We start from the raw sequence: 144,179 nt of genomic DNA, 5'->3' as shown, positions 1-144,179 counted from the left end.
TTTTTTTTTTTTTAAACAACTTCAAACCCCGGGAAGCAGCAGGTCAACACGCTGTCTCATGCTGGCTGAGGGATCTGGACCACTGATGTCTGCTCCACAGAACCCCAGACAGAGCTAAGGAGAGTCACTAACCCCTGCTCATCCACCTCAATCAGGAAAGATAGCCCCACCAGGACCTCACAACTCCCTGGGAGGAATCCAGACAACTGCAGATCTTCTGCTCCTATCTCTTTCTCTTATTTTTTTTTTCCAGACTTCAGGTTTTGCACCATCTACCATCTGCTGGAGACAGATAATAACCGGACACCCATGTATCTATCCCGCCACCACCCATCCTGGCTGGACACTGCAACATTACACACACAAGGTAAACATGGCACATTACTGGGATGCAAAATGGCTGCAACCATTTACTAGAATACCCTAACGGGGGTCTAATTTAGAGGCTGAGTCCTGTCATCACTGCCTATTCTCAACTGCTGGGCAGGTGCCGATATCTCTGCTTCCTTCTGCCCATGAGTAACTGGGAGTGGGTCCTCGCTCTCCGCGAGCCCTTGGACTGGCGTCGGACCACCTTCACCAGAGGGGTCCGGGCAGGCTGTCTCGCAGCAGGCCCCACTGGAGCCCTTCTCAAATGTGCTTGGCCAGTGCCCGGGCCTGACATTTATCATCCGTGGCCAACCACCAAGTGGTAGCCCCAAGGTCCCTCTCTTCATTACTGGAACCTCCCTGCTTCTTTCTAATGCTTCTATTGTTACAATAGTCTTTCCTGGACTCAGTCACTGCTGCCACAGGGCTCCCGTCATGTGCGGGCTGGGAAGTACCTTTCTGCCCACACAGGACAGGCTCCCCCAAAACCAAATGGCTACAGCTCCTGCATCAAACCAGTGAAAACGTCTGCATAAATAATTTCCTATATTTGACAAATGCACTCCATCTGGAGCACACAATTCTACACAATGTATGTCCAAACATTCATGTCTCAAATGATAGCCACCCATGCGCTGAATGGCCTTGGCTACCTGCCGATTGAACTTGGCACTGTACCTTCCCCACCCTCCAATGCCCAACGTTTTTCACCAGGATATGAATTTGGACCAGTAGATTTTTGAGGACGGTCACTGATGAGGCAAGGCGGCTCAAGTCGTCCCTGATCATGTTCAGCAGAGCGAGGCCAGCGCTATTACACAGATCATTGGCACCAAGGTGTATGATAATTAGGTCTAGCGGTGTAAGACCTACTCCTCTCGACTGCAGCATGGGCCAAAGTTGGTGCCAATGCATGCCTCCTTGAGCCAGCCACTTGATGTTCCAGCCTCTTCCTTACAACCCAAGATCACCCCCAAATTTCCTGCACGTGGCCCTCTTACATGCATGCATGATGAATGAGTGGCCAACAATCCATGCAGAACAACGATGGTCAGCAGCTGCAAGTGAAAGAAAAACTTGAGTCTTGGTGTGCACCCAACCCAGCGCAAGCGCAGGGTACTGTCATCATGCCTAATGTATAACATAAAAGCTCCGTACCTCCATTGGCCCATCCATTGTTTGACAACCTGTGGGAGACCGGCCGTGGCAGAACTAGAAGCGGCTCCGATGTGGAATGAGTGAGTGTTGAATCTTTCACTTTGATGACCGGTTTTCACCAAAGTTTTCTTGAAGACTGCCAAAAACTAGAATCTGCTTAGTTGGCATTTATCCCAAAGAAGTATAAACAAGCCATCCCCTTTTGGGCGTAAGGTTAAGTATAGGGACACGGCCACAACCAGACATGTTACCAAACCTTTTACTGTTTTAAAATTTATCAAACATACATAACAAAATATTTCAAAACAGCTGACATCAAATACTATCAAATAATTAAAACTAATAGGGATGAAAACAATCCTCTGCCATACCTGGGAACATTTTGATTTACAATCACTGTGAAATTGTTGTGGATTAGGAGGGGAGGAGGAGAGCGAACAAACTATCTTCTCTCTCACACATACACATGTTCATTCTCTCAAACACAATCATACAACATACAGTTGTTTAATGGTTTCCCCTTGTTCCATTGTAAACCGGTACGATAAGTCTTGGTCTTGAGCATCGGTATATTAAAAGAACTTAAATAAATAAAATAAATATTCCTCTCAAACACGCTCATTGGCTCCCTCCCACTCATACACCGGCACTCTCATAAACCAGGCCACCTCTTCTGCTGCAGGTGTCAGATGTGCTTTTGTATTTATCAACTACTGGGCATGGTATGCTGGCTCCAATAGATCTCTTCTTTGACTGCAGTGGGAGCTACAGTGCTGGTAGCCCGCAGGTCCTTTGCATTTAGCATCCTGTGGGAGGATCCGTCTCGCTAAGCCTCCTATTTACCCCCGCTGGTTCCTTTCTTCTGCCACAGGTGGGAAGGTTGGGTTTTTGATTCAGTCATGGGCAGGCGGGGCAATATCAGTAGCCCCACTGGACCTTTATTTCGGCCATGGGTGGGAGGATTGGTGCCTAGGCCGTCTTCTTCTATTGCTCAATTATGGGCTACGGGAGCCAGGGACACTTTCTGCCAGCGCTGTCCGACTCCTGCCTAATTGTAGACCTGTTGGAGTCTAGCGGTTCCACAATTAGGCATGGTGCAAAACCTTAAGGCAACACTGGCAGAAAATGGCCCAGCTCCCACAGCCTGCAAACAGCCCTGTGGTGGCCTTTCCCTTTAGTGAACAAGAGTTCGACAACATTGGAAAATTAGAGACAAGACATCATTATAGCCTGCACCTCCAGGAGCACAAGCTTGGTGCCCGACAATACTTGATAGAGCTCTGGAGGACGCTTGATTATTTAAGACAGGATTAAAACTTGTCTGCAATCTGAAGAAACAGATGAACACTATTAAACGAAATGGAATTTAGAAATCATTTGACCATTTCCGCTTGTTTAAACAAAATATACAAAGCATGGCCTGACGTGTTACAGAAAGTGCGATAGTCCCAAATGCCTTCGAGAGACCAATAGTTAATAGCTCTCGTGCATACAAAAATGGTCAGATAATTAAGACGTGTCACTAGACTAATATTCCTTCCCCAATTCCTCACATCACTTCACGTGGTTTTTCTTTCACAGTTGATAAATTGCTCCCCGGTGCACTAAAATTTCTAGAAGAAAATAAAGCAGTGCTTCTCTTATGCAGCTGCCTATTTTAACATTTCACATTTGCCTCTGGTCTCTTCCCCCTATTTCTATTTTTCTCTTGGAGAATTTTTCCTATGCCAGATTTCCTGAGACTAAATCTTTGCCAGAATCATCTGTATCCACATCCTCCTGCATATTATCAAAGGCTCCTGTACCGTAGCACTTGCACGCGGTAACAACCACTGGGTACGTCACCCCGCTTTGAAAAGTATCGTTGTCTTTGCTATGCACCCCTGCAGAAATGACTGTAGTCCCTGGAAAATCCCACTCAGACAAAGGAGGCCTTAATCTGATGTCCTTGGTTCGAACATCTGAAAACGATTCCGTCCTAAGGTCATCTGAAGAAGGGGACGCCTGCAATGAATCACCTTCAGCTCCAGTCCCTTCTGACTGAGGGAACAGCCCAGCAGCCAGGCAGGGCTGGCATAAACTTGCAGAAATCCTTGGCTGTATTGCCCATATACAGCAAGCAGCACCGATTGCTAAGTGGTTAGACTTGTCACCAGCGCCGTAGCACCTCACTTCAACTTGTGTGCCCAAATAAAACATGTTCAAGCACAGTCGCAGCATGCTTGCATTCAAGCGGGTGCCTAGTATGCACTGCAGCAAGCATTCAGCATGCACCCAGGTAGGCACTCTGCACTAGCTCAAGTCGGCATTCAGTACGCGCTCAATTAGATGTGCCATACATGTTCAGGTAGGCATTCAGTGTGCTCAAGTCGGCGCTTGGTACACACACTTTGGCACTCAGTACGCGCTGAGGTAGGTGCACAGCTCTCACATAGGTGCTCAGTGCATACTCAAGTCGGCACTTACTCAAATAGGCGCACCAAAATATAGATTGCAAATATATGCCACAATCTTGTGGGCATCAGTAGGTGCACATATGTGTGTCTACATTGTTACACTGCCACTCAGCAATCATGCACACAAAGCACGTGAAAGCGCTGCCACCGTCTACCAGGCAGCTCAAAAAAATCAAGTCTGGAAGCAAGGCCTAGCCTGAGGCTGCTCAACTCGCCGCACCTGCGCTGTCATCGTACCTCACCAAACACCCCAGAGAAAGAGGAAGACCTGGCAAAGGAATAGGGCAATAAAACCTTCCTACTCTCTGCCTTCTGCTCTTCATTTTTTTACTTTTATTTTATTTTTCCTTTTTACCTGAGCTCAGCCAGTCCTGGCTGAGTATGACCGGGTCTTCGATTACAGGGGGAGAGGGCAAAAGCCTTCACTGCCGAGCCTCCCTCATCTGACAACCGTTTCACCTATTTTATTTTATTTTTTAGCCCATGCCTGAAAAAGGCTACCGGACTAAAGGCGCTCAACTGAAGGAGGGATCCATTGGCATCACCTCAGGTTTTTGTTTTTTTTTACTACAGGCAAAACCCGATAGGGAAATGTGTGTCCACCATCTGCTAAAGACTGAGAATACTGCCGGGCTGATGTTAGGGCAGAGCTATATATCCATGACATCAGCTTTTACTCCATCTCCATCTGCAGGTAAAGATGCAAAACCACTTGTGGGGGATTGGCCAGCCTGAGTGCAGAGGAAGGGTACTTTTTCCTTGTATTCAGGAGCCTTGGGTTGAATGCTTTAGTTCCTTAACTTGCTGAGCTTGGTTCTTGTACTGCTGCATTTTCTTTTCTAATTCCCCATGAAGGGATGTTTTTACAGACTGTAATTTCCTTTAGTCTGCCTCTGCAAACCAATCAACCATGGTAGAGATTGCACAAGACCCTTTTTTTTTTTTTAATCTAACACTAAAAACTCAGTGTCGCAGCTTGTCTAAATCAAAATATCTTCTGCTGGGAATAGTAACATAGTAATGACGGCAGAAAAAAAACAAAATGGTCCATCTAATCTGCCCAGCAAGCTTCTCAAGGTAGTTGCTGCCGCTCCATGCAGGTTACCCCTATATTTCTCTTAAGGGTAGTAACTGCCGCTCCATGCAGGTTACCCCCCATGTTTCTCTTAAGGGTAGTAACTGCCACTCCGTGCCGGTTAAGCTTTTTCATTTATTCCCATCCTCTAGCCTTTTAGGGATCCACAGTGTTTATTCCATGCCCCTTTGTAATCCTTCACAGTTTTAGTCTTCACCACTTCCTCCGGAAGTGCATTCCAGGCATCCACCACCCTCTCAGTGAAGAAATATTTCCTGACATTGCTTCTAAGTCTTCCTCCCTGGAGTTTCAAATCGTGACCCCTAGTTCTACTAAATTGATTCCAATGGAAAAGGTTTCTTGATGAATATTCCTTTAGTGGCATGATGCCAATCAAACATTTACTGTACAGTTTCTGGTCCATAATTTTTTCATCTATAGTAAAAGACTGTGTTTTTACAGGGGTTCTAGGATCTCCTTGGTAAGTCCCCCATACTCAACACACACACACTCACTTTCGTATCACAAATACAAACACACACTTCAATCTGGATCTCCCAGGCAGGAATCTTTATTTTTCAATCCCCTACAATCAGGGATTTACTTCCCTGTATCGATCCCAGCCTATTTACCTAGGCTGTTCTGGTACCGGACATACCAGTCTCCATATTCTAGCACAAAAATAGTAAATAACATTTTCCTTGGAGTTCCAAGTCAGCGCAATACAAACGGTACAGCACAAAAATCTGATTCCAGTGAAGAAAAAGGCAGGAGATAAAAAGAAACCAAATTCCTCCAGGCAGCATGTGTTTTGTCTGGATCGAGAGAAGGGGCATTCGGCCAGTAGAGCTATACTAGTCCAGGTCACCTGGCATAATCCCTCTTTAAATTCCCAAGCCAATGCACCATCTGTTATGAAAAAAAATTACCAACAGCATATAAGGAGATTTGGCAGTTCTTACAAATTAACTTTTTATTGACATGCGCATGGGAAGTCACTCAGTAAGGTATTAACTCCAAATTGATACAGCATTAGACAAGTTTTAAATACACTTTCTAACTAAGATATTCAATTAAGATAAGCAAATTAAAGTTGAAAGGGTAGCGCTGTGCACATCCCCCCTGTCCCCTCCCCCTTTAATCATGCATGGGAAGTGTTACATTGCAGTTCTTATCTGGTACCAAGCTCCTGCTGTTCCTGGGCCTGAGAATTGAAAAAGTTTGAATCAACAATATATTTCACCCTGACATACTTTATTGAATAATGATTTAAACTTTTAACCATTTCATTAGTTTTTTGAGAGCTAGATTTCCTTCATCAGATCAATGTAAAATGTTTTGACACCATTTTATTTATTTAAAATGTTATTTATATTTATTATTTCACATAGAAGACTCATGAACAAGCTAGCCAGTCTCAAGGCTGGAAGAAAAATTGTAAACTGGATGAGAAGTTGGTTGACCAGCAACTTCTGGTGGTCAGACCCACTGACCACCAGAAAGAAGTTGGTGGTCAGTGGGTCTGCTCTGCTGAAGGAATTGACTAGCAAGATACCACAGGAATGAATACAAGACCCTGTCCATTTTGAATGTTTTTAAGTGACATTGTAGAAAGGGAAGGTGGCCCGTTGCAGTTGATATGAAAATTGAAAATCTGCAACTAAGCAGACATGCTGGTGGGGGGGTGGGGGGGGGGAGATAGATAAATGATTAACAATCTTTAAAAATTTGGAAGAATGCTCAAGGGTTTGATTACACCTTAATTTGGATTTTTTTTCTTTTTTTGTATTTGGGTGTGCAGAAATCCAAAACAACTACCCTTTTTGACGGGATGAATGCCAATGATCTCTAGGTAGCCAGTCTGGCAAAGGTTAGTAGTATACTAGAGCTCATAAGATATATTACTAGTAGAAAAAGGTAATCTATATTAGCTTCATACAGAGAGTTGGTGAGACATTAGTAAGAAAGGCAAGTCAGAGGACCACAACAATATGGCCTTCACCATAAACCACACAGACTTAAGGAAGCTAAAGATGTATACTCTAGTAGAGAAAGGAAAATTTGTTCTTACCTGCTAATTTTCGTTCCTGTAGTACCACAGATCAGTCCAGATTCCTGGGTTTTGTCTCCCTGCCAGCAGATGGAGAGCGAGAAAGTTTCACTGACACTATAGATAACCCAGAGTGCCACGTGCAGTCCCTCAGTATTGACCTGTACCCAAGCCAAGATGACAGCAAAAACCATACATTTCTAAGGAAGCTTCTTAGCAAACTCGCTCCCCTCCAATGAGCCCAAAGGTGAAGTTGCCCAAAAAGACAACAGAAAACTCGTTTCCGAAATGTAACATTTTTTATTTATTTAGATTTATATTCCGCTTTTCGCACTTTTTTCAGCACTTCAAAGTGGATTACATTCAGGTACTGTAGGTATTTCCCTATCCCCAGGGGGATAGGGAAAACATAAGCGATCAGCATTGAAAACCTCCAACAACTCCGCACTATATACAAAGCAACAGTACGAATGGCGGACTCTCCCCCTCCCCAGTAAATGGGTGGATCTCTGGACTGATCTGTGGTACTACAGGTAAGAATCAATTTTCTTTCCCTGTATATACCCAGATCAGTTCAGGCTCCTGGGATGTACATAAGCTACCCTTAACTCGGGTGGGACGTGGAGAGTTCCACTCGTAGAACTCTCGTTAAAGCACATGGAAGCCGGAGCCCCGACATCCAAGCGATAATGCCTAATAAGAGTGGGCAACGACTTCCCAGTAGCCACCCAGCAAATTTCATGCAGAGACATCTACTGTGACTCAGCTCAGGAAGCCACATGAGAACACATCAAGTGCGCCCCTAAAACCCCCAGCAGCAGGTGCCCTTTAGACTCAATCGCTTCCTTCAGCCACCACACAACTGTAGCCTTAGATGACATATTTCCTTTCACTGGACCACTCCACAGTACAGAGGTGATACAATCTATGAAGAGGAGATGCGATCTATGGAAATTATGTGACCTTTAGATACCTCAATGCATGCCTCCAATCTAACAGCCTAAGCTCCCCCGCATGAGGTGTAGAAGAATCCAAATCCATAAAAGCTGGAAGCTCTACTGTCTAAGATGGAAATCCGAGACTACCTCATTCAGAAAAGAAGGCACCATGCATAACGATACCCCCAAATCTAACTTCTTTAGGAAGGGATCTCAACATGATAACATCTGGAGTTCTGAAATTCTCCTGGCTAAACAAATAGCAACCAAGAAAACAATTTTGAGTCATCTTTAACCATAGCTCTCTTTCGTGGTTCAAACAGAGCCTCACAGTCTTGTAAAGACTAGATTCAGATTCCAAGATGGACAAATATTCTGCATCTGCAGGATACAAGTTCTTAGCTCCCTGAAGGAACCATAGAATATCCAGATGTGCAGACAAAGGATACCTTTGCATCTTACCCCAGAGATAACCCTTCTTTTTTACCTTCAAAACTTTACCAAACTTACAATGAAGAAATTACTTACCTGATAATTTCGTTTTCCTTAGTGGATTGACTCAGGACCAGTGGGTTATGTGCTCCTCTGCTAGCAGATGGGAGATGGAGTCGGATTTCAAAGCTGACGTCACCCTAGATATACGCCTGCAGTGACCTCAGCTACTCAGTATTCTCCTCGAAAAGCCATTGAGGATATATATATATATATATTGCTTAAACATCTTGATTAAAACTGATTAAACTTGGTTAAACTGGATTTAAATGCCTGGAGATCGCCAGTGCACTCAACTAAGTTAATGCCGACACCAGTCAAACTGCGGGTGTCCTGAACTAAGGGTAGGCAACGGCTTACCTGTATTTGTTTAATCTCGAGGTTCGCTTTCCAAGCTCCTCCATCTCTGGGGGCAGCCGTGGGCAGGATGCTGAGCCCATCTGTCTATACTAAGGAAAACAAAATTATTAGTTAAGTAATTTCTCCATTTCCTAGCATGTAGCCAGATGGACTCAGGACCAGTGGGATGTACAAAAGCTACTCCCGGACAGGGTGGGAGATTGCCTGAGGCCCACTAAGTACTGCTGTTGCGAATATTGCATCTTCTCTAGCCTGGACATCCAGGCGGTATAACCTGGAGAAGGTGTGTAGGGAAGACCACATCGCCGCTCGATAGATCTCGGCGGGCGACAGAGGTTTGGCTTCTGCCCGGGATACTGCCTGGGCTCTAGTAGAGTGAGCCTTAACCTGCAGGGGCAAAGGCTTCCCTGCCCCTATGTAGGCTGACTTAATTACTTCCTTGATCCAGCGAGCTATGGTCACTCGCGAATCTGCTTCGCCTTGTTTCTTCCCGCTGTGAAGAATGAACAAGCGCTCCGTTTTGCGTTCCGGTTCTGATTGTTGTAGGTACCGTATCAGGAGTTTGCCAACATTTAGATGGCGAAGAAGGCGGTAGTCTTCTGTGTCCTTATGTTCCTCCGGAGATGGTAGGGAGATGGCTTGGTTCAAGTGGAACTCTGAGACCACTTTCGGTAGGAAGGAGGGAACGGTGCGAAGCTGTATTGTTCCTGGAGTGAACCTAAGGAACAGGTCCCGACAAGATAGTGCCTGTAGCTCAGAGATGCGGCGGGCTGAACATATTGCCACCAGGAATACCATCTAACAGTGTTAAGAGGCGTAGTGACAGATTGTGCATTGGTTTGAAGGAAGCCCCCGCTAGAAATTCCAATACAGATTGAGGTTCTATAGGGGGACCGGCCACTTTAGGGGTGGTCGAAGTTGCTTAACCCCTTTTAGGAAATGGGCCAAGTCCTGATGAGCTGACAGACGGATTCCGTTCACTTCGGCTCTGAAGCAGGAGAGGGTGAATTCTGAGGGAGTTGAGGGACAACCCTTTCTTCATACCGTCCTGTAGAAATTTCAGAATCGTGGGAATCTTGGCCGTTCACGGGGATACCCCGTGGTCCTTGCACCAGGCTTCGAATATACTCCAGAACCGTATGTATGCCAGAGACGTTGAGAACGTCCACGCGCGGAGCAGGGTGGCAATCTCAGCCTTCGAGTAACCTCACTTCTTCATGCGAGTCCTCTCAAGGGCCAGACCGTAAGAGAGAATTGAGACGGATCTTGGTGAAGGATCGGGCCCTGCTGGAGAAGGTCCCTGTGTGGAGATAGGCACAGAGGGCTCCCCGCAAGGAGTCTTTGCATGTCTGCGTACCATGGGCGTCTTGGCCAATCCGAGGCCACTAGTAGAACTAGTCCCTTGTGGTGTTCTATCTTGCCCAGTAGAGGCCATGGGGGGGAATGCGTACAGCATGTCTTCCTCTGGCCAGGTCTGGACGAGGGCGTCTATTCCTTGGGAGTGCGGCTCTCGTCTGTGGCTGAAGAACCTGGAGACTTGGGCATTGAGAGATGTGGCCAGTAGGTCCATGGCTGGGAGGCCCCAGTGATTTGCTATCAGTTGGAAGCCTCTGGTCGACAGCACCCATTCCCCCGGGTCCAGGCTTTCTCTGCTGAGGAAGTCCGCTGAGACGTTGTCTTTCCCTGCAATGTGGGAGGCCAAGATCCCTTGTAGATTTACCTCCGCCCATGCCATGAGAGGGGTCTATCTCCAGAGACACCTGCTAGCTCCTGGTTCCTCCCTGGCAGATGATGTAGGCAACCATTATAGCGTTGTCTGACATCACTCGAATCGCTTGCCCTTGGAGCCTATGGCTGAATTGCAGGCACGCTAGTCTGACTTCTCGAGCTTCCAGGCGGTTTATGTTCCAACCCGCATCTTCCTTGTTCCATTTTCCCTGGGCCATCAGTTCCTGACAGTGGGCTCCCCACCCTCGGAGGCTCGCGTCTGTTGTGAGCCTGATCCAGTTCGGTGGGGATAGGCTTACGCCTCTGCTTAGGTGGTTTTCCTGTAGCTACCACTGAAGCTGAGAACATACCTCTGCCGGTAGGTGGAGGCGAATCGAGTAGTCTTGGGACAGTGGATTCCAGCCTGATAGTAAGGAGCGTTGGAGTGGCCGTATGTGGGCCCTTGCCTATGGTACTACTTCCAGAGTTGATGCCATGAACCCGAGGACTTGAAGGTAGTCCTATACTTTGGGGCGCATAGTGGTCATCAAACGTTGTACTTGTTCCATCAGTTTTCTCTTCCTCAGGAAAGGGAGGAAGACCTTGTTCTGTTTGGTGTCGAAATGGGCCCCCAGGTACTCTAGGGGCTGAGAGGGCCGCAGACTGCTCTTGACTATGTTCATGACCCAACCGAGTTCCTGCAGGAGGTTCTTGATTCTGCTGGTCACCTGCAGGCTCTCTTCCAAAGACTTCGCCCAGATCAGCCAGTTGTCCAAGTAAGGATGTACCAAGATCCCTTCCTTCCTCAGTGTTGCCGCCACGACCACCTTAATTTTGGAGAATGTTCTTGGGGCGGTTGCCAGGCTGAAGGGTAGCACCTGGAACTGGTAATGGCGGCCCAGCACTGCAAAACGTAGAAAATGTTGATGGTCTTGATGGACTGGGATGTGAAGGTAGGCCTCAGAGAGATCTAGGGAGGTTAGGAACTCTCCTGGTTGCACTGCCATTATTACTGAGGGATAGTTTCCACGCGGAAGTGTAGGATCCGTAGATGACGGTTGATGTTCTTGAGGTCCAGGATGGGTCAGAATGACCCCTCTTTCTTGGGCACAATAAAATAGATGGAATAGTGCCCTGTATTTTGCTGGGGCATAGGTACCGGAGTTATAGCCTTCAGAATGAGTAGTCTTCTCTGTGTGGATTCCACTGCCATTCACTTGAGGTGGGAGTGGCAGGGTGATATCATAAATTTGTCCTGAGGTATGCTGCGAAATTCCGGAAAGTAGCCTTCTCATATGATGTTTAGTACCCATTTGTCTGACGTGATCTTGACCCATCGTTGGTAGAAGAGGGAGAGTCGACCCCTTATTTCCTCTTCCTGTGGATGGGTCGGCCCATCTTCATTGGGAAGCTCGGGTCAATCCTGCCCCCGGACCTGTTCCTCTCTTGGGTTGTCGGTTCCGAAAGGACTGAGACCTCCCGGATGGTCGAGGTGCCTGGAACGATGAATTTCTATAGGGTCGTAAACGTTGTGAGCCTCTGCCCCTAGGCCAGCTGGGGGAGAGGCGCTGGGATCTTTTTCCTCTATCTTCCAGTAGCTGAGGCACTGGAGATTTGCCCCACTTGCTGGCTAACTTCTCTAGTTCGCTTCCGAATAGGAGGGATCCCTTAAAGGGCATTCTTGTGAAGTTCACCTTAGAGATTGCGTCTGCAGACCAGTTCCACAACCATAACTGCCTTTTTGCCACTACTACCGCGGCTACTCCCCTGGCTGAGGTACGAACCAGATCTGAGCTTGCATCCACCAGGAAGACTGCGGCAGGTTCAATCGCAGAGGAGGAGCAGGTTCAATCTCGAGAGGAGCAAGCAGGAGCGAGCTACCATCACGCAGCAAGAGGCGATTTGCAGTGTCATTGCTGTTGCGTCGAAGGCTTGCTTAAGGATGGATTCTAATCGCCTATCTTGAGCATCCTTCAATGCTGCCTCTCCCTCAACGGGAATGATCGTTCGCTTCGAGACGGCACAGACCTTGGTGTCCACTTTCGGGAAACGCAGGTTCCAGAGGGTACAAGGATTCCAAGGCCCGCCCTCCTTGACATCTCGCCTCTGGGGCATCCCATTCCAGGTCAATCAGTTCCTGAATGGTTTCATAAGATCATAAGAAATTGCCATGCTGGGTCAGACCAAGGGTCCATCAAGCCCAGCATCCTGTTTCCAACAGAGGCCAAAACCAGGCCACAAGAACCTGGCGATTGACCAAACACTAAGAAGAACCCATGCTACTGATGCAATTAATAGCAGTGGCTATTCCCTAAGTAAAATTGATTAATAGCCATTAATGGACTTCTCCTCCAAGAACTTATCCAAACCTTTTTTGAACCCAGCTACACTAACTGCACTAACCACATCCTCTGGCAACAAATTCCAGAGCTTTATTGTGTGTTGAGTGAAAAATAATTTTCTCCGATTAGTCTTAAATGTGCTACTTGCTAACTTCATGGAATGCCCCCTATCCTTCTATTATTCGAAAGTGTAAATAACCGAGTCACATCTACTCGTTCAAGACCTCTCATGATCTTAAAGACCTCTATCATATCCCCCTCAGCCGTCTCTTTCCAAGCTGAACAGCCCTAACCTCTTCAGCCTTTCCTCATAGGGGAGCTGTTCCATCCCCTTTATCATTTTGGTTGCCCTTCTCTGTACCTTCTCCATCACAACTATATCTTTTTTGAGATGCGGCGACCAGAATTGTACACAGTATTCAAGGTGCAGTCTCACCATGGAGCGATACAGAAGCATTATGATATTTTCCATTCTATTAACCATTCCCTTCCTAATAATTCTTAACATTCTATTTGCTTTTTTGACTGCTGCAGCACACTGAGCCGACGATTTTAAAGTATTATCCACTATGATACCTAGATCTTTTTCCTGGGTGGTAGCTCCTAATATGGAACCTAACATCGTGTAACTACAGCAAGGGTTATTTTTGCCTATGTGCCACACCTTGCACTTGTCCACATTAAATTTCATCTGCCATTTGGATGCCCAATCTTCCAGTCTTGCAAGGTCCTCCTGTAATGTATCATAGTCTGCTTGTGATTTAACTACTCTGAATAATTTTGTATCATCCGCAAATTTGATAACCTTACTCGTCGTATTCCTTTCCAGATCATTTATATATATATTGAAAAGCACCGGTCCAAGAAAGATCCCTGTGGCACTCCACTGTTTACCCTTTTCCACTGAGAAAATTGACCATTTAATCCTTCTCTGTTTCCAGCATCGGGAAATAGCAAGAGGCCTTGCAAAGGGACACCAAGATGGGGTTCTTCCTTGGTTGTCATAGGGTCTGTGCCTGGGATCCCCAGAATCTTCGAGACCAGGGCTGGCAATTCATCCCTGTGGAAGAAGCGAGGCATGGTTCCAGGCCTTGAGGGATTTCCCTTTCTTCCAGAGAGTCCTCATCGTCATCTATGGTGTCTATGTCCCTGTCAGGTAAACTCTTGGTAAGGTGAGGCATGCCTCGAGGCCCCCGGACCGGGCCGAGAGGATCAGGTGTTCCCGTCTGGGGGTCTACCCGGGTTGGGACTGGGGCTGACTAAGCCTGAACAAAGGCTTGTAGTCCCTGGAAAAATTCCAACCAAGAGAAGGCCCCTGGGTCCATGCTTATCCCTTGGGGAGCCGGAGTAGGAGTTACCAAAGGGCCCTCTATCGGTGAGGGGGTCATCTCGGAATTGCTTAGCTACGGGGAGCTGCTGGATAAGGTCCCTGCCGACCCATCCTCTGACTGGGATGGTCCAGACTTGGAAAACTTCTGAGACTCTATTCCTCCCTGGGCTTTCTCACAATGTTGGCACAGGCAGGACTCCAGATCGGTCTGTGCTGCTCTGATGTGGCAGGCCGTGCAAAGGGAGTGCCATCTTGGCTTCTTTGCCGTCGCAGCCATGATCTCTGTGTGCCTGGTATCCAGTGCGCGCAGGTGATGCGCCTGGATATGCGCGGCTGTTTGTGGTTATGCATGCGGCAGTGCTCAGTTATGCGCGCGGTTATGTGTGCGGCTGTGCATGCAGGTATGCGCGTGGATATGCGCTTGTAAACGTGTCCGTTGTGCGCCCAAGAGGCCGGCCGGCCCTGCGCATACCGACGGCCGAAGGGGGGAAGATGGCATTGGAGCCCACCGCAATCAAGATGGCGCTGCCGGGATCGCCACATGGCTAACTCTTGGAGCCAAAAATGTGGCCTAGCCCATCAGGGCTGCTCAACCCATTCGGAGCCTCCCCTTATTACCTCACCAGTATGGCACGCCAAGAAAGGAGACCAGAGAAAGGTCACCGGAGTCCCTCGTCTTCTCTGGCTTTAAGATTTTAAAGAACTTACCTGGTCTCAGCGCTTCTTGGCTGAGTGCAGAGATGGTCTCAAGCTGCGGGGGAGAGGGCTTTGGCCTTCACTGCCGTGCTCTGCTTTGCATCCGCTGCCTTTAAGCCGCTTCAGCAGTTAAGTCCACGCTGCGACCGGCTTCCGGACCAAGGCACTTCTGAGGGATCAGAAATCACCTCAGGGATTCTTGACTGGGGGAGGGACCATTAGGCATCACTGCAGAAGAGTGGGGCTACTCTTCTTAAAATTGAAATTCCTATTTTATTTTTTTTTGTAATCCCGCTAGCAATGTGCTAGCGAGAGGATAGTGTCCTCATCTGCTAGGGAGATGGAAAAATACTGAGTAGCTGAGGTCACTGCAGGGGTATATCTAGGGTGACTTCAGCTTTGAAATTTGACTTAGTCTCCCATCTGCAAGCAGAGGAGCACATAACCCACTGGTCCTGAGTCCATCTGGCTACATGCTAGGAAATACCTACTCCCTATAATGGAACACAGAGCTGCTAGCAGAAAAAGCAGAGTTGCTTACCTGTAACAGGTGTTCTCACAGGACAGCAGGATGTTAGTCCTCACATATAGGTGACATCAGGATGGAGCCCAATCATGGAACACTTTTGTCAAACTTTGACACCTACTGGGCATGCCCAGCATGGCACTAATCCCGCATCTAGCAGGGGTCCCCCTTCAGTCTCGTGTATAGCAAAAAGTATGTGTGAAAAATAAAATAAATCGCAAGTGAACCCAACTCCGCGGGGTGGCGGACGGGTTTCGTGAGGACTAACATCCTGCTGTCCTGTGAGAACACCTGTTACAGGTAAGCAACTCTGCTTTCTCACAGGACAAGCAGGATGGTAGTCCTCACATATGGGTGAGTAGCGCACTGAGGATGCTCGAGCAATGCACCAAATGTACCCAAAGACGTGCAACAGGCACAACAACAGGGGTGAATTTGGGTAGGAGGGCATCCTGAAAACCCTGAACGGGTCGCTGGTAGGATGTTGGGTAGTTAAGCTGAGAATAAGTTGCGTAGAACAGACTGGCCAAAAATGGAATCTTGCCGGCCAGTCTTATCTAAGCAATAATGGGCTGCGAAGGTATGGAGAGAGCTCCAGGTCACAGCCTTACAAATATCAACAAGTGGCACCGACCAAAGGTGAGCCACAGAGGTTCCACAGCCCTAACAGAGTGTGCTTTCACACTGTCTTGTAGTAGAATGCCTGCTTGCTGGTAGCAAAAGGAGATACAGTCCGCCAACCAGGAGGAAAGGGTCTGTTTTCCCACTGGATTTCCCAATTTGATGTTATCGAAAGAAACAAATAATTGAATGGACTTTCTGTGGGCTGACGTGTGCTCTAGATAAAAAGCTAGGGCACGTTTGCAGTCCAGGGAATGTAGAGCCTTTTCTCCTGGGTTTGAATGGGGCCTTGGGAAGAAAGTAGGTAAGATGATGGATTCATTAAGATGAAATTCCGACACTACCTTTGGTAAAAACTTAGGGTGTGTACGGAGGACCACTCTGTCATGTAGAATTTTAGTGTAAGGCGGGTAGGTGACTAATGCCTGTAACTCACTAACTCTACAAGCAGATGTTATAGCGAGAAGAAAAATTACTTTCCAGGTGAGGTAGTGGAGCTCACAGGAGTGGAGAGGCTCAAATGGAGGTTTCATGAGCTGCCCTAAGACCACATTAAGGTCCCAAGCGGGAGCTGGAGGGCGCAATGGAGTTTTCAGGTGGAGCAAACCTCTCATGAAGCGTGTGACTAAGGGCTGTGTTGAAATAGAGACATCTCTATTCTGTTGTGGAAGGTGGCTACAGCACTGACATCCACTCTTATAGAGGAGTTTTCAAACCTGATTCTGACAGATTCCAGAGATAGTCCAGAAACTTCGCAGTGGAACAAGTGAAGGGGTCTATGGACATAGACGTGCACCAGTCCGTAAACCTTTTCCACTTGGAACGATAAGAGCATCTCGTGGAAGGCTTTTCTGAAGCTACCAGAACTTGGGATACTGACTCCGAAAGGTTAAGGGGTTGAAGTATTAATCTTTCAACATCCAGGCTGTCAGCGACAAGGCCTGGTGATTGGGGTGGCGCAGGCACCCGTTGCTCTGAGTTATCAGAAGTGGATCTTTCCCTAGAGGGATGTGCTGGCGAACTGATAGATCCTCAAGAATTGGGAACCAGACTTGGCGTGGCCAGTGAGGGGCTATCAGAATCATTAAGCCCTTGTCCCTTCATAACTTCACGAGAGTCTTTGATATGAGTGGAAGTGGGGGGTACGCATAGAGGAGACCGCTGGACCACGAGAGTGCGAAAGCGTCCCTCGGCTGTGAGTGAGGGAGGGAGCAGAAGTTCTCTACGTAGCGGTTGTGGATGGATGCAAAGAATTCGATGTGTGGATACCCCCAATGTTAGAAGATTGTGTCCGCTACCGCAGAGTTGAAAGATCATTCGTGCAGATGGAAGGTCCGACTCAACCTGTCTGCCAGAACATTGTCCACGTCCAAGTAGGTTGCTCTGAGGTACATCAAGTGGGAAAGAGCCCACGCCCATATCTGTGCAGCTTTCTGACACAGAAGGTAGAAGCCCGTTCCCCCTTGCTTGTTGATGTACCACATCGCTACCTGGTTGTCGGTTTGAATCAGGATGGTCTTGTTTGAGAGGCAATCCTGAAAGACTCTGAGGGCATATCTGATTGCTTGAAGTTCCAAGAAATTTATCTGATGTTTGGCTTCCTCTGGAGACCAGGGACCCTGAGTCTGTAGGTAGTTCACATGAGCACCCAAAGCTAGATTGGAGGCATCTGTCGTTAGGACAATTTGAGACTCTGGAGCCTGAAAGGGAAGGCCTTGAAGGAGGTTGGAGAGCGACAGGTGGAGCTGCTTGGTAATGTGGACAATGCTGGACATTGGCTGGTAAGCCTGAGTCCACTGGGACTTTAGAGTCCACTGTATGACTCTCATGGCGAGGCATGTCATTGGAGTGACATGTACAGCGGATGCCATGTGACCCAGCAAAATGAGAAAATGACGAGCTGTCGAATAATGCCGATTCTGAAGGCAATGTGCGAGGGATATGAGAGTACAAGCTCGGTCCTGAGGGAGGAATGCTCTTGCCTGCATGCTGTCCAGGTCGGCTCCTATGTAGGATAGGGTTTAAGATGGCACTAGGCTGGACTTGGGGTAGTTGATTAGGAACCTGAGAGACAGCAACGTATGGATCGTGAGACGTAAGGAGGCTAATGCATCCGTCTGAGTGGAGCCCTTATCAGCCAATCATCGAGATAAGGGTAGACATGGACGCCCTGACATCTCAGATAGGCCGCTATGACTATGAGACATTTGGTGAAGACTCGAGGAGGGGATGATAGGCCAAACGGCAGTACCCGGTACTGGAAGTGCCTGGGGCCGACAAGGAACCGAAGGAATTTTCAGTGGGATGGAGTGATTGAGATGTGTGTATACACATCCTGAAGATCTAGAGAGCAAAGCCAATCTCCTCTTTATAGAAGAGACAGTAGAGAACCCAAGGTCACCATCCTGAACTTCTCCCTTTGTAAGTATGTTTAAGGCATGCAGGTCCAGTATCGGACGAATGCCGCCTGACTTTTTTGGGATGAGGAAATACCTGGAATAGAATCTCTGCCCTTGCTGCGAGAGAGGCACTGGTTCTATTGCCCGGGATTTCAGGAGGGTAGATACCTCCTCTTCCAGAGAAGGGGAGTGGTCGGATGAACCCCACGTCGGCCTAGGTGGGGAGTCTGCTGGTACCGATAGGAAGTTGAGGTGGTAGCCTTGGGTCAGTACAGCAAATATCCACTGGTCTGAAGTGATCGTGTGCCATATGTTGGTGAAATGGCACAGTCAACCGCCGACTGGTATGGATGATAGAGGAGGTTGGCTTATGCTTTCCAGCGAGGAGTCAAAATCCAGCAGCTGGGCCCGGTTGAGGGGCTGGCTGGATCTTCTGAGGTTGGGTTTGCCTGGGCTGACCTTTCTGGTAAGGCCTGGAAGGACGACCTCGAGCGGCAGGAGGATAATATCTCCGTGGCTTGAAAGATGGTCGCTTAGAGTCCCTTCAGAAAGTCCTCTTAGAAGTGGACAGGAAACCAGAAGGTACTGAGGAAAGCTGGTGCAGCGTTTCATGGTGGTCTTTTAGCTGTGCCACCGTTTCCTGGATTTTGTCCCCTAAGAGATTATCTCCAGCGCAGGGTAGGTCTGCTAACTGGTCCTGCACTTCTGGTCATAGGTCTGAGGACTTCAGCCAGGCCCACCTTCTTGCACTAATCCCCGCTGCAGACACTCTGGAGGCAGTGTCAAAAATATCATAGGCAGCGCGGACCTCGTGCTTGCCAGCATCTAGGCCTTTTTGAGCCAGAGCATTGAGTGGATCCTGGAATTGTTCCGGTAAAGATTCAGAAAAATCTTGGATCTTCTTGAAAAGCTGCCTGTTATACTGGGTCATGTATAACTGGTAGGAAGCAATGCGAGAAATGAGCATTGAGCCATGGAAGACACACCTACCAAAAGCATCCAGGGACCTTTGTTCTTTCCCTGGAGGTATAGAGGAATGAGGTTTAGAACGTCGTGCCTTCTTCTGGGCTGACTCCACAACCAGAGAATGGTGATCCAGCTGTGTTCTTTGAAAGCCAGGGGCTGTTTGGACAAGGTAGGTGGCATCATATTCCATTTCAGGAAGAGGAGATCCTCTGGAGGAGAGGGTCATCTTTCCTCTGGAGAGATCCTCTGGAGGAGAGGGTCATCTTTCCTCTGGAGAGATCCTCTGGAGGAGAGGGTCATCTTTCCTCAGGGGGAGAGAGCTCTGAAGGCAAATCATTAGAATCCTGGGAAGAATCATCGGTCCAAGGATCGTAGGGTTGATCCCCAGATCCCATAGGATCACCAGAGGGAAGTAATGGTGTTAATCCTGAAGGATCAGGCCTAGGCATTGATGGTATCGGAGGAGGCAACGATGGCACAGACAGCGGCACCGATGTGGTACCGATGGAAATGGCGACATCGGGCGAGTCGGTGGCAAGATCCCAGATGGCGGTATGGGTATCATTGTTTCCTCATCTTCCGATGACAAAGGAATTGGCGTAGAAGGCGGTGGACATACTGGTATTCTCTGTTCCACTGGTGGAAGAGCACCGATCAGCACATCCAGTCTGCCGAGAAGCGGTGCAAGCACCGTGGGCATCCATGTTGATGGAGGTTGGAAGCCCTGAAGCGCCTTACCGATGGCCTCTTGGATCATTCGATCCAATTCCTCGCGGAAGCCTGGGGCATGTAACCCCAGCTCTGGAGTAGGAGGCAATAGAGGCGTAGCCGGAGGGTCCACCGGTAAAAGTGGAGTCGCGGCTCCCTGCACCAATGCAGGTGGGGAATGCCTTGGTGACCCAGTCACAGAGGAGGATGGGGCCTTCTCTGGACGGGATTTGTCAGTGGCTCTATCGACGCCGAGGGCTTGCCTGGATCAGCAGACTGAGCCTTCCGATGCCAGTGTCGACGCTTTTCACAATGTTCTCCTCGGTCCTTCTCCCGAGGCGATGAGGAAGAAGTCGATACCTTTGGAGTAGTCGATGCTGGTCGGGCAGCACCGGTGTCCCGCTGCTGGCGAGAAGTCGATGGCACCCACTCAGACGAAGCAGTCGATAGAGTCGGGGGTTTTGAATGAAAAAGAAACTATCTTCTCTAAGCGGGCCTTACAGCCTTTTGGTGTCATTTGGGCACATTTGGTGCAAGTTGGGGTATCATGGTCAGACCCCAAGCACAATACACAAACTCTATGTGGGTCTGTGATGGACATTGTCAGAGGACAATCGGGGCGTACAAAAGGGTCACAACCCCCAAGTCCATCCACCTGAACCTGACAGGAAAGGACCCAACACCCCCCCACCCACCCCAGGGAGGCTCATAAATCCAAGTTTCCTGACTACAGAAAAGAAAATTATTCCTCATCTGCTAATTTTCGTTCCTGTAGTACCAAGGATCAGTCAAGATGGTGGGTTATGTCCCCCGTCCAGCAGATGGAGTCAGAACAAAAACTTCTGGGGGAGGTGCTATATAAGCCCACCTCCCTTGTCTCAATACTCAGTAACTAGACTAACAAGGCCATGAAATCAAGAGAAGAGACTGAGGGAACAAGTAAATAAACACACAGAAGGCAATCTTAAGCCAAAAACTGTAACCCGTACGTAAACTGTACTAGGAACCCCAACTGGAACTTGCGAACAGAACTGAAAGAAAGGACTCCCTAGGTCCCCAGGGAGTACTGAGATGAGTAGGAGAGGAGAGTCAAGCAGAGGCTTCCCAAATAAATCCCCCAGGATATAGGGAGGGCATCTGGACTGATCCTTGGTACTACAGGAATGAAAATTAGCAGGTGAGGAATAATTTTCTTTTCCCTGTACGTACCAGGATCAGTCCAGACGGTGGGATGTACCAAAGCGTCCCTATTATGGGTGGGCCATAGACAGCCCTGCTCTGATGACCCCGTCCCCAAAGGAACCGAAAGATGGCGCCTGGACATCCAGACTATAGTGTCTCGCGAAGGTATGGAGCGATTTCCACGTGGCCGCCCTGCAGATCTCCTGCGAGGAAACCGCATGACTCTCTGCCCAAGACGTAGCTTGAGAATGAAGAGAGTGAGCTTTGAGTCCCAGCGGCGGATTCCGTCTCGCACCAATGTACGCGGTAACAATCGCTTCCTTTAGCCACCAGGTGATGGTCAGTTTAGAGGCCATACATCCTTTCTTAGGTCCCGACCAAAGGACGAACAGGTGATCGGAAAGACGGCACTCATTGATGATCTCCAGGTAATGCATCAGGCATCGCTTAACATTGAGCTTGTGAAGATCACGAGAATCCGCCGAGGCAAAGGACGGCAACTCCACCGTCTGGATGAGGTGGAAAGCCAAAACCACCTTGGGAATGAAAGAGGGTACCGTACGTAACGTGAACCCCTCGTCGGTAAAACGTAGGTATGGCTCTCTGCAGGATAACGCTTGTAATTCGGAAATTCGACACATCGAACTAATCGCTACTAGGAAGATCGTCTTGAGGGTGAGATCCTTAAGCGTAGCGGAACGTAGAGGCTCAAAAGGCGGCCCACCTAGAACATGCAGCATAAGGTTGAGATTCCAAGAAGGACAAGGAGGTCGTATCGGCGGCTTCGAGTGTTTAACCCCCTTGAGGAAACGTAGTATATCCGGATGGGACGAGAGCAGCGATTCATTTCCGTGGCGAAGAAAGGCACCCAAGGCCACAACGTGGACTCGAATAGAGTTATAAGCTAGGCCCTTGTCCAGGCCAGCTTGTAAGAACGAGAGAATCTGCGCCACAGATGCGTGTGTCGATTGGATGGCATGTGACACGTACCATGTCTCGAAAACCTTCCACACCCGAACATAGGCAACAGAAGTGGACGTCTTGGGTGCTCACATCAGAGTCGATATCACGGCTTCCGGATACCCACAACGTCTCAACTTGCGCCTCTCAAAAGCCAAGTTGCAAGACAGAAGCGATCTGCCTCCTCGAAAAATATTGGGCCTTGCCAGAGTAGGTGTGGGAGGTGACTGAGGTGAATGGGGCCCTCCTCCGCAAGGTTGAGCAGATCTGCGAATCACGGCCTTCGAGGCCACTCCGGTGCAACCAGGATTACCGGCCCCTGGTGACCCTCTATTCTCTGAAGTACCTTGCCCACCAGAGGCCACAGAGGGAAGACATATAAGAGAATCTGCCGAGGCCACGGTAGCACCAGCGCATCGACTCCCTCTGCGCCACGCTCTCTTCGGTGGCTGAAGAAGCGAGGAGGCTTCGCATTGCCGGCTGTGGCCAAGAGATCCATTTGGGGGAGCCCCCAATGTCGAACGATCAGGCGCATCGCGTCCTCCGAGAGTTCCCATTCTCTGGGGTCTAAGTGTTGTCGGCTTAGGAAGTCCGCCTGAACGTTGTCCACTCCTGCAACCGATGTGATATTCATTTGAATGTCGGTATATAAAAGTTATTAATAAATAAAATAAATAAATGTGTGAGGCCGCAAGGCGAAGTAAGTGGAGCTCCGCCCATTGCATTAGCTTGTCTGCTTCCAGCGAGACCTGATGGCTCCTCGTGCCTCCCTGGCAATTTATGTACGCCACCGTGGTCGCGTTGTCTGAGAGTATCCTGACCGCCCGATGGCGAACCAGGGGAAGGAAGACCTTCAATGCTAAGCGGACCGTTCTGGTCTCCAAGCAGTTGATCGGCCATCGTGCTTGCTCCTTCGTCCACCGGCCCTGTGTTGAACTCGACTGACATACCGCTCCCCAGCCCGAGAGGCTGGCATCCGTGGTAACTACAACCCAGTCCGGAATTTCCAGGGATACCCCCCGCGCCAAGTGGCGAGGGTCCAGCCACCAGAGGAAGCTGACCTCTGCCGTCTGCGGGATTGGAAGGACAGCCTGAAAATCCCGTGATACCGGTTTCCAGTGGAACAGCAGAGCCGTCTGGAGAGGATGCAAATGCGCAAAAGCCCATGGAACCAGATCGATAGTGGAGGCCATAGTTCCCAGGACCTGTAAGTAATCCCAAGCTGTGGGAGAAGATAGCGCAGAGAAACGACGAATCTGATCGCGCAGTGCTTGGACCCGCTCCGGCCTCAGGAATACCTTGCCCTCCTTTGTGTCAAAGCGCGCTCCCAGAAAATTCAGCAATTGGGATGGAACGAGGCTGCTCTTGGAATAGTTGATGATCCACCCCAGGGATTGGAGCAGTTGTACCACTCTGTCTACCGCCCGATAACCCTGGGTTAGAGATTTTGCCCGTATGAGCCAGTCGTCCAGATAGGGGTGAACTAGGATTCCTTCCCTGCGTAGGGCGGCCGCCACTACCACCATGACCTTCGTGAAGACGCGTGGAGCCGTTGCCAAACCAAAAGGGAGGGCTTGGAATTGAAAGTGTTGACCTAGAATCTTGAAGCGAAGGAAGCGTTGATGTGGCCGGTGGATCGGAATGCTAAGGTACGCGTCTGTGAGATCCAACGAGGCAAGGAATTCTCCCTGGTGCACTGTGGCCAGGACCGAGCAAAGGGTCTACATCCGGAACCGTGGAACCCTGAGGGATTTGTTGACCGTCTTGAGGTCCAGGATAGATCGGAAGCTGCCTTCCTTTTTGGGCACCACGAAATAGATGGAATAGTGGCCCCGGCCCAAATCGGCGGCGGGAACCGGGACTATTGCCCCCAGCGAAAGGAGCCGGTTGAGAGTCTGACGAACAACCTGTTGTTTGGGAATGGGCCCGCATGGAGAGAAGATGAACCTGTCCCTGAGGGCGCGTACAAAATCCAAGGCGTAGCCGTGTTTTAGAATATCCAAGACCCACTGATCGACGTGATTTGGACCCACTCCTCGTAGAAGAGCGCAATCTGGCCCCCTATCCTGGGGGACGCCGCGTGGGTCGGCCTAGCATCATTGAGCTGGTTTTGAGGAAGTGCTATGTCCTGGCCCGTCCCTGCCGGGCCTGCACCCTCGAAAGGACCGGTTCCAGGTATACGAGCGGGAAGACTGTGTCCGTGGAGTCTGTTGCCTCGTATTACGAAAGCGACACTGCATGCAAAACCGGTTTCTGGAGGAACTGAAGGATCTCGGGGAACGAGAGCGATCCTCTGGGAGCCTGTGCACTGCATTTTCACCGAGGGACTTGATCTGGTCCAGATCCTCCCCGAAAAGAAACTTGCCTTTGAACGGGAGTGATCCCAAACGAGACTTGGAGGAGGCATCCGCCGACCAGTTATGAAGCCACAGGAGGTGTCGGGCCGAGACTGCAGCCACCATAGAACGGGAAAGAACCCGGAGAAGATCATATAGAGCATCTGCTCCGTAGGCGATCGTAGCCTCCAAGCTGTCCACCTGTTGGGCCTCCGCAGCAGGCAGATCCTGGGCGGTGAGAAGCTGTTGTACCCAGCGAAGGCCTGCCCTTTGTGCCAGTGAGCTGCAGATGGCCGCACGGATCCCTAGCGCTGATACCTCAAAGACTCTCTTGAGGTAAACCTCCAACTTCCTGTCCTGGATATCCTTCAGTGCCATACCGCCCTGTGACCAGAATGGTGGTACACATAGTGACAGCCGAGACTGCGGAGTCCACAGCCGGAACCTTGAGCAGCTCGAGGAACTCCTCCGGGAGAGAATAGAGCTTTTCCATCGCTCTGCTGACCTTTAACGTGGCTTGCGGGGAGTCCCACTCTCTGGAGATTAACTGTAAGAACGTGGGATGAGTAGGGAAGGCCCGAGCTGGCGGTCGCAGTCCCGCCGTGAGAGGATCCCCTTTCTACGCCTTGGGGTCAGGCCCTGATGGTTCCGGGGGGACATCGATGTCCATTTCCTGCAGAAAGTGCGGGATCAGGTCGTCCAGCTCATCCGGCTGGAAGATGCGGAGAACCCGAGGGTCGTCACCTTCCATCTGGGCCCCCAGGCTGGGATTGTCCCCGGACGGATCTGGAAGCGGATCACTCCCCGGGGTCAAGGGTGGGTCCCAGGCTGGTCCTGGTAATCTGCCGCCCAACTGTATGCTGCCCTGGCAGGGGGCCCCTCCCGGGAGTGGGGCCGTGTGTGCCAACTTGGGAGGTGGGGATCCTGGGATGACATCCAAAGGCTGAGCCATGCGCTGCAGGAAGGCATTGTGCATTAAGACCATGAACTCTGGTGAAAACGCTGAAACCCCCTTGGTTGGGGGGGGGGGGGGGGCAAGCTGGGGCCTCCCTTGTGTGAGATCGTGGCTCCGCCTCCGAAAACGGAGCCAACACGGGTGGCAGCGCCGAAATCGGGACCGCCTCCTGAAAGTCGGCATCCTCGGTATCTGAAAACAAGATGGCTGCCGTTCCCGCGCTCAGCGGGAACGGGGCTTGCCTCTGCCGAGAAGCGCGGTCCTGCCCGCAGGCTCCAGCGGCGTCCCCCTGCTGCAAGCAGCCCTCCCCACCAGGGAGGCAGCTCATACACAGCCCCTCCCATGAAAGCCGGCCCCCAAGTCGGCGGCATGCTGTAAGGGGGGAGGAGCAGAAAGTGTGGGCTAGCTCTTCAGCGCCTGAGGGCAAAAAACACAAGCACGGACCGCCCAAAAGCCCCACCGACCTGGAGATAACAAGGGCTGCCGGGGAATCGCACGTCCCGGCAGAGAGCAGCCCCGGGGAATGGTATGTCGCGGGGCCACGGGTCGGCGATCGACGGGGGGGGGGGGGGGGGGGGGGAGAAGAGGTTAGAGCCTCTAATGTGCACCCTGGCGGTCAGACGCAAGGAGGAAGGTAAACCTGTACAAAAGAAAACAAAAAGAAAATTAGGTCTTACCTCTGATAATTTTCGTTCTTGTAGTACCATGGATCAGTCCAGACTCCTGGGTTTTGCCCCCCCCCCCTCTAGCAGATGGTGACAAGTTTACAAACAAAACTCCGCCTTATCTAGGCTGGTGCCACCTACAGTCTGGCAGTATTACTTAATGTCAAAGCAGAATGGATCCCAAATAAAACACCAAACTAACTATGTACAGTAACCGAACAACAGCAACCGGATCACTAACTCGAGAACTCAAGCCACCGATAGCAGGAATTACAGATATTGAGTTTAGAATAAGAGAAAAAGACAATCAGTGTGGACTCTCCTTGCAGAACAAATGGACGGGACTCGACTGATCCGTGGTACTACAGGAACAAAAATTATCAGAGGTAAGACCTAATTTTCTTTTCTCTGTACGTACCCGGATCAGTCCAGACTCCTGGGATGTACCAGAGCTGTCCTCAAATGGGAGGGGAACCGGAGAGTCCCACTCAGAGCACCCCTGCTCCAAAATCCCCTCCTGTCTGGAGCCTTAACATCCAGCCGATAATGACGGGCGAATGTATGTAAGGATTTCCAAATCGCTGTCTTACCAATCTCCTCTGACGATACATGGTGACATTCCGCCCAGGATGCGGCCTGGGAGTGTGCAGAATGGGCACGTAGCCCCTCTGGCAGAGACCTACCCCATAACAGCCTGAACTGATCGCCTCCTTCAACCAGGGAGCAATGGTGGTCTTGGAAGCAGTATTACCACTACGATGTCCACTCCAAGCACAAAGAGATAGTATGACACCCGAAAGGTATTGGTAACCTCAAGGTAACGTAATAACACGCGGCGGATATCCAACCAACGCAAGACCTTGACCAAGGGATCCATATCGCCCAACACCGAAAACGAAGGAAGTTCTACCGTCTGATTTAAATGGGAAGTAGAAACCACCTTAAGCAGAAGGAAAGCACCGTACGAAGCGACACCCTCGTCTCCGATATTCGTAAAAAGGGCTCCCGACAAGACAGAGCCAGGATCCTAGAACCCCGTCTTGCTGAAACAATCGCCACCAAGAACACTACCTTCAGCGTCAAGTCCTTTAATGTGGCCTTACGAATAGGTTCAGAGGGAGCGCCGCACAAGGCCTTTAATACCACGTTCAGGTTCCAGGAAGGGCAAAGCCCGCGGAACGGTGGACATAAATGCTTAGCACCCTTAAGGAAACGAACCACATCTGGGTGAGACACTACCAACACACCGTGAAACTGACCGCGTAACGACGTCAGGGTCACTACCTAAACACGCAAGAAACTACAGGACAGCCCCTTCGACAAACCATCTTGAAGAAAAAGTAAGATCTCAGGCATGGATGCACGCGTAGCCACCACGTCGTGAGCGATACACCACGTCTCAAAAACCTTCCAGACTCGCACAGAAGACAACGATGTAGACACCTTGCAGGACCCTAGAAGAGTTGTCACTACCGCATCTGTCTACCCCTTGACTTCAACCAACGCCTCTCAAAAACCATGCCGCTAGACAAAAGTGCTCGGCCTGGTCGAAACACATGGAACCTTGACGTAGAAGATCCGAAACATACGGAAAACGAATGGGCTCCTCCAAGGCCAGGTTTCGGAGATCTGCAAACCAAGGGCGCCGCGGCCACTCGGGAGCTACTAGCACCACCGCTGTCAGGTGCACCTCTATGCGCCGCAGCGTCCGGTCGATGAAAGGCCACGAGGGAAAGACATCAAGTAAGACATCCGTCGGCCATGGTAACACCAGGGCATCCACGCCCTCCGCTCCCGCTGCCCTGCGACGAGCAAAGAAGCGTGGAGCTTTGGCATTTCTGAATGTTGCCATTAGGTCCAGAGCGGGCGTCCCCCAGCGTGTGCAGATGAGTCAAAATGCTGCGTCCGCGAGTTCCCACTCTCCGGGATCTAGTCGATTGCAACTGAGGAAGTTCGCCTGAACACTTTCCACCCCAGCAATATGCAAGGCCGCAATGCAGCTGAGATGTCGTTCTGCCCACGCCAGCAATTGCCGGGCTTCGCATGCCACTGGTTGGCTCTTGGTGCCCCCCTGACGGTTGATATAGGCCACAGTGGTTGCATTGTCTGATAGGACTCTGACCACCTTGACACGAACCAAGGGGAGAAAAGCCTGGAGTGCTAGACAAACCGCCCTGGGCTCTAAGCGATTGATGGACCAAGCCGCTTCTTGTGGGGACCATGTCCCCTGTACCGATTTTTGGAGGCAGACCGCTCCCCAACCGTACAAGCTGGCATCCGTGGTGATCACTGTCCACGAGGGAACCTCCAGCGGCACTCCACGACTCAAGTTGTCTGGACATAGCCACCAAACCATGCTGGTCCGAGCCGACTGCGTTAGCGGTAGAGGCAGCTGAAATTGTTCTGACACCGGATTCCACCGCGAAAGTAACGCGGACTGTAAGGGACGCATATGAGCGAAAGCCCAGGGAACCAAGTCCAACGTCGAAGTCATGGACCCTACCATCTGAAGGTAATCCCAGACGATTGGCATGGGTGTGGCTAATAAGCGCCTAGCTTGACTCCAACTTGATCATGCAAGCTCATGTAAGAGCTACCATTCCCTGACGAGCATCGAACAATGCTCCCAAAAACTTCAGAGATTGGGAAGGAACCAGGTGACACTTGGCCGTATTGATTACCCAGCCGAGCTTTTGCAACAAGTGAACCACCCGTTGAACCGCTTCCTGACAGAGCCGCTCCGACTTTGCCCGAATCAGCCAGTTGTCCAGATACGAGTGAACCAGGAAAAACTTCCTTGTGAAGATGCGCTGCTACCACTACCATAACCTTGGAGAACGTGCGAGGTGCGGTGGCAAGACTGCAAGGCAAAGCCTGAAACTGGTAATGTTGACCCATCACGGCAAACCTTAGGAATCGTTGGTGCTCCGCCCGGATCCCGATATGAAGGTACGCTTCTGTGAGATCCAGAGAAGCTAGAAACTCTCCCTGTCGCACCGACGCGATCACTGACCTTAAGGTCTCCATACGGAAATGAGGTACTCGCAGGCACTGGTTGTCGCTTTTCAGGTCTAGAATCGGACGAAAGGTTCCTTCCTTCTTTGGCACCACGAAATAAATGGAAAACCGGCCTCTACGAAGTCTGTGTGATGGAACCGGAACAATCGCACCGAGGTCGCGAAGGCGACGCAGTGTGTCCAGTATCGTTCGTCGCTTTTCCGAAAACCGCAAGGCGATACCAGGAAAAACACTGGCAGGGCTGTCGTGAAAAATCTAACGCGTAACCTCGACTTATCACCTCTAGGACCCACTGATCCGAGGTTATCCTAGTCCACTCCTCGTAAAATTGAGACAGTCTGCCTCCGACCACTGGTACCGAGGAGTGGACCGGCTGCACATCATTGCGAAGGTTTACCACTCTCTGCATTCTGACCGACCTCTGGTCTGCCAAAGCGGCGCCCGCGAAAGGACTGCGAGTACATCTACTGACGGTTGGCATTATGACAAAAGGAGGAAGTCGACCCTCACGAAGTCAGAGGTCTGCGCCCTCCCCGAAAACGGGCCCAGGAGGAAGAAGTCCCTCTAGATCTAGGCCTGTCCTCCGGAAGTCGATGAATCTTGTTGTCGCCAAGTGTCTCAATCAGGTCCTCCAGTTCCTTTCCAAACAATAACTTGCCCTTAAAGGACAACAAACCCAACCGAGCTCTAGAGGACACATCCGCTGCCCATTGGCAAAGCCATAGCAAGCGTCGCGCTGACACCGCCGAGATCATGGTTCTAGCCGAGGTCGGAGTAAGTCATAGGAGACATCCGCCCTATAGGAAATTATGGCTTCTAAACGCCCCGCCTGAAGCGCTTCTTCTCGGGAAAGAGATGCAATAGCTGAACCCACCGAAGTCCCGCTCGCAAGAAGAAATTACTGCAAATAGCTGCACAGATCCCCAGTGCCGAGACTTCGAATATCTTCTTAAGCTGTATCTCCAGCTTTCGATCTTGTAAATCCTTGAGATGTGTTCCCCCGGTCACCTGTATAGGGGTCTTCATAGTGACCGCCGCCACTGCCGAATCTATCCTTGGGACCTTCAACAGCTCCAACGCGGCCTCAGGTAGAGGATAGAGCTTATCCATGGCTTTAGCCACTTAAGTCCCAAATCTGGGGTGTCCCATTCCGTGAAAAGCAAATCAGACGCCGAAAACCGCAATGGAAATGCGGATGGCGGACCTCTCAGGCCCAATACCACCAGGTCTGTCGCCCCCAGACTGGACTCTACCAGTGGTAACTGGATGCCTAATTCCTCCAGAATCACCGGGATGAGGGGCGCCAGCTCATTCCACCGAAAAAGACATACGACCTTGGGGGTCAACCCCATCCGTCCCATGGTTACTGCTCACCGTCCCCCTCAACCCCCCTCGAGGGTTGGGACGGCAGGTCCTGGTCCCCCTGTGCCTCCTAAGGGTCATTCCATAGAAGTATCAGGATCTCCCTGCGGGCCCCGTAGCCTGGAGGGCTGGGGCCCCCCCAGCGGGATCCGATGCCTTTTCCTGGCCAATGGATGAGCTTTGAAAAGTTTGTAATTCAGAGGAAAACGACGAATCGGGTGACCAATCTGCGGGGTCCCCCTCAGGGATTTCATCCACCTTAGAACAGTGTGGCCACGCAGGTTTGTCCCCCTCAGGGACCCTGTGCTATGGTGATAAACGCGGCAGCAAATCCTGCTCTCCCTGATCTGACAGACGCGGACCTCCCCGCATCCGGAGGTAACAAAATGGCGGACGTTCCCGCCGACAGCGAGCTCAAAATGGCGCGGGAATAGACCTGACCCGGACCTGCTACTCCAAACGGCGCTCGCCCCCCTGCTTCGTCCGGGAGCGAAGATGCCCCTTTGCCCCCCGAGGCACAACCGGAACACAGGCTGTCCCTGGAGAGTCGCGCACACCCGACCAGCCGTCCGCCGCAGCATGCCCGACACGCGATCGAGGGATGAGAGAGAGATATAGAAACATAGAAATGATGGCAGAAGACCGAACAGCCCATCCAGTCTGCCCAGATTTGCTACGCACTTTTTTTTTTTTTTTTAAATCTTTTTCTCTCACCCACCTGTTACTATTGGCTTCCAGTACCCTCCAGCCCTAATTCCCCTCCACCAATGGAGAGAGCAGCGCTGGATCTGCATCCAAGTAAACATCAAGCTCAATTAGGGGTAGCAACTGCTGCAACAAGCAGGCCACACCCCTGCCCCATACTCTTACCCACCCCTGGTTTGTTTTTTTTTTTTTTTTGGGAGATGGCAGCCCTCCATCCTTCCGCTCCGTGAAGGTGGAACTCCAACCACCTTCACGGAGAAAAGAAAATCACCTTCATAGAGAAAAGAAAATTGCTGCCCGAGGCCCCCGGCGCACTGCCCCTCGAACACGGCCGAATCTTATTCAAGAATACTTAGGCCAAACAAGAAATACAGAGAACAAACACAAAATTACCAACCAACTTTTTTTTTTTTTTTACCAGTATCAGTTGATCGGGCACAGAATCCACCTGGGGGGAAAAAAAGAGTGAGCCGGGCTCCCCGGTGTCACCCCCAGTGCAGGGCACCATCGCTGGTGAGAGCACCTCACACTTCAGCGGCCTCTGAAACCAGGGGGGATGGTCCCCTCAGAACCTCACAACTCCCTGGGAGGCAGACTACTGGACCTGCATGCAAGCCACTGCGGTCCAAACACTACTCTACCTATTTTTTCTTAAAAAAAAAAAAATTTTTTTTTTTTTTTTTTTAAGACTAACTAGGCCTCAGCACAGACTGTAGGTTTTGCACCCTCTCCACCTGCTAGGAGAGAGAAGAATACTGCCAGACTGTAGGTGGCACCAGCCTAGATAAGGTGGAGTTTTGTTTGTAAACTTCTGTCTCCATCTGCTAGAGGGGGGGGCAAAACCCAGGAGTCTGGACTGATCCGGGTAGGTACAGGGAAACAGACTTACCCCCTGACAGCAAGATTAAGAGAGACAGAAGGAAAAGAGCACAGGACCAGGCCTGTCAGCAAGCACCTGGGGGGGGAGAGGGAAAGAGACAGAGCAGTGACTCTCCCAGACTGAGGCTAACCCATTTACATTGACAAGCAAATTGGACCTTCCCCCCCCAAATAAGAAGAGACAAAAGTACAAGCCTAGATAACTAAGCTACAGTGCTGGGGGGAACTGAGGGTCCCCTGCTACCATCTGCTGGAGTCAGAAAGATACAGAGTATTGAGACAAGGGAGGTGGGCTTATATAGCACCTCCCCCAGAAGTTTTTCTGACTCCATCTGCTGGACGGGGGACATAACCCACCTTCTGGTCTGATTATGGTACGTACAGGGAACTGCAGGTGGCATACTGGGTAACATACAGTGTCAGTGAAACTTTCTTTGTTGCCATCTGCTGGCAGGGAGGCAAAACCCAGGAGTCTGGACTGATCTGAATACGTCTAGGGAAAGGGGAGATATTTAACAAAGCCCACTAGATAGTATGTAAGTTACCAAGGCATTTCCCATATAATGTAAACCTTAAGGACAATGGGTGTAAATTGTATATCCCTGGATCTGTGGATGCACCTGCAAGGCCCCTTTTCCTCAGATATCACAGACAGACAGAGTAATTAGGGTGTTCTTTATTGTTAAGAACTTGTCAGTTACAGCACATATTTACAAAAAGAAAAGCTATATAGCAGAAGCAGAAATACAGGAAAGCAAGCAAAGAAAAACACACCAAAACGGCTGTCCTCTGTTACACATAGGACAAATCACAAAATGTACATATTTCCTAATTAATCTAAGTTTCCATACATAATAACAAGCTAGATTAGCTATGTTCATATTCAGCATCACTACACTGGATTGGAAAATGGTGTATCATCTCTGTCTATGGTGCCATCGAATGGATATAAGCTCACCCAAGCCTTGGTAAATTTTCAGTAACTTTCCATACCTTCAGCAAACAACTAGTCTAACACTGTTTATAAGTAATGTTATTTGTGTGCCCCTGCATATAGCCTCCCTCCTGGGTCTTGACAGAGGTCTGTGTGATAAGTCAAATGTTCATCATTACTAGCAGATTCTCACTATTCTGTCTCTATTTCCAAGGCCTAACCTGAACAGATCCCCAATTTCTGCACTACTTGAACTCTAGTAAAGTTCAAGAGTGCCTATTTGCATTTCTTTATAAGAGGTCATTATGTGCTGTTCTCTCTGCACTCAGCTTTCCCCCCCCCCCCCCCCCCATATTTCAATTAACAGCTTTTATAGACCAATACTTTTTCACCTAGTAGATTGCCTTCTCATCTGGCAGGATCCTGATCTCAAACCTAATGTTTATAACAAAAGAGGGTCAAACTATGGCCCACAGTAACAAAAGCATGTTACTTTCAGCAGAAAGTGATGTTACCATTGGACCTCTGCAATAGGGGACTGGATGGAAACCCCTTAAGACAGGTACATCCATCCACTCCAGACTCCCAGTCTGCCCCCCCCCCCCCCCCCCCAAAAAAAAAAGTTTGCCAACTCCTGACTTAGAACTTGGCTGAAGAATGTGAAAAACAAAATCCAACATGCTGCCCAATTTATTGAACAAAACTGGATTTTTGGAGAGAAGCAATATTTTATTAATGCTTATTTAAGAGAGCATGAGGACTCATTTGCTTCAAACTGCTCCCTCCACCCCCCTTTCCAAAAATAGCTAAGATACAAAGAGTATTGCGTTTGTTACCAAATAGAAGGGCTGCTCTCTGGTTAATAGCAAGATTCATTGGAAATAAAAATCAGTCAAGTTGGTATAAAAACCAACATTCTTTGAATGTGTGGGAGAGTTTTACAAAGAAACCCAACCTGTATTAAAGGTGCATTTTAAGCCTTTTCCCCTTTGACACTGCAAAAAGCAAACTATACCAGAAAGTTTGAAAATTAAAATTTTATTACAAAACTTCATACATGAAGAATGTACAGACTAAACCACAAGTATGCATTTGAGAATCATGTAACATGAAACCCAAAAAATCTGTATTAATACAAAATCACAATCTGTCATTACAGATGGCAGAACGGTTAAAGTAAAAACCATAAAGAAAAAAGATCACAGCTGCTATTTACACTCAAATTCATTGTCTCTTGTACACGAAAAGTCTTTTACAAAATATTCTTGCAAATCACATGAAGATCACCCTTCTTGCAATGCCAGTATTCTGCAAGATAGATCTCTGCAGCATCTACCCCTAAAACAAAAAGAAAGTATGATCAGAACTATATTTACAATCTTTAAAATAAAGGTCCATTTTCAAGAAATGCTTTAAGTCCTCATCTTATTCTTCCCTTCATTGTTAAAGATCATATGCATTTTCACTATTTATAAGTTACTTCTATTACCTGCATTACCATTTTTACTCAATTTCATATTAAATTAATTTTCTCATTAGTATACAGATTTGAGCATCTCTGAAAATGAGTTGGTGCTACTGATACTGTATGATTAATACCACTCTAGGCATGAGTAAATTGTAAAGAAAAAAAAGCCATCCACTTCACCCTTTCATAAGCTAAGTTTAGTGGGATGAAGAGGAACCCACAAATGGTTTGCAGGTCAAATATACAAGAGAGGGACTATTTGCTAACCCCAAAAAGCCAGCATCCTCATGGCATGGCTTATATAGCTGAAAATGAGACTTACTAGTGTGCATATGATCTTTACTTTTTCCCCCTGTTAAAAAAATTGTTCTGGTTTGCAGATTTTCACTATTAGCTATATAAATGAAAAAAAAAAAGCGAGCATTAAATCCTAAAGAACGCACACTTAAAAAAGAGGCTCCACAATTGAAATACAACACTAAACAGAAGAGCAAAATTGATTCAGCTGTAAAAAGGCATTTTAAGTATTTAAACTCCTGTAAAAAACAGTTTATCAAAAGTTAAGACACTTGTCACAAAGATTATATATATTTTTTAAATTAAACAAATGAAGCCAAAGTTTGTCGTTTTCCACTTTAATCTTTACGCTGGTACATGAAGTTGGAAGAGACCATACCACAGGACAGCGTTTTCTGGTGTATGCCTTGCGCTCAGCCCCGCAACGTGCGACCCCCAGAGATAGACGTGGTCAGGGTGACACACGGCCTGCAATGAAGTTCCCGCTGGCGGGTACAAACAAGGTATAATGTCAGAGTTAGAAGGCAACATTCTCCTTTACCTTAAGTTGTACCCATTTCAGTACTTTACCTGTTAATACTTCTAAAAAAAGTTTAATTATTTCTTTTAGAACACCTGGCACAAAATGGACAGGAAATCCCGCTTTAAAAAAAATTTTTTTAATCTGAAGTACTTAAAGAAAACCAGATCAAACCATTTTACAAAAAAAAGTTAAAGATCTATAGACATACTTTAAGCAAAACACCCAAGTTTAAAAAAAGTTAAAGTTAACAAAAGTTTAGTTTAAAAAAAAGCTACACAAGATCCAATGTTTTTACTTATTTTCATTTGTCTATTGATCTTTAAATTAAAGTTATTAATTGCTATGGACACTGCACTTATATACACACCTGCTTTCAGATGGAAAATAGCATTCTAGTATGGCTGGTAGTTGTTCTGGTGATTGCCACCACCTCGAGATGCCTTCCCATAGGTGCTTTGTTGACCTGTGAAAGGAATGAGGGGGTAGGCTATTCAGACCATGAACATTTTAAACCAACTGTTTTATAACAAGTTTCTCACTTCACCTGTTTTATCCTCCCCACCCTGTGCTATTCAAATACCACAATTTGCGAAGACACACACACACAACACATTTTACAGAACATGCTACAATCCACATGTGCACCCGTTTACCTCTAGAATTTTTTGGACCCCATTACTCAAAATGATACAATAAATAATCCAGTCATCAGCAGGATCTTGGTCTAAGCTAATTATCTAACAAATGTTATAGGAATTAAAAAAAAACCAAAAAAACCTCTTGGCCAAAAGATAAATAGGTGCTATCACTTTAGCAACAACTTGTCACTACCACCACCCCATATTTCAAAGTAGAACATGTATAAGAACACACAGTAAGAGAGGTGTAAATCAAATTAAGTTTTGAACACTCACTTAACTTACCACTGTAGTCTGCATATCCAGGTCCATAGTTATAGCTTCCATAGCTGTAACCAGAATAATCATATCCACCATAACTACCATAGTTCTGGTCACTGTAGGAACTGTTGTAGCTTCCATAGCCTTGATCATAATAGTTGTTAAATCCTTGATTCCAGTTCTGGCCTTGACCTGAAACAAACACAAGGTATGGGCCAAATTGACTTAAATAGAAGACCCAACATGCACAGCATAGATTCATAGTTTCAGAAGTCAGTCTCTCACCATCGAAGGCATGTTAAACATTACAACCGAAGCCAGGGATGGAAGAAAAAAAAACTAGTCACCAACGCAAGTCAACTTTTATTCCTGGTGTCTACTGGCAGGCCGTGCTGCAGCTAGCAAGAAATGCTGCTAAGGCGAATAGAGTCTCAGCCAGAGTGAGTGTGCAGGAGGTGCAACTGCAACGTGGTAGAGAGGATAGCAGCTCTGGCCTAATGAAGGTTGGAAGGGTGAGGTAAAGGGAAGATGTGGGCAAGAAACTAAAGAGAACAAGGGAACAGCTGGGGAGGGGAAAGAAATGATTAGGAAAGTATCAGAGCAAACAAAAACAAACCCAAGCCACATTAAAACATGGGAAGGGGATCTTGGTAGCTTCTGAAGTGAACATGCATGGAACTTATCCTTTATGAAAACCTGGCAAATGCTCAGTTTGTTCTACATTAATGGAAAATAGCTATAAAGTAAATTTACGGTGGTACCTTACTCCAGACAATGTAAAACTTTACCTACATTTTAGATGATCATTCTGAAGAGATGTGGGAAGAAAGGAACCTTTCCATATTTGGTGGGACTGCCCAATCATATGGAGTTTTTGAGATGAGGTTTAGTCTTAGACGGTATGGGACTGTTCTCCTAAAATGTGTGCTGACGGGTATACCAGTATCACAAGCCCCTGTATAGATACAACTCCTCCTTCAGCAAGTTCTCTTAATGGTTCACACTGTGAAGTTGCCTATTGTTGGAAGAAAAGGTCTGCAGTGCACCATTCCTGGAAGCCATTTAGTGACGTTTGGAGCGAGGGTTCCATTTGGGCAAACTTACAGCAATTGAACCCAGGACTCTGGACAGATTTGAAGAGATATGGGAACCTTGTATTTTTTGGTTGACCAAAGTGGAGGGGAAGCTTCCTTAATTCTTCATGTTTGAGATGGGGATTGGGGGTGGGGTTCTTTTGTTGTAAATATGACTCAAAACTTTTACAAGCAGAGTTTGTTGGCTTTGAAAGGACTGTTGTATATTTGATTCTGTCTATAAACAATAAAATGTAATTATAAAAAAACCAAACAAAATATGGAGCAAAAATAAGAATAAAAACAAAAGCAGATTAGGAAAAAATGAGTAAACATACATAGAAGTTGTAAGGAAAAAATTGTATTTCCTCCAGCTCCCAAATTTTCTAAATATTTTTCTACTACTCAAAGCTTATGGTATTTTGAAATTAATCAGTTTAGAAAATGGAAGGTGTATGGGACACCAATTAGAGGACAATAAATGGAGCCCACCATATTCAACCCCCCTTTCTTGGGTTCAGTTAGATATTAACAGCATCAACTTGTCTAGTTCTTGGCTTTCTTGCTATCCTTTGTGTTCCTAGGTCAAAGTAGACAATTTTTATTGGAGAAATTACTTACCTGATAAATTTTGTTTTCCTTAGTGTAGACAGATGGGACTCATGACCAATGGGATTGTGTGTTCCCCTGCTAGCAGATGGAGACAGTCAGGTTTAAAGCTGACATTACCCTAGATCAGGGGTCAGGAACCTTTTTGGCTGAGAGAGCCATAAACGCCACATATTTTAAAATGTAATTCCATGAGAGCCATACAATATGTTTAAAACTAAATACAAGTAAATGTGTGCATTTTATGTAAGATCACACTTTTAAAGTACAATAAGTCTCTGAAAATATTACACCAGGCCTTAAGACACCAATACATCTCCTATTAGGAAAACGGACCAAGTCAGGCTGCTATAGAGTCCTACACAGAAACTACACGCCAGCAGAAAACCTCACCTGAATCATGTGCTGTCCCTCACCTAACATAGAATAAAGAGACCAAAACGCATAACAAGAAGCATGCAGACAAAAACTGAATTGGAAACTGCAACAAGCCAGAGTCTCTGTATGCAGTGTAACAAAGGAAAAAAGAAACATCACACATCCTTATAAAACAAATCAAGAAATATAAAATCATCAGCAGTAAAACTGTACTAACAAAAAGAACATATTTCGAAACAGCTGATGAGTGGAATATCCAATAATTAAAAACTCATATAAAACATTTCCAGATACCAACAAAATATTTCAAAATAGCAGACACAAAGATCCAGTAATGAAAAATAATAAGGATACAAAAATTTTTTTGCTCTGCATACCTGGGAACGTTTGATATCCAGGTGTCCTGAGATTGTTCTGAATTAGCAGGAGGAGGGGTGGTTTGCTTGGAACTTTCTCCTCTCTCAGTCACATACCAGCGCTCTCTCTCACACTGGCTCTCAATGACACACCTATACACACATGCTCTCAGTCACTCACATATACAAATGTTTTTTCTCTCTCACTTATATAGGCTCTTAATTACACATTTACACACATGCTGTCTATCTTTTCACGCTTACACACACACAGGCTTTCAATCATATAAATACATGCTGTCTTTTTCTCTCACACACAGACTCTCATTCACATGCTTACAAACATGTCCTCTCTTTCTCTCATTTACACACAGGCTCTCAATCACATACTCACATGCTCCCTCACCTAAATCAGCTCTCAATCACACAGACACACATGGTCTCTCTCTCATTTAAACACAGGCTCTCAATCACATACTCACATGCTCCCTCACCTAAATCAGCTCTCAATCACACAGACACACATGGTCTCTCTCTTACTTATACACACAGGCTCTTAATCATACATACACATGATCTCTCTCACACACAAAGGATCTCAATCATACACACATACTCTTTCAAACAAACAGGTTTTCAATTACAAACTTACACATACAGGTTCCCAATGGTAAACTTACATTCATGCTCTCTCTCTCACAGGCAGGCTCTCAATCACAGACATACTCTCTTTCACATATACAGGCTCTCAATCATTCACATACATGCAATCTCTCACTCACACACACAGGATCTCAAACACACATGCTTGCTCGCTCATTCACTCTCTCTCTCCCCCTCCCCCACCCCGGGAACTCGCGGCAGCAGCAGCCTCCTCCCAACGCTAACCTCCTTCATTTTCAGCCCTCGCGGAGGCGAAGGCGGAGTCCCATCGGCCGCGGTTGAAGATCTTCATTTTCCTCCGAGCCGCGCTGCAGTCTTCTTCCCGGACACTAGCGTGGCCTCTTCTTCCCGCGCAGGCACCCGATGACTCCAGCGCTGGCACCCGGCTGACACCCGATGACTCCCGCGCAGGCACCCGGATGACTCCAGTCGGCGTGCTCTCTTCTCCTCCCCCCCCCCCCCCCGCGGCCCGGAAGAGGAAGTGGTGAGCATCGGGTGCCTGCGCGGAAGAAGAGACCACGCTAGTGTGGTCTCTCCTTCCCGCGCAGGCACCGATGCTCTCCACTTCCTCTTCCGGGCCGCGGGGGGGGGGGGGGGGGGGGGAGGAGATGAGAGCACGCCGGTGCCGCTGACTCCAGCTGTCCTGCCGCGTTCCGCCCGGGCTGACAGCATTTTAAGCCCGGGCGGCGGAGGACCGGGGAGCAGCTGGGTCAGCGGGGAACCGCGAAGTATGGCGACACTTGTCTGCGAGCCAGATGCAGCCCTCAAAAGAGCCATATCTGGCTCGCGAGCCATGGGTTCCCGACCCCTGCCCTAGATATACCCCTGCAGTGACCTCAGCCATTCAATATTCTCTTCAAAAAGCCATTGTGGACATATTGTTGAACTTGATTAAAAAACTGGAGGAGATCGCAACTGTACTCAACATAAGCGCTGAATCCTAGTACTATAGATGCCCTGAACTAGGGGTAGGGCAACGGCTTACTCGTAATCACATGGAATTTAGGACTGCCTCATGGGCAATTCCTTGGTGCCTCTCCCGGGCTAAGGAAAACGAAATTCAGGTAATTTCTCCATTTCCTAGCAGGTACAAAGTTAGATTGTAAGCCCTCTGGGGATAGGGAAATGCCTACAGTACCTGAATGTAATCTGCTTTGAAATGCTGAAAAAAAAAAAATATAAACAAACAAATGTAGCCAGATGGATTCTGGACCAATGGGATGTACAAAAGCTACTCCTGAATGGGGCGGGAGGCTGCTTGTGGTCCTGTTAGCATTGCCATAGCAAAGGCTGTGTCCTCCTGGGCCTGGACATCCAGGCAGGTAGAATCTGGAGAAGGTGTGTAAGGAGGATCATGTTGCTGCTGAGCAGATGTCGACGGGAGACAGTAGTTTAGCTTCTGCCCAGGACATTGCCTGGGCCCTGGTAGAATGAGCTTTGACTTGTAGAGGTAAAAGGCTTCCCTGATTACTTCCTTGATCCAGTGGGCCATGGTAGCTCACAAAGCCACTTTGCCCTGTTTCTTCACGTTCCAGATACTGCACTAAAAGTCTACAGACGTTTAGATGGCGAAGAAGGCGGTAGTCTTTCATGACCTTATGTCTATCTGGGCACGGTAAGGAGAAGGACTGGTTCAGGTGAAGCTCCGAAACTACCTTTGATAAGGCAGGAACGGTGCGAAGCTGTACTGTTCCTGGAGTAAATCAAAGGAACTGTTCCCGACAGGACAGTGCCTGTAGTTCAAAGATGCGATAAGCCGAGCATGTCTCCACCAACAATTCAGTCTTTAGTGTTAACAGGCATAGTGTCAGACTGCACAGTGGTCTGAAGGAAGGCCCTGCCCGAAAGTCCAATACCAAATTGAGATTCCCATGGGGGGACTGGCAACTTTAAGGGTAGTCATAGATGTTCAACTCCTTTTAGGAAACAGACCAAGTCCTGATGTGTCACCAGACGGGTTCTGCCCACTTCGGCCCTGAAGCAGGAGAGGGCTGCCACCTGGACCTTCAGAGAATTGAGGGACAGTCCTTTGTTCAGACGGTCCTGTAAAAATTCTAGGGCCATGGTGATCTTGGCCGTTCGCGGGGGTTACCCCGCACTCCCCACACCAGGCCTCAAATATTCTTTATGAACGCCTTTATGTCTGATGATTTTGTACTTTGCACTTTCATGTATATAGTTATAGTTATATTCCATAGCATCTACCCATTGATGCCTGTTATATGTAAGGGCTCCTCCCAAAAAATTATTTATATGTTGCCTAGTTCATCATATTATATTATGTTATATGTTATATGTACGGGCACTGCCCAATGGTTTTTTGTTCACTGTGAACCGATAAGATGTGCGAACGGATATCGGTATAAAAGAAATGTTAAATAAATAAATAAATAAATCCATATGTACACCAGGGACATTGAAAACTTCCGCGTGCGGAGCAATGTGGGAATTACATCCACCGACTATCCGTGCTTCGTCAGGCGAGCCCTCTCAAGGTCAGACTGTAAGAGAATAGAGCTGGATCTTCGTGAAGAATCAGGCCTTGCTGGAGAAGATCCCTGTGCAGGGGGGAGGCAAAGGGGACTCTCCATGAGAAGCCATTCCCCCAGGTCCAGCCTTTCCCTGAGAAAGTCTGCTCTGATGTTGCTTTTCCTGTGATGTGAGAGGCAAAATGGAATGGTCCGAGTTAAACCCTTGTAGGTTTAACTCAGACCATTCCATAAGGGGGTTTATTTCCAGAGACACTTGATGGTTCTTGGTTCCTCCCTGACTGTTGATGTAGGCCACCCGTTGTTGCGTTGTCCAACATCACGTGGATTGCTTGCCCCTGTAGCCTGTGGCTAATCTGCAGGCATGCTAATCTGACCGCCCGCGCTTCCAGGTGGTTTATATTCCAGTTTGCTTCTTCCTTGGTCCATTGCCCCTGGGTTGTCAGTTTCTGACAGTGAGCTCCCCACGCCAGAGGCTCGTGTCAGTCATGAGGACAATCCAGCTCGGTGGGGGGAGGCTTACATCCTTGCTTAGGTGAATTTCCTGTAGCCACCACTGGAACAAGGAGCATATTTTCATCGGTAGGTGGAGGCGAATAGAGTAGTCTTGAGACAGAGGGTTACAGCGTGACAGAAGGGAGTGTTGGAGAGGCCGCATTGTGCCTTCATCCATGGTACTACTTCCAGGGTTGATGCCATGAAACAGAGGACTTTGAGATAGTCCCACACTTTGGGGCGAATTGTGTTCTTCAACCGACGTACTTGGTCCACCAGTTTCCTCCTCGGAGGGAGGAAGGAAGGAAGGAAGGAAGAAGGCCTTGTCCTGCTTGGTGTTGAATTGAGCCCCCAGGAATTCTAAGGACTGGGAAAGCTTGAGGCTGCTTTTGTCCATATTCTCAACCCAACCAAGCTCCTGTGGGAGGGACCTGACCCTGCTGATCACCTGGAGGCTCTCTTCCAATGACTTCACCTGGATCAGCCAGTGGTCCAAGTAAGGGTGCACCAGGATCCCTTTCTTCAGTGCCATCATGAACTATTAATGTTGGCCCAGTACTGCAAAGTGTAGAAAACACTGGTGGTCTTGACAAATTGGAATATGGAGGTAGGCCTCAGAGGTCCAGGGAGGTTAGGAACTCTCCCAGTTGCACTGCCATTATGACGGAGCGAAGGGTTTCCATGCGGAAGTGAATTATCTGCAGATGACTGTTGACGCTCTTGAGATCCAGGATGGGTTTGTATGAACCCTCTTTCTTAGGCACAATGAAATAGATGGCATAGTGCCCGTATTTACTTAGGGTGTAGATACTGGAGTTATAGCCCTCAGACTGAAGAGCCTTAGTGTTGATTCCACTGCCAGTTTCTTGTGCTGGGAGTGACAAAGTGACATCATGAACCTGTCCTGAGGGATTCTGTGGAATTTTAGAGTATACCCTTCTCATATAATGTCCAGTACCCATTTGTCTGATGTGATCTCGACCCATTGGGGAGTTCAGGTCGAACCTTAGCCCAAACCTGTTCAAGGACTGAGACCTTTCCCAAGGGCAGAGTTGATTGAAATGACAAATTTCTGTAAGGCCAGAAGTGCTGGGAGCCCCTGGCCAGACCCTTCATAGATGAGGTATCTTCTGGTAGCCTGGGAACTACAGATTTGCCCCACTTACTGGCTAGCTTCTCCAATTCGCTTCCGAATAGGAGGGATCCCTTAAAAGGCATCTGTGAAGTTTGCCTTAGAAGTTGCATCCGCTGACAGTTTCGCAACCATAGCTGTCTTCTGGCCGCCACCACGGAGGCTGCTACTCTGGCCGAGTTATGCACAAAATCCAAATTTGCGTCCGCCAGAAAGGCTGCAGCGGGTTCGATCGCCTCACCGGTGTGCACCCCAGAGCTGTCTACTCTCTCGAGAGGAGAAGACATGAGTGAGCCACCAAGTAACAGCAGGAAGTGATCTGCAGTGTCATTGCTGTCGCATCGCTTGCTAAAGGATGGATTCTAACTGCCTATCGTGAGCATCCTTCATAGCCACCCCTCCCTCAGAGACAGTTGTTTGCTTCAAGACTGCACAGACCAGGGCATCCACTTTCAGGAAACGCAAGCGTTCCTTGACCGCTGGGGTCCAGAGGATACAAGGCCTCCAAGGACCAACCTCCTTTAAAACTTGCCTCTGAGGCATCCTATTCCAGATCAATCAACTCCTGGATGGCTTCCAGCATCGGGAAATAGCAAGAGGCTTTCCGTAGAGACACCAGAATAGGGTTCCTCTTTGGCTCAGACATAGGGTCTGTACCCAGAAGTCCCAGAATCTTCAGGGTCTGGGAGACTAGGGCCGTTAATTCATCTCTGTGGAAAAACCGAAGCATGGTCCAGTATTGCTCTAGGCCTGGAGAGACTTCCCTGCCCTGCAACAAGTCCCCGTGATGTCTGGGTCCCAGTTATGGATATTCTTGGTGAGGCGAGGCGAGGCATGCTATGCAGACAGGGCTGGGAGGGTGAGGCCTTCCTAGTTTGTGTTCAGCCCAGGAAGGGGTTGACTGTGCCTGGACAAAGGCTTGGAGGCCCTGAAAAAAGTTACAACCAGAAGGCCACCGGATCCATCTTTGGCCCAGGAGTAACCTGGGTAGGGGCCGCAGAACTTCCCTCTCCAGGGAAGGATGCTATCCCGGAATTGCTCAGGTCCAGGGTGCTGTCTGATAAGGTCTGGCTGGGATGGGCTGGGCTTGGAGAAGTTTTGAGAATCCAGTCCTCCCTAGGCCTCCTCACAGTGCTGACAGACAGGATTCCAGGTCAGACTGTGCAGCTCTAACATGGCAGGCTGCACAAAGTGCGTGTCGTCTGACCTTCTTTGCTGCCGGGCCATAACCTGTGAAACTCGTGCGTTTAGCCGGTTAAACTCTCTCGAGTGGGCACAGACTCGTTTCGGTGCACGTAGGTCAAAGCGGCTGGTTGTGCCACACAGGCCGGCCGCACCGCACATACCAATAGCCAAAGGGGGAAAATGGCGCCGCACCTAACCACATGCAAGATGGCGGCGCCTTGGATCGCCATGTGGAGAGTCTACCAAGCCGGGGGGGGGGGGGGGGGGGATGCTCAACCTGCTCGGAAACCCCTTCCCTTGCCCACAAGGGAATGATATTGGTACGGTGCTCCGAGCAAGGAGACAGGAGGAAATACTTACCGAAGCCCTTATGTCTCTGGTTTGGAGTTTCTCTACTTACCTGGTCTCAGTGCTTACCAGCTGAGTACAGCTGGGGCTTAATTGGAGCAGGCTGGGAGGGAACTGAGGAAGGCCGCAATGTGTCGTTACACAAATTTGCAGAATTTCCCCCCCCCCCCTTGCAAGCACAGATTATAAAATCTGGCGGGGCATGTGTGTGTGGATGTTGTAAAATCAGCATGTCCATGGGTGCGTGCCGGGAAGCATGTACTAAAATCTACTGCAATGCTCTTACCTCTGCCCCGCCCTCTACCACCACCTCTTCCTCCTGATGCAGGAGCACCTCGTCCTCCTTTCTGCTGCTGCTGCTGTTGCTGTCTGTATACCTCTTTGGGCTGTGCCACTTTGATCTCACACTGCAGACAAAAAGGAAGAGTGATTCAAACCAAATCAAACCATTAAACTACAGTCAAGTAAAAAAATATTTCAGAGATGGCCATATAAATCAGGGTCGGAAACTGGTGCCTGCTCAAACCTAAAAGGAGCTGTTGCTGTGATCATGCCCAGGTGAGAAGACACTACTGTTATGGTTAGGCCCAAGTGGAAATGTTACACATAAAAAAAAAAAAAAAAAAAGCAGAACACCCAACCCACAAGAAACTGAAAATGCATATCTGAAATATAGACAAGAGCAATAAAGTCAAAACATTTAAAAAAGGTATATAAAAGTTACAAGGAAAATAAATGCTTGACCTGGTACATAAAGAATTTGTCTGCCACACAAGTTTTCCAATTATTTTTTCCACCCCTGATATATAGTGTGTCCCATCTTGATGCAAACACTCCCCCCCCCCCCCCCCTAGACTGTATATAAGCCCCATACAGATAGGAAAAAGATGTAGGAAAGTAGTCCATACCTTGCCTGACCCAATCTGATGATATCTGTTCTCTAGTAACTTCTTTACTGGCTCATCATCTGTATAAGTGATAAAACAAAAACCTCTCCTTTCGTTTGTCTTTGTGTCCATTGGAAGCTCAATATTTTCAATCTGAAAGCAAGCAAAAACATTATGGTGTTTTAAGTATTACTTTTAGAATAAAATATGTGCAGCTTATTTTGACCATAAACTTCCTCTCTACCAGGGTAGTCACTCTACAGATATGTGCAATGCCTCCATGAAGAAATGAAAGATCAATATAGCAAAAGCCAAATTTACTTTCTCATGACAAGGGGGAAGGGGGGGGGGGGGGGGGGAGAGAGAAGACGTAGGTAGAAAGAGCTTATGAAAACTACATAACTTGTCTTCAGAAACAGAATAAACATCAGAATGAAAAAGTGGTACTTAAACCTGGATGACTGGGGCTTTGAGAACCAAAGCTAGGGATCAATTAAAGACATTAAATTCCTGGCCAGCCCCACAGGGTTGGATTTTCCATCAGATTGAGGTGGTGTGCTAGGAGAGGGAGCAAGGGAAGACTTGCTGCTACCAGTAGTAGAATCTACCAGCAGCACTGAAGATACTCAAGAGGTAGCATCCCTCTTGGCATCTGGGTGGCATAACTGTCTGGGAAGGAATGAAGGTGGAAAAGGCTGCCAAAAGCACAAGAAATAAGATACCCTCACCCCCTCAAAAGTATGGGAATACATATTAAGGCAAATTAAATCACAAAGACTACATTTTAATTATCTTAAATTGTGAGTTTGTTTCAAAACATAGTGATCATTTTAAACGTACCTGCTGCATATGTGTGGCACTATAGAAATGTTAAGAAGTAGTAGTAGTACCCCCCACACAGAGACCCAAAGCCCTAGATTAAATGATACCGATTTGCTAATCTTGTATCATGCTTCAAAGTGACATGTTTTTCAATGTATGAAAAGCTTGCACAGTGCATACCTCTCCAAATCCTCCAAAGTATTCTTTAATCTGTTCTTCTGATGTATCTGGACTAAGACCACCTACAAACACTTTTTTGGGAGATTCTTTCCCTTTCAGTGCTTTTGCTCTTTTGGGATCAATCAGTTTGCCATCTAACTTGTGTTCTTTCAGTTCCAAAACCTATCAATACAAGAGTCACCATTAGTTGTAATTAATTTCACTGAAAAAAATAAAAATTAAAAAATCATTTTTGTATATAATCATATACATCATACCTACCTTGTCAACACTTCCTGCATCTTTGAAAAGTACAAATCCAAATCCCCTTGATCTCCCAGTGACCGGATCTGTTTTAATAGTACAGTCCACCACTTCACCAAATCGGGACAAATACTCTGACAAATCCTTCTTGCTTGTATCCCAGCTAAGGCCTCCAATAAACATTTTGCTGTAAGGGAAAATGTTTAGTTGAAACCACTATCTCCCTAAAATTTGCAATAAAATTACATGCCACAAGGACTTAGAAAGCAATAGCAGCAAGATGAAGTTTATGAGTTCTGTTTTAGACTAACAAATATGTCTTAAAACAGGTCCTAAAATTATCAATTTACTCCTATAGTATAGTAAGGGTCAGTTGCAATAAATTAATCAACTTTTAGATCCACAACTAACCTGACACATTCAACATATCTCACCATATTCTTTGTGTAATTCAAGGTTGGCTTCAGAAATGCATTCTCTTTACAACTATCCCGTGGTCACCAAGTCCAACATGAATTCCTAACAAATGATACTTTACTACTTGATTTATACACTAAAAATAATGAAGCCATGCCCATGCACTAACGCATTTTCCGGTCTCTCTACAGAGGAGCAACATCACTAGCCTACTTGACAGATTTTCGCCTGCAGGCAGCTACTGCAGCACCAGAAGCAAGCGCTATCAAAGGACTCCCCCACCCACCACTAGGGGCATCACTCACCTCTCACCGGTGAGGAACCAAACGCGAGGCGGCGCCACGCATTTGCGTTCTTATTGGCGGCGTGACATCATCGCTCTCCGATTGATAGACAGCGGAAGTCGGACACGCGGTTCGCGGTCTAGCAGCTACGTGACGGCACAATGGAGAGGGAGGGACAGGCGCGCGCCTACAGAAAAATCCTGCACTCGCTTCGACTCGCCCCCCCCCCAAACCATCCTCGCTAGGGCCGAAAGGCTCTGGCAGGGCGCACGGTCCCACCTCTCCTCACTCGCCGCCACCCCCTTTAGCTTCTATTATTTCTATGCATGGCGCAATAACAAATTATACAATATACAAAAATTCCTTCACCCTCTAAAACTTTAGATTTTAAATGATGCGCTAATGTTATCTGAGCCGGACTCCACCCGTTATACACTCCTTTCACGGGTATTTCTGCAATCTTTCATTATGTTTTTTTTTTTCCCTTTCCACCATCGCCAAGCAGAACGAGAAGCAACCAGCGCACGGGAGGAAGGAGGCCGCTGCACGTACCCATTGTCCTGCAGGTTTTTGCTGGCGTTAATTTTAGACCCCTCGGCGAACTCCTCCGTGTTGCTGTACCCACTTTCCATTTTGAGTTATCTCCGCGTGCGAAAACCTGCCAAGACCCCGAAATCAGTCAGCACGCAAGATGGCGACGGAAGAGATCCGGCCGCCCCCTGGCCGTTGCTTTTATACCTGCCAGACTAGCCAACCGGGGGAAGCGACGTCACAACAGGGTTCCCCAGCAGTAGGAGAGGCGGCTGGGGGTGGGGTGCAGAGCAACGGCTCCGCCTAGTTGTGGCTCTAGAGCAGACAGCGGGTGCGCGCGAGTGACATGAACGCGCGCACGTCAGGCATAAAAAATAAAGCTGGGTAGGGAGGCCATGTGGTTTGGGAAGATAGGCAGCTTGCGAGCTTAGCTGCATCAGCAACGAGAACAGGCTCTAGGTGTATTTTAAACAGCAGGCCTATGTTTTCCCCGACAGAATTCAATGCTGTTAAGTCTTCTCCCTATTCATATATATAAAATAGCCTTTAGCAGCTGTTTGGTTTTTTTTAACCTGCGAAAGGAGCACAAAAACTAATGAAGAAATAGATGATTAGGCTAAGGTGATATCACTTTTGTTGACCTTCATTTGTGAGCGGAGTAGTAGAACACCGGTTAAAGCCACAGCCTCCATTGCCTCAGGTATAGACTTAGGACCTGATTTATTAAGCCTTTTCTCCCATTCTGAGTCTATGGAAAAATGCTTAATAAATCAAGCCCTTAGATTGTGAACCCTCCAGTATCAGGGATGTACCTACATGTAACAGACTTTGAGATACAGTGCAAAAGGTGTAAGCTTAATCTAAAAAGAAATAATTTATGTTCTAAAAAGACTGCAACCTATAGCTCCTCAATGACCTTTCCTTTCCTTTTGTTTCTCTCCTCGCCCACTTCAACCACCCTTGTTATATGTAACTGCTTTTTTCCGCACCATAGTTCCAGTTTGAAGTTTATTATGCACCCCTGTTTTACTGTGAACCAGCATGACGTGACCGTTGTCATGAATGCCGGTATATAAAAAACCTAAATAAATAAATAAATAAATTGCTGTAGCATTAGTCCTATAGTAATTTGATTTGTAAACCATGAAAGCCTGGTTTTCAACAAAATCCAATAAGAACAAGAAAATGGAGGACTGGCTCAAGGTCACACAGACTAAGTGGCAGATGAGTCTTATCTACACCTGAGGACTTCCACGCAATCACCGTTCAATGCTCTAAGAGCTAAGCTAAGCTGATCCCTACTATTTTCTTTAAGCCCCAGCAGATGGCATGAATCCAACAGAATGCAGGCAGTATGGCCCTGCCTCTGAAGCTTTTGGGCAAGTGTCTTTTTGAAAGCAGATGTAGCAACAGGGGGCAAGACCTAAACCAAGGTCCTGCATATGAATGGCCATAACTATTGTATAGCACATTTTGTAAGCATGGGGATATAAAACTGACATGGCTGGAGAGCAACCTGAATAATGCAAGTTAGTGTACTAAAGGTTCCCTATGGAGCAAGAAACACAATTTAATAATTAAATGTATCTTTTGCTAGTTTAAGCATGAAAGGTCATGGATAAAGACACTATATTTAAATGGATTAAAATTTTTGACAGCTGGAAAAGAAAAAAAAAGGTAAGCATTCTCTTGGCAGTTGCTACCACCAAAAAGTCCACATTGCAGCTTGTTTAGAGCAGTTACAGCAGACGCCAACACTCAGAATGTTGGCCAAGGAGTGGTTTTCTCCTCTCTGAAGAGCAGTTTGCTAGGAACTAGATTTGCCTATGCAAGCATATTACATATATTTTTGTAACCCCCTGTTCCTACTAAAGCTTTGGAGCATAGGCGCTACCTTTTCAAAACAAATAGGGGTGCTAAAGCTAATACCAATTACCCTTCCTTGGACACAGTAAAATTAGTTGAGTATTCAAGCATCCACTGCACCTGTGCTTTGGGACACATTTTTTATAACTGGGACAAGCAAACAGTTCATGCTCCCTAGGGTTCTTTCCTGACAGGGAAAATAAAAATATTTTCAAGGCCCTTAGGCCAGGCCTTCCCAAACCTGTCCTGGGGGCTCCATGAATATGCATGAGATAAATTTGCATATCATGGCAACAGTAGGGAGAAATTACTACTTACCTGATAATTTCCTCTAAGGAAGGCAGGCCAATCCACACCAGTGGGCTATGCATTCCTACCAGAAGATGGAGACTGAGTAAAGCTGATTCACTGACATATAGCCCTGCCCAGACATCAGCCTGCCAGTATCTCTAGAAAAGCCAAACCTTGGTCAAACTGATTATACTTAAACATGACTATTAACAGTCAACCACTCATGCTTCTAACCAACTGGGAAACACAGCACAGCAAAAAAGTTAAACTAATCTTAGGGGCTAGTTATATCATTTACCAGTCCTTCAGACAAATTAACAAATAAACACTCTCCGTCATCTACATATAAAGGACGAACTAAAAGCAAGTAGGCAGCCCAGGGTGGGTTGTGGACTTACCTCCCTTCCTGATGGGAAAAGGAGTTATCAGGTAAGTAGTAATTTCTCCTTCCTCTGATCTCAAGCAGGCCAATCTACACCAGTAGGATGTACCAAAGCTACTCCTGAAAAGGGTGGGAGGCTGCCCGCAGTCCCAACAACATGGCATGTGCGAAAGCCACATTTTCCTGAGCCCAAACGTCCAAGCATTAATGTTTAGACAAAGTGTGTAAGGAGGTACATGTCGCTGCTCAGCAAATGTCGATGGGAGACAACAGAAGCTCTGCCCATGAAACCACCTGAATGCTAGTGGAATGTGCCCTGACTTGTCTAGGTAATGGGACATCTACATCCACATAGGTGGTAGTGATGACTTTGTTCATCCATTGAGCTATAGTCACCCACGTTGCTGGTTCTTGTTTACCTCCACCATGGAGCATAAACAGTCTATCAGACTTCTTGAAAGAGTGAGTAATTTTCAAGTACCGCACCAGAGGCCACTTGACAGCCAAGGTATGCAACAGACGATAATCCCGCTCATCTCTATCCCTATCTAGCATGGGCAGGGAAATAAATTGATTCAAATGAAACTCCAAAACCATTTTCTGCAAAAAGGAAGGTACAGTCCTAAGCTATACCGCTCCAGGAGTCATTTGTAAAAACGGCTCACAGCAAGAAAGAGCTTATAGCTTGGGAGACCTGCCATGCTGAACAGATTGCTACCAGAAAAATTATTTTCCAAGTTGAGCAGCCACAAAGACCATGCAGTGGCCAAAATGTAGGACCCGTGCCTCATTGTAAACCGTTGTGATGGTTCTTTACTAAACGACGGTATAGAAAAGATTTTAAATAAATAAATAAAATAAATAAAACGCAAGACCACACTAAGGTCCCAAAGAGGCACTGGTCGCTGCAAGGGAGGACGAAGATGTTTAACTCCCTTCAAAAACCTGGACACATCTGGATAGGGAGATGAGGATCCACCACTGATCTGCCCCCTATAGCAAGTGAGAGTTGCTACCTGCACCTTCAGAGTGTTTAAGGCCAAGCCTTTAACCAAACCTTCCTGCAAAATTTACAATATCAGTGGAATTTCAACTTTAAGAGGGTGAAAACCTTGCTCCTCACACCAGCTCTCGAACACTCTCCAAACTCTAAAATAAGCTAGAGATGTAGAAAGTTTCATGGCCCAGAGCAAAGTGGAAATCACTGCAGAAAAATAACCATGTTTCAGCAACTAAGCCCTTTCAAGGATCAAACCGTAAGACAAAACAGTCTTGGATCATCATGCAGCATTTGCCCCGATGCACTAAATCCTTCCTGAGTGGTAGTCAGAGGGCTGTCCAACAGTAGCCTCTGAAGATCGGCATACCACACCTCCGGGGCCAGTTCAGGGCCACCAGAAGTACATTTTCTGTCTGACTTGCAATCTTTCGAATAATCCTATCACTGACCATGGCTTGAAGGCATAACACACTCTGCCCCATGGCCAAATCTGACTGAGATCATCGATTCCCAGTGCTCTCAGATCCCTTCTGTAACTGAAGAACCGTGGTACCTTTGTGTTGTTTGAGCTCACCAGTAAATCTAGGTACAGGCGACCCTGCATGTCACTATAAGCTGAAAGGCCTCGTCTGCCATCTCCCACTCTCCTAGGTCCAAGATCTACTTGCCCTTACATTGTCCTTCCCAGCAATATGGGAGGTGGATATGTCCTGGAGATGATGTTCTGCCCATACAATGAGCACATCTACTTCCACAGATACCTTTTGGCTTCTGGTTCCACCTTAATGACTGATGTATGCCACTGTTGTGGCACTGTCCAACTTTATCCTTACCACTCAAGCTTCCAGGTGCTCGGCAAACTGCAAGCATGCCAATTGAACTGCACGCACTTCCAACCGATTGATGGACCATTGCCGTTCCTCAGCATTCCACTGACTTTGCGCCCCCAACCCAGAAGGCTCGCATTTGTCATGAATACTAACCAGTCTGGTTTCCCCATGGAAACCCCCTTCCTGAGATAATTCACTTTTAACCACCGCTGCCATTGGACACTCACCTCCAATGGCAAGTGGAGTCTTACTATGTACTCCTGCAACTGCAGATTCTACCGGGAGAGCAATGCGCGCTGAAGGGCCTGCATGTGCGTCCCCGCCCAGAGAACTACATCCAATGTGGCTGCGGGTAAGACCAAACCATCGGGCGAATAGTCTGTCTCAGGGCCTGAACTTGAGTAATTTCTGAATGTGACTCTTCGGTAAAAACACTCTGCCTTACTCCGTATCGAATTGCACGTTGAGATATTCTAACATCTGAAACGGCTGTAAACTGCTCTTGGCCAAGTTCACCACCCAGTCTAGCTCCTGAAGCAAGAAGATCATCTTGTAAGATGCCAAGTGACGTCCATCTGCACTTTTGGCCCAAATCAACCAGCTCAGATAAGGATGGATCAGAATGCACTCCTTGCACAGAGACGTCACTACCACTACCATGATCTTGGAGAAGATCCTGGGCACAGTAGCCAACCCAAAGGCCAGGGCCTGAAATTGATCATGACATCCCAGAATGGCGAACCATAGGAAACGATGCTCATGGCAAATGGGAATACATAGGTAAGCCTCCATTAGGTTGAGAGACATGATAAATTCCTTATGTACTGCCATTATTATGGAGTTTCCATTCTGAAATGAGTCACATGCAAATGTCGATTGACTCCCTTCAGATCCAGGATGGGCCAAAAGGACCCCTCTACCTTCTTGGAAACAACTAAATAAATGGAATAGTGCCCCATATTCTCTTGCGATCTTATGGCCTTCAAATCCAACAACCTCCTTAATGTGGTCTCCACTGCCACTCTTCTGTAGAGAGTTGCATGGAGACACCATAAATGCATCCAGAAGAATTTGGAGGAATTCAGAGAAATTCTAGAGCATAGCCATCCCTTACTATTTCCAGTACCCACTGGTCCATTGTAATCTGGGCTCACCTTTGATGAAAGTGAGATCGAGGCCCACCTAATCTCCTGATCCAGTAGGTGAGTCCCTACACCATTGTGAAGATGGCGATGTTCCAGGCCCTGGAGCCTGCATCCTTGCGAGGCTTCTTAGGTCAAAAGGACTGAGATCTTATGAAGGGACAAGACCTTTGAGTAGTTGCTCCTCTGTAATGAGAAACCGATAGGAATCCCTGTAGCGGTCCTTTGCCCCAAAAGGATGTACCACCTTCTTGTCCTCTGGCAATCCAGGGACCTTGGATTCGCCCCAGCTATTCACCATCTTCTCCAATTCGCTTCTGAATAAATGAGAACTTTTAAGGGTAACCTTGTGAGATCGAAATTGAAACTTCGCAACTACAACTATCACAGAAGCCACCCCTCTAGTGACTGTCCACATCAAGTCACAGCCTGCATCGGCTAAGAATGCGGCTCCCGGTTCCATCACAAATCAACATTGGAACCCCGCTCCTTGAGTCTCTTGAGAGACACGCAGACCAGCCCAAGCCACTAGGCAGCAGCAAGAAACTTCTTGCTAATTAATTGCCATGGCCTCAAAGGCCTATTTAACCATTAAGCCTTATGCTCACCTTTGATGCAACTCCAACATTACTCTCTGCATCAATGGCAGGGGATGGCAGGAAATTTGAATCAAACAGTTACCAACAAGGGCTCTGAACATGGTGGTTGGTGAAACAGATAAGTATGGGAAAATAAATGTGGGAGCTTGCTGGGCAGACTGGATGGGCCGATTGGTCTTTTTCTGCCGTCATTTCTATGTAAAGATAGCTTCAATCTTCTTATCATGAGCATCTTTTAGAACTGTCCCTCCTTCCACTGGGATGGTGGTTCGCTTGGTAACAGCACATACCAAGGCATCCACTTTCGGAATCGCAACTATTCCCATGCCTTCAGATCCAAGGGGTGCCAACCCGCTAAAGCAGTGGTTCTCAACCTTTCTAATGCCGTGACCCCGCAATACAGTTCCTCATGTTGCGGTGACCCCTCGCCCTGCCCTCGCCCTGCGAGGGCGGGGTGAGGGCGGGGCGAGGGTGGGGCTTTGGTCATATGGGGGCGGGGTTATGGATGGGGTTGGATTTTAGTGCATACTTATTTATTATGACATTTATAAACAGAACCACCATTCCTCATAAAACAATAAAATTAAACATAAAGCATCAGTTATAATAGTAAAACCATACTAATAAAAGAATATTTTAAAATTACTGATAAATAGAATTTCTATTAATTAAAATCATATACATTTTATAATTTCCCAAACACCAATAAAATATTTCAAAACAGCACATATATCAAATAACACACAATAATTAAAACTAATAAGGATTTTAAAAAGCCCCTGCTGTCCATACATGGGAGCTCTTGATTTCCAGTCACCCTGATATTGTCGAGGATTAGGTTATCCTCTCTCTCTCACACATACTCACATGTCCATTCTCTCTCACACATACACTGTCACATACATACACATTCATGCTCTTATACCCACCATAACCTCTCACTCTCACAGACACTGATACACTCTCAGGGTGTAAGACACTCTCTCCCCCCCCCCCCCCCCCCCCCACTCACACACACTCTTACTCCCCTGGATTTTCTCATACACACTCATGCTCTCACTCTTACTGGCTCCCTCACAACCTCAGAGCCTCTCAGATAAAACTCTATGCAGCAGAAATAATGCTGAATGTTGAGAATTGTGTTATGCAGACTAATCTGGAAAATGCACTAATTTCTACATGAGTCATAATGAATCAGTCCTCAGCTGCAGGCTTCAATTGATTATCCTGGCTCCCTTAATGTTTGCCAAATACAGTTCATGTGTAACAGCAATCCTAATTCTCCACCAGATCAAGCTGATTTCACATCCCACTTCATACTTTGTCACCTCCAGCTGAGTCAAACAATTAATCTAATTACTGCCACGTGGCTATTGGGGAGGCGCTGATTGCTGCTATTGGCACTGAAGCCCATTCTGCTGCCTCCTTTGTGCAGGCCCCGTGGGTTTCCACTTCCTCCATGTTGATCTCGTACATTGTGAGATCCGCCATAGAGAAAGTGCTACTCTTGCACATTCCCAAAGATTACATGTACCAATCAGTAAAAAGTAATTTATTTTTTTTTTACATCTGCTTCCCTTTCTTATTTTTTTGCCATTTCCTTTTATATTGCCTTTTTTTCTATTTCTTTTCTCTCCACCTGTCTTCTTCCCTCAAACACACAGTCAGGTTCTCATTCTCACGTGCATTTCTCTCTCACACACACATACACACACAGGCTCTCACTGTCACATGCTCTCTCTCTCATGCAATCATTCATACACACAGTCTCTCACTGGCACAGGCTGTCTGAGTCTCACACACAAGCTCTCTCACACCCCCACATGCTGCCTTGCTCAAGCACAGGCTCTCACTCTAACATGCTGTCTCTTTCACACACACAGAGGCTCTCACATGCTGTCTCTGCAAACACACACAGTCTCTCAACTCACTCTCACACACAATCTCTCAACTCATCTCATACTCGCACACACCTCTCTCTCACCTCTGGGCCTCTTCTTTACGGGTTGCCACAGGATGAGCTCTGCAGCGGCCCTAGTCTTCCCGGCCCCGCTGCTCCTCTTCTGCACGCGGCTGAAGCACCTCTTCTACCCACGCGGCTGACGCGCCTCCTCCTTCCTGCCTGTGTGGCTCCGGCAACATTTGTCTTCCGGGGCAGGGCGGGCAGGAAGGAAGTAGGAGGAGCACCTGCAGTGGCTGATACACCTCCTTCCTGCCTGCGCGGCTCCAGCCACATACTTTACTGCGACGCGCTAGCTTTTTGGGCCATGTCTCTTCCAGTGGCGTAGCCAGAATTGATTTTTTGGGTGGGCACAAGGTTAACATGGGTGGGCTGTAGGCATGCAGGTCTACTAGTTGTTTTTTTTACTGATAAATAATGCCAAATTATGCAGCATAGCATTCACATCTACGCCTAAGTATGAGGTTTACTTAATGATACAAACATAATTCACGGTGATTTGTGGTACTTTAGCCTTCTTATTATTACGATTTTATACACGGCTCCTACCTGTCCATAAATTTTGAGAGAGAGGTTGTGTTGCTTATATTTAAATTGCTAACATCTCAAAATATAGATATATATTTTTATCTTTGTTGTCTGATCTTTGTATTTTTCTAATCAGTTGGTCCTGGTCTCTTTTTCCCATTTTTTCCCTTATAGCTCATTTCCTAATTCCTTTTCAGTGTCTTTCTTCTATTACTGTCTTCTTCCCTTCCACACACTCACACATACACGCTTTCTCTCACAGACTCCCTCTCACACACTCAAGCTGTCACTCTCATATGCTCTCCCCCCCCCCCCCCCCAAACAAGCTCACATTCTCTGCAGATACACATACAAGTTCTCACTTTCTCACCCCTCCCCAGGCTTATATTCTTATGCACACACAGACGCACATCCAGGCACCCATTCTCACCCACACACATAAACCCAGACTCCCATTCTCACCCACAAACCCATGCTCCCAGTCTCACCCACACATATTCAAGCTCCCATTCTCATCCATACATATACACATTTAAGGTCCTATTCTCACCCACACATACACACATTCAAGCACCCATTCTTATCCACATATTCAAGCTTCCATTCTCACCCACCCACACAAACCCAGGCTCTCATTCTCACCCATATATACACACATTCAAGCTCCCATTCTCACCCACCCACAAACCAGGCTCCCATTCTCAACCACACATACACACATTCGAGCTCCCATTCACCCACATATTCAAGCTTCCATTCTCACCCACATACACACCCAGGCTCCAGTTTTCACCCACACACACTCCCATTCTCATCCACACATACACATTCAAGCACGTGCACAGCTTCCGCTTTCTCCCCCAGAGCAGGAAGATCAGCTGCCTCTCCTGCTGCCACCGGACTCCTGCTATCTTTGGGCGTCGGGCCGAACTTCCTGTCGGGGGGGGGGGGAGCGGAAGCGCAGCGCACAACGTACGCTTCCTCCCTCCCCCCCCCCAAGCAGGAAGATCGGCCCAACGCCCGAAGATAGCAGGAGGCCGGTGGCAGCAGGAGAGGCAGCTGATCTTCCTGCTTTGGGGGAGCGGAAGCTGTGCGCGGCGCTTCCGCTCCCCCAAACAGGAAGTTCGGCAGGCCGTTTGGTCCGAAGATAGCAGGAGAACGGGTGGCAGCAGGAGAGACCAGCTGATCTTCCTGCATTGGGGGGAGGAAGCGGAAGCTGCGCGCGGCGCTTCCGCTCCCCCCCCCCCCCCCAACAGGAAGACCGGTTGGCCATACGGCCGCAGCAGCGCTTCCCCATGTGTGCTGTGATGGCGCGCGAGGCGTGGGTTCTCTTGTTCGCTGTCGCGGGGATGGGATCCCGCAACAGCCTTGCAGTTCCGGTGCCAGTTGGGTGGGCACCTGCCCACCCAGGCCCACCCGTGGCTACGCCACTGGTCTCTTCCCTTTTGGGGTTGGAGGAGGCAGGTCTCCAGCTTCACCCCACCTCCCCGCAGCAGCCGCGGCGCCACGGACCGGCAAAAAACCCCAACGGCCCGGTACTGGTCCGCGGACCGGTGGTTGGGGACCTGCTTTAGGCGACCCCTGTGTTTTGGTTGTTCGACCCCCGCTGGGGTCACGACCCACAGGTTGAGAACCGCTGCGCTAAAGTGTGTGTCGTCCCGCCCACCCACACACACTTTAAAACTTGCTTCTGGGGCATTCCAACATTACAGGAGGACTTTGTGAGACTGGAAGATTGGGCATCCAAATGGTAGATGAAATTTAATGTGTACAAGTGCAAGGTGTTGCATATAGGGAAAAATAACCCTCGCTGTAGTTACACAGAAAAGCCTGCAGGCCCTGGAAAAATTCCACCCAGAAGAAAGAGGATGGATCCATTCTGGAACGCACAGGCCCAAACTTGCTACTCTCCAAACCCTCTCTTGGGGGTGCCTTTGCCATCGGGAACAAAGGGAGAGGGGAACTGTTTGCTATGTCACCTCTTGCCCATTCCTCTCCAGAGCCACCACAAAGTGAGAAGATGTCTCAACGTCAGCAAAATCTGTAATAGCCAAATCACCTTGAGCATCTAAACAGTGCTGACACAGGTGTATAGAGAGTGATGGCTGGATTGCCCTTATATGGCAAGCCTCACAGATAGCAAGGCGCTTAAGACTTTTTTGTCCCCGGCGCCATAGTTTTCTCGTCAGCTTCCTGCACACACCCCAATGGTGCCTGGGTGTATCCATGCAAATACGTGCACAAATGCATGCGTGCACCCATGTCAGAACAATCACCACGCAGTGAGAATGCACACATATGCCTTAGCACACAGGTAAAAGAAACTACTGCCACGGCCTACCATGTGGCTGACTAAACCGAGCCTGAGAATCCAAAAGCTGCTCAACCCGCCGAGCCCAAGCTGCCTCTAGTCTATACTAACTCTCTAGAGAAGTGAGAGGGAAAAGGGGGTAAGAGACGCAGAAGAAAACACTTAAGGAAAGAGGATATGGTAAGGAAAAAAAAAGAGGGGACCTAAGACTACTTTTTTTTTTTTTTTTAACCTGGTCTCAGCCCTCCCTGAGAACACGATCAGGTCACCAGCTACATGGGGAGAGGGCACAAAAGCCTTCACTGCCAAGCACTCCCTCGCTTCTGTTTTCTGTGCCCCCTCTTTTTTTTGTTTAAAAGACTATGCCTGGTCAGACTTAAAGCACTTAGCTGAAGGAGGGACCAAATGAGTGTCACCTCAGGACCTCAAACGGTACATCTGAATCTTACAATCTTTTACCTTTGTTTTTTTTTAACCATAAATAATTCCCACAAGGGAGATACATGTCTATCTGCTGGAGACTGAGAATACAGGCGGGCTGATGTCGGGACAGGGCTATATGTCAGTGACATCAGCAAGTCAGTTTTACTCTGCCTCCATCTGCTGGTAGGAGTGCATAATCCACTGGTGTGGACTGACCTGCCTGAGTGTAGAGGAAATGCAAATTTATCTCATGCATATTCATTGTGTATATCCTGAAAACCCAACTGGCTGTGGGTTTCCAGGACAGGTTTGGGAAGCCCTGCCTTAAGCTTTTGGGGCAGTCTTCTGATATTTTCCAGTAAGAACACATTGCCACAGTCTGCAGTTTAAAAATAAATCCTTTACTGGTAGATGAATGAGAAATTACTACTTACCTGATCATTTCCTTTACCTAAGGTAGATAGATGGATTCATGACCAGTGTGTTATGCACCTCTACCAGCAAATGGAGAAGGAGCAAACTGATGTCACAGTATATATATATATATATATATATATATATATATATATATAGTCCTGCCAGTATTCTCTTCAAAAGCAACTGTGGAAAGACTAGCAAAAACTTGATTAAAAACAGACAACCATTTCTGTATTTAATCAACAAGAAACACTGAACTCAGGCAAGAACGTATGCATACTAGTCTAGGGACAGGATGAATACTTACCAGTAATCCCCTGGAACACATAGCCACACAGGAGGACCATCACACAATTATTCAGCAGCCAAGGGCAGGAAGCTAAATCCAACTATCTACCTTAAGGAAAAGGAAATTATCAGGTAAGAAGTAATTTCTCATTTCCTAGCATGTGGATAGATGAATTCAGGACCGGTGGGATGTACCCAAACTACTCCCAAATAGGGTGGGAGGCTGCTTGCGGTCCAATTAACACCGCAAGTGCAAAGGCTGCATCCTCCCAGGCCTGCCATCCAGACGATAATACTTGGAAAAGGTGTTTAAGGAGGACCACGTCGCAGCTCAGCAAACGTCGACGGGAGACAACAATCTAACCTCTGCCCATGACACTGCCTGAGCCCTAGTGGAATGAGCCCTAACCTGAGTATGCAAAGGCTTTTTAGCAGCCACATACGCGGCTGTGACCACCTCCTTAATCCAGCAAACTATTGTAGCCTGTGAAGCAAGTTCACCCTGTTTTCCTCCACCATGAAGGACAAACAGGTGATCCATCTTTTGTAAAGGTTAAAAAACCTCCAGATACCTTACGACATGTCTCGACATCCAAGGGATGCATAGTAATATAGTAATGACGGCAGAAAAAGACCAAAATGGTCCATCTAATCTGCCCAGCAAGTTTCCCAAAGTAGTTACTGCTGCTCCATGCAGGTTACCCCCACGTTTCTGTTAAGGGTAGTAACTGCTGCTCCATGCCGGTTAAGCTTTTTTATTTATTCCCATCCTCTAGCCTTAGGGATCCACAGTGTTTATCCCGTGTCCCTTTGAAATCCTTCACAGTTATAGTCTTTGCCACTTCCTCCGGAAGGGCATTCCAGGCATCCACCACCCACTCAGTGAAGAAATATTTCCTGACATTGGTTCTAACTCTTCCTCCCTGGAGTTTCAAATCGTGACCCCTAGTTCTACTAAATTGTTTCCAATGGAAAAGGTTTGTTGACAACCATTGATCATTAAAACCTTTCAAGTTTTTGAAGGTCTGTATCATATCACCCCTGCTCCTCCTCTCCTCCAGGGTATACATAGGTTCTTCAACCTCTCCTCATAAGTCATTCGATGGAGACCACCCACCATTTTGGTCACCCTTATCTGACTGCCTCCATCCTGTTTCTGTCTCCTTTGAGATATGGTCTCCAGAACTGAACACAGTACTCCAGGTGAGGCCTCACCAAGGACCTGTACAAGGGGATTATCACTTCCCTTTTGTTACTAGATATTCCTCTCTCTATGCAGCCTAGCATTCTTCTGGCTTTGGCTATCGCCGTCTCACACTGCTTCGTTGACTTCAGGTCGTTAGACACTATCATCCCAAGGTCTCTCTCCTGCTCCGTGCACATCAGCCCTTCACCCCCCAATGCATATAGTTCTTGCGGATTACCACACCCCAGATGCATGACTCTGCATTTCTTGGCATTGAATCCCAACTGCCATATCTTCGACCACTCTTCCAGCTTCCTTAAATCCCATCTCATTCTCTGTACTCCTTCCGGCGAGTCCACTCTGTTGCAGATCTTAGTATCATCCGCAAATAGACAAACTTTACCTTCAATCCCTTCCGCAATGTTGCTCACGAAGATGTTGAACAGAACCGGTCCCAACACTGATCCCTGTAGCACTCCACTTAACACCATTCTCTCTTCAGAGTAGGTTCCATTTACCATCACCCGTTGTCTTCTATCCATCAACCAGTTTGTAATCCACTCTAATACCTTGGAGCTGACTCCCAAGCTTCTCATTTTATTGAGTCTTCTGCGTGGGAACATATTAAAAGCTTTACTAAAATCCAAGCAAATTACATTGAGCGCTTTTCCCTGATCCAGTTCTTTAGTCACCCAATTACAGAAATCAATAAGATTCTTCTGACAGGACCTTCCCCTGGTGAATCCATGCTGCTTCTGATTGAGCAACCCACTAGATTGTAGTTAGTTCACTATCCTTTCCTTCAGCACAGTCTCCATTAATTTTCCCACCACCAAGGTGTTGCTAACTGGCCTGTGGTTTCCAGCCTCTTCTCTGCTCCCACTCTTGTGAAGCGGGACCACCACTGCTCTTCTCCAGTCACTAGGCACTACAACCTTTTCCAGGGATCTATTGAACAGGTCATACAGTGGACCTGCCAGCACATCTCTGAGTTCCCTCAGTATTCTGGGGTGAACCAAATCAGGCCCCATGGCTTTGTCCACTTTGTTTTCTTAGCTCTTCCCATACATTATCTTCTGTAGATGGAGTTTCATCTACTCCACCCCCTTCTACAGTCTTGACAAGTGATTGTCCTTCTCCAGGGTCTTCTTTAGTGAACACTGAACGGAAATATTTAATATTTCTGCTAATTCACAACAGGCGATATTCTTCCACATCTCTTTCCTTATCCAAGGTCGGCAAGGAAATGGACTGATTCAAGTGAAAATCTGAGACCACTTTAGGCAAGAATGAAGAAATAGTACGCAGTTGTATTGCTCCTGGAGCTCCCGAAAAGACAAGGCCTGCAGCTCGGAAATTCGACACACAGAACAAATCGCTACCAGAAACACTGTTTCCAAGGTCAGTAACCACAGCGGTCAAAACATAGGGCTCACCAAGAAATCCAACACCAAGTAAAGACTCCACAAAGGAACCAGTAAGCGCAAGGGAGGATGAAGATGTTTCACTCCCCTCAAGAAACGGGCCACATCAGGATGAGATCCTGATGTGGCCCATTACTGATGGCTTTAAGATATATGCAGACGACATTCAATTTTATGTCAAAATTAAAAACTCATGGCAGGAAACAGTAGACTCTCTCACCCTTTGTTTAGATACCATCAATCGTTGGTTAAAACATAATAAGTTGTTGCTTAATACCAATAAGACTACGATGTTGTTAATTCATCGTCCATTATCTATTCCATCTCAGAATTCCTTGTCTATTAACATGTCGTTTTCTCTTTCTAATCCGATCAAGAGTCTAGGCTTCTTGATTGATTCTACCTTATCTTTTAAACCTCAAATTAGAATGCTAATTAAAACAGGTTTCTTTAAATTGCAGTTACTGGTTGGATTACGTCATCTGTTATACGAAAGAGACTTCTTGACAGTAGTTCGTGCACTTATTTTTCCGCACATCGATTACTGCAATGGACTTTACATTGGTTTACCTAAATGTCAAATTCAGCCTATTCAGTTATTATTGAATTCTGCTGCTAGGTTGGTTTCCAACTTAAAGCGTTTTGACATGATATCGCCAGTTTTATGTAATCTTAACTGGCTACCAGTTTATGAACGGATTTCCTTTAAAATAGGGATGATTGTCTATAAACTTCGCATGTCCAATTCTCCATATTGGTTTAATGCACTTTTGAGAATTCAGAAACCAGCTAGATGTTTGAGATCGTCACAGTTGAATTTTCTTGAAGTTCCTTCTATTCGTCAGGCTCATTTATTTATCACTAGGGAGACCTCTTTCTCGATTGCGGCACCCTCTCAATGGAATCTTATTCCTTTGGATTTAAGATCTCTGGAAGATGTCAAGAAATTTAAAACATCTTATAAAGAATTTCTGCTTGCTCGTGCATTTAAGATGTAATGCAGTGAAGTGAAGATACCCGATATTATGTTAGATGTATCAGTTGTTTGGGGGTTTTTTTGTTCCTTTTTTTCTTAGTTTCATTATGATGTTCATTTTTTGATATAATTTGTTATCAACAAGTTTATTTTATTTGTTTTTTTGATATTTAGTTTCTGTGAAACTTTGTGATTGTATTGATTCAATTTTATGTATGTATTTATGTATATCGCTTAGGCCTTTTGTGTTAAGCGATTAATAAATTTTATTAAATGAAATGAAATGAAATGAGATAAGCATCCACCATTCACCTGGCTTCTGAAACAGGCTAGAACCACTTCCTGTTCCTTCAAGGTATTAAGAGTCAACTCTTTCTTTAACCCATCTTGCAGAAATTCCAAAATGAGCAGAGTCTTAACTGAACAAGGAAGAACGCCTCGATCTTCACACCAAGCCTCAAATACACGCCAAACCCATACATAGGCTAAGGAAGTGGAGAGCTTTCATACTTATAGCAAGGTTGCAATCACCAGAGAATATCCACGCTTCAACAAGCCACCAGGAGCATCATCCCCCTGTGGCCTTCGATCCTTCGAACTATTCTGCCCAACATGGGCCATGGGGGAAGACATATAGCAACTAGTTTTCCGACCAGACCTGCACGAAAGCATCAGTACCCAAGGACTTCAGATCTCTCCTGTGACTGAAGAATCAAGGAACTTTCGCATTGCGAGAAGTTACAAGCAAGTCTAGAAATGGAAGGCCCCAGCAGTCCACTATCAACTGGAACACCTCATCTGACCATACTCTGCTCTTACATAGTCTTTTCCTGCAATGTGCGATGCCGAAATCACCTGAAGATGCCTTTCCGTGCATTCCATAAGTTGGTCTATCTCCTGCAATACCTGCTGGCTCTTGGTTCCTTCCTACCGACTGATGTAATCTACCATTGTTGCGTTGTCTGACATTATTTGGACTGCTCAATCCTTCATCCTGCTACTGAACTGTAAGCATGCCAACCGGACTGCCCGGGCTTTCAACTGATTGATGTTCCAGAGAGACTCCTCTGTAGTCCAGTGCCCTTTCACCATTAATTCCTGAAAGTGAGCTCCCCAACCTTGGAGGCTCGCATCTGTTGTGAGTACAAACTAATCTGGTGATATCAGGGACACTCCCTTTCTCAGATGATCCATTCGCAACCACCACTGGAGGTGAGAGCAGATTTCCCTCGGCAGGTGGAGACGAACTGAACAGTCCTGGGACTGGGGATTCCAATGAGACAGCAGGAAGCGCTAACATGGACGCATATGCGCCCTTACCTATGCCACCACTTCCAGGGTTGCTACCATCATCTCAAGTACCTGTAGATAGCACCACACTGTTGAGCGAAAAGTGCTCACCAAGTGATACACCTATGACATCAACTTTTGAAGCCAATCTTCTAGCTGAAAAACTTTGCCCTGCTTTGTGTCAAATCACACACCCAGATATTCTGACAAATGAGATGACTGAAGCCTGCTCTTGTCTAGGTCACCACCCAACCGAGCTCCTTCAACAGGAAGATCACCTTGCGAGTCACTAGACGGCTCTCTTCCAGAGACTTGACCCAAATCAATCAGTCATCTAAATACAGGTGCACTAGGATTCCATTCTTTCTCAGTTCTGCTGCCATAACCACCATGACCTTAGAAAAAGTTCAGAGAGTGGTGGCTAGATCAAAAGGCAGCGCCTGAAACTGATAATGGCACCCCAACACTGCAAAATGCAGAAAATGTTGGTGCTCCAATCAGATAGGAATATGGATGCATGCCTCAGACAGATCCAAAGAAGTCAAAAATTGCCCTGGCTGCACAGCCGTAATCACTGAGCACAAAGTTTCCTTGCAAAAATGAGTCACCCGCCAATGACGGTTGACCCCTTTGAGATCCAGGATGGGTTGAAAGGAGCCCTCCTTCTTGGGCACAATGAAATAAATGGAATATCGACCCACATTTTCTTGAGATGTGGGCACTGAAACCACAGCCCTCAGACTGAAGAGCCTTGACAGTGTACACTCCATTGCCTGCTTCTTCTGCGGGGAGTAGCAGGGAGACACCATGAACACGTCCTGAGGAACACTGCGAAATTCCAGTACATAGAAACATAGAAATGACGGCAGAAGAAGACCAATCGGCCCATCCAGTCTGCCCAGTAAGTCTCACACTTCTTTTTTTCTCATACTTATCTGTTTCTCTTGGCTCCTAGTAACCTTTGGTTCTATTTCCCTTTCACACCCACCATTAATGCAGAGAGCATTGATGGAGCTGCATCCAAGTGAAATATCAAGCTTGATTAGTTAGGGGTAGTAACCGCCGCAATAAGCAAGCTACACCCATGCTTATTTGTTTTACCCAGACTATGTTATTCAGCCCTTATTGGTTGTTTTTCTTCTCCCCTGCCATTGTAGCAGAGAGCTATGCTGGATATACGTGTACCTCCAGGACCCACCAATCTGATGTGATCTTGATCCACCTCCGATAAGAGAGAGAGAGGTGTCTCCCTATCTCCTGTTCCTGGGGGTGGGTTGGGAAACCTTCATTGGGATATTTGGGAGGTTTTACTACCCAAGCCCCCACCCTGCCTGGGCTATCTGGGATGAATGGACCGAGACCTGCCAAAAGGCTGAGTCCTCAGAGGAGTCATCCCTCTGTAGGGATAAAAATGCTTGGAACCTCTGAGACGACCCCTCATACCAAAGGGGCGCAGAAACTGCTTATTATCCTCTGGCAACTGATGAACCGGATATTCACCCCATTTACTGGCCAGCTTCTCCAAATCGCTCCTAAACAAGTGTTAGCCTTTAAAAGGCAATTTTGTAAGGTTAGCCTTGGAGGTCGCATTGGCTGACCAATTCCTCAGCTATAACTGGCGTCTGCCCGCTATTACTGAAGCCACTCCTCTGGCCGAGGTGTGGACCAAATCGCTGCCCACATCTGCTAAGGCGGCAGTGGCGGGTTCTGTAACTGCTCTGGAAGCCACTCCAGAGTCTTTAACCTCCTGCAAGAGAAGAAAACAAGAGCGAGCCACCAAGGAACAACAGGAAGCTATCTGGAAAGTCATTGCTAATGCTTCAAATGCTTGCTTAAGGGTGGCCTTAATTCTTCTATCGTGCACATCCTTCAGGGCCGCTCTTCCCTCCTCAGGAATATTCGTCCATTTAGAGACGGCACAAGCAAGCACATCCACTTTCAGGAACACAGACGCTCTTGTGCCACTGGATCCAGGGGGTACAGGCCTTCCAAGGTCCAACCCCCTTTAAGTATTTGCCTCCAGGGCATCGCATTCAAGATCAATCAGTTCTTGAATGGCCTCCATAACCGGGAAAAACAAGAGGCTTTATGCAAAGAAACCAAAATGGGATTTTTCTTTGGCTCAGATAGGGAATCTGTTCCAGAAATGCCCAGCACCTTCACTGTCTGGGAAATCGGGGCCTGCAATTCATCTCTATGAAAGAGCCGCAACAAAGTACTACATGGTTCTAACCTAGGAGGAATTTCCCCATCCTCCAAAGTCAGTATCTGCCTCATCATCAGTGTCCTCCGTATCCCTGTCAGGAACACCTGCAGCTTGAGGTGTACTTTGGACTTAAACATAGTACCAGAAGAGGGAGAAGCCACTGCCTGAGGAACTGACCTGACAGGATTGGATGGGGCTAAGGACTGTGCCTGAAGAAAGGATTGCAATTCTTGAAGAATTCTACCAAAAAAAGGCAGAGGATCCATGCCAAAACCAGGAGGCACTTGTGCGATGCTCACTGAGCTGCCATCCCCTGCCAAGGAACCAGTCAAGGGAGTTCCAATATCAGGCATTCCTCCTGACACATCTTTACCCACAACCTCATCAGGATGGGAAGAACTAGGCTTGGTAAAATCAGAGGAAGATAATTCTCCCTGAGCCTCTAAACAGCGCTGGCATAAGTTAAAGGGCACACCAGGCTGAGACACCCGAATATGACAGGCAGCGCACAAGGCAAGGTGCTTAGGCTTCTTAGCTACAAGCACCTATATATATATAATTTTTTATATGCGGACAATTTAGGCATCTAAGAGCTAGGCAGCGTATTAACTTAAGCACACACAAATGTACACCCAGTTGTGCGCACAGGATAAGCACACATCCAAACTAGACGCAGCCCAACCTGGACGCCCAAGCCGACTCTCAACTAAGCGTGCAAAACCTGGACGCACAATCTAGACGAACACTGGGATGCACCGGCTGAACGGACGTCCACTAGAGGGCAGCCAAACACGTAGGTAAAAACACATGAAAGCACTCTCAAGGCCTACCACGCGGCACGCAGTGGAAAAGCCTTAGAGTGAGGCCTACCCAAAAGAGACCACTAACTCACCAGGCTGCGCCCCCCCCTGCTTCAGAACTTCCCTTGGGGCGGGATGAACGGCGGAATGGGACGCCGAGTTCAGAGACCAGGGAAGTGGAATCCCTGCACAACCTTCCTCACTGTCTCTATAAGGAAACTTTTTTTTTTCTTTTTAAACTCACCTGAGCTTAGCCCTTCCCAATTGAGTATAGAGACTGTCTCCAGCTGCGTGGGGATAGGGTATCTGCCGTCACTGCCACGCTGTGTTTCCTGCATCCACTGCCTTTAAGCTGTACAATCAGCTAAGTCCACACTGGCTGAAAAACCAGCTACTGGACTAAGGCACACATCTGAGGGACCACAGAAATCACCTCAGGAATTCTCAACTGGGGGAGGGACCATTTGGTATCACCACAGGAGAGCGGGGCATCAATTCTCTTTTTTATTTTTATTCTCCTGAAATATGAAGCAGTCCCCAGTAGGGAGATGCACGTCCACCAGATGCTGGAGACAGAATACTGGCAGGCTGATGTCACTGCAGGACTATATATACACTGAGATATCAATTTGCTCTGTCTCCATCTGCTGATAGAGGTGTATAATCTATTGGTCCTGAATCCATCTATCCACACGCTAGGCTAAGATTGATTAATATAAAAATGGAGTGCACTAAACACATTTTTCAGCAAAACACATGGTGCATGTGCCCTCGCTGGGCATTCTCATCAGTCTGACTATAGATCTCTGAAGATTATAGAAAGAGGAAAACTAAACTTACTCTATTTAAATCAGCTGGTTTCAGTCAGTCTTGTAAATGGAGAACAATCTATTGAAATAAATAAAGTTCCCAAGAGCATCTTAAGCAGCAGTCACATCTGTAGACATAGCAGGCAACTCAGTTCCAGATCAACCAACTGGATAGGTTCTTTAAAATGCCTATTTAAAACAATAAATATTCATAAACTGCTGAAAAATGAAAACACTGGCATACTATCCAAGCTCTAATAGCAATTAGTTACACTAATTCTAAATATATTACAAGAGAACATTAAACTGTAAATCAATATGACTTCACAATCAATGGGAAGAAGATAATCTCAGCTGCTTTTTTAATACCATGGTCCTAGACAGTCATACATGCAGCTCTGCTTAGGCCTAGGGAGCGGCTGCTCAGTGGGGTCAGGGCTACTAAAGGTGAAGAGAAGGCAAGAGCACAGCACAGAAGAAGAGAAACAAAAAATTATTCTTCATTCTGCACAAATGAAGATGTTTTCTACCATTTGAGCTTCTCTATGCTTACAGTCAAGTTTACCTGCTTCTCAAAAGAGAGAAATAGGATATGTCAGGCCCTCTGTGAAGCCCCACTCTAGCTGTCATCTTTGCTTCTGTCCAGTCAGTCTGTCTCCATGCAAGCCCACATAGGTGAAGCCTGAAGTCAGGGTCCCAATTTTGCAGACATTAAATCAATCAAATAAATAAATATTAGAACAACTAGAAGCCACACAGACATCGTAACCAGCCAGTCACACAATCCCAGCCTTATGATTGCCTGTGTTTCTGTTAGGACTTCTAACAAACATTTCATATGAACTGCTTTTAGCAAGTAAGGAGCCAATGTGCTTCTCTTATACTCTCTTAAAGACAGGTACTGATTCAGCTATCCCTGTCCACCTTGCCAGAATGTTCCATGCCTCCACCACCCCATTTCCACATACACACAAAAATTCTTGACATTGCTCCTCACTCATTCTCTCCTCCATTTGCCTTCTCGTTGCACCCTTCCCCCTCTCCCTCTGAGGCTTTTCACCGCACCTGCCCACATCCTTCTCCATTAGTGTCTCATTTTTTTGGTGCTGTGATTGTACCGCAATTGATTTATTAGTGGGAGCCACATTTGCTTCAGCGAAGTGCAGTGATAATACAGAAGAACCACACCATTTACACCAATAACTCTTTCAAAGTTTGGGGGGCCCAGCTCTGAAAAACTGGGCCGGGGGGGGGGGGTTCAGCTACCATCGTAAGAAGATTTCTACCTCGTTTCTATAGAATGCTCGCCTTATTTTAGCGGAATGTAACCTAGGAGCGGGAAAACGACAACAGAGCAACTAGAGCGGCACGCGGGCGACTTACACCCCCCCCGATCCCGCAACCCCACGGACTTGGTAGGCTCGGGTAAGAACAATGCTTAGGTGAGTTTTAGTTTAGGGGCTGCGGCAATTTAGCCTTTAGCGAACAGGACTGAGAGCCACAGTAGTCACTACTATGCTCACACTGGCTACCGGCCGGAAATAATTCACCCCCCCCCCCTTTCTACGTGTGTTTCAAAACGATCATCAGCCCTTCCTGCTACAATAACGCCCAGGCAGCCCGAGGCTCGCAGAGCCATCCTCGCGCGCCCTCGGCGTTCCACGGGAGCGAGCCCGGCGCGCCAGGACGCCACAAAGCTTCTACCGTCAGCCAATCCGAATAGGAGACCTGCGGCGACTCCTCCCTCTCCTCTTTTAGCGGGAGGGGCGGAGCTCTCGAGAGGGGTTACGGCGGCGGCGGCGGCGGCGGCGGTAGAGGTAGAGGTAGAGGAGGCTGGCGTGCGTCTGTCTTGGGGGCTGGAGGAGTGCGCGGTGCCACCCGAGGTCGCAGTTTTCTTGTTAGATATCGAGGGGACTACCACGGCCATTACTTTTGTGAAGGTGAGGGCGTCTGGAGCGAGTGTGTATATTTTCTGAGAAGTGCTAAGAGGCTGAAACCAGCGGTTATTTTCTTCTCCGTGTAGCGTGTCACCTGAATGCCCAGAGGTGCAGAAGGCAGTTAATAATATGTTGCAATCATTGTGGCCCTGCTGTCATAAGACGTGAGTAAAAAAATGTGCGCTGAAGTTAAGCGTACATTTTCTTTACTCGTATGCTAAAAAAAAAAACCCAAAAAAAACCTTCCAGTGTAGTAGGCTAACGCATGAGGAGTTTGAAACATGGAAAAAAGAAAAAAGTGCCAACGATGTGCTTAGTATGCATAAAATGATTTGTGTGCAAAACATGTTTATGCATATGTGTACTTTGTATGCAGAATACGACTTGTGTGCATAGAAGTTGTGTCCATAAAACTTGAGCAGACCAAATGTTTTTTGCCCGTGAAACTATTTTTGCATAAATCATGTACCCTGTGCATAAAACATAATTTGTGTACAAATCCCAAATACTTGTCCTGCAGCATGAACTCCCAAATTCAACCCCATAGACTAACATTAACCTCAGGCACTTTACTCGTTTCCACTGTTAAGAAACTATAAGCTTACGACCCTTTCTGCACTGGGAAGTAATAGCAAATGCCTTCATTAACAGGGAATTTGTATGGAAGAGTACTAATTTGTTCACACATTTTTTGTCTGCTAAGCTCTTTGTTAAATTGGGCATAAAGTTGTGTACACAGCCTGAGCACATCTTATTACATTGGGGCCTAATATCAATAACTGGCAGTTTGCACACAGCATTTATATGCTGAACTAATAATAAGTACCGTAATTTTTTAATTCAATGTAACAGTATCAGATACATTGTAGTTAAAAAAATCACTTGTACAGCAAGTAATATAGAGCATTTACTTATAAATTAACATATTAACCTGTAGTTTTGTTATACAGCACAGAGATTTTGTTTTGTTTTCTCTTCAACAACTTTTCTTTTGACTCTGGCAGATCATGAATCGAGCATGTTTTGCAGAAGGCATTTTAATTCAGCTATTCTGTTGTAAAATAAATGCCTTTGCAATAATCATAGTGAGGGAAAACACAACTTCCAGGATACTTGTCAAACATTTCTGTCTCACACTGCTTTTCCTTGATATCGCATCACCTTACTATCCCAGACCCAGATATCATTTTCACACAGCACACATTGCCTGTGGCTTTAGTAAAATACTACCCTTAACAGAATGCATTGTGGTAACCTGCCCAGAACTGTAGTTACTACTATAAGCTAATTGCTGGGCAGACTATATGGACCATTTGGTCTTTATTACTCAACGCACAATTAAACTCTGGAATTTGTTGCCAGAGAATGTGGTTCGTGCAGTTAGTATAGCTGTGTTTAAAAAAGGATTGGATAAGTTCTTGGAGGAGAAGTCCATTACCTGCTATTAAGTTCACTTAGAGAATAGCCACTGCCATTAGCAATGGTTACATGGAATAGACTTAGTTTTTGGGTACTTGCCAGGTTCTTATGGCCTGGATTGGCCACTGTTGGAAACAGGATGCTGGGCTTGATGGACCCTTGGTCTGACCCAGTATGGCATTTTCTTATGTTTCTTATGTTTATCTGCCATCATTACTCTTACTATGCATGGTGTTCTTGGGTGGCTCAGAAAATTGGAATTGTATGATTAGCAACTCATATGCAGTTGCACTGTGTCCCTGAGCAGTCAGACAAAAAGTGCTGGCAATATTGCAAACTGTCAAGAGGTAAAAAAAAAAAAAGTCTTTACAATTCAAAAAGTCGCATTTTATAAAATAAGACGGGGAATTTTAACCACACATTGTTTGAATGGCTGACATGCATTCTTGATGCTTTTCCAACATGCAGTCTTTATTTGATCTTTTATTCTTGTTTCAAGACCTATCCAGTGGGCCCATTCTCCCCTCCTGCTGTAATATTACAGATCACCTGCTGTACCCTTTCTTGTTTAAAGCATTCTTGGAGTTTGGGTACTGTTGTTGCCTTCACCACCTCCATCAGAAGTTTTTCAGTTCATCTAGCATCCTTTCTATAAAGAAACATTTCCTTTGCTTTTCTGTTGATAAACAGGCCAAATTAGTCACAGTGTGGGTGAGGTCAACCAATAGCACTGAACAGACTCGTTTCTCCTACCTAGTAGAGCTTTTAGCTCTTCTGAATGTGTGCAGAAATTCTGTGTGGGCATTGCCTTGTGAGCTTCCCCAGTCATTTTTTTTATCTGAGCACAAGCACAGATGTGTATGCCGTCTCTACAGATAATTTTCTCTAAAATCTTTAAAACTATATCATTTAATTTTCAATTCTTTTTTTCAGTTTCAAACTTTTCAGTTGCCTTGCTGCCTCTGCAGCATCCACATTACAAAAGGAAAAAAAAGCCAAAACAAACAGCAGGACATTTTGCCTCCTCAACATGTTCAGCAAAAAGAAACCTACCGTGAGTGGATTCAAAAACTGCATTTGAGGTGGAAATGTGCTGTGCTATCCTTGCCTTTCTGCAGACCAACACCAGGCAAACTACTATGTCTGCAAATGAGTGTTCCTTCTTTCTCAATATTCCAGGGCAGGTAGGATTGAGGAGTGCATAAATCTTTTTGGAGTGGCAGAAGAGCCGCCTCCTGCAATGAAGCGTCATCTGCTTCACCAGGAAAAGAGTTGAACGAGAGCTCCTGGAAAACTGCCTGCATTGGCCTAGGCCAGAGCCTTGGGGGTTGAGTAGTGCAAACCACCCTGTGACAAGGAAGAAACAGTATTGGGGCCATTGGAGCCTGCACCAAAGAAGCACATGACCTCTAAGTGGAGTGCATTGGCACCTTTGGTGCATGGTGTGTCAGTGCGCTCGAAACATGGGGCCTGCTCTCTCTTGATGCATTTCAATGAATCGATGACTCACCTTTTCCATGGTGCACTAGTTTCACTGAAGCATGATCTGTTGATGCATATTTTATTTATTTATTTAAAAGACTTCTTACCCACCTTTCAGGGTTCAAGGCGGAGTACAATAAAACATCCATATTAGATCAGTCAAACATTTACAAGGTAAAATATTCAGATACAAGAGTTTGTCGGGAACAGCCACTAAAAATGGTGTTCATAGACATCCGCTATCAGGATTTTAAGTCTTTAAGGTTTTCCTAAAAAAATGATGCATCAGGTGTTGCTCTTATCTTCTTGGGGTGAGAGTTCCACAACATGGGGCCAACTAAAGATAAGGCCTGTTCCCTTGTCTCATCCATGCACACATTTCTGATGGAAGGAACACCCAGGAGTCTCTTGATAAAGAACAGGAAGGCATATACAGTTTTAAAGAGGCAGTAATCCACGTGGAAAAGATATTAACCAAAGTATGGATTGTTGTAGCAAGTTTATACTGAACACGGTTGATGATTGGAAGCCAGTGAAGGGATTGCAATATAGGGGGTGATATGGTCATGCAAAGGAGTATTAGTTAATAAACGAGCAGCAGTGTTTTGAATTATTTGCAAATGGCATGTGACATATTAAAAGAAATAAATATACTGGGAGACCAATGAAAAGGTGTTAGAGTAATCAAGCCCCGAGAATAGAAGATATTGGAGCACTGTGTGGAAGTTAGAAGGGTATAAAAGTGGTTTCAAATGACATAGAAGTCGAAGTTTGAAAAATGAATATTGGGTGAGAGTTTTAATATGTTCATGCATAGACAAAGATAGGTTAATAATGACCCCAAGATTGTGGATGGTACAGGAGATTGTGTTCTCCTTGATCTTTTAAAAACCTTTTTTATTGGGAATGTTTGTGATGGGAAAGCATGAAAGGATAATGATTTCTGTCTTCTTGGCATTCAAAAGCAAGCATATTATATTTTAACCAACATTGACAAGAGGATAGACATATGTAGCGCAAGAACACACAGCGTCAGGGTCTCTTCGAGGCAAGCAATGCCAATGCAGCTGATTCATGCATCATCAAAACATTCCTGCTCAATGTGGACTTCATCAGTGCAGTTCAAGGAAGGCCTCTCAATGCACTCAAAGCAGTCTTGTTTGAGATCTTTAAAACATTCAATGCCGTCAAATTTCAAGTCTCCTACAGTGCCATGGTTGATGCAACGAGCCTGACTGAAGTCATGCACCATTGCCTATACAGCTATATGCAGGTCACTCTAGATCAGATGCAGAGGGAGGTTTGTTGCCTCTATCCACTCCAATTACAAGAGCTCTCACCCCTTCAAGATTATTGGCAGAGGAGTTCTGATTGGAGACTTTAGACCCAGTATACTTCTTAGTACCTATTGAAGAACAAGAACGCATTCTTGTTTCCAGAGGGTATTCCACTTTCCACACCAGGTCAGAGGAGACACGTCAAGTCACTCGACCAGATAGCAGATGTGATGAGAAGTTTCTTGTCTCTTTGACTAAAGAGACAGAAGGAACTATCCATCCTCTTTATTAATTAATTAATTAATTAGCTAGCTTTTATATATCGACATTCGTGGGTACATCATGCCGGTTTACAATATAACTGAAGGAAGAAATTTACAAAAAACCAGGGTGGGGGGAGAGGGAGCAGATAGGAAGAGAGAAGGGGAGAGCGAAGAGAGGGAAAAACAGGAAGAGGAGAAAGGAACAGTACCTGATGGAAAACAACAGAAGAACATAATAAGTAGCATTGCAAATTATACACTCAGTAAGGGACTGTGTATAACCTTATACACTGTGGATAGCCTTATATAAATTATACACTCCAAAAAGTATTATATACAATAATAAACATTATCTTTAACTAGTACATACAGGAGACACTATATATATGATATTACAAATTATGTGTTCAGAAATCTGTCTTCAGCATCACTATGGCGATCCCTCAGACCAGAGTCTTAGTTTCATCTATAAGGGTGTACACATCATCATAACCTTTGCTACAAGGTTTTTCATCTCACTCAATTGCAACAGAGTCAGATTGATCAGTGGCAGTAGAGCAGGGCATTTCCCCTCCAGGGCAATGGGAGAACCCCCTCCTCCCTCAGTTCACTGCCTTCATCATTGGGGTCCTGGATTAGTGAGCCCACACCTTTAGGTTCAGGGAGAAGATTTTATAGGAATACTTTCTGAACCATGTCTGGATCCTCCTGACTATACATCACCTCCAGAAGACCTTACCTATTCAAAGTTTATGAAAAAGTGGGAGAAAAAAAATTGATGTCAATGTGTGCAAAGATAAAGACTCCAGGTCAGAAGTCTTTGATCTTCTTCAAATACTTTACACTGCATCAGAACCAATGCTTCTTCCAGTCCACAACATTCTGAACTTGTTACAGATGAGAATGTGGGAAATTCCTATTTCTGGCTTTCCTACAGCTAGGAAGCTAAATCTAAAGTATAGAGTTAAAAAAAAGATCATCGGGGTTGGAGTCATCCAGTTGCCTCAACAGTCCATAGTCATTGAAGCCCCTCTGAAAAAAGGTAAAGAACACAAGAATTCATTCAAATTCGCCTCCAGGAAAATACCATAGGTTACTAGACAATTTTGGAAAGAAAATATTTCAAAGGTCAATGCTTACCGCTTGAATGTCCATTCACTAGTTTTATATAGTGCAATATGACTGCATTAAAAAAACTAAAGCCTTTTCTACAACCTGTTGTTGACTCCGAGAATCTTTACCAAATGCCTTGCTTTGGTGGTGGTGGCACTTCCGCGTCTCCAAAAGATTCAGGTCTTCCATATCTGGACAATTGGATAGCCACAGCAAGCTCTGGGAAGAAGTGTTGCTCTCCCTGCACGAGACAATTCATCTTCTACAGGTGTTACGACTAGAGGATGGATTCACAGTAGCTGATGGCCGGGTCCAAAACACCAGAATCAGAAGCAAGGTCAAACAGGCAAGGTCTTGGCAGGTAGAGTTGGTGTGATCCACTAACATAAACCCCCAAATCTCCCAACTGTTTCTCCTAATATCAAATGTAAATCTACTACATAGAATAATATAAAAATTGCAAGCAATACATTGTGAAACTTTTTAAACATTTTAATTAAGAGAAAATCCTTTACTACATATAACTTATTGAATAAATCACCACCCTCCCTTTTTCTATATACAAAGTGCAATCACACCCACATCTTCCAGTTTTTCATCCATATACAATGTAAAACAGAGAAAATTCACTGGTACAGTTGTAATAGAATTCTGCCTTTGGAACTAGTGGCACCCAATCTTTCTGCCTAGCCAACACATAAGCTCTCTAAGATATGATTACCGTATTTTTCGCTCCATAAGACGCACCTGACCATAAGACGCACTTAGGATTCAGAGGGGGAAAATTAAAAAAAAATAAATTGTGCTAAACCGGCTCTGCGTCTGGGCGTCTTATGGAGCAAATTAGGGGAGTGCATAGTTTTTTTTTTTCTCCCCATTTTGTTTTCGGGTCTGGGGAGGGCCATTTCGGTCCACTCCCCAGATCAGAAAATTTTTCTTTCTGTGGGAACCCCCAAAACCCCCCCCCCCATCCCAACCCTTTAAATTAACAACCTCGACCCCCCCAAGACCTGCCGAATTAATTTCCTGCAATCCCCCACCCTCCTGACCCCCCCAAGACCTGCCGAATTAATTTCCTGCAACCCCCCACCCTCCTGACCCCCCCAAGACCTGCCAAACGTCCCTGGTGGTCCAGCGGGGGTCCAGGAGCGGTCCGGGAACGATCTCCTGGGCGTGAGCCGTCGGCTGCCAGTAAACAAAATGGCGCCGACGGCCCTATGCCCTCACTATGTCACTGAGACCGACCGCTGCTATTGGTCGGTCTCAGTGACATAGTAAGGGCATAGGGCCGTCGGCGCCATTTTGTTTACTGGCAGCCGACGGCCCTATGCCCTCACTATGTCACTGAGACCGACCAATAGCAGCGATCGGTCTCAGTGACATAGTGAGGGCATAGGGCCGTCGGCTGCCAGTAAACAAAATGGCGCCGACGGCCCTATGCCCTCACTATGTCACTGAGACCGACCAATAGCAGCGATCGGTCTCAGTGACATAGTGAGGGCATAGGGCCGTCGGCGCCATTTTGTTTACTGGCAGCCGACGGCCCACGCCCAGGAGATCATTCCCGGACCCCCGCTGGACCACCAGGGACGTTTGGCAGGTCTTGGGGGGGTCAGGAGGGTGGGGGGTTGCAGGAAATTAATTTGTCAGGTCTTGGGGGGGGGGGGGGGGGTTGTAGGAAATTAAGTCGGCAGGTCTTGGGGGAGTCGGGGGGGGGTGTTTGTTAGATTTTTGTTTGGTTTTTTTTTTATATTCGCTCCATAAGACGCACATACATTTTCCCCCCACCTTTGGGGGAAAAAAAGTGCGTCTTATGGAGCGAAAAATACGGTAACTCTTTCTGTCTGGCCATTGGACTGAGTGTGGTAAGCAGAGGAAATGTCTAGCTTCACTCCCAACTGTTTGCAGAGGGTCTGCCTAAATCTAGAAGTGAACTGAACCCCACGGTCACTAACTATGTGTTATGGGAGTCCATGTAGGTGGAATAGTTTAGTGACAAAATCACTAAACTAAGAGACAAACTTCCAAACACTGCCAACCAAGAAATTAAAATGCAAAAAAGGGATGTCAACCCATGGACATCTTTCACTGAGATATCTGAAATGGAAATGGAACATATATGCTAAAAAATGTAAACCCCGCCCCACACAAAATTGACACAATACCTACAACTGAACTGAAAAAAAATCAGCGAATATAGTCACCCATACGCTGACTAAAATCATAAACCTATCCCTAGAAGAAGGAACAATTTATTTATTTATTTAACATTTTTATATACCGAAATTCATGTAGCAAATGTTACATATCAATTCGGTTTACATTGTAACAATTAAACATGCACGACAGAGTGCAATTACATTGAACAGGAGGATAAACTTGGATTAAGTAACTGGGGGGTTAACTAACAAGAAGTTATAATAAATAATGCACACCCCTATTATACACTACATTTACGCCGACGACATTCACTAATTCTACCCATAGAGGACACTCTAGAGAAAACATTAAACCTAGCAAACATGTACCTAAGCATTATAAAACTACTGACACAAATGGAACTTGTAATTAATATTGATAAAACAGAATTTTTTCACTTAGAATGAAAAAATTCAGAAATCAGTCAAACCTCAATAATACTCAGACAACCAGAAAATTGAATTAGCAGGAAAAGTACATAACCCGGGAATAACAATAGACCCTGAAATCAATCTGAAACAACACATATCACTAAAAGTAAAGGAAGGTTATGCAAAACTCATGGTACTCAGAAAACTTAAACCACTACTAACTCAAAATGACTTCCGAACAATACTACAGGCACTAATCTTCTCCAGCACAGATTACTGCAATGCCCTTATGTTAGGACTACCTAATACAACATTAAGACCACTGCAAATACTTCAGAACACAGCAGCTAGAATACTAACTGGAAAAAGGAGAGACCATATAACTGAAACCCTAGCAGAGTTACATTGGCTACCAATTGAACACAGAATTAAATACAAAACCCTATGTATCATTCACAAACTAATTTATGATGAGAAATCAGACTGGTTGAACACGGCATTACGGGTACACACTCCATACAGGAACCTCCGATCAGCAAATAAAGCACTCCTAACCATTCCATCAGTTAAAACAGCAAGACTGACCCAAGTGAGAGAAAGAGCCCTATCACTAGCAGCACCCATAATCTGGAACACAATGCCTCCAGAGATCAGGCTACAAAGTAATCTCAAGACATTTAAGAAAAATTTAAAAACAAGGCTTTTTAAACAAGCATTTTACAAAGAGACAGGAGAATAGAGAGAAATATTTCAGGAAAAGACAGAATGGCACCGACATACAGTCCTTAAGACTGTATGAACTCTACACCACAATAAAACATAACTATAATATTATGTGTGATAAAAGTACTGGTGTAAGTACCTTGGTACAATTGGTCATGAACTACTTCACTAAATGACTGTCTAATGATATATTGTAACCAAACCTTTGACGGCACCTGTTAGAATGTACTATAGTACACTTTTACCTACATTAAATATGTGCCTACATGTAAGCCGTTGCGATGGTATTTAACTTAGCAACGGTATAGAAACGTTTTTAAATATATGTTGCAAAAAGTGGTGGGAGAAATCTAGGGCTGTGGGTAAATCTTTGAGATTGACAAAATGGTCCATCTTGGAAAATAGATGCATGACTACCCAGATAACGTGCACCCTGCAGAGAGAAGTAAGTCCTTAATAATTTTCATAGACACGAGTTCAGGGTTTCTGGGGCACTGGCAAGGGATGAAATAAGCCCACTAGTTATTGGCAGGGGTTTTTATTTTGTGCACAGTTATTACAGGAAGAGATGTAAGTATGTACCTCTTTCGCCACGTTGGGCCACTGGTAGTTGTGAGAGATAAGGTCCATGGCTTTATGGGTGCCCTGATGGCTGGCCAGTCTAGTGTCATGGTGGAATTCTGGATGGTGTCATGAAGGTGACAGCGACATGCATGGCTGAGTCAATGAGATGCTGAGGGGTGTTGAAGAGGTCTGTCAGGTCTAATGATTTGGATGTGACATCCACTTTAATGTTTCTTTCAGCTGGATGATAAGTTTAAGTGAAAGTCAAATCTGACAAAGATCAGAGACCATCTGTCCAGTAGAGGAGTTGTCTTCTGAACGTTTGTAGATATAGCAGGTTTTTATGGTCTGTGAAGATGGTAAAGGTGTGTAAGGCACACTCCAGCAGATGGTGCCACTCTTCCAAGTCTAATTTAATGGCTAATATTTCAAGGTCACCTAAGCCAAAATTTCTTTCAGCTGGAGAGAATTTTCTCAAGTAAAAGGCGCAGGGTAACAATTTGCCATTGGGAGCTGACTGAGAGGACGGCTTCTATGCCCACCAAAAAGGCTTCAATTTCTATAAAGAAGAGCTGCGTGGAATCAGGTGTTTGAAGCACTGGGTCAGAGAGAAAAGTCTCTTTCAGATAGGCAAATGTGTGAATGATGTTGGGTGCCCAGTCCTTGGCATTCGCCCCTTTCTTGGTAAGTGCAGTAATAGGTACAATGAGGGTGGAGTAGTGGTGGATAAACTGCCTGTAATAGCTGGTGATGCTCTGCAGAACAATTCTTTTTCACTGGATTTCAATAAAGCCCATATTATTGTTTTGGCTAAGCCTGAGAGAGACTGACTTGTCCCAGCTTCTTATAGGGCCTGTCTCACTTCCCACTCGCGATTTAAAAGTTTTGGCAGAAGTACTGGCTGACAGGTTGGGAGTTTTTACCTCAACTTATTTCAGAGCATCAAGTGGGATTCGTTAAAGGGAGATCAGCTAATTCACATATTAAATTACTCTCAGTTTTGTCCACCTGTCAACAATACAATATACGCGCTATAGCCATTGGGTTTGATTCCGAAAAGGCATTTGATTGGGTTTCGTGGCCCTACCTTTTTTCCATCCTCAATAGAGGTATGGCTTTCAGGGGGATATAATTTCTTATATTTCTATGTTATATCGCAACCCATTATCAATTTTATAGCCAATGGAATAAACAGCTGATGTTAAGATTCAACAACATGTGCAATAAGGATGTCCGCTCGCGCCACTGCTATATATTCTTGCTGTTGATCCCTTATTAAGGAAAATTTAGATGTCACAAAATATTACTGGTTGTGGCCTTTGCTGACAATGTATTCATTTTCCTTACTAACTCCAAGAACTCATTAGGCCCACTGCTGGAGCTTCAGTTAGTCTATGATAGGTTTGCAGGCCTAACTATTAATCAGGACAAATCAGAGACGCTAGATGTGTGCTGCACTGTACAACAAAGTTGGCCAGGTCGATTTCCCCTAAAATGGGTAATGGGAGATGAAATATTTAGGAATTAAGATACCAAGCAACGTCAGCTCTCTCGCTCTCTCTCTTGTATGTATGCCCGTTACTGCATAATATGTCTCAATCCTTAAACAAGGGGCAGGGCTTGCCATTTATCCCTCATGGGTAAAAAACATTTACTTAAAATGATGATCTTACCCAGATGGCTCTACATCCTTCAAGTGTTACCTATTTAGAAATTTTCAGAGAATTATCTATGGAATAGAAAAAAAGCTAGGTTATCTCTGAAAGTCCTTGCTAAACCCAGTGGCACATGGGGGCTTGGCTGCCCAAATTTCAGATTGTATAATTTAGCCTGTATGTTACAGTATCTAAGTGACTGGCTATTAGGGACATCATACTATGTTCCCCAAGCACATTTACTGAGTTGGTACGGAGTATCCTCATTGAATAGTTTACCACAATTGGAGAAGGCCTTGATCCTGCCTGAGTTGAATTCTCACATTTTAGTGGACTCCTGCGGACGAGCATGGTTACATCTGTTCTAATCTTCAGCTCCCGAGCCGGTTAACTTCCCACTTGTGCATTTATAATAATGGATTGTTCGCCCCAAGTATTCCACAGATGGTGGGAGAAGGGTCTCATTTATATATTTCAATTGTTTTCACCATGTAATGGTGTGTTACTTTGTTTTCAGGACCTACAGGAGCAGTTTTCCCTATCGCATAAAGAATTCTGTGCTTACTTGCAACTAAGACTCTAAGTCCTTTGAAGCCCACTTTCAAGACTCTCTACCCTCTAGGATGCTACAGAATGTGCAAACCTTTAGTGGCACATTTTGTTAAATCATTGCAGCTTATTCAGCATGCAGAGAGACTGCACATAATTTTTGACAAGTGGCAGAAATGATTGGAGTTTGAACTCTCCTTCCAAGCATTCAAGGACTGCTTTGCCGATATCCCAACTTTGACTGAGAACGACCTTCTCAGGGAAATGCAGTTTACATTTTTATGGCACTTCTGTTGGTCTCCTGACAAAGCTTTCCTAACTAACAGGCCGATACAGTAAAGCGCGGCCGCGGTTACCCTGCTTCTAACCCGCTTCTAACTCACAATTTGGCTGCGTAAGTCCAACCCGCGATTCACTATCCCTTTTAACTCATCCTTACCGTTTCTTTAAATCAACCGGTAACCCTTTCCGCCTGCAGCATGTATATGAGATGTAAACGATCGGATTAGCATAGCTATTCCCTCCCATACAGTAATGTGCGCCTCGACTATCGCCTTTTTAACCTGCAGTTTTGCCGCGACTTTAACCTGCTAACTTACCGCCTACCCTTACCCCTGCGTTAGTGTGGAGCGTCAGGTCAGAGAGACGAAATTTCATGGGCAAATGACCCCCGAGACCCTTACCCTGGTGTTAGTGTGGTGTGACAGCAATAGGCAGGCTCCGGTCAAAATTCCCCCTCCTGAAGCAAGGCGCAGGGCGAAAATCGGCTCGACATGTCATTAAAACAAAAGTAAATAAAGTGTAATAAAAGTAAACTTACTGCATGTGAATTTTCTTTGAACAGTCCTCTCTCCCCTCCTCCCGAGGCGCGCACTGCGGCTCCCCTGCCTCCCGGGGGCAGCCGGCGGCGAAAGTGGCTTCCAGCAGCCCCCGCCAGCGGTGACTGAATGCACGCCTGTGTACGCCTGTGCGTGCAATTTGGGCGCTCAAGGCGTGATGTCACGCCTTGAGCGCCCAAATTGCAAGCATATGCGCACATTCACCTTCGGCGGGGGCTGCTGGAAGCCGCTTTCGCCGCCGGCTGCCCCCGGGAGGCAGGGGAGCCGCAGTGCGCACCTCGAGAGGAGGAGGAGAGAGCGAGGACTGTTCAAAGAAAATTCACATGCAGTAAGTTTACTTTTATTACAATTTATTCACTTTTGTTTTAATTTTCGCCCTGCGCCTTCGGGTGGGGGGGGAGAGAGGACTCGCAATCCCCCCCTGGTACCTGACATTTGAAATGACAGCGCTTTATACAGTAAAATGGATTGCGCGGGCCTAACGCTTCACGGACGCTTCATGGACGCGGCTTGCATTTGCAAGCTATTTAAATACAGTATCGAGTGGTAGGTGAGACGGACTGTGCGTGCGGCAAACGCGGGTGCGCCCGGCACTAACGCAGCTCTTCCTACCGCTCCTTACTGTATCGGCCTGTTAGCAATGTACAACCCCTAAATGTGACATGAGTTCAGGCGACTATTATCACAGTTTCTGGTCTTGCATTGTCATTCAATCTTTTTGGTCCCGAGTAAGACAGAGTTGCAGGGAAATCTTGGGAACTAATCTACCAGATGACCCTAATCTATGGTTATTCGGCAGGACCCAGCATATCTCTATGGTTTTTAGAGCCAGACTCGTATTTTTTTTTCTTTAAGGAAAAGCGGGATTGGTTGGGAAAAAGGTTATTCTTTCTACTTGGGTGGGTCCTGTAGGTCCCCAACAGAGTCAATGGTTGTTTCAACGAATGGTGAAATCCTTCACTTTTGAGTATCTCTGCGAAAGTGAGCTCCTGTAAACGTTTCAATGCTGTGATGACTACTTGGGGTAATTTGTTTTTAATATCTTTCTCCTACAGCTTGCATTTCCAATAGTGTTTTTTTGTGACCCCATTATTGGGCCAAGTTTAACTTGGTTTTCTAACATGATGTTGTCTGTCTCCTCTTGAATTTACCAGGATGATAGTGACTATAATCATCTCCTGACAGAATTTGTCGTTTGTAAATTTGTGGGGATTAGTTCTCGTTTTGTTCTCTTCCTCCGAGTATTCGTGGGAGAGTGGTAAGGGCCACTTTGTTAAAGTTAAGATTGTATATTTGTTTTCTTTGCCACCTCTTGGTCTATGTGATAACTGTATTCTATTTTTCTTGTTGAAAAACTTAACAAACATATTTGAAAAAAAAAAAAAAGCAGAGGTCAAGGCAGGCAGAGGAAAAGTCAGTCAAGGCTCAGACCAGGTCACAGGAAAGGCAGCAGAAGAACAGCAATGCACAGGAAGACACAGAACCAAGCTTCTTGCTCAGGCATCAGCTCAGAGGACCGAGCTTCCTTTTATAGGACAGTAGCAATGATATCGGGCACGCCCACAGGAAATCCTGGGTGCTGCGCATGTAAAACTACTGAGTAGGTGAGGGCTCTTAGACAGAGTTTCAGAATAAGACAATCAGGCTGCCTGGAACCATGGTGGACTCAGGATTACAAGGTATAGGATGCCAACCACTGTGCAGCCTCCCATGTTCGGCAGTGAGTTACAACAGGATTTCTGGTGAACTCCGAGGAGTCAAGTCTTGTGCTTAATAGGAGAATCAGATTTGGAGTATGGATAGACTCCTTGCAGGATTGAGCATTTCTATCATCAGAACTAGCGAGCACCACAAGATCATTCATTTATAAACTACTGGCCTCTCAGTGCTTGACAGCTAGAGCGTTTCTTGTTTTAAATCATATCGGGGCATCCATTCATGCAGTCCCTCTAACTCACCTTCATATCTGTTGTCTGCAGTGGAATCTGTGCTGTCAGTGGAATCAGCAAACTCAACCGTTGTCAACTGTAGTACAAGTTTTCAGGGCTATGAAATGGGAGTTGCAGTGCATTACCCCTGCATACTTCAGGAAGGCGCGCCACTTTACACTTTCCCTCATCAAATAACCCTAAAGATGGACTCCTCCACAAAAAGATGGGGTGCCCTCACAGGATTCTTTCAAAACCAGGGCTTTTTGGTCTCTCAAGAAAAGCTCTTTCTCAGATCAATCTGCTGGAACTAAGGGCAATCTGATACATTCTCACAACCTTCATGCATCATCTTCAGGAGTAGAGCATCTTGATTTAACCTGATAACTGTTTTATGTCAACAAACAGGGAGGCAGGAAGCTTTAAAGATTTGGAAGTGGGTGACCAAGAGTCAGATTGCCCTTCAAGCCACCTATTTTCCAGGGATCTCCAACAGCAGTGTTCTGTCCGCACAAGTGGTCTCTGTGACAATCGGCAGATGACAAAGTATTTGACGTGTGGGGTCTACCATTAATTGACCTATTTACATTGGAACAGAACAGAAAGCTAGACAAATTTTGCTCAGTTCTAGTCAGGTTGGCTTAGGACGTTTTCCTGATCGACTGGGGCATACGTTTCATGTATGCTTTTCCACAGATATTACTTATTGCCAGAACTGTGCAAAAGTTGCTGCAAGACTGTACTGGGTTATTTAATAATTTATTTAAAATTATTTACAACCTGCTCCCTCCAAAGTTTGGGGCAGGGTACAGTTGAACACACACAATAAAATATTAAAACAATTAAACTTAAATTATACAGAACAATGAGCAGGAGACCAATCTTGGTGAAGGACAATTACAAACTGATGTCTTACCTAATGCACTAGATAAAACTTATTGGGCTGCCTGGTCCTGGATTAAATCCTTAAACTTGATATTAAAAAGGTAAGTCTTCAAGGCCTTTTTTGAATTCTTTAGAATCTTTAATAGTGCATAACTGCACAGGCAAGTGAGCTCCACAAAGAGGGTGCCAGAGATGGAAAAGACTTTTTTTTTTTTTTTTTTTTTTTTCCTTTTTGAGTCAACTCTGGTAGATTTCTGAGAAGGAATCTCCAAGAGTTGCTGGATGACCAGAGGGAGCGGCTGGGTGTATGTTTTTTGTATTGCATTTATCTGCGGAGAAGTGTGACGGTGTAACAAGTTATGGATAATTGAACATCACTGAACAGGAAGCCAGTGCAGATTGAATAATGCTAGAGTGATGTGTTTGTGCCAGTTAGTATACGAGTGGCAGAATTTTAGGTGATTTGCAAGGCTCTAAGGGAACCTTGTGGTAGGCTGGAGTATAGGGAGTTACAGTAGTCTATCAGGAAAAAAATGAAAGACTGCAGCATGGTCCTGAAACCAGAAGCATTTAGGAATGGTGTCTGAGCTTTGCAAAGAAATTTCATATTGACAGTGGAAATGTGTAGTTTCAGGGAGAGATGTAGTTGTTTGAGTCAAATGAGTGTCTCTTACTGTAGGGATTTTTAAGAGGCCTTTGTTTTGAGATCTCAGCATTCGATTGGGGTTGTGTTGGTGTCATTCCCAGTAAACAGTTATCAGGGTTTATGCTGTTAAATATTATTGTTACTACTTTAGAGTGTATTTGTGATTAGATAGGTAGTATTGTGTTCTGCGCCCATGGACGGCCACGGGCGCGGTCCCCTACCTCACACGCAGTGGCGACCCGCTGCGGCAGCTCCTAGCAATTTCCCTGTGCCAGTGCCCGTCGCTCCGGCGCAGGTTCCCGGTCTGGCCGCCGGGTGGGGAGCCGTCCCTGCTCCTCCCTCACAGCGTTCTGCAGTCTTTCCTCCGCGGAGGAAATCCAAGATGGCCGCCGCCATCTTTAGGCACGAGGCCGTGCCTCCTCCACAGATTTAAAGGGGCTAGGCCCCTTAACTACTCACAGCTGTCTCTAATGGGTCAGAATAGAGGAAGTATAAAGGGAAGCTTCCTCTGCCCATTCTTCGACTTGGCAACGTCTCTTGTAGCGCTGTTTAAGTCTGCTTGCTTCGGTGAGTCTTCCTACACTTTGGATCCTTGTTCCTGGTTCCTGTCTTGTCTTGGTGTTCTTGGTGTGTGACTTCAGATCGGCTAGCGGTGATTCCTGGTGTGTGACTTCGGACTGGCAAGTGGCAATCCCTTGGTATACGACCTCGGACTGGTAAGCAACGACCCTCTGGCACGTGACCTCTGACTTCTTCTGGACCATCGTCTCCAAGGGCCCACCTAAGTCCTAGCAGCCCGGGTCCCTACGGGCTCCTAGGAGTGAAGCTTCAGTTAGCCCTTGCACCGAACTCTTCGACTCCTTGACCTCTCAAAGGTCCACCTAAGTCCCAGCAGTCCGGGTCCCTATGGGCTCCTCCTGGGGGGACCGCGGACTTCCACTGGCGAAGACTCCGTTATTCTCCTTGACGTCACGGCTCTCCGTCTGCCTCCACGGTCTCCAGTGCCGAGCGTCAGCTGGTTGCATCTTCTGTTCTTCCTCGCCACCCGACGGGAGAACCTACGGATCTTCCTCCTAAGGTACACCATCCTCCCATCGGCCCAAGGGTCCACAAGCCTGAGCATAACAAATTGCCAAGTCCATGGACCTGGCGGAGGTATCCGCCCACCAGGCCATTCTGGGAATGGCCCAGCGCCTGATGGACCAGCAAAAGACCCTGGATGCCCTTGTCTCTGCAGTGGAGGGCCTGAACCAATGTATTGAAGCATTAGGGCCCATGAACCCCAGTCTGACATCCCCGCCTGTGGCTCCGGTGGGCCATTCTATTCCTCAGGGCCCCGTGCAGGCCACAGTGGGCGGTCTTGGACAAGCAACTCCCGGAGCCCTCTCGATACGCTGGAGATGCGAAGTTTTGTCGGGGTTTCCTTAGCCAGTGCCAGGTCCATTTTTCCTTGTTGCCTGCTCGATGTCCTAGTGACCTGGTCAAAACCAGCTACATTATGTCCCTGCTCGACGGGAAGCCTTTAATCTGGGCCTTTCACCTATGGGAGAGAAGAGACCCGGTGTTTGGAAACTTGAACCAGTTTCTGTCCACTTTCTGACAGATATTTGATGAGCCTGTCCGCAAACCTACCGCTGTCTCAGAACTACTCCGGTTGCGACAGGGTACTCGGACAGTGGCTGAATACGCAACAGAGTTGCGCACCCTGGCCACGGAGCTAAACTGGAGAGAGGATTGCCTCCATGGGATCTTCTTGGAGGACCTATCCTCACGCCTTCAGAACGAACTAGCAGCCAAGGAACTCCCGGACGACCTTAACGGCATGATAGATTTGGCCAATCGAGTGGACCGTCTCATGCGGTTTCGCCTTCCAGAAGTTAAGACAGCAAGGAGGCCCTTGCCTTCTTCCAAAGGTGCATCGGGAGCCCTTCAAACGCCCACCGAGGAGCCCATGGAATTGGGCCATGGGAGAGTTTCCCCACAGGAGCACCAGCGGCGAATGAAGAAAGGACTTTGTTTTTACTGCGGCGCAGCGGGCCATCAATTAGCCACATGCCCGACGCGGTCGGGAAACTTCGGGCCTAGGACCTGAAGGAGGTCTCTTCCTGGGCCGTACTTCACCTGCACCTCCACTAACGCTACCAGTGGCGTTAACTTCTGCTGACGGTGGACTCTGGCACCGGCAGCAATTTCATTATGAAGAGCCTGGTGGAACACTTACAGGTCCTACAAGTTCGTCTTCCAGCTCCTTTGGTCATCTCCTCGATCCAAAGTAAACCTCTTCCGGAACGTGTGACACACACACCACGGTTCCCGTCCAGTTGAGGGTTGGGATCCTTCATCGGGAGCAGATGCCATTCTATGTGTTGGAGTATTCCATACATCCGCTCGTCCTGGGCCTTCCCTGGCTTCAGGAGCACGTTCCTCAGTTCAACTGGAAGACTTTGCAGCTATCTCGCTGGGGGCCAAATTGTCACGGCAATTGCCTCCAATCAGTGACTCCAGTCTCCTGTTCCATTGCCTCCACCAGTCTTCAGGGCCTGCCGACCCCCCTATGCCTCTTACGCGGATGTTTTTTCAAAGCAAAAGGCCGAGATACTTCCTCCTCATTGATCGAACGATTGCGCCATCAACCGCCTTCCTGGTTCTGAGCCTCCTCGGGGGCACACTTATGCCCTCTCGCCTGTGGAGACACAGGCCATGACAGAGTACATCAAAGAAAACCTGGAGAGGGGCTTCATTCGGAAATCAAGGTCTCCAGCAGGGGCTGGGTTCTTCTTCGTTGGAAAGTAGGAAGGAAGCTTTTGCCCTTGCATTGACTACCGGGGCCTGAATGCTATAACGGTCAAGGACAGTTACCCCTTGCCCCTCATCTCCGAGCTCTTCGATCGGCTGCAAGGTGCGAGGATCTTCTCCAAGTTGGATCTCCGAGGGGCTTACAACCTGATCCGTATCAAGGAGGGTGATGAATGGAAGATGGCCTTCAACACCCGAGACGGCCACTATGAGTATTTAGTGATGCCGTTCAGGCTCTGTAATGCTCCGGCAGTGTTCCAGAACACTATGAACGAGATATTCCGTGATCTTTTATATCAGTGCGTGATAGTGTACCTGGATGACATTTTGATATTCTCGGACTCTCTGGCCAGTCATTGTCAGCACATCGTCCAAGTATTGCAACGACTCCGAGAACACAGACTATATGCGAAACTCAAAGTGCCTTTTTGAGCAGGAGTCCCTTCCCTTCCTGGGGTACATCGTCTCCAATGAGGGGTTCCGTATGGACCCCCAGAAGCTGAAGGCCATTTGGGAATGGCCGTAGCCATCCAGATTAAAGGCACTTCAACGGTTCCTGGGTTTTGCTAATTATTACTGATCATTCATACCTCACTATGCGTCCATCGTTGCCCCGATGATAGCCCTGACCCGGAAAGGCGCGGATCCCAAGAACTGGCCTCTGGGAGTGGAGACTGCCTTTCGTCACCTCAAGGAGGCGTTTCTTCAACAATCATGCCTTCAGCATCCAGATCCACAGCAGCCGTCATCGAAGTGGACGCGTCCTCAGAAAGCGTAGGGACCATTCTGAGCCAGACTTCTGAAAGTCATAAGTTACATCCGTGTGCCTTCCTCTCCCGCCAGTTCTCTCCGGCAGAGCGGAACTATGCCATAGGCAACAAGGAACTCTTGGCTATAAAGGTTGCCTTAGAAGAGTGGCACCCTTGGCTAGAGGGGGCACAACACCAGTTTACGGTCTATACAGACCATAAAAACCTTGAGTACCTGCACCGGGCGCAGCAACTCAATCCTCGACAGGCACGTTGGGCGTTACTTTTCACCTGTTTTAACTTTGTCCTGCACTATCACCCTGCCGGGAAGAATCTCAAGGTGGATGCCTTGTCACGAGTCTTCGAGACCACCGAGAACCCTGATGACCCTCAGTTTATCATCAAGCCATCGCTGGTCCTACTGGCCGCCACCACGACCATCCCTCCTGGGAAAACTCTAGTTCCCCCGCACCTGTGGAAACAAGTCCTTTCGTGGGCTCACGACTCCCGTTGCTCCGGCTATCCGGGACAATCCCGGACCTTACAGACCCTGCGCCAATACTACTGGTGGCCAAAGGTCAACAAAGATGTCCGGGCTTACGTAGAGTCCTGCCAGTCATGTGCTCGCCACAAGAGGAGGATCCCCGGTTCGACCCCAGGCTTACTTCAGCCTTTACCTGCACCCTCAGAACCATGGACCCATTTGGCGACCAATTTCGTCGTCTATCTGCCATTATCCAGTGGCAACACGGTCATATGGGTGGTCGTCGACCGGTTTAGTAAAATGGCACACTTCATGCCACTCCAGGATTGCCGTCCGAACCCCAGCTGGCCCAGTTCGTCCAGCACATCTTCAGACTACATGGCCTACCAAGAAGTGTCCTTTCGGATCAAGGGCCTCAATTTACTGCCAGGTTTTGGAGGGCCTTCTGCCAAAAGTTCGATATTACTTTGGACTATACGTCTGCTTACCACCCGCAGACCAATGGTCTTACGGAGAGAACGAAACAAACTTTAAAGCAGTTCCTCCGTATTTATGTCAACGAGAAACAGGATGACTGGGCTAGCCTGCTACCCTGGGCAGAATTTGCACTCAATTCGCATCTTTCCACGGCTACCGGATCCTCGCCATTTCAGATAGTATATGGGAAGCAGCCACGCCCACCGCTGCCAGTTCCCATTCCAGTCACGTCCCTGGTAGCCCAACTCTCTGCAGACGAGTTACACCACCTGCGGATCTTCACACGGCGCGCGCTGATCAAAGCCAGTCAGGCGGCAAAAAGGTATGCCGATCAGCGAAGACCATATCCGCCCCTCAGGCCGGGCCAAAAGGTATGGCTGAGCACACAGTTCATCCACCTGAAGCTGCCATCAGCGCGACTGGCCCCGCGATTTATTGGGCCGTTCCCCATCGTTCGACAAGTTGGTGCCGTTTCGTATCAGCTTCGCCTTCCGCCTTCCCTCAAGATAACACATGTTCCATGTTTCCCTCTTGAAGCCTCTGGTGTTATCATGGCCTTCCAGCACGTCTCCGACTCCCCAACCTATTGCCTCCGAAGATGACCTCACCCATCAAGTCCAAGAGGTCTTGGACGTGAGAAAGCATAGGAAGAAATGGGAGTACCTGTTAGCGTGGGAGAGGTTCGGCCCTGAAGAAAACACTTGGGAGCCATTGGCCAACATCTTAGACCGGGGTTTGCTTGAGCAATTTCACAGAGACCATCCGTCTAAGCCCAGGCCTCCGGGGAGGCGCCCTAAAGAGGGGGGTACTGTTGTGTTCCGCGCCCGTGGACGGCCACGGGTGCGGCCTCCTACCTCACCTTCGGCAGCGACCCGCCGCGGCAGCTCCTAGCAATTCCCCTGGGCCGGTGCCCGTCACTCTGGCGCAGGTCCCTGGTCTGGCTGTCAGTGAAGAGCCATCCCTGATCCTCCCTCGCGGCGTTCTGCAGTCTTTCCTCCGCGGAGGAAATCAAAGATGGCCGCCGCCATCTTTAGGCGTGAGGCCGCGCCTCCTCCACAGATTTAAAGGGGCCATGCCCCTTAACTACTCACAGCTGTCTCTAATGGGCCAGAGTAGAGGAAGTATAAAGGGAAGCTTCCTCTGCCCATTCTTAGACTTGGCAACGTCTCTTGTAGTGCTGTTTGTCTGCTTGCTTCGGTGAGTCTTCCTACACTTTGGATCCTTGTTCCTGTCTTGTCTTGGTGTTCCTGGTGTGTGACTTTGGACTGGCAAGTGGCGATCCCTTGGTGTGTGACTTTGGACTGGTAAGCGGCGACCCTCTGGCACATGACCTCGGACTTCTTCTGGACCATAGTCTCCAAGGGCCCACCTAAGTCCCAGCGGCGGGGGGCCCGCGGGCTTCCAGGGGTGAAGCTCCAGTTAGCCCTTGCATCTAACTCTCGACTCCTTGACCTCTCAAAGGTCCACCTAAGTCCCAGCGGACCGGGTCCCTACGGGCTCCTCCTGGGGGGACCGCGGACTTCCAGTGGCGAAGACTCCGTTCTTCTCCTTGACGTCACGACTCTCCGTCTGCTTCCACAGTCGCCTCAGTCTCTAGTGCCGAGGGTCAGCTGGTCGCATCTTCTGTTCTTTCTCGCCACCCGATGGGAGAACCTACGGATCTTCCTCCTAAGGTACACCATCCTCCCGTCTGCCCAAGGGTCCACAAGCCTGAGCATAACAGGAAGCCAGTGTAGTTCTATTATTGGTGAGATATGATCATAATTTTTAGCTCTTGTTAAGTCTTGCAGTGTTTTGAAGTAGTTGTAGTGGTTTTATTTGAATAGCAGGAAGCCCTAGCAGTAATAATTTGCAGTAATCAAGGTTAGAAAATATTAAGGCTTGTAATAAGGGGTGGAAGTCTGTTGTAGTCAGTAATGGTTTGTCTGCTCAGTTTATTGAGTCCAGATTTAATCATATTACTTATGAGTTTTCATTGAGGTTTCCTATGTTTTCTACATTGTTTGGATTAATTCAGTTTCCCATTTTCTAAAGCAGGAGGTCTTAATATTTATAGGTTTCTGTTTAGCTAGATTTCCAATTTTTTTGGTATTTAATGAGTTTAAGTTGGGATAATTTAATTATCATATGTTTTAGAAGAGATGTCGTGTTATCCAATGATTTAGTTAGGGGGATGTAGAATTGTAAAATAAAATAATTTTACTCCAATATCGGACAGAAATGTGCATTTATTTATTTATGCTTTTTATATACCGTTGCTCCAACAGAAGATCATAATGGTTCACATATAAGTAGCATATAAATATTAAATAATGTTGCTGATAGAGCAGATCCTTGTGGTACACCAGTATTACATTGATAGGTATCTGATAGATAATTGTTGAATTTTATTTTGAATGTTCTATCATCTAGGAATAATGTAAATCATTTTAGCACTGTTCTTCTATCCCTATGTTTTTCATCTACTGGCAAAGGATTGAGGGGTCAACTGTATCGAATGCAGCTTTTAAATCAATTAGAACCAGTCAGTATGTTTCATTAGTATCAAACCCTCTTAGTACTGAGTCTATTAGTGATAGTAATAGAGTTTCTGTAGAGTGGTTTCCCTAAATCCAAATTGATTTGGATAAAGAATATTTTTATCATCTAAGTAATCAATAAATTGTGTGAGCACTGCTTTTTTAATTATTTTTGCTAAGAATGTAGATTTGATATTGGTCTATAGTTATCCCAATCATTGATTCTTCTAGATTTATTTTTCATGGTTGGTTTTATCACCACTTGATTCAGTCTGTGTGCCATTTATCCTTCAGATAAAGAAAGGTTTACCAAAGTTGAGATTGTTGGTGTTATTTTCTGGTGTATTAGCTTTAGTGACTTAGCTGGTATTGGGTTAAGTGGCTGTAAAGCAGGCTTTACAATTAGTTATGATTTTGATTATTTCCATTTTGGATCCTCTATGGAATGTTGTCCACTTCCATTTGTCATTTGTTTTCATCAATAATTGGTATGTCACTGATGGGGAATTTTTTTTTTTTTTTTAATTAAATTGATTTTCTCAATTAGCGCTGCTTCATTTTCATTGCAAGACTTTTTTGTGAAGCAGTGATTCTTTGCTGTACTTGATATTGGGTCCTTATTTATTTATTTGAAATCTTTTCTATACCGTCGTTTGGTATGCACCATCACAACGGTTTACAGAGAGGCACATATATTTAATGTTCAGCTTGGGTCATACTATCTTACAAAGTGCCAATATAGTTTTGGTTACATGTTTCAATAATACAATCTACATGAAAGGTGACATGGGTCTTGTCCATATATATGATTAATAGGGTTACCATATAAGTATAGTACTTTATACTGTCTCTATTTAGCTTTAAAAGTATAGTATGAGAGAAAATAATAAAATATGCAAATACACATCTAGGTGACTTTGTGCTGTGTGTTGATGTTCCGTTGCCTGTTAGTTCATATTTCTTATTCTCCATTTTCACTGTAAAAAGCTTTTTTGAAAAGCCAGGTTTTTAGACTTTTTTTTTTTTTTTTTTTTAAGAGTTTTAAATCTCTAATCTAGTTTCTAGAGGCATTTTGTTCCACAAAAGTGGTCCATCTAAGGATAGGGCTCGCTCTCTGACTTGAGTCAGTCTGGCTGTCCTGACTGAAGGGATGGTTAGAAGGGCTTTCTTGGCTGATCTAAGATTTCTCTGGGGGACATGTAAGCGCAGTGCTGTGTTTAACCAATCTGCTTTTTCTTCATTAATTAGTTTGTGAATTGTGTAAAGTGTTTTTATATTGAACCCTGTGTTCTATTGGCAGCCAGTGTAGTTCGGCAAGTGTTTGAGAGATGTAATCTCTCTTATTTTTACCAGTAAGTATTCTGGCGGCAGAGTTTTGTAAGATTTGGAGTGGTCTTATAGTTGAATACGGTAATCCCAGAAACAGTGTGTTGCAGTAATCTGTGCTAGTGAAAATGAGTGCCTGTAGGACTGTTCGAAAGTGTGTTTGGGTTAATAAGGGCTTCAGCCTCCTGAGGACCATAAGTTTGGCATAACCTTCTTTGACCTTCAGTGATATGTGTTGTTAAGGCTAAGTTCCGTGTCTATTATTACACCTAGGTTTCGAGCTTTCTCGGCTAGTTCTACTTTCTGATCATTTTTAAGTCTGATGGGGGTTTGAATCAACTGAATGTTTTTTCGCTCTAGGTGTATAAATTCTGTTTTTTTGATGTTGATTACTAGCTCCATTTGGTTTAGCAGTTGTTTAATTATATCTAGGTACATCATTGCTAGGTTTAATGTTTTTTCAATTGTTTCATCTACGGGTAGTATTAGTTGGATGTCATCAGCGTATATGTAATGTATGATACCTAGTCCAGCTAGGAGGTGACATAGAGGTAGCAAGTAAATGTTAAATAGTGTCGCCGAGAGTGCTGATCCCTGGGGTACTCCTGTTTTTAGCTCTATTTTGTCTGATATTGCGTTTTTTATCTGTACTTGAAAATATCTATTGTTTAGGTAGGATCTGAACCAGTCAATTGTTTTGTTTTGTAGTCCTATTTCTTCAAGTCTTTTTAGTAGTATGATATGATTCTGTGTCAAATGCTGCTGACAAGTCTAATAGTACCATAATGTAGTGTTTACCACTATCAAATCCTCTCATTGTCTGTTAGAGAGATTAATAATGTTTCAGTGCTATAGTGTTTTCTAAAGCCGTGTTGCGAGGGATAAAGTATGTTGTTGTTATCTAGGTGTTCAGCAAGTTGTTAGTACTGTTTTTTTTCTATTAATTTAGCAAGTAGGGGTAGGTTAGAGACTGGTCTGTAGTTACTCAATATATTTGGGTCGCTGTTTTTTTCTTTAATATCGGTTTGATTATAGCCCCTTTAAGTACATCTGGCATTGATCCTTCGTTAAGGGATAGGTTTATGGTTTTAGTTAAAGTATGGGAAACTGTGTTCGCTAGTTTTTTTATGTCCATGGTAGGTATGGAGTCGATTGTATGTGGGGCAGGATTTAGTTTTTTTAGCATAGATTCTACTTCCAGATTTGAGCCTTCATCAAACGTGCACCATTGTGTTACATCTTTTCTGCATCTTAATATCCTGTTTTGTTGAGTTTGGGATCTTAAGGGCAGATTTTCAAAGGCTACGCGCGTAACCTGAGAAAATATGCCCTTGCGCGCCGAGCCTAAGTCCCGGGCCTTTCAAAAGTGGGCGGTCCAGGGGCGGGTCCTGAGCCCTCCTCCGTTCCGGCCGTGTCGGGGATTCGCGCATTCGGCAGGCGTAAGAAATAAAATAAGGTGGGGGGGGGGGGGGGATTTAGGTAGGGCTGGGGGGTGATAGGGGAAGGGAGGGGAAGTGGGGGGGGGGGGGGGCCGGAAAAAAGTTTCCTCAAAGGCCGCTCCGAAATTTTTTATTTTTTTTTGAAGAGTTTTAAATCTCTCTAATCTAGTTTCTAGAGGCATTGTGTTCCACAAAAGTGGTCCAGCTAAGGATAGGGCTCGCTCTCTGACTTGAGTCAGTCTGGCTGTCCTGACTGAAGGGATGGTTAGAAGGGCTTTATTGGCTGATCTAAGATTTCTCTGGGGGATATGCAAGCGCCGGGACAGCCATCGGGGCTCCCCTCGGGCTCGGCACGCGCAAGGTGCACATGTGTGCACCCCCTTGCGTGCGCTGAGCCTGGAGTTTATAACATGCGCGCATGTTATAAAATTGGGCATAGATTTGTTCGCCGGGTTGCGAGAACAAATCTACGCACGCGCCTAAGTTTTAAAATCTGCCCCTTAGTTTTTAGGTTTGTGATTTTGTCTATGAAATAGTGCACTATTTCGTTACATTTATTCTCTGGTAGGTTATGGGGAGCCTCTGTTTTATCATTTGTCAGATTTTTTACTATGTTGAATAGTGTTTTGGGGTTGTTTGCAAATTTTTCAGTTTTTGAGCTGAAGAATTTGTTTTTTTGCGTCCAGAATTATAATAAGCTAGTTGTTTTCTGAATTTGGTCAGATTTACTGTTTTATATTTTTTCCATTCTTTTTCTTTTTTTCCTCAGCTCTCGTTTGACTTCCTTTATCTTCTCGTTGCACCACGGGTTTATTGTTTAGGCTTATTGATTCTTATTTGTTTTGTGGGGTTTTTTTCCTCTGCTACTTTATTTGTGGTTGTTAGCCATGTTGTTGTTGCGGCTTCACAGTCTTTGTGGTCAAAGTGTATTAATGTTTCTTCTAATTTATTTTTTTAGTATTTCAGTGTTAAATTGTGGGCGATACTTAAACTCCAATGGTTCCTTTCTTTGTATTTTTTGTGTTGTCAGGCATTTAATGGTAGATTGAATTAGAAAATGATCTGACCATGGAATTCGATCATAATTAGTGTTTATGTGTTCTAAGAAGCTATGGTTGATATGTTAGATCAAGGGAGTGTCCTGCTTTGTGTGTGGTTCTATCTGTAATTAATGTGAATCCTAATGATGTCATTATATCATTTAGTGTCTGGCATGTATTTGTTAATGGGTTAACGTCCATGTGAAGGTTAAAGTCACCAAGCACGATGGTTGGTTTGGAAGTATTTAGGTTTACCATGATGTATTCTATTAGTGGGGAGATGTTTAGTTCAATCAGGCTGGGAGGGCAATAAATAAGGCATATTTTGTATATTTTCGGTGTCAAAAGATTGCAATTTCATGGTTTCTAGGGGATGTAGTAGGTATCAGTTTACACTTAAATTTTTTTTCAATAATTAGTACTAGGCCACCACCTCGTTTATTCGTTCTGGGAATTTGAAAATACATCATAGTTTTTGTGCGCTATTTGGTTTTTTAGTATAGTATCTGATTTTTTTAAATTTTTTTTTTTTAACCAAGATTCATGTCGCAACACTCATGTGGAAACTCCTGCACATCCTCGGTACAGCTCAAAGCTCTACTAGCTAGGAGACATGAGTCTGTTTGCTGTCTGATAACATCACTCATATGTCATGGTTAATTCATCCTGCTATCAACAGAAAATGTTGTTGACTGTAAGCAAACTTGCTTTACTCCTGAGTCTACCCCCTTTCAGCCTCTAGAACTTTATTTTCCACTTAAACATTATCCAACTATTATGCATTATGTGTATCTCTGAAGGATTTGAATGAGGTACATGGATGTTGTTGAATGCTGTTCCAGTGAACATGATAAAGAAAAGCTTCCCCCTGCAGTCTGTGTAAAATGATAGTTCTGAAGGAAATGAAGTCCTGTTGTAAAGTAGGTCATTGAAGGGCATGGACAGGAGTGTAATTTTGGAACACTTTGCATGGCAGCAAAGTCTGCGTGTACTATTACATGCAGACTTTGCCACTAATTTTCAGTGATTTTTATGCTCGTAGTTCACTTTGAAAATACTGGGGGTAAAGCCCCCTGGTATCTGCCACAAGTAACACCCACTCCTAACCGTGCATAACTTCTGCATGCAAACGCACATGCAGACTTCTGAAAATCCCAAGCCTCTTTCTTGTTTCCACCTCAGCTCTGTCCTGGAACACCTACCACGAGCATGTGTAAAAGTATGCAGTTTATTGGGACATACATGTAGTTTTATGTGCCGGAGCTGTTTTAAAGATGTACTTAAAAGGTGCACAAGACTGGGTTTTATGCATGTAAGTGACTTTAAAAATTCCCCTCATTCTAATGTTTCAATCTTGCTGATGGATTCTCATTAGGGCCCCTAGCATCCAGATGCTAAACTATACCCAGATTTGTCAATTCAGAGCCTGCTCAGTCCAGCAATCTACATGCCAAAGAAAAACTTCAGAAATGGATTACCATGAGCTGACTCAATGGGGCCGATGTAATGAGACCTGTGGCAAAACAGGAGCTTCTTATGAGCGCGGGTTTTGATCGCCGTGCGTTGCTGAAGCTGCTGCTTCCCGCAGGATGTAAAAAAAAAAAAAAAAATGATGCATATGATTTGCACGCAGAAATCCATGCGCATACCTAAGCATGGTACAGGGCCTATGTAATAAGCGGCCGTTTCCACGCTCAAAACCCGCGCCAATAATCCGTGCATAAAGCAAGTGAGCAAGCGAACGGGTCTCCCTATTAAGTGCAAGTATGACCCTGGAAAGTATTTTTAATATTTTCATGGATGCTAATTCACAACAATCTTGCCGCTCTTCTGGCTGTGTATCAGTCTGCCCAGGGAAGCGCCTACCTCGGACGCCGTGAAAAGCGCTTTGCTACGCAGGCCACTCTGAAGCCAAGATAGGCGCTCGGCTAGGTGCTTATCAGGCTGCTTGTGCTCTCTTCGTGGCAGAAAAATCTATATGATAGACCTTGCCATTTGGGAGCTGAGCTAGGCGCTTATCAGGTCGCTTGTGCTCTGTTCATAGCAGAAAAATCTATACGATCAGGTGTCCAGAAAGGCGCCTAGCTAATCTTTCTGCTCAGGCGCTCTTCTGGCCATGTATCTTGTCACTCGGGCACTGAGCTAGGCGCTCAGCTGGTCGCAAATCTGGCCACTCAGATGTTGAGAAAGGTGCCTAGGGAAGCACCTTAAGCTGGCTCTTCCGACGCCCAGAAAAGCAACTAGCTAAGCTGGCTACTCGGACGCTGAGATAACTACCTTGCAGAGAGCCTTTCAGGAGTCGGCACTGACACTTAACTCGTGCCCTGACCATGGAGGTAAAAACCTGCATTAAAAAACCCGCACTAGTGTTAGCGCGGCTCCCTGCGTTGCTCAAGATTAGCTAATCGCCTCCTTAGCATGCATTTGCGCAGGAAAAACCGTGGGTCTGTAAGCGCATTTGTATGTGCTTTTTTTTTTTTTTTCCCCCGCCCACAAAACCCTTATTACATTCCCTTGTAGGGCTTTGTGCGGGAAAACACACATACAGACGCGTGTATATCCATGCACAAGTCCGCAGCAGCTTCAGCGCGCCTTATTACATCGTCCCCAATATGTGCCAAAAACCTGTTTTTATAAAAAGTTTTACTACCCACAAGTTTGGGCTGTATGATGGTATGGAGCCAGTCTTTTGGCTTTAGGGAGTCATATCAGAGTACAGAAAACAAACTGGACTCTGGGCGTCAGTAGAAAAAACATTTTTAATTCTTCACGTAAACACACAGCAAAAACCCTGCTTACCTCAAGCAGTGTTACATCAAAAGTCAAGCATTCAAACCTACAGGGTTCTGGCGTAGTTCCTGGAACTTCCTCCTCCCCTTTTAGACACATTTGCTCTTTCCCGAGTCTGGTCTCTTAATCCTCTTCCCTGGGAGACTCCCTGTAGCCAAAATTCCACCGCAGAGTGTTTAAACTAGACCAGGCCAGATAGCTGTTCCCAGTCCTTTAAGGTATTCTGGGATTCTGTATCCGTTCGCAGGTTGACAGAACCACTGCCTGACTGCATGCATCACCCTACAGCCTTTTTTCATCCAACAGAGCAACCAGACACTGAGCGCAGCACCAAGTCTAACCTATGGGAAACTCTAGAATGTGTGTGCCGCTGATAAAGTTTGAAATCGTAGTATCAAGATTACATTCATTAATCCTCTTGGGGTTTTTTTTGTTTTTCATTTATTTTTGACTAGGATGTATTATTTCCCTACATTAAGGAAAATGTGCAGGACTATCTGCGGCTACACTGGGAAGAGGAGGAGTGCCAGGCGGACATCTGTCAGCTGAGGAAACAGGTGGGGGTTGTGCAAAGTGCGACAAGGTGCAGACTTCTTAACTTGGGGATTTGTTGGTTTTCAAATATCTGAAAGATTTGAAAGCGCAGTTTTAACTTTTTCCCAAGTGAAAACAAAACTGTCAAAATCTTTGCTTTAAACCTAAACCTCATACTTTTGCTTTCAGTCTCCTTTATGCCTTCTGGGACCCTGCTTTTTTTTTTTTTTTTAAAGATATATTTTTTTTTCCTTCCTAGAAACAGATTAGTAGTACAGGGGGAATTCCAAAGTGCACGCCTTGAGTCAAAGCCTGAGAGCACTCTTTACCTGTGAATCTAATCATCAGATTTCACAGCGAACGTATACGCAAGCTTTCTTGCCCATTTGCGTGCCAGCTTCTTTGTATGGGTAGATTTTGCAAGGGAAATAACACCTGTAGATTTGAAAGTAAAATCGCTCTGTGTTGTTTTTCAATCCTGCCCAAAACACACCACTGGGAACGCCTCCCCTAAAAGTACAGCTGAAGGTAAACACATCATGGATCGCCGAGTTGAGAGAACGGTTTTTGGACGACTAGCTTTTTTGGAAATTGTCCTCTCCTGCTTGCTGTATAGTAGTAGATGATGGCAGAAAAAGACCAAGTGACATAACCAGTCGGCCCAATTATTGATGATTATTGGGGAGGAGGAATAGCCTAGTAGTTAGAGCAGTGGACTATGAACCAAGAGACCAGGGTTCGAGTCCTGCTGTCGCTCCTTGTGACCTTGGGCAAGTCACTTTACCCTCCATTGCCTCAGGTACAAAACTTAGATTGTAAGCCCTCTGGGGATAGAGAAATACCTACAGTACCTGAATGTAAACCGGTGTGATATCTCAATTGAGATCGAATGTCGGTATATAAAAATAATAAATAATAATTGATGTCCACATAGCTCAGGATGTAGAATGATTTTGCGTTTTTACCCTGCATGCTCCAATGATACTCTTGAGTACCTTATAGAATTGTTCAGTTCAGGTCCTCCTCTAATGTATCACAATCTGCTTATGATTTAACTACTCTGAATAATTTTGTATCATCCGCAAATTTGATAACCTCACTCGTCGTATTCCTTTCCAGATCAATTATCTACTAGATAAGGGAGCCCGGACCGCATTTATCTACTAGATAAGGGAGCTCTCTACTGCCGCAAATGCGCAATAGAGAGCAGCTCTACCGCGCATGCGAGCACGTCGGCCAGAGCAGAGCGTGCCCCCCCCCCCCCAAAAATGGCGCCTGCTCCTTAGGAGCGGCGGCGGCGACGAGCGGGAGGAGCAGGAGCGGCGGCGGCGACGAGCGGGAGGAGCAGGAGCGGCGGCGGCGACGAGCGGGAGGAGCAGGAGCGGCGGCGGCGACGAGCGGGAGGAGCAGGAGCGGCGGCGGCGACGAGCGGGAGGAGCGGCGGCGGCGACGAGCGGGAGGAGCGGCGGCGAGCAGGAGCGGCGGCGCGCGCGCGAGGGAGGGGATATAACGGCAATGAAGACACATCAGGCAGGATTCATGGCAAGAAGGGAAGTGAAGAGAAGAGAAGGGCTGACCACTCCCGTGGGTCCCTTTTTATTATACATACATCCATAGCATACAATGTGCCATCACATCATTGGCTCTCCTAGCCATAGCATACAGACGTGTCATTAGACCATTGGCTCAGGGGGTGTGCACAGATCATTTCATTGGCTGCTGAATCCTATACCATATGTGTGTCTGTCTTTTTCCTGCATCTGACTACGTGGCAACTAGCTATCCTTTCAGGCAGTCAGGGTTAATTATAAGCTAGAGAAATACGTGACAGCCGGGTATCCTCTCCTTAGGCAGAGAAGTTTAATTATAAGCTAGAGATTTAGATGCACTAGTGTTGCTGTATTCAGTGCAAAGGTCAGAGTTAGTATTAACCCCTGACATGGCTTGCTGGCAAGCTCATAATTCTCCACAGGGAGGGAGGAGCAGTGGCGACGCGCGAGGGAGGGACACCCCCCTGTCTGCCGGTTGTGGATCAGCTGAAAGGGGAGGGAGGAGAGAGCCAGCTGAAAGGGGAGGGAGGAGAGAGCCAGCTGAAAGGGGAGGGAGGAGAGAGCCAGCTGAAAGGGGAGGGAGGAGAGAGCCAGCTGAAAGGGGAGGGAGGAGAGAGCCAGCTGAAAGGGGAGGGAGGAGAGAGGGAGGTGGAGGGAGGGAGGAGAAAGTGAGGTGAGGGGAGGAAAGGGAGAATAGAGGGGGGAGGTGAGAGGGGTGGGGGGAGGGAGGAGAGAGTGAGGGGAGGAAGTGGGAAGGAAATAGACCGAAAATTTTTTTTTTAATGTAGCCCGTTGTTACGGGCTTAACGGCTAGTATATATATATTGAAAAGCACCGGTCCAAGTACAGATCCCTGAGGCACTCCACTGTTTATCCTTTTCCACTGAGAAAATTGACCATTTAATCCTACTCTCTGTTTCCTGTCTTTTAACCAGTTTGTAATCCATGAAAGGACATCGCCTCCTATCCCATGACTTTAGTTTTCTTAGAAGCCTCTCATGAGGGACTTTGTGAAACGCCTTCTGAAAATCGAAATACACTACATCTACCGTTTCACATTTATCCATATGTTTATTAACCCCTTCAAAAAAGTGAAGCAGATTTGTTAGGCAAGACTTCCCTTGGGGAAATCCATGTTGACTGTATTCCATTAAATCATGTCTTTCTATATGCTCTACGATTTTGATCTTTAGAATAGTTGCCACTATTTTTCCCGACACTGAAGTCAGGCTCACTGATCTATAGTTACCCAGATCGCCCCTGGAGCCCTTTTTAAATATTGGGGTCTTCAGGTACAATGGATGATTTTAATAATAGGTTACAAATTTTAACTAATAGATCAGAAATTTCATTTTTGAGTTCCTTCAGTACCCTAGGATGCATACCCATCCGGTCCAGGTGATTTGCTACTCTTTAGTTTGTCAGTCTGGCCTACTACATCTTCCAGGTTCACAGTGATTTGGTTCAGTTAGTATGACTCATCACCCCTGAAAACCGTCTCCGGAACTGGTATCTCCCCAACATCCTCATTAGTAAACACGTAAGCAAAGAATTTATTCTTTCTACAATGGCCTTATCTTCTCTAAAAACCCCTTTAACCCCTCTGTCATCTATTGGTGTAACTGACTTCCTCACAGGTTTCTTGCTTCGGATATATCTTAAAAAGTTTTTATTATGAGTTTTTGCCTCTATAGCCAACTTCATTTCAAATTATCTCTTCGCCTGTCTTATCAATGTTTCACACTTAACTTGACAATGCTTATGTTTTATCCTATTTTCTTCAGATGGATCCTTCTTCCAATTTTTGAAGGATTTTTTTTGGCTAAAATAGCCTCTTTCACCTCACCTTTTAACCATGTTGGTAATTGTTTTGCCTTCCTTCCACTTTTCTTAATGCTAAAACATCTCTCCTCAGCCAGGACAGACTTTGTCATTTTTCTTCTTTGTACTCTGTCCTCCTGGATAGATGGGCATGCTAGATTCCCTATTTGGTTCACACCCAGCACCCTTTTCCTTACCTACGGGCCAATACAGTAAGGATGCGTAAGAAACAGTGCGGCAGTGCCGGGCGCACCCTCGTTTGCCGCGCGCACATCTTGGTTCACATACCGCTCGATACAGTAGTCAAATTAGACGCAAATCCAAGCTGTGTCCAAAGTGTGGCAATCCATTTTACTATATAGAGCGGTATGCATCGCCTATACAGTATCCTGGGTGCACTGGTACCCGTCATTTCAAATGTCATGCCACCAGGTAAGTGGATGGTTCTTTTCTACAGGCCGGGCGTTCAAGGCAGCGGGGCCTACAGGCGGGAAGGTCCATAAACAGATGCTGCGACCTTGGACGTCTGAGGTCACGGCTTCCGTTCATGGACATTCCTGCTCTTTCCGGACTTCCATGACTTCTCAACCGAATGAAAAATAGCACCAGAGCAATAATATACATGTTGTCCATGGCGCTGTCCGGTACGAAGCTGACTGAACACCACACTAATGCCAGGGTCAGGGTAGGCGGTAAATGTGCAGGTTAAAGACGCGGCATTTCGGCAAGCGGTAAGGACGTGTAAAACCGGATACTGAATCGCGGGTTAGCCTTACGCGTCCAAATAGTGCGTCCAAAACAGGTTAAAAACAGGGTAACCGCGGCCGCGCTTTACTGTATCGGCCCGCATGTCTGTCCACTAAGTTTGTAATCTGAATAGCAGGGGGGGATTGGGCTTCACCCCCGGTGGACAGATTGCTCCCATCACTTTTTTTTTTTTTTAAGCTTCCCGCCAAAGAAAATGAGATTGTAGCCCTCTCTTCAATCCGCAGCAGTCAAAATCAATCAAGCTGTACCAAAGTGAACCATGTGGGCCATGGCAGAGCCCATCCTGCCACAGCCTGAAGAGTGACCTGCGGGGCCACTAAAGAGGACCTGCGGGCCATGACAGCAGATCAGGCTGTGCCCAGAGAGAGTCTCCTTGTGCTTCAGGAGGATCCACCCCCGGAAAGCATTGCAGGCAGCACCGCGGCTCTTCCCGCCCTCCAGCCACAGCAGATGGTGTTTCATAGGTGGCCACAAATGGCTGTCAGGAGGGTTTGTTTAGAGCGAGAGTTTAAGGACTCCCTGAGGGAAGCAGCTCTGACTCCTGCTGATAGCAGCATCTGAGAAAACGAGCTGTCCTTCCTTGTCAGGCACGAAATTACCTGTCTCTTTCAAACTTTGACAGGGTGGACATGAAAGGCAGGCAGGATCCTTTATTTCCTTTATTCAATTACAATCATGGCTTTGCCCTACCGTTGTCTCAGGTCGCACCTCTCAGCCAAATAAGGATGTAACCTTCTAGTCCTTTTGACATAACCTGCAAATCATGTTAACAGAGAAAATTAGAATCCAATCTCCTTAGGCCAGAAAATCTGTCAGATGGGACATACCCTTCAGTGGGTCAGTGATCCAGAACGTAGCACACATGAACTGAGCCAAGGTGGATCTTCCAAGTTAGGGAAGAGACTCAGATCTAAAGGGAACCAGCCCCCTGATTCCAAAAGAAATCACATCATTGCGGGTCTTCTCTTGTACCTTCGGAGCTCTTTCTCTCCTAAAACTGTAACAACGCAAACCAGGAAAAATGCTTAGCAAATCTGGCCCAGTCACCCTCACTACATGGTTTGATTCTTTTGCACTTACTGCTCTCTAATTTTACATCTACCAGATATTTGCTACTTATTTGCCGAGTTTTTCTTTCAGATTTTAAATTTCAGTTACTGCTCCTTAAAAAAAATTTCCGCCCTGTCTGCCATTTGTTAAAATTGACCAGATGATCTTTGTCTGGGTATCTTTCTCTCTGACACAGAGGCACACTCAGTATATTGGTGGGTCTTTGTGTCTGAGAGAGAGTATGTGTCTTTGTTCTTGTCAGTGTGTATGTGCCAATAAAGTTTCTGCAATCTAAAAATCTGGATGTGACTGAGTATGTGTGTGTGTGTCTGACACTGGCTGGCAGTGTCATTACTTGCAATTAGTTCAAGAGCCAGACCGGGAATCCAGGATATCTCTATAAGAGATATAAGCAGATGTGTAGGGGGGCCCAATCAATTTGCATGGATGGAACAGGGGCTGCAGCTCTGCTCACCCCTGGTCTAGAATATGCCCAACTTATTAGTTATTTAGGAAAGATGAAGTTTATTTTGGAGATATTTTGGCTCAATTCTGTTGGGTTCTGTTGGGTTCCAGGATTAACTTGGTGTGCTTTGGGGTGCTGTTGACATGTGCTGTAAGGAAAGTGTGTGAGTGCGTCAGTTACCCCATGGGCTGGCTTTGAAAAAAATTCCCCCGGGCTGATATTTTCCTGCAATCCTCCCCTGCTGAATAGCTACCAATACTAGCATGGTTTTTGGCTGCTCATCCAGCCTTCTAGGTCCTCGTGGCCTTTTGGGATAGTGGATGATTTCATTTCTTTTAATGTCTATTTACTTCATGTTTTAGAAACATAGAAACATGATGACAGAAAAAGATTAGTACGATCCATCTAATCTGCTTATCCATACCAATTAGTCATCTTTAGATCCCTACCACTCCCTCAGTGTTTGTTCTATGATTTCTTCTTCCTACCTATTCCTTCCTGAATATATTGTAGTCTGGTATGACTATTTCTCAGTTATGCTTTTCCATGTATCACGTCTCTGACAGCCACTTCATCCAAGTCAGCTTCTTCAATGATTGCCTCTAGATCCGGGATTTTATTTCCCACACTGAGTATGTGTCCATAGCTTTCCAGATGATGCCCTTTTTTCTCATTTCTATACAAGTGTTATAATGTTTTACTTACCTTACGGCTTTGTTTACCCATCCTAGTGTAAAGCCCTCTTCAGTAGATTTAACAGTCTGTGCTATGAGACACTTGCAATACTTCTTCAACCGGTGAACCTAGTCTCTGCTCAGTAGTCTTTGAAACATCATCCCATGGGCCAGGAAGCTAAAACGCTGTTGTTGGTACCATCTATGCAGCTATTCATTCATCTCCAGAATGCGACCTTCCCTGACTTGGCCTTTATCCTTAACTGGGAGGATTGGGGACAATACCACCTGTGCACCTATCTGCTTTACCCTCTTTCCCAGAGCCATGAAGTCACTTTTGATACAATTTGTGTGGTACCTGGCAGTATCATTCATGCCAGCATGGATGAGCAGCATCGGATAGTAGGTGGTAGGCTTGAGGATTTTCAGTAATCTCGCTGTAATATCTTGGATGCACCCAGTGCACTTCCCAAGACAACATGCCTGGGCTGCAGATGGATGCCTCTGAGCCCCTCACCACTGTCCTCCACTTTTCTAGGTGCAGTGGTGGTTGTGCTCACAACTTTGGAATTTGCATGTTTCATTCCTCTTTCCGGGATGGTTTCTCCTCCACTTTCAGGTCTGTATACCGCTTCTTCAGCTCAAGGGAAATCAGAGTCTAGGTGTAGGGTCTAGTGGCTGTAGTAATCTGGGTCCGGCTGCCATCTTGTGGTCCAGTTTCACCTTCCCCTCTGCTTTTTTCATCTTTGACTCGATATGCATTTCATCAATGTCCTCATTCTCCTGGATTTTTTTTTCAGTCTTGCCACCTCCTTTCTTAGTTCTATTATCTGTTCGTGAGGGAGTCAGTCTGCAGATATCTTTCACAGTGAACTGATTTCTCCTTAGGGATCCGGACATCTGTCTAGATAGTATTATTATTATTTATTATTTTTATATACTGACATTTCGATCTCAATCGAGATATCACATCGGTTTACATTCAGGTACTGTAGGTATTTCTCTATCCCCAGAGGGCTTACAATCTAAGTTTTTATACCTGAGGCAATGGAGGGTAAAGTGACTTGCCCAGGTCACAAGGAGCGACAGCGGGACTCGAACCCTGGTCTCCTGGTTCATAGCCCACTGCTCTAACCACTAGGCTATTCCTGCTAGCTAGGTGCCATGATTTTTATTTTAGGATTATATTTGGCTGCATCATTTGTATTTTATGTTACAGTGGCTATCAAAAGTCTACGCTCCTTGAGCATTTTTCACATTTTGTTATGTCAGTGTGTCAGGCTTGCATGCATTTAAATGCTGAGTTTGTTTTCACTCAGCACATGGTGCTTCTCAGTTTTCAGGGCCAAACATGCTGGGTGATAAAGGATCTACATCTCTAAAACACAAAGCTGAAATCTAACATTTGGGTGAGGCCTTCCCACCCGCGTCACTTGGTGACTTATTTCCGATTATGTGCTTTGCCGTTCATTCTGGAGCTCCCAGTGCTTTTCTGGAATTGTTTGAATATGGGGCTACCATCAGCTGCTGCCGCTAGAGACCCCCGTTTAAAATTGAAGCTTGTTTCTCCTTCATGTATGTGGTGTGTGGGGGGGCTACATCTGTCGGAACCCAGCACCCGTGACATCACCGCTGGTGGATCACGTGCCAAAGGGACTTGCACTGCCTCTTTGTGATCTCCTTTGTCAGTCATGAGCGAGTTCTTCAATCCTTTCATCTTTGAGCAGTAACTATTGGCATGTTTTGGGGGTGGTGGTGGTAATATTTTGTAATTACTGTTATGGTAACTTGGTCTTTAGTGTGCCCCCTATTCCTCACAGGGTCTGTCGGACCAGCCATACTTTAATACCTATTGCTCAGGCTGCTGTCGAATTGTTCTTCTCCTGTCTCTTGTGGATTGATAAATGTTAGATAACTACCCACAAATTACATACTTTCTTATAGAAGCATGGTTAAAGAAAGCAGAACTATATTGCCTTACCTGGAGCCCATCTCGGCCGCGGCTGAAGATAAAGTAAAGAGTCATATGAGGGGTGTGTGTTTGTGTGTGTGAGAGAGAGAGGGAGCTTGTGTGTGTATATGCGAATGTGTGAGGGGTATGTGTGTGTGTGCGTGGGTATGTGCAAGAGAGAGAAGAAACCTGTGTGAGGGGGATGTGTGCGCGTGAGAGAGAGGGAGCCTGTGTGAGGGAGCATGAGTGTGTGAGGGGGACACAGGGCCGGCGCGTCCATTAGGCGAAGTTCGGTGGTCGCCTAGGGCGCCGAGCCGTAGGGAGGCGCCGAAGAGAAGCCACGTGGTGCCACGAGCACCAGGGCCTATCCTGCTCGCAGCACCAGGGCCTATCCTGCTCGCAGCAAAGAGAAATAGTGCACATAGTCTCTGTTTCTCTTTGCCGCGAGCGGGATAGGCCCCGCTCGCGGCACCACGTGGCTGCTCTTCAGTTTCCCCATACTGCTCGGTGCCCTGAGAAGCACACAGTCTGCGCCAAAACAGGGTGGGGGCACGACACTGTGTGCTTTTCAGGGCCGTGAGCAGCGCGTTGCTCGTGGCCCTGCCAAAACAGATGGGGGGGGGGGGGGCGCAAGGGTCGCCTAGGGCACCCAATACCCTTGCACCAGCCCTGGGGGACGGAGTGATTCTTTGTGAGGGTCTGTATGAAAGAAGTGCCAAACTCCTGGGAGTGAAGGGGTTGAGTCTGGAGAGGGAGGGGAGAGATAGTGGGGGCCCTGAGTGGGTGAAGTGAAAGGGGTCTGGCCAGGGGAGGAGGCTGGAACCTTTTACAGTGTACTCCTGGGGAATTCTGCTCATCTTTTTCACTTGCTTTCAAATAATGAATCCTTGCAACATAAATAAGTTTATTGGCTTTGTGTTTCTGTTGTTCTCGTCCCCTGATTTGTATTGTTTTTATTTGTACTTTTATGGATGTAACACTTTGTGAACCGCCATGAGCATGCTGTAATGTGCAGGTTAGAAATTCTTTTCAATAAATAAAAAACCCCTCTATCTTTGAGGAATAACTTTTCTGCATTACATTTTAAATTAATTATTCAGAGAATGTGATGTATATTGTTATTTTGGCCAATATAAACTATGCAAAATTGTAAAATTTTGTGTACAGAATGCCCCCAGGAGTATAAACAGTCTTTCCTTCTGGTTTATAATCCACCAGATCCCTTGTTTGCTTTTTTGGCTGAGACAATAGAACTCATGGCGGACTATTTCCTCTCGCCACCAGAATTTAATAATTTTAGGAGACTTTAATGTTCATGTTGACCGTCCTGACTGCCTTGCTGAAAAAAATTCTTTCTTTATCATCTGAACTAGGTCTTCATCAATGGATCCTACTTATGAGGCTGTCCACACCCAGACTTTATTTTTCTTTTCAAGACCAATTTTCTGTTAGCCTACTCTTTTATCAGTAACTTTTCCATGGCTGGATCACACTCTAATTTTATTTCATTTCAATCAAAACTTACCCAGGTCCTCACTAATCAATAATTCTTTTTCATTTAGGGACCTCAATATGAATCTAGATTTACTAGCTGCTAAACTTGACGCTCTTCCCAAATAATTTTGTCTTCGCTCCTTCGTAGCAAATTGAGACCTGGAATTCAGTTCTCAGTAAAGCAATTGACACAGTTGCTCTAATTTTCTCATCCCAAGACCTATGGCCACTTTTCATCTCTGGTACCAGCCAGGCCTTTGCATTCTGAAAAGACATGTCTGCCATTTTTTGAGCGCCTTTGGTGCAAGGACAGGTCTTTAGCAAATAAACAAAAAAAAATTGGTCTTGAGTCAAATATTATCAGCTTGAACTGACATCTGCAAAAAAAATTTATTTCTAATAAAATTGTTTGCTGAAAACAGTCCTAAAGAATTATTCAAAATGTAAAGCTCAGTTATCAAACCTGCCTTTCTTATTGCCCCTGACCATTCCTGTTGTCTACAAATGCCTTCTCCACTTTTTTTCTTTAACCAGGTTAATTCTATATGCAAATCTTTTCCTGCTCCAAATCAATCCACTACCCCTCTATCTCTGCCTGCATTAAGTTCCATTCCATCTACCCAATTTTCTGCCTTCTGTCTGACAGGCGCTGCTGGTGCTAGTCTCCTACTGAAATCTTTACATAGTATAGCTGTGTTAAAAAAAAAAAAAAAAAAAAAAAAAAAAAGGATTGGATAAGTTCTTGGAGGGAGAAGTCCATTACCTGCTAATAATTAAGTTGACTTAGATAATAACCACCGCTATTACTAGCAACGGTAACATGGAATAGACTTAGTTTTTGGGTACTTGCCAGGTTCTTATAGCCTGGATTGGCCACTGTTGGAAACAGGATGCTGGGCTTGATGGACCCTTGGTCTGACTCAGTATGGCATGTTCTTAACATCAAAACTTGACCCAATGCCTTCAAAATTATTTAAAAATCTAGCTCTGTCTTTGTCGAGCTCTATTTTCCTTATCAACCCTTCATTGTCCTGTGGAATTCTTCCTAATTAAAAATTGCAATAGTTGGGCTTCTTCTGAGGAAAGACTCCCTAGACCCATCCATATTGTCTTACTCTATAGACCTATCTCTAATTTGGCCATGATCTCTAAAATGATAGAAAAAGTGTGGTTCAACCAACTACAAATGACTGTCGGCAAGACCATTAAATTATCCCTTTCTCAGTCTGGCTTTCGGGCAGCTCACAATTCAGAGACGGCCCTACTTGCCTTAACAAATGATATCAGACCACTCAGAAGCAGGTGAGGACACTCTCTCATTGTTTTTCTGTTTATGAGTGTGGCCTTTGCCACTGTTAATCATATCCTGCTTCTCAGTCAGCTCAAAGAAATTGGTCTTGCTGGTGGGGCCTTGTTCTGGTTCAGATCTTACCTATCAGACCATTCATTCCAGTTGGAATGGAATCGCTGCTATCTGACTTTTTGTTTCATTGCCTTTTTGGGGTTCCTCAAAGTTTCATGCTCCCCCCACCCCGTCTTTTCAATGTTTTCCTATCTCCTTTTTAGCTACTCTTCTTCAAAACCGAGGTTTCCGCCCATCTTTGTATGTTGATGACATTCAGATTACTGTATTCACTGATACCAAGTTTGTTGACTTAATTGCTCTGAATCATTGCCTAGATCAGGTGATCTCGTGGCTATCTAATCATAAGTTACATGTGATTCCGTTGTTTTATTGTTTGTTTTTGTTAAATGTGTATTATATATGCTGATGGTACTCCACACAGTGGAATATAAATGTCTCAATAAATAAAAATAAATTAATCCTTTCAAAGTTCAAAGCTCTTTGGTATAGTCACAGATCAGCAATTTCCATTAGTTGCTCTAGTAATGCGAGATATTCCAGTTTCTCTTAAAACATCTGTCACTGCCTTAGGGGTGCAACTCTAGTCTCAGTTTACTATGATGTAATATTTCTTCCATTGTTTAGAAATCTTTCTCTTACTGTAGGTATATTCATTGTCTTCAATCTCTATTTGACCCCATGATCTAAAATTACTGATGCATGTTTTTGCAATTCTTTTCTTTTAGAACTGCCTAGATGCCAATTAAAATGTCTGTAACAGTGGTTCCCAACCCTGTCCTGGGGACCCCCCAGCCATCCAGGTTTACAGGATATCCACTATGAATATGCATGAGAGAAAATTTTGCATGCACTGCCTCCATAACATGCAAATTTTCTCTCATGCATATTCATTGTGGATATCCTGAAAACCTGACTGGCTGGGGGGGAGGAGTCCCCAGGACAGGATTGGGAGCCACTAGTCTATAATTACTCCAGAATACCACATTCAGAGTCGTTTAGATCTCAAGAAATTTGATCACATAACTCCTGTTACACAACAGCTACATTGGTTGCCCATTATTTAATTAATTAGAAATGTTCTTTGTATTAGACTATAGAAATTTATTTCCTGCTTTTTTGTTTAATGTAAACCGGTATGATTTACATCTGATGTAAGAATGTCGGTATATAAAAAATAAATAAAAATAAATAAATTACTTATCGGATCAGATTCAAAATTCTTGGTTTATAATTTTGTGACTTCCGCTCTGGTTCCCCTCTTTATCTCTGTAAACGCCTGACACCTTACTCTCCTGCTCGATTTCTCTGCTCTTCCCAAAAAGGTCTCCTATATCTTCTCCTGCCTTCAGTCATTTGTCTTCACATCACCATGGAATCATCCTTTAGTTATCGAGCACCTTCTGGCACCTGCATGGAATTGAACTATGTAAAATTTAGAAAAGCTGTAAAAACTCCCTCCCCCCCCCCCCCCCACTCAAGCCTGTAACAATTTAAATTAAGACCCTCTGATGTGCTCCTTCAGTTTGACAAGATTTGGTCTTATTTTGATTGAATTATATGTCCTGATTTGTATTATGTGTATATATTATCTGCATAACTGCTTGGATAACATGCTTTACTGGTCTATCACATTTTAATAACGGAAAACACATGCCATTAGGTTGTGAGATTCTGTTATCTCTCCATTTTATTTTTGCAGGTAAGGATTCCCTGTGCTTCTTCCATGACTTCTTGAAGTTTTACTGTTTTATACTTCATCGCCTGTTCTGGAAGGGCTTTCCACACATCCACCAGCCTTTTTTGTGAAGAAATATTTAATGATGCTGCTCATGCGTCTACCCCCTTTGGAGCCTTATATCATGACCCCTTGTCTCAGAATTTCCTTTCCATTGATAAAGGTTTACTTCTGCTGTCTTATTAGTATTTTTCAGATATTTTAGTGGCTCTGTCGTACCTCCCTTGTCTCCTCTAGTGTATACATATTTAGATCCTTAAGTCTCACCTCCCACCATTTTAGTAGCATTTCTCTGGACCAACTCCATCTTGGCTGTATCCTTCTGGGGGTGCGGCCTCCAGAACTGAACATAATGCTCCCCATCTGCCCACGCAACGGTATAATCGTTCCCTTTGTTTCTATTAGGTATGCCTCTCCTTATGCACCTTAGCATCCCTCCGGCTCTGGCCATTGCCTTGTTGCATTGTTGTTTTATTACCTTGAAATCATCGGATATTCTCACCCTAAGGTCTTTTTTCTGTTTGCACATCGATATGTGGCCCCCCCATCGTGTACTGCTCCCTTGGATTTCTGCACTCAGGTTGGACAATTTTCCACAGCGATTTACGTAGGTACAAGAGGTTGTGCGAAAACTGCGCCCACTTAACCTGGCCATAAGCATGAGCGAGGCTCCTCAAGGCGGGTGCTCATGGCCGCATTAGGAGGAGGCAAGTACAGCAAAGCACCGCATGCTCTGCACAGATTTCAGAGGGAGAAAGTGTAACGTACCCACAGCAAAATGGGCCCCCAAATGCATAACTGCATTTTTTAAACATTTTATTTATTTTTTTGTAATATTGTAACTTAGCTACCAAGCACTTGAGCACTCCTCGGGCTTTCTTTGATCACTTTCTCATTCTGTGAGGTCCCCTCGGAATGCCCACTCTGCCAAAAAGTCAGACGTTTCCTCCTAACCCCTGAGCTGTATTGCTTACCAAGATATTGAACTGATCAGGCCCCAGGATTGATCCCCGAGGCACTTCACTCATCACCTTCAAGGCTGTTTTGGCTTGTGGGAGATGTCAGGCCTTGAAGTAACGGATGGACGGACGACAGCTGTGACCACTTTCTGTGCCCATCCTTAATGTTGTTTACATGTTCCTTTGAATGCCGAGCTGCCATGCCACCTTCATTTATAGTTAAGCATTCGTGAAACTGTTAACACCACAATCCAGGAAATGATGCGTAAGCCACAAATACACTTTCACTTGTCTCTCGCCTCTTGGATGGGAACTTTGCAAGGTCCAAACTCTTATCGTCTTAGCTTTTTCAATCTGGGGCTCTGCATTGTGCATCATTGCTGAAAGGAATATGAAAAAAGGAGGCAGTTTGACTGTGAGGGGTTTTTTTTTTCTTCTTTCATTTTTAAACTTCCCTTCTCACTTGAGGAATGAACCCACCCTTCAGAATTTGTGTACCTTACCCTGATTTGTGCAAGTAAATCAGCGACTTGGGCAATTATGCTTTGTGTTAAACAGCAGTTTATTACATAGCAAGGTTGAAGTAACCCCCATCCTCCCCATGCTGAATGGTAAGTTTTAGACCCTTGCAGACTGTGTGCTGACATCGGAAGACTTACGTGGAGAGGCCGAGGGATCTGAATACGTACACCCTGGAAGAGAGGAGGTGCAGGGGAGGTAGGATACTGACCTTCAGATACCTGAAAAGCTTTAATGGTGCACAAACAAAACCTTTTCAGTGGAAAGCAAATAGTAGAACCAGGGAGCACAATATGAAATTCCAGGGTGGATGACTCAGAACCAACATCGGGGAAATATTTTTTTCACAGAGAGGGTGGTGGATGCCTGAAATTCCCTGCTGGAAGAGGTGATGAAGACGAAAACAGTAAACAAATTAAAAAAAAAAAAAAAAGACATGGGATAAACACTGGATCCCTAAAGGCCGGAGGTGGAATGGAGGTAACCTGCAAGGAGCGGCAGCCTCTACCCATAATCGCATGGGAATTACTACATTTAACCAATCAGCTTATAATGATTTTTAATGCAACTGCAACATCGCTCTCTGCTTCAGCGTGGGGTGGGGAGAGAGAAAAAGAGGAATTGGATTCAGACGACAGCCAATGATGGGCCCTAACGTTTATGGTCCGGGCTACTTATACGCAGGACTGCTTCTACAGCCAAGTCCAGAAGCCAGGCATGTTCAAACAGCATCGTCTGAATTATCAAGGAGGTTGTTCACCCTGTAAAAGGTTATAGCTAGCAGTAATTTTGTTATGGGTTTGCTTTGTTTTAATTGTTAATATTATTACCCTTAACATAAGGCCTGGGGGTAACTGCACGGAGCGGCAGTTACAACCATAGGAAGCTTGCTGGGCAGACTGGCTGGACCAGATGGTCTTTTTTTTTTCTGCTATCATTACTATGTTATGTCGTTAGGAAGAGGGCTCTCTGCTGGTGGTGGGAGCATCCATAAAGCCACCTTCTCATCACAAGCACAGGGGCTGTCTGACATCGCCGCTCTGCTAGCAAAGATCGGATACCCAGCGCAGCGGGACAGAGCCTCTTTCGGTGCAAGCTGGCTCCTAGTCGGCTGCTTTTTGTGCACACATGGAGCCCTTTTAAAAAGTGCAGTGCAGATCTGTGGCACTTGACCCTCGACCTTCTCCCAGTAGAGGAGCAATCCTGCTGCAGAAGTTCCCATCTGGGAAGGTCCCATCAGAGATAACTAGTGAACCGGTTGCTGTAAGCGAGCATTGTTATGGGTTGCCACTGCCCGTTCTGTAAAGTGCATAAATATCTTTGGGCTACCTGTAAATTTACTGATGGTTGGCAGCCCTGTCTGGGCATCTCCACTTCTTGGGTAGAGTTAGAGTAGGGGAGGGCCCAGGGTTGTCTGCCGGCAGCACGCAAGATGAGAGGAGGAACCCCCCACTTGGCCGAACCTTTAAGGGAAGGAAATCCCTACCAGTATCACCTCCACCATGCTCAGCTGACCTGAAAGACATTTTTGCCTCCTAGACCTTGCACAGTAATGACACCCAGTCAAAAAAAAACAAAAACCTTTCTCTGGAGTTCGTAACTCCAAGCTTTATGTTCTTTTGATTATTCTGTTTGGCTGCAGCCAGGAGCACGATGGATGAGACAGAATAAGAGGAATTTTTTGCTAGAAACACCAGACGGTCTCTTTACAGTTCTGGTATTCCCTGCCCTGTGGAGGATGTTTGGGGGTTATAAATAAACCCTCATCAGGGACTACCACAATTTAAAAATTTATTTATTTTTTTTTAAAGTAAAATAAAAAACCAGAAAGGAGACTGTTGTTTGTTTAAAGCAGTTGCAATGATCTTCTCTTCCTGGTTCCTCAGAGAGAGAGAGAAGAGGAAGAAGGCACAGTTTTGTATTAAACTTTCAGCTGTGGGCTATGAGGGAGCTGAAATATCAGCGCATATAAAACGGGCACTCGTGATTAAGCGCCCGCTCGCCCTAACGCATGCCGACTGACCTCTCCAGGGCGCCCGATACAACACGCAAATGGGCTGCCACAGTAAAAAGGAGGTGCTAGGGGGAAGTGTGTGCTTCTAGCGCCACCTCGGCAGCGGGCGTCCAGGAGAGGTGGCTGTCAGCAGGTTAGGAAAACGGACGCTCAATTTTAGGTGTGTCCGTAAATGAATGCTCGTTAATTGAGCGTCCTTTTTCCTAACCTGACCACTGGCACCCTTTTTTTTTTTTTTTTTGGATCTACTCTTTCACTTCCTCAGACTTAATATCGCCATGGTATTAAGTTGGAGGAAGTACAAAAAAAGCAGTTTTTCTGTTCACTTTTTGGGCTCCTCAAAAATGAACGCCTGCTCCGGGGCAGGTGTTTAATTTTTGAGAGTAAAAAACTGTGCTTGTTTTGGATGCGCTAATCCCCCATTTTGCATCGGGGTAAGGGACACGCGTTGAGCTGTGCGCCGCAGCCAGCGCACGGTGTTGCATCGTCGTGTGTGTGTGTGTGTGTGTGGTGGTGAGGGAAGTGCTAATGTCTGTCTGCAGCCAGAAAGATGTTGACGGGGCACTGCTTCTGGGGAGGAGGAAAGTAAGTGCTGATGGTGCCTTTTCCTTTGTGTCTTAATCCCTTGCTTCATGCCAGGAAGGCAGAGGAGGATTCAAATCTGGATGGGTTCGTGCCTATCCCCCTGGACTCTGGCAAGGGAGCAGATGATGTGGCTCATGCAATCCAGGCGGTGGTGAACAATGTCCAATGGCAGATGTCCCAGGACAGAAAGACTACTGCATTGAAACAGCTGCAGGGTCACATGTGGAGGGAAGCGTTTAGCGCTGGACATGTGAAGGGAGAGTAAGTATCAGCCCAGAGCTTGGTCTTTCCTTTGTGTTGAATGTTTCTGTATCTCTGTTAGGGAGTGGACTGATGAGAGAGGCTGTCCTTCCTTCACGTGAGAAAAGCAGGGAGAGAGAAACAACTATCAGAAGTGACTTTGTCATGCTGACAGTTAAAAGAGCCAGAAAATCCTACAATCCAGTAGCAAAAAAAAATTGGTGAAAAACAGGGGGCTGTGGTAGCATTAATTATGCCTCCGAAGCACAGCACGTTGGTCAGAATACTGAGGCTTCACCACTTAATCGTGCCCTGGGAAACAACAAATGTGTCATCAATCAAAATATATGTATATTAATCTTAATAAATAAATCACTCATAAAAAAAAGAGCAGACTTGAATAGGTTTTGACGTGGCAGCATCTATGTCAGGGGTGAATCATAAGAATCGTCCATCCCAGGACCGTTATCAGACACTTGGAGCTGTGGCCTTGATGCTGCAAATGTAGAAAGACCAGAGAGGGATCACACCGCCTCCTGCCTTTCAATGTCTAACGGTTATAAGGGACCACTGAGGAACCTAAAATGCAAAGTTTTCTCTTTATTAAGTGACACACAGACAGAACCCCACTGTAAGCTCTAAACTGAAGGGCCAAGTTTCAAATAATCTAGGCTCCTAAATTGCCCCTGTTGAACATTTACTACGGCTAGATGCTTTAAATTTTAGGGTGCTAAGGGGTCAGTATTCAGAGGCTTTTAGCTAGATAACTCACAAGTTATCTAGCTAAATGCAGAGTTTTCAATATTTTCTCTCACATCCAACTACATTTTATTCAGATAACTTATGTCTAAAACTTAGCCGGATTACATAGGGCCTGGTTAACTTAGATATTTAGATATTCAGTTAGCCAGTTAACTTATCTGGCTGGCTCTGGTCATGTTCTTGTACATTGTTTCACTCTTAATTTCTTCCTTACTCACTCTTATGATATTTATTGAAACTAATTCTGACTCGCACCTGGGTTTACCCCCAATAGATGGCAGTGAACCAGCAAGAGCTGACAGCTGTGCGCCAAGGCCAACTAAATTTTTGTTTTGAGGATCCTGCTTCAATGTGTGGATTACATTCAAAGATAAGTTCCCAGTACGTACCCGGATCAGTCCAGACACCTGGGTTCATGTCCCCCTATCAGCAGATGGAGACAGAGAAAAAAAAACCCTCGCTGACCGTAACTAAGCAACCGTGCCAGTTGCAGTTCGTCAGTATTTCTCTGTCTCCAGCAGATGGCAGAGGCTGTTAATCCTGCAGTTCTGCAGTTGACTGATTATTTATTTATTTCCAGCTAATTTTTTTCTTTTGAGCCTTCCTCCTGGGGGTTTATTTTATTTTTTTTTTTTTTTAGAATCCTTAGGGTTCTTCCCTGTCCGGTTGAGGTGGCCGAGCCAGGGGTTGATACCCTTGTATGTGCTTGGTCTGGGCGCCTGTGAGGTGTAAATCGGGTTGTCCAGATCCCTCCCTTCACGAGGCTGTTGAGGCGGCTGCAGGCTCTTTACGATACTTTTTTTTTTTTTTTTTTTACAAGAATGTTTTGGCTATTTTTGCCTATTTTTCAGGGCAGGTGGTTCATTTTTAACTAAAGCTAATTAAAAAAACAAAAACTGTTTGCACTGGAGCACTGCTCTGCAGGCAAGTGACTTCCTCCCCTTAGGTAGGAGCTCTTTGTGGGGCTCTGGCTGTTTGTTTGGGGGACCTTTTCTTCTGTTGTGGTGAGTACCTTCAGAGAGGATTTTAATTTTATCTCTTCCTTATGGCTCGCGGCAGGACATGCTGTTCATGCGGCTCTGATTCTTCCCGGCTTAATAGGTCGGGGTTATGCGCTAACTGTGCCGACGGTGGGCAGGGTTCGTCTGTGGTTCCTCCTGCTAAACAGTGTTGAGTATCGTTGTCTTTTGAACCGCCTGCAGCAACTTTTTTTTTACCTCACCCGGCCGGTGCGGGAAGGGCGGCCATTTTGGATTTTTCCGCGGCGCCGGGGGGGGGGGGGCGGGAACGGGACAGGTCTCTGTCTCCAGTCCGTTCTGGTTTGGGGAATGGGCAGGGAGGGCTAGAAAGGGGAGGAAAGCTCTGGTTTGCCTGTTTTTCAACCAGACCATGCTGGTTTTGGTGCAGGGAGGCTTTTCTTCACAGACATTTTGTTACTTCATGATGCCTATGTGGCCAGACAGAAAGCAGCTTGCGGGACTACACAGCCGCAGATTCCACCAGTCCAGCCCACTGAGGGTTCTTCGGGGGTCCCAGGTGGTCTCCTATGCCCGGTAATAGGGTTCCCTCACCACAGGGCTTGATTTTTCGCCCGCAGGGTGATGCAGCTGGGGCGGTTGATCCGGAGGACGCTATCATAGCTCCTGGTGGTACTGGTTTGGATTCTGGCCAAAATCCCATGGTGGCTCCGGTTATTCCGACTACTGAGGGGATGATCTGGTCTCTTTTATTCATGAGGTGGAGGATCCTAAGGTGGCCTGCCTTTTTAAAAGGGAAGAGCTGGAGTTTTGCTTACCTTGGCTTACCAGGTTCTTGGGGTTAAAATGCCTCAGGAGAACCAGGATTTGGATGGTGAGGACCCGGTACTAGGTGCCATCAGAGATCCTCCAACTTCTTTCCCTTTGCACAAGTCGGTTAGGAAGTTAGTAGAAGAGGAATGGGGGACTCCTGATTCTGGTTCAAAGGTTGGCAGAGCCATGGGGAAACTTTACTCTCTATCAGAACAGGATTTAGAATTATTTTCCCTCCTGAAAGTAGATGCGGCGGTGTCTGCTGTGACTAAGCGCACCATGATTCCGGTTATTGGTTCGGCCGCTCTAAAAGACGTACAAGATCATAAAATGGAGTTGCACCTTAAAAGGATTTTTGAGGTGACGTCCCTGGGTTTGCATGCAACGCTTTGTTCAAGTTTCTTGCAGCGTGCTTGTCTCCGGTGGGTATAGCAGCTTCAAGGTAATTTGTCTCAATCAGGTGTGGACGTAGATACGGCTGAGCGTGCAGAAGCAGCTGTGGCTTACGGTGTGGATGCCCTCTTTGATTTGGTGCATACTTCCTCCAGAGTAATGGCATCAGCTGTGGCCACCTGAAGGTTGCTTTGGGTTCACATTTGGGCAGCGGATGTATCCTCTAAGGCACAATTGGCATCCTTGCCTTTCAAAGGTAAGTTCTTGTTTGGTGAGGATCTAGAGCAGCTGATCCAGTCTCTTGGAGACAATAAAGTCCTCGGGTTACCAGAGGATAAACCTAAGGGTAAGCGATTTTTTTCAATCAAGGTCTCATAGAGACAATATTTTTCACAGGGGCAAGCATGGGGACAATTCTTTCGTGGAGCCAGAAGGTCCTTTTAGGGGGTCCTCTGGTGGCTCCTCGGCAGGAGGTAAGTCTACCCAATGATGCCAGGCTGATCCACTCCATCGTTCCTATTATAGGAGGTTGCTTACGGCACTTTCAAGATCACTCAGGACCAGTGGGTTCTCAATGTGATAAGAAATGGTTATGTTTTAGAATTTGCTCGTCCCATACGGGAACTTTCTCTAATTACCCCATGCAGTTATCTGGTGAAGCGAGCAGCATTACAACTGACTCTAGACTGGTTATGTTGGTTAAGTGCGGTAGTACCAGTTCCCAGAGCGGAGTTCCATCAGGGGAGATGCTCCATTTATTTTCTGATCCCCAAAAAGGAGGGCTCATTTCGGCTGATATTAGATTTAAAGAAGTCAATGCAAAGCTAAAGGTGCCACGCTTCAGGATGGAAGCCCTCAGGTCGGTCATAGCGGCTGTTCGCAAAGGAAATTCCTGGCTTCCTTGGATCTCATGAAAGCTTATCTACATATTCCCATCCATCAGGACTCTCAGCGTTTTCTCCGCTTCATGATTCTGGATCAACATTTTCAGTTTCAGGCTCTTCCATTTGGTCTCGCCACGGCTCCGTGGACTTTCACCAAGGTGATGGTGATAGAGGCAGCTTTCCTTCGAAAGGAGGGTATTCTAGTTCACCCATATTTGGACGATTGGTTGATCAGAGCCAAGTCAGAGTCTCTGTGCCGCAAATCAGTTCATTGAGTTCTCGAAGTCCTACAGTCCCTAGGTTGGGTAGTGAATCACGACAAAAGTCAGCTATCACCAACACAAACTTTGGAGTATTTAGGAGCTCGGTTCGATACTCTTATAGGCAGAGTCTTTCTCTCTCAAGATCGAATCTTGAAACTTCAGGCCCAGATCCACCGGTTTTTGTAGTTGCACATACCCAAGATCTGGGACCACTTACAGGTACTCAGCTCGATGGCCTCCACACTGGACTTGGTTCCCTGGGCATTTTCCCATATGAGACCACTACAGATGGCATTGTTGTCCCGCTGGAAGCCAGTATCAGAAGAATATCATATCCGCTTACCTCTCGAGGGTTTGCCGAGAGACAGTCTGTCATGGTGGCTTCAGACATCCAATCTCAGTTGGGGAGTGGACCTTGAAGTTCCCGATTGGTATGGTGGTTACTACCGATGCTGGTCTCTCTGGATGGGGAGCAGTTTCAGTCCCATTTGGTTCAGGGATCCTGGTCCACGAGTCAGTCTGCGTGGTCTATCAACCGTCTAGAGACCAGGGCGGTTCGCTTGGCCTTAAAGGAGTTTCTGCTATTACTATGGAATCGTCCAGTTTGAGTTCTGTAAGACAACGCGACAACAGTAGTATATATAAATCAGCAGGGCAGAACCAAAAGAAAGGCAGTGACTGTAGAGGCGCAGAAGTTGGTGCTCTGAGTGGAATTACGGTTTGAATGCAGACCGCGATGGATAACAATTGTTTCAACCACTAAAGCGTTGTGTTTGGGAGAACGAAGAAACGAAGCTGAACTGAAGTTTGTGTTGGGTAATGAAGAGTAACCTCTAAAAGTCGTTTGCCCCTGAAGCAGGATCCGGTGTGGTCCAAAACACGATCGTGTCGGGCCTCTTTTTTTCAATGAACCTTAGCTTTCAAAGATACAGATGAGTATCTTTCCTAATTATCTGTTTATTGATGCATTTTCAACATGTGTTCATGAGACTCTTTTTCCAAGCAGACAGAGGTCGTATCATTTTTGTGAGCATTTGTCTCAGCTATTTGGAGTGTTTCAAGAAATGTGTGACTTACAAAGTACTTTGTGTGGCAGCTTCAGTTTGTTGACATAGAATTTTTACTTAAAAAGAACTCGGTTGAGTTAAAAAAAAAAAAAAAAAAAAAAAAGAGTATTTAAAAATAAAGCAAATGGACCTCTTACTTAGAGTATGAGTTTGTATGACAGCCAAACTCATCAAGATATAGGTCCTACAAACGAATATATTTGGCACTGCATATGTGGTTACACTTTACTGTGTATTAATTTTGACCAGTGATACCCCCTTCTTTTGACGGTTGCTCTCAGCGGAATGACATCTAGAGAGATTAGCGGTATCCCACATCGCAGGAACAGAGAATGTTCAGGCGGATTTCTTGAGTCGTACACACTTGGATCCAGGCAAGTGGGAACTCTGAGACAGCCATGCAGTTAATTCGAGATCGTTGGGGTCTACCTCATGTCGACCTTATGGCGACCGCTCGGAATACCAAGGCCTTCTGATTCTTCAGTCGCCGAAGACAGTATGGGGCCGAAGGGGTCAACGCTCTGGTTCTACCATGGCCTCAGGGAGTTCTACTATATGTTTTTCTTCCGTGGCCACTGGTGGGCAAGGTTCTACGTTGCATAGAAAAGCATTTCAGAGAGGTAATTCTGGTGGCTCCAGAGTGGCCTCTGTGTCCGCTTCGCTTCGGCCACTTGACACGTCTTCTTCGACAGGGTCCTATATTTTTCGACCAGGCTGCTCGCTTTTGTCTAGCAGCATGGCTTTTGAGAGGAGGAGTTTAATAAGGAAAGGTTACCCGGACTTGGTAGTCACCATATTGTTACAGTTTAGAAGGAAGTCTACCAAATTCTCTTATGTTCGGGTATGGAAAATTTTTGAGTTCTGGTGTTCCATCAGGGGAATTCGCCCTCTTAGACCCTTAATTCCTGAAATATTATCTTTCTTACAGGATGGCTTCACCAAGGGCTTATCTCTTAGTTCTCTTAAAGTGCAGGTAGCAGCACTGGGCTCTCTCCGTGGCAAAATTGAAGGTTCCTCTCTTTCGTCTCATCTGGACATGATTCGTTTTCTTAGAGGTACAATGAATCTTCGTCCTCCAGTTTGGAAATCTTGTCCATCCTGGAACCTTAATCTAGTTCTTAAAGCTCTGTGTGAACCTCCTTTTGAGCTGCTCTGAAGGGCTATGGTTAAAAGATTTGACACTTAAGGTAATTTTTCTCATCTCCATTTGTTCGGCTAGAAGAATTTCTGAGTTACAGGCGTTATCTTGTCGAGATCCTTTCCTTCAGATTTCAGAATCCGGGGTTTCTTTACGGACGGTACCATCCTTTTTACCAAATATGGTTTCAGCGTTCCATGTCAGTGGAACTTCCGGCTTTTCCTAACTTACCGGCTTTGGATTCTAATGCGGGGGAGCTCAAACATCTAGATGTTCGGAGAGCTTTATTGCGTTACCTCGAGTTTACCAATGACTTTAGGGGGTCCGATCACTTCTTCGTGCTGTGGAGTGGTCCTAATAGAGGCTCCAAGGCTTCTAAAGCCTCTATTGCACAATGGTTGAAGGAGGCTATTTCTTCCGCGTATATTACACTGGGTCATCCAGTTCCGGAAGGCTTGCGTGCTTACTCCACATGTTCGCAAGTGGCCTCGTGGACGGAATCTCAACTTGTTTCCCCACAGGAAATTTGCAGAGCAATGCCTTGTAAGTCGCTGCATACTTTTAAAAAGTACTATTGATTAGATGTCTGGGCTCTGGCAAGCCCTTCCTTTGACGAGAGTGTTTGGCGAGCGTGTTTTGCGAACGGGGCTCTCTAGGTCCAGACATCCCAGGTGTCTGGACTTATCCGGGTACATACAGGGAGAGGAAAATTGGTTTTTACCTGCTAATTTTCGTTCCTGTAGTACCACGGATCAGGTCAGAGCCCGCCCAATTAGAAGGGGGTTATATTAAGGGGAGAGTCGTCCGCTCAGCTGTAAGATTGTTCTCTGTTGCATTCCATGTTCTTGTAAATTGTTGTTTAATGGTTCCATATTTTTTGCTATTATCTGCTTTTATATAGATATATACTGATGAACTGCAGCTGGCACGGTTGCTTAGATATGGTGTCAGCGATGTTTTTTTTTCTCTTTCTCCATCTGCTGATAGGGGGAGATGAACCCAGGTGTCTGGACTGATCCGTGGTACTACAGGAACAAAAATTAGCAGGTAAGAACCAATTTTCCTATTTCCAGCAGTTTTAAAGACAAAAATGGAGTGTTAGGCAATGATGAAGCTGCTGCAGTACTTACCTCCTTGTCTCGTTCCCTTTAAAAATGAGAAACTTATTTATATAAAGTTTTTTAGGACCTTGGTTATGAGCGCCGTGCCGTAGCTGCTTGTCTAGTCAAGACTGCTTACTGTTTAAATTTATTTTCCGAAGTTGAGAACTACCAGCATGCAGGGTGGGTGCTGTTGATGGCTCCTTACGTTACCGTGCTGCTGTGCTCAGCCAGTGACAGTGTGATCCCAACGCTGATGAATGTTGTTTTTGTTTTTTTGGGTTTTTTTTCCCCCTCCACCACCCCTCTCCCCCTGCAGAGTGTATGGGGATGTGGTGCCAGCAATCAGAAAGTGGAAGAAAGCAGGAAAGAAAGTGTTCATCTACTCCTCGGGTAGCGTAGAGGCTCAGAAACTACTGTTTGGACACTCTGTCCAGGGGGATTTATTGGATGTAAGTGACTTTTTGTTGTTTTTGGCATTTTTTTTTTTCTTTTTATGCATGATGAAGGCAGAGACAATAGCTTGCGAGGAGATGGGAAAGAAATGGGGCTAGCTGAAGTGCAGACTATGTCCCAGAGGGAGTCACCATGCCTTTGGTGGCATGAGGCGCCATGAGGAGAAGCCAGTTTAGTGTGTCAGGCTAGCAGCAGTTATGTACGTGTGCTGAACGCTGGATATCAGAGTGGAGGAAAGGTTGTCACTGTAAAGGAGATTAAAACTAGTAATGTTTTAAAGAAAAGTATTATGTTTACGGTTAGTCCACTTGAATAAGTGGACTAACTTAAAGAAATAAGTTAGAAATAAGTGTCAGCAAATAGGTTATAGGTGATTTCCTTTTTTATTGAACTAAGTAGATCTTCGATTAGCTTTCAGTAGCTATGTTCCCTTCATCAGGTCAGTGGAGAAACAGCACAATGTAAGAAATAGACTACAGTTTATTAATTGATATGAAAAACAGATAACACGTTACAAGTGCAGGTAAAGCGAATGTGATGGAGATGTCCTCCGTGACTCTGTTGTACGCAAGTGCGCCATAAACCTAAAGAAGCTGCAGCATTTGCCTATTCAGTATGCCTCATCTTACTGTGTGCGAAATGTACTGTAAATAACCCAAATAGTGCAGCCAAATAAGAACAGCAGTGAGAAGTCAGCAAGAGATTTCCAATCTGAATTTGCATTTACTGAAATAGTTTGCTTTGAAGGGTTTTTCCCCTCTCCATGCTGTGTCTATAGGGAAATATGCTTAGCATGTATGGGCTCATTATCTCAACTCCATGATAGATAATGGAAGTCCTGCAGGGGAATGAACCTTCGTTCATTGAGCTAAGTAGAGCTAGGGAGAAGGAAAAGAGGAGGCTGCACCACTACTATATTGTCAGGATGTTGGAGAGGAGTGTGGAGGTACCCTCTCCGTACCAACAGGGAAGTAAGGAGAAGGAATACCTTCTGAACAACTGGACCAAAGGTATAAGATGTGTGAAATATGAATTGGGAATCATCAGCCTAGCCACCAAATTCTGGGAGTAAGCTTTAAAACTACCCCGTTAATTGTAAAAGATCAGGAAAAGGAGAAGCAATTATCATTATCTGAAAGTATAAAGTCACAGATATAAAAGAACTGAAGCTGTAACATGTACTATAATTATATATTTTCATCAGCTTTTCCATCAATCAATAAAAAGGTAAATTGGAAACCACCATTTCCTGTGTGCTTGTTACTGCTGTATTCAAAAGACTTTAATGCTTAAAATATCAATTGAATAATACTCAGGGCCTTGGCGATAATTCCCCCCTCCCCACCACCAACAGGGAATCTTGGACTTCAGAGAAGCTTAACATCAGGAGAGGACAGTAAAACAACTTAAGCTTATAACATAGAATGTGGTCTTTGGAAGTCCGGTCATGAGTCACAAGCCCAGGGGTTACACCTAAAATTAGGACTGTGCACTCTGTCAGGCCGATTCAGTAAAGTCCGCGGGAGAGCGGGCAAACGCCCGCTCTCCCAGCGCACGCACCGGCCACTCGCCAGTGTGCGCGATTCAGTATTTAAATTAGGCCCGGCGGTAAAAACAGGCAAAAGGAGGCGCTAGGGACACTAGCGCGTCCCTAGCGCCTCCTTTTTGACAGGAGCGGCGGCTGTCAGCGGGTTTGACAGCCGACACTCAATTTTGCCGGCACCAGTTCTCGAGCCCGCTGACAGCCACAGGCTCGGAAACTGGACGCCGGCAAAATTGAGCGTCCGGTTTTTGACCAGACGGCCGCGGGCCGAATTCAAATTTATTTTTTTTTTTTTACTTCGGGACCTCCAACTTAATATCGCCATGATATTAAGTCGGAGGGTGCACAGACAAGCAGTTTTTACTGCTTGTCTGTGCACTTTTCCGGTGCCGGAAGAAATTAGCGCCTACCTTTGGGTAGGCGCTAATTTCTGAAAGTAAAATGTGCGGCTTGGCTGCACATTTTACTTTCTGAATCGAGCGCGAATACCTAATAGGGCCATCAACATGCATTTGCATGTTGATGGCCCTATTAGGTTTGGGGGGGTTGGACGCACGTTTTCCGCCCCTTACTGAATAAGGGGTAAGGGAAAACGTGCGTCCAAGGACAGGTTAACAGTGCGCTCCTGTGTGTGAGGCATTAAATTCTGTTCAGAAATACAGCGACTTCCACCAATCAGACAAGAAAATCAGATGGATATGTGTTTGAACCAGGATGTCAAATCTTTTGCTATTTCAGCTCTTTGATGGCCACTTTGATACCATGATTGGACCCAAAGTAAAAAGCGAGAGTTACAGGAGAATTGCAGAAAGCATCGGCTACTCCCCAGAGAACATTCTGTTCCTGACAGATGTCACAAAAGGTAAGAAGCTTGACGGTCACTTTTGCCCTCATGTTCCAGCACAAGCACTTGCATGGTCCAGAGAGATTTCCCAGATCACCCACAAGACAAGATAAAGTATCCTACCTCTACATTCAGGCAAGCCATTCCCCACATGGGTTATGCACTTCTGCCAGCAGATGGAGACTGAGTATAAGAAGCTTACATCACAGATATATAATCCTGCCCCGACAGCCCACCAGTATTCTCCATTTCCAATAGATGGTGGACACACATTTCCTTACTGGGGATTGCCTGTTTTAAAAAAAAAAAACAAAACAAACTAGAAGATGAGACAATTACAGAGCACCACTTGCCTCCTGAGATGATACTGTTCGGAACCTCCCTTAGTAGAGAGCCTTCAATCCGGTAGCCTTGACTGGTATGGACTTTAAAAAAAAAATAAATAAATTGTGATTGCAGGCTGAGACAGGCTTGGCGGTGAAGGCTATCACCCTCAGCCATTGTAGCTGGGGCCTGTTCCTGCTCTCAGCCAGGGAGGACTGGGCTCAGGTAAAAGTTTTTTTTTACTTCACATGAAAAAAAAAAAGAAAGGAACTGTTTTAGTGAGGATTCTTTCTACCAGGTTTTCCTCCTCTGCGTTCGGCTTCTCCTGCTCACGTTTCTGTGGAGTTCTGTGAGGTGTGGAGGCAGCTCAGGCATGGCGGGTTGAACCGCCTTTTGGCTAGGCCCCGCACTCAGGTTTTTCCTTCCTGGCACCTAGTAGGCCACGGCAGTTCATTTGCACGTTTTTGTGTCCGCACACGCCTCCTTGTACGTACAGAATCATGAAAGGACTTGAACAAGTTAGTGTAAATCGGTTATTTACTCTCTCAGATTATAGAAGGACTAGGGGGCACTCCACAAAGTTAGAAAGCAGCACAGAAAGAAGAAAATTATTTTTCACTCTGTGCACAGTTAAGCTCTGGAATTCATTGCCAAAGGATTTGGTTATGGCAGTTAGTGAAACTGGGTTTAAAAAAGGTTTTGATAAGTTCCTAGAGGAAAAATCAATTCCTTCTATTAATTAATAAACAATGGTAGCTTGGAGATCTATTTAATATTTGAGTACTTGCCAGGTATTTGTGGCTTGGATTGGCCACTGTTGGAAACAGGATACTGGGCTTGATGGACCCTTAATCTGACCCAGTATGGCATGTTCTTGTGTTTGGCCCATCCTGGATCTCAAGGGAGTAGATTGTCATTTGCGGGTCACTCATTTTCTAATGGAAACTGTGCGCTCAGTCATAATTTTATTTATTTATTTATTTTATTTAAGGTCTCTTTTATACCGACATCCGTTGACACATCGCATCGGTTTACAAAAAACAAAAACATTTGGGCGGAGCCCTTACATATAACAGCGGAACAAGATTAACTTTTGGGCGGGGCCCTTACATATAACCAATAGAGTACATTAAACAGGGTGGTGAAAACTAGATATAAATATAAATCAATATGAGAAAACCAACTATATACACAGATAGGAGAGTTCAAAGTACAAGAAACAGCAGGCAAATTCTTAGTCTTAAATCGACTAAATAATGGCAGTATAATCGGGAATTCCTTACATGTCTGGATCTGACGGAGACGGAGACATGTGTACATGTGTACATTTTCCCATTCGCCGGAAACATCAACTGTTCCTACAGTTTGCCATTCTGGATCACCATTACCAGTTTCAGGTTTTTGCCTTTCAGGCTGGCCTCCACACCCAGCCTTGCGCAAGAAAGGCATTTTGGTTTACTCGTATCTGGATGACTAGTTGCTTCGAGTCGAGCATGAAAAAGAGTTTCCAGACTTCTCGCAAAGTAGTCTCATTGCTACAGGAGCTAGGCTGGGTGGTAAACCTGTCCTAGAGCAGTTTGCAGCCATCTCAGACTCTGGAGTATCTCTGTGTTTGCTTCAATACGAAGAAGGGTAGAGTATTTCTGCTGGAGAGTCAAATCCAAAGGTTGATTGCTTGAGTCTGAACCCTGATAAACACTATTCGCCCAACAGTGTGGTCTTATCTATAGGTCCTAGGATTGATGGCTGTCACATTGAAAGTAGTTTCCTGGGCAAGGGCACATATGCGACCTCTTCAACACACGTTGCTTTCCCGATGGTCATGACCAGGTGTACCTGTAAGGTACTGTTCATGGGTAAAATTCATATTCATAGTGTTTACAATTACGTTTATTGTGATATAGAGTTCATAGACTATTTATTATAATGCACATTCTTAGACTAGTGCTGTGCACTGGGGCTCTTCTGCCTTTTCCTGTATATTTTCTATTCTCCAGTCTCTTTATAAAATGCTTGTTTAAAAGCCATGTTTTTAAACTTTTCTTAAAGGTTTTGAGATCTCTTTGTAATCTGATCTCTAGAGGCTTTGTGTTCCAAAGTGTGGGGCCTGCTAAAGATAAGGCCCTTTCTCTCACTTGGGTTAGTCTTGCCGTTTTTACTGAAGGAATGATCGAAGGTTTCTGTGTGAGACGTGTACTTGTAATGCTGTGTTTAGCCAGTCCGATTTCTCATCATGTATTAGTTTATGTATGGTACATAGGGTTTTGTATTTAATTCTGTGTTCAATAGGTAACCAATGAAATTCTGCCAGGGTTTCAGTTATATGGTCTAAATCCTTTTCCTGATGTCCTTTCCGTTTTACCTTGTCTCCTCTCTATCTCTTCCCACGCTTACATCTTTCTTGCCAGTATTTTTATTTCATTTCACTTTTCATTTTTCTCTTCTTCACCTCCTACCTTTCTGCAGTCCAATGTCCCTTTACTACGCCCCATTCACCTTTTGGCTCTCACTCTTCTACCTCTTTTCAATCTCTAACCTCCATCATTCTCTTTCCTACCCATTCCCCCCCCCCCCCCCCCTTGTTTCTCACGCTCACCCTCTCGCTTGCTGTTCCCACCTTTCTCTGGCTCAGAACTACAGCTAACCCTCCACCTTCTCCTTTCAGTCCCTCCCTATCCTCCTCTGTCTGTTTCTCCTCATCTTTCCCCTTCCCCACCCACACAGCCTCTCATCCTCCTCCAAGGATCTGTCTCCTTCCTTTATCCTTCTCTCCTCTCTCTTCCTCATTCATCCTCCTCCTCCTCCTCCTGTATTTCCCCCATCCAGCTCTATTCATCTTTCCCCTTGTGCCATCGCCCCCACCCCGCCTCAGCAATCCAACCTCTCGGTGAGAGATGCAGCCAAAAAAAGATTGTGCGTGCTCACTGTCCCCACAGCAGGCCTGCAGTCGCCCCTTACTACCAGCACGAATTTCCATAAATCAGCGCAGGTGCCACGTATAGTGGCAACAGCTGGACTGCCATGGGCACAGGGAGCACATGCCCACTCCGTTTAAACAGCCAAACCGAGCATAAGCTGGACTGCTGCCCTGGGCAGAGGCAGGGGCACCAGGGTGAATTATTGAAGTTGGGATGGGGGGGGGGGGGGAGGGGGAGGAGGACCAGACACTATTAACACTGCTGTAGCCGCCCACCTGTAAATAATGGAGAAAAACCTTCCCCACAATCAGGCTGATGCAATATCAGTGCACGTTAAACAGGTGCTCATGATGGAGCACTCGCTCTCCTAACACACACCGATCCACCTCTCACGGGCACCCGGTTTAATATTTAAATCGGGGTGCCATGGTAAACAGGAGGCGCTAGGGGAAGCTGCACGCCCCTAGCGCCACCTCGGCAGAGCATGCGCGGGAGAGGTGGCTGTCAGCCGGTTAGGAAAACGGATGCCTGATTTTAGTGCGTCTGTTTTCCCAACCTGTGCATAGCCACAGATTAGGAAAATGAACACTCGTTAATTGAGTGTCCCTTTTCCTAACCTGACTGCTGCCACCCTTTATTTATTTATTTTTTTTGTGGGGGGGAGGACGACGACACACTTCTAATTTTTTAGTTCCACCGACTTAATATCGCCATGATATTAAGTTGGAGGAAGTACAGAAAAGCAATATTTTCTACTTTTCTGTACACTTTTTGGGCTCTTCTACAGTTAACTTCAGCTTGGGGCATCGTGAGCATGTTTTTTTTTTTTTGGTTTTTTTTGCATCAGGGGAATAGATAATTAGCCTCATTAACATACATTTACGGGTGACGAGCACTATTACCTATGAGCGCGATTAGATGCACGTTTTGGATGTGCTAATGCCCGTTTTGCAGCAGGGGTTATGGATGCACGTCCAATCGTGCGTTGAGCCGTGCGCTGCGGCCAGCACGCGATAATGAATTGGCCTGTAGGTGTGTAACAGTCTGATCTGGCAATACTTTTGAGCGTGGAAGCTGTGACCAGGTAGTATTTCTTTCTTGGTGATCACTCACTCTGCACTGTAGGGCCTGCTACCTTTAGAACCTATGCCACTGGCTACTACTGTTGTCTCCCCCTCACCCCCATCTCCAGGGTAGGCCCTACTGTTTTCCCTCTATAACCCTTCAACGATATCCACCGACTGTGAATCTCCACAGCAACCTACAACCCACCCAGAGCTGTCTGAGGAGTGTGATAGCTGATTGCCAGAATAGAAACACGATTCAGGCTCAGAACCCTAGATTCCCACACAACAGTGCTAGGCAACTGCTACCTCTGCTCAACATTTCCATAGCGCTACTCATCATAAGCAGCACTGAACAAGCAAACTGGAGTATTAATACTATGGGGGTTTTTTTTAGGGGGGGGGTGTTTAATCTATTAATGTGCTATTTAAATAAAATAAAGTCTTTTCTATACCGTCGCTAAGTTATATACCATCGCAACGGTTTACATGTAGGTATATAAGTAAGTTTGGAGTAAGCGTACTATAGTACATTCTAACAGGTGCCATTAAGTTTCGGTTACATTAAATCATAAAAATATGTACAAATGTTTAGTGATGTAGGTTCTGGCCAGGTGTACCTAGAAGGTCCTTTTACAGGTGTGTAAAAAAAAAAAAAAAAAAAAAATCACATTTACTGTGTTATCCTATTACATTCATTGTGTACTCAATATGTTAAAATATTGTAATGCACATTTATGAGAATAGTGCTGTGTGCCGATGCTCTTCTATTTATTCCAGTGTATTTTCTATTCGCCGGTCTCTTTATAAAAGGCTTGTTTAAAAAGCCATGTCTATTGGCATGAAATTCTGATGAGGCTCAGCACAGCTGCACCAGTTTATTTTTATTCATGGTGGTGAATGTATCAAAGTAGGAGGAGCTTTCAACAGCTTTCTAATAAATGTTAGTAATTTTGTAGATATTAGCTGCTTATTGAATTAACTTTACAAAAAAAGTTTGGATTTTTTTTTTTTTTTTTTGTGTGTGTCTCGCTTCTGTTACGACAGCTGTGTCTTTTCTGAGAACCAGTTCTCTGCATCACAGACAGAGCAAAAGGGGTAGCTACGTGGGACCAGCTGCTCCTCTAGGAGTACCTCTGCTGTCAACATCAAGCTAGGAGAATATCCCAGTGCTTCAGGGGTAGGGGTTGAGGGGGCAGTAGGGGGTAAGGACAGATGCACTCGTCACACTGCAAGGAGCCCTCGGCCCCACCCAGTCTCGTCAGCAGGCTCTAGAGCGGGGGGAGTTTCAACAGAATCTGTACATTTTAATCCACTTCAGGTTCAGCGTAGTAAAACCCACCAAAGTTGGGCCAGCTTATCACAGAACTCTCGTGTGGTCTTTCCTTTCATCAATTATTCTCTCCTTGTCCACAGAGGCGAAAGCGGCGGAGGAAGCGGGAGTGAACGTGGCTGTGGTGGTGAGACCTGGGAACGCGCCACTAACGGATGAGGAGAAATCGCATTATAGTATTATCACGTCTTTCAGTGCTCTCTGCCTACCCCTACTGCTGTAAAAGATGAGTGGGAGGCACTGGGACATCCAGCAGCAGCACCTGCCCTGTATGGCCCTTTGGCCTCCTTAGCAAGTTAAAGGTCATCCTGAAATTTTGACATTTACACTAAGCTCTTTTGGTAAGGGGCCAGTGACTGTTTAGTTTATCTTGTGCTCTGTATATGGACAGGGCTCGCTTAAGACTGTAGCCAGCCATGTACAGAAGGCTGTCTTAGTGAGGGATTCCAGTGCTATGATCACTTACGAGCCTGAGCACACAGAGATGTCACAAAAACACGGAGCCAGCCATGATTGTGCATCACTAGTAGCAGACGGGCCGATATAGAAACAACCGCGGGAGAGCCGGCGAGCGCCCGCTCTCCTGGGTGTGCGATTCAGAAAGAAAAAATATGCAAATAAGGGCCCACGGTAAAAGGAGGCGCCAGGGACACTAGTGCGTCCCTGGCGCCTCCTTTTTGACAGAAGCAGCGGCTGTCAGCGGGTTTCACAGCCGACGCTCAATTTTACCGGCGTCATTTCTCAAATCCGCTGAGAGCCACGGATTTGGAAAACGGACGCCAGCAAAATTGAGCATCTGTCTTCCAATTCATGGGCCGTGGGCAGATTAAAACATTTTTTTTTTTATTTTTGGGGCCTCCGACTTAATATCACTATGATATTAAGTCGGAGGTGTACAGAAAAGCAGTTTTTCTACTTTTCTGTACACTTTCCTTTGGCAGGCGTTAATTTCTGAAAGTAAAACGTGCAGCGTGGCTGCACGTTTTACTTTCTGTATCACTCGGGAATAACTAATAGGCTCATCAAAATGCATTTGCATGTTGCGGGCGCTATTAGTTTCAGGGGGGTTGGCCGCGTGTTTTCCACGCGCTATTACCTCTTACTGTATAAGGGGTAAAAATAGCGCGTCAAACACACGTCCAACCAGGGCCTAAAGTTGCGCGCGGCTTGAGCCCACTTTACTGCATCAGCCCGATAGTAAATAAGTTCAAAATGCCCAGTTGAGATTTATCTACTTGGAATAGGTGCATAAAATAAGTGTGATTATAGTTCGCTTCATGTATTTTGAGTAGCAGAGGGCTTAGTCCATTAAGGCTGCCAGTACCCCATGCTATACAAAGAAAGAAAACAAAAAAAGAGCTTTATCATAGAAGAAACCAGGGGTTCTAAAAAGTCAGCGATGGAGACCATAGAGCGTGCTATTCCCCAACCAACAACTTGGGGCTCATAAATAGGAACATCATCCTATGCTGGAAGTCATGGAGTGTAAGTCAGAACTGCAGATCCCTGTTCTCCAAGGATTCACTGTACCTTCTTCCTAATGTATGACCAATAGCCAGGGATAAGGTCACTTATGAAAGTCGTCTGCTGCAGGGATGCAACTGAAGACAGATTTTGGACTGCTAAACCCAAATCAGAATGAGGTGTGCAAAAATTAAGTGTGGGGAGGGGAGAGTGGGTGTCAGCTGAAGCATAGTTTAGGTCAAAAGAGGCAGGGGGGATGCTGCTGCCTGCGGAAGGCATTCAACCTTAAGTCTTAATAGCTCACAATCGGGCCGATTCAGTATGGTGCTCTCAGCTGTGCGCACCTTTAGACCCGGTTTGCCTGTGCGTTTTCAACGTGCTATTTTTTTACCCCTTATACAGTAAGGGGTAATAGCGCATCGAAAACCTTTTCTGTGCCAGCTGAAGTTAACTTCTGTCTTTGGACAGGCGTTAATTTCTGAAAGTAAAATGTGCGGCTTCACTGCACATTTTACTTTCTGTATCGCGCGGGAATAACGAATAGGCCCATCGACATACATTTGCCTGTTGTGGGCACTATTAGTGTCGGGGGGTTGGCCGCATGTTTACCACGCGCTATTACCCCAAAAATAGTGCGTCAAACGCACGGCCAACCCCCCCCCTCCCCAAAAACTAATAGTGCCCGTAACAGGCAAATCCATGGCGATGGGCCTATTCGTTATTCCCGCACGATACAGAAAGTAAAATGTGCAGTGAAGCCGCACATTTTACTTTCAGAAATTAACGCCTGCCCCAAGGCAGAATTTAATTTCAGCTGGCACACTTAAAGTGTACAGAAAAGCAGAACATAAGAAATTGCCATGCTGGGTCAGACCAAGGATCCATCAAGCCCAGCATCCTGTTTCCAAAAGAGGCCAAACCAGGCCACAGGAACCTGGCAATTACCCCAACACTAAGAAGATCCCATGCTACTGATGCAATTAATAACAGTGGCTATTCCCTAAGTCAACTTGATTAATAGCCATTAATGGACTTCTTCTCCAAGAAGGTATCCAAATCTTTTTTGAACCCAGATCCACTAACTGCACTAACCACATCCTCTGGCAACAAATTCCAGAGCTTTATTGCACGTTGAGTGAAAAAGAATTTTCTCTGATTAGTCTTAAATGTGCTACTTGCTAACTTCATGGAATGCCCCCTAGTCCTTCTATTATTCGAAAGTGTAAATAACAGAGTCACATCTACTCATTCAAGACCTCTCATGATCTTAAAGACCTCTATCATATCCCCCTTCAGCTGTTTCTTCTCCAAGCTGAATCCCCTCTGCCTTATTATCATAGCGATATTAAGTCGGAGGCCCCAAAAATAAAAAAAAAATTTAAAAATCTGCCCACAGGTTGGAAGACGGATGCTCAATTTTGCTGGCATCTGTTTTCCAAACCCGTGGCTGTCAGCGGGTTTGAGAACCCGCGTTGGTAAAATTGAGCATCGACTGTCAAACCCGCTGACAGCTGCCGCTTCTGTCAAAAAGGAGGCACTAGGGATGCGCTCTTACCGCGGGCCCTTATTTGCATATCTTTATTTACGGAATCGCGTGCCCACGAGAGTGGCCTGGGCACGCGTTGGGAGAGCGGGCGCTCGCCAGCTCTCCCGCACGTCTTACTGTATCGGCCCGAATGTTGTTGCAATTTTCAGTGATAACTACACTTTGCTATAGATGTAAGTACTTATTTCCATGTGTTGTACCGCATTAAAAAAATAAATGCTGAATTAAAAAAAAAAAAAAAAAAGCTACTTTCAAAATCACAGGATCTGATCTTAAAGAACTGGTGTTAACAATGGCAGTCTTCAAGGTCCTGTGTGACATCTTGCACACTGTACTGGAGAGGAGAGATGTAAAAGATAAACTACAGTAACTTTTTTTTCCTTTTTAAAATAAACAAAACTTTCACTGCTGGTATATGCTGTAAACAAAAAAAGGCCTTCATGAAGCAATTCGTAGTAATGATTTCTACGCTTGCTGCTGTTACTTTTGCTGTATTGAACAGGAGCCTGCAGCTATGAGCCATCTCACGTCGTCACAGGCAGGCTTCACCTCTGGCTGAAGATTTCTTGCTGAGGAAAACGGTGGTTGAGACAGACAGGGTTAAGGATGCAGTAGCATGCACACTTGTGGATTGACGTCTGTACTTTAAGTACATGCCACATCCTGCACCAGTCTGATTTTCAACTGAAACGTAAATTGCCAATTAGGACTTCAAAAATAAGGCTTCTTATGCATGCATCACAAGCTAGAATGCAATTAACTTTGTATGAGTTATACATGCACAACGTTTAAATGTTGCTGTTAGTACAGAAGCCAGAAACTCACTCCCGGCAATGTTCATTTTCTGTGTATAGAAAGGTGCATGTGTAAGAAGCATGTGCACACTATTTATGGCCGCTGAAAATCCACTTTAAGTGCTTACGGCCAAGCCGGGCCTGCAACGCTTAATTTTACATGTTTTATATCCCAATTAAGCTTTTAGAAATTTAGCCCACAGTGTCTTCCACCTGCAGCCAGCAGTGACACTGTAGTGCAAGTTTCTTTTTTTTTTTTCCTTTTGCTTAAGCACTTTGGGGCCCAAGTACTAAAGCTTCCCCTGCACAGTAAGGATCTTTATGTGCTGTGCAATAAGGGCTTATGGTCTTCAAACACGCTCACAGGTCTGGACTAAAACAACTGTAGACCTGCATGCACCTGAAGCTTTAGTGTTCTTACAGTAATACTGCACGCCATGCACTAAAATATTTAACACCTGTCTTGCACCACGTGTTAAATTTTGAGTGCCAGGCAAAATGGTAGAAGCCATTCTTAAAAACAAAAGCACTGGCCCTAGCGCTAGCAGAGTCAAGATGGTTTTAGTAAAGGGAAATCTTTCCTTACCCGTCTTTTGAGATTTTTTTTGAAGGTAGAAAGAAACACGTAGATGAAGATGAGCCGGCTGATAGCGTGTACTTGGCTTGTCAAAGGCATTTGACAAAGGTTCCCATGAGAGACTACTTTGGAAATTAAAGAGTCATGGGGTAGGAGGCAGGGTCGTAGTGCTAAGGTCCTTCAGTTTCAGTTTCAACTGATTTTCACCCAATTCAGTAGTTGCCCACAGTGGCATAGCCGGAACAGAATTTCGAGGGGGGGGGCCCAAGGTTAACATGGTTGGGCAGTTGACATACAGATCTAGGTTTGTACTCTTTATTGATAATTAACAGCTTAGACTGAGACTGTACCTGACAATTTCTAAGTAGTTTTGTCATGAGTGATGCTTTAAAATATTTTTCTCAGAATTCAGACAGGTTAATCCACGAGCAGTGGGTTATGCACTTCTACCAGCAGAGGGAGACTGAGCAAAGTTGATGTCATAGTATATATGTACCATTGCTTTAACATCAGCCCACCAGTATTCTCCATCTCTAGCAGATAGTGGCCGTGCATTGCCCTACTGGGAAGGGGGGGGGGGGGAGGGGCAAGAGAAAGGCGGCATAATCCTGCCCTGCTTCTCCTGAGGTGATTCCGTATGGTCCCTCCCTCAGTTGAAGTCTCCTGAGGTGGTTATATGGTGATTCCTCCCTCTGTTGAGTGGCTCGGTCCAGTAGCCGGTTTCTGGTGTGGCCTCAGCTGCAAGGGTAGTGGGTGAAGGAAGCTGAGGCATTAACCTTCTCCCCCTGCTGCCGGAGACAGACTCTGTACTTGTCCGGACAGGCTGAGCTTGGGTAGAGTTTAAAAAAAGAGTAAGAAGAGAGAGTTAGGGATTCCTCTCTTCTGTTTCTGGTCTCCAAGTTTGGGTGTGCTCATCCAACTGCATTCCTGGCTCCATGGGGAACTCGGGGCGGCAAAGCAGTTTTGGTGGGGCGAGGGGCCCTTTGGGCTAGACCCCGCTCTCAGGCTTCCTCAGGATGCCACATGGTAGACCGCGACGGCATTTGTGCGCTTTTTCTGTGCAAGTCACCCGTTAAAGCATTGTCTTGACATCTGTTCATGCCTGCGCCTCCAGGCTGAGCATCCATCTCTATGAAAGAAGAGCAACATTTCCTAAGATGGCATATTTCAATTACTGAAAGTCAGGGGCATAGATAATTATCCTCATCAACATGCATTTACAGGTGATGAGCACTATTACCTACGTGTGTGATTAGATGCACATTTTGGAAGTGCTAACCCCCGTTTTGCAGCGGGGGTTATGGACATGCATCCAATCGCCTGTTGAGCCAGCGCATGATATTGCATCAGCCTATAGATGTGTAAAAGTCTGATCTGGCAATGCTTTTGAGTGTGGAAACTGTGATCAGGTAGTATTCTTTCTTGGTGATCACTTACCCTGCACTGCAGGGTTGCTACTTAGAACATATGCCACCGGCTACTACTGTTGTCCCTCCTCACCTCCAGCTCCAGGGTAGGCCCTACTGTTTTCCTTCTATAACCCTTCAACGATATCCACCCCCTGTGACTCTCTGTTATTATTTAGGAGAGTGGTGGGTGGATCCTTGGACTGATGGCAGATGACTACGCCCCCAGGGGAAGAACCAGAGAGAGGCCACCAGTCAGGCTCAGAGTTAGGAGACAGACACAGACTAGTTCTTTTATTAGACAGTATACAGAACCACCAGAGGTGGCAGTAGTGAGCTGGAATGCCCAGCTGGGCTGCAGTCCCTCAGATACTGAACAGCAATCCCAGGATGGCTGAGCTGTAGAGAAACTGAAATATAGTGAGTAGGCAGGGTATGCAGATGGTAACACTCACACAATGTCTCATAGAAGCCCAGGAGCTGGAATGAAGTAGGCCCTCGAGGAGAGAATACCTGGTTCCAGGGAAAGCTCTGAGAGAGCGATGGTAACTCACAGATATAGTAGGCAGCAATGACTTCCAGGCAGAAGTGAATTCTGAAGAAGTCTGGGAACAAGGGTCCTCGAGGAGTAGAGGAGAGAAGATGGTTATGTGGGGGAGGGTAACAAATTATTGTGCCAGGGGAGTAGGGGGTGAAGATGATTGCATCAAGGTGGTAAGGGAAGAGAAGATGGTGCCAAAGGGGGAGCCAAGGGAGAGATGATGACTGCACTGGGGGAAATGAAAAGATGAAGATTACACATGGGGGGAATGAGTGAGAACAGATGATTGTACCACTGGGGTGGAGGACAAGTAATTGCACCAGAGAGAGGGAGGGGGTGAGAAATGATTGGGGTTAGAAAAGAAATGTGGGCACCCATCTCACTCAGTATGCTGGGGGGGAAGGAGGAGGGAATGCCTTGTCCTGAAGGGAGTGCAAGCAGCAGGAAAAGGTGGGGATGTGCCTGGAAGGAGAGAGGAGAAACAAACAAAAAAGAAACCTAAAGAAAAAAAAATTAAAAATCCATGCAAATAAACTCAGATATTTATCTGGAAAAATAATGAGGTGTTTCCCCACTGATTTTCTCCCATGCAATATCTGCTCAGGCTAGAAACAGATTAACCCGTGGTTGGCCATGCGTTTTGGATGTGCATCCATGACCCCTGATGCAGTAAGGGGATCAGCGTGTCCAAATCAGCACAATACTAACAGCGTTCAACACCTAAAAATGCCATGTTGATGAGGCTATTAGCTACTGCCCCCGCTACACATATTTTAACTCTCAAAAATTAATGCCAGCGCAGGAGCTGGAGTTAAGTCTTGAGACACCCAAAAACCTGCACAGAAAAGCAGAAAATACTGCTTTTCTGTGGTTCCTCCAACATTAAAGTCAGAGGAACCACAGGAAGCAGCAAAAAGGAAAAAAAAAAGTCTTGACAGCAGTCAGGTTAGGAAAATGGATGCTCAATTTATAAGCGTCCGTTTTCCTAACCCATAGCTGTGCACAAGTTAGGGAAACTGATGCTTGTAAAATTGTATGTATTTTTCTATCTCATACACAGCCAGATCTCCTGGGTGCCCGCTGCCAATTTATTCCTAGTGCGTCCTTTTTAGTGCGGTGACTCGTTTGCCTATTGCATCGAGCGCCCAAGAGAGATGAATGTGCGTGCGGTAATAAATGGGCGCACAGTTTGGATGCACATTTTTTTACGCGCACTTTATTGCATCTGCCTGTTAGGGGTTAGAGTAACAGGCTGTGAACTACGGATGCCAGGTTCAAATTCCATAGCTGCTTCTTGCCTAAAATACAAACAGACCATAAGCCCTCTGGGGCTAGGGAAATACCTACAGTACCTGAACATAATCTGCTTTGAAAGTGCCTGAAAAGTGGTCTATAAATCAAATAAATAAGCAAGCGGTAGAATCTGTTGCTAGAGGACATGGTAAAGGTGACTAGCAGAGTGGGGTTTAAAAGAATTTTGAACAAATTCATGATGGAAAACTCCATAAAGCATTATTAGCTACATAGACTGTCAAAGGTTAGTGGGTATCCCTGGGACTGAATCAGGAAACAGATCTACCTTTTGATATTCGGCAGGTACATGTGACCCAAACTGGCCATTGTCAGAGAGACAAGATGCTGGGCTTGATGGACCTTGGTCTGGTCCAGCGTGGCACTTCTTATGTTCTGAGTAAGCAAGCTATTTCAAGAAATCCCCCATGCTAACCAGCCCCAAGTGAAAGGGCAGGGTAGCAAGGGGGATTTTCCCCTCCCCTATCTAGCACCAGCATGACCACTACCCAATCCTCCCCATCTCCCATGATGCACCCATACTCTCTGAAGGCAATCACCTCCCACTGGCTCAACCTCAACTCCTCTCCCACATCTCCAAAATGCCTTCTCATCATTGCAGAGGGTCTCACAATGTATATCTGCAGCAGAAGGGACATCAGAGCCCTTCTACTGGCACCAGAGCCGTCGCCAGGCAATGTGGCACCTAAGGCCAAGTGAAAAAACTGCACCCTCACCCATTACACAACACATGACACCACAAGATGGGGTATTAGGCACCCTAAGAAAACCTTACAGCCTTGTACTTCCCCACCCCATCACACCCCTCTCACACACAATTAAAAATTATGCATTTCTAACAGATTTTACATGAAAAAGGACATTCAAGTCTTCTGAGGTAAAAATATCATTTACAATATGTATATTATATTTACATGTACTGCTGTGGTGCCAATCAGAAAACTGCAAAAAAGCAAGAGACACTTGGAAACCATATGGTCTTGGGCCTGACCTTCAGAGAGAAACGAGAAAACAAAATTATAATGGAATAAACTTTCTATATCAAAACAACACTAACTGCCAGCACTCAAACTGCAACAACTCTATGAAAGTTAACACTGCAATTATTACACCAAGCCTAAAACAGTAATACATCTCCTGTTAGGAAAACAGAACATGCCAAGTTGCTATAGATCCATACATAGAAACTACACAGTATTGGAATACCTCACTTCAGTCACACATGCAATACATAGACAGACCCTCAAATACAGAATTAAAAGACCATAAAGTATAAATAGAAATGTACAGACAAAAAACTGAACTGGAAACCACAACAAGCCAAATTCTGTATGCATCGCAACAGTGAAAAAGCAGAAGCTAAAATTACCATTCCTTATAAAACAAAATTAGTAAAATCATACCAATAAAAAATTCAAAGCTAATGAATAGAATAACATTCAATAATTAAAAACTCACAAACATTCTAAACACCAATACAATATTTCAAAAGGCACATCAAATAACATCCAATAATAAAAGCTAATACATATTTTAAACCCCACCCCTCACCCCATTATTCATACCTGGGAAATTTTGATTTCCAGATGCCCTGAAATTATCATGGCTTAGCAGGCAAAGAGGACATGGGGTTGATGTGCACACACGTGCTTTCTCTCATACACACACATGCTCATTCTCTTTCACCCTCCCACACACATACACAAACTGCCTCTTTTCCACACACACACACACATGTCTCTTCCACACACACGTGCTTTCATTCTCACACACACATTCACACATGCTCGCTCTCACTCTCCCATACAACACAAACATGTTTTCATATACACTGTCTCCTACACACACACACCTGCTGTCTCACTCTCCCACACACGCTTTCTTTCACATAGATGCTTTCACACACACATATGCTCTCTTCCCCACATACACACGTGCTCTCCCACACACATAAGCTCTCTCCCATACAATACACATGCTTTCTCCCACATATACAAATGCTCTCTCGCCCATACACATATGTTCTTTCTCGCTCTCACCCACGCATACATACTCTCTCTCACTCCCCCCTTGAGCAGCAGGCAGCAGCAATCTCCTTCTTCAGCCCCTGTAGCCAAGGGAATGAATTCTGGCCACAGAGGCCGACCCAGCTCTGGCCTTGAATGCCTTCAGGCAGGGCATGCTTCTCCTCCTCCGCACAGCTCAACCAAAATAGACAGCATGATTGAAGGGGCCTTAGTAAATGGAAAAGTTGCATGGCCCTGTCAAA

General features: G+C 46.0%; 2 protein-coding genes across 7 annotated transcripts; one reads left to right on the top strand and one right to left on the bottom strand.

The window, feature by feature from the left end:
- Window positions 1–32,915: 32,915 nt before the first annotated feature.
- Window positions 32,916–48,665, bottom strand: HNRNPDL (heterogeneous nuclear ribonucleoprotein D like). Of its 4 annotated transcripts, none has more exons than XR_003856465.1 (9): window positions 48,490–48,665; window positions 47,255–47,423; window positions 46,994–47,155; window positions 46,013–46,144; window positions 45,391–45,511; window positions 36,392–36,568; window positions 35,845–35,940; window positions 35,334–35,439; window positions 32,916–34,527 (listed from the first exon to the last, which is right to left on the bottom strand). XR_003856465.1 is itself a non-coding variant. In XM_029600057.1 (8 exons), exons 1-7 carry the CDS (start codon window positions 48,567–48,569, stop codon window positions 35,870–35,872), a joined length of 912 nt encoding a protein of 303 aa, XP_029455917.1. In that variant the 5' UTR covers window positions 48,570–48,665; the 3' UTR covers window positions 32,916–34,527; window positions 35,845–35,869. The 4 variants fall into 4 exon arrangements, 2 of the variants coding, with proteins under 2 accessions (XP_029455917.1, XP_029455927.1); XR_003856466.1 differs by having other exon boundaries at window positions 36,401–36,568; XM_029600057.1 differs by lacking the exon at window positions 35,334–35,439.
- A 22,334-nt stretch (window positions 48,666–70,999) lies between these two features.
- Window positions 71,000–134,895, top strand: ENOPH1 (enolase-phosphatase 1). Of its 3 annotated transcripts, XM_029600049.1 has the most exons (7): window positions 71,000–71,136; window positions 73,486–73,606; window positions 101,122–101,223; window positions 118,211–118,413; window positions 126,109–126,241; window positions 128,527–128,650; window positions 134,355–134,895. In XM_029600049.1, the coding sequence occupies exons 2-7, from the start codon at window positions 73,583–73,585 to the stop codon at window positions 134,492–134,494; spliced, it is 726 nt and encodes a 241-aa protein (XP_029455909.1). In that variant the 5' UTR covers window positions 71,000–71,136; window positions 73,486–73,582; the 3' UTR covers window positions 134,495–134,895. The 3 variants fall into 3 exon arrangements, with proteins under 3 accessions (XP_029455909.1, XP_029455906.1, XP_029455898.1); XM_029600046.1 differs by lacking the exons at window positions 71,000–71,136; window positions 73,486–73,606 and adding an exon at window positions 98,746–98,796; XM_029600038.1 differs by lacking the exons at window positions 71,000–71,136; window positions 73,486–73,606 and adding an exon at window positions 99,168–99,188.
- Window positions 134,896–144,179: the final 9,284 nt, after the last annotated feature.

This window comes from Rhinatrema bivittatum, chromosome 1, assembly GCF_901001135.1.
Source record: "Rhinatrema bivittatum chromosome 1, aRhiBiv1.1, whole genome shotgun sequence".
Lineage (NCBI taxonomy): Eukaryota > Metazoa > Chordata > Amphibia > Gymnophiona > Rhinatrematidae > Rhinatrema > Rhinatrema bivittatum.
This window is presented reverse-complemented; position numbering and strand designations above follow the sequence as displayed.

Bases quoted from the DNA above. Each gene is read 5' to 3' on its own strand.
- ENOPH1 (XM_029600046.1), top strand. From the start codon at position 98,761: ATGATAGTTCTGAAGGAAATGAAGTCCTGTTGTAAA. The intron at 98,797-101,121 runs GTAGGTCATTGA...ATTTTTGACTAG, and splicing joins AAATGAAGTCCTGTTGTAAA to GATGTATTATTTCCCTACAT. The intron at 128,651-134,354 runs GTAAGAAGCTTG...CCTTGTCCACAG, and splicing joins CCTGACAGATGTCACAAAAG to AGGCGAAAGCGGCGGAGGAA.
- HNRNPDL (XM_029600057.1), bottom strand. From the start codon at position 48,569: ATGGAAAGTGGGTACAGCAACACGGAGGAGTTCGCCGAGGGGTCTAAA. The intron at 47,424-48,489 runs GTACGTGCAGCG...TTTCCCTTACAG, and splicing joins AAAAACCTGCAGGACAATGG to CAAAATGTTTATTGGAGGCC. The intron at 45,512-46,012 runs GTATGGACTACT...TTTTGTCTGCAG, and splicing joins ATCAGATTGGGTCAGGCAAG to TGTGAGATCAAAGTGGCACA.